Source organism: Mus caroli, unplaced genomic scaffold, assembly GCF_978045245.1.
Source record: "Mus caroli unplaced genomic scaffold, Mus_caroli_1 scaffold_4, whole genome shotgun sequence".
Lineage (NCBI taxonomy): Eukaryota > Metazoa > Chordata > Mammalia > Rodentia > Muridae > Mus > Mus caroli.
In genome coordinates, this window is record NW_028227259.1 from 20,205,734 (window position 1) to 20,349,912 (window position 144,179).

General features: G+C 40.2%; 3 protein-coding genes across 17 annotated transcripts in view; 2 read left to right on the top strand and 1 right to left on the bottom strand.

The window, feature by feature from the left end:
- Positions 1 to 23,032: 23,032 nt before the first annotated feature.
- Slc25a40 (solute carrier family 25 member 40) lies at positions 23,033 to 57,351 on the bottom strand. Of its 2 annotated transcripts, XM_021162590.3 has the most exons (12): positions 57,170 to 57,292; positions 52,627 to 52,698; positions 52,371 to 52,479; positions 51,228 to 51,287; positions 49,248 to 49,354; positions 43,524 to 43,591; positions 41,417 to 41,541; positions 40,160 to 40,333; positions 36,617 to 36,726; positions 28,011 to 28,092; positions 24,951 to 25,031; positions 23,033 to 24,623 (listed from the first exon to the last, which is right to left on the bottom strand). In XM_021162590.3, exons 3-12 carry the CDS (start codon positions 52,468 to 52,470, stop codon positions 24,517 to 24,519), a joined length of 1,014 nt encoding a protein of 337 aa, XP_021018249.1. In that variant the 5' UTR covers positions 52,471 to 52,479; positions 52,627 to 52,698; positions 57,170 to 57,292; the 3' UTR covers positions 23,033 to 24,516. The 2 variants fall into 2 exon arrangements, with proteins under 2 accessions (XP_021018249.1, XP_021018250.1); XM_021162591.2 differs by lacking the exon at positions 52,627 to 52,698 and having other exon boundaries at positions 57,170 to 57,351.
- Positions 57,352 to 57,450: 99 nt separating this feature from the next.
- LOC147004974 (protein DBF4 homolog A) lies at positions 57,451 to 83,837 on the top strand. Of its 7 annotated transcripts, none has more exons than XM_085836497.1 (12): positions 57,451 to 57,768; positions 58,835 to 59,007; positions 67,667 to 67,846; positions 70,422 to 70,472; positions 71,927 to 71,996; positions 72,179 to 72,255; positions 74,713 to 74,749; positions 75,638 to 75,683; positions 76,807 to 76,935; positions 77,354 to 77,465; positions 81,025 to 81,149; positions 82,682 to 83,837. In XM_085836497.1, the coding sequence occupies exons 1-12, from the start codon at positions 57,738 to 57,740 to the stop codon at positions 83,625 to 83,627; spliced, it is 1,977 nt and encodes a 658-aa protein (XP_085692623.1). In that variant the 5' UTR covers positions 57,451 to 57,737; the 3' UTR covers positions 83,628 to 83,837. The 7 variants fall into 7 exon arrangements, with proteins under 7 accessions (XP_085692623.1, XP_085692624.1, XP_085692625.1 ...); XM_085836498.1 differs by having other exon boundaries at positions 57,474 to 57,768; positions 75,641 to 75,683; XM_085836499.1 differs by lacking the exon at positions 70,422 to 70,472 and having other exon boundaries at positions 57,474 to 57,768.
- A 26,901-nt stretch (positions 83,838 to 110,738) lies between these two features.
- The window catches only part of LOC147004975 (protein DBF4 homolog A-like), a 161,945-nt gene continuing 128,504 nt past the window's right edge, over positions 110,739 to 144,179 (top strand). For 6 of the 8 annotated variants that reach the window (XM_085836482.1, XM_085836483.1, XM_085836485.1 and 3 more), the window contains exons 1-3: positions 110,739 to 111,216; positions 111,724 to 111,884; positions 136,733 to 136,809. In XM_085836482.1, the coding sequence (XP_085692608.1) occupies positions 111,138 to 111,216; positions 111,724 to 111,884; positions 136,733 to 136,809 (317 nt within the window). In that variant the 5' untranslated portion in view covers positions 110,739 to 111,137. Of the gene's footprint in view, positions 111,217 to 111,723; positions 111,885 to 136,732; positions 136,810 to 144,179 lie in introns of those variants that run through there. The other 2 variants (XM_085836492.1, XM_085836493.1) reach the window with 2 other exon arrangements.

A 144,179-nucleotide genomic window follows, 5' to 3' on the forward strand; every position in this document is an offset into this window, starting at 1 on the left:
TTCAATTCCACAACCACATAAAGGCTCACAACCATCTGTACAGCTACCCATATACATAAAATAAATGGATAGATCTTTAAAAAAATATTCTGGAACCAAATATGAGTGACCATGGCCTAGGAACACGGATTTAGGCTTCTCCAGATAACTTTTTAAAAAAAAATAGAAATAGGACAGAGAAAGTCATGAAGCAAGATGCTTTTCAAATACAGTAATGGAACCATCCGGTAGGCAGGTGACAGCAAAGCAGGACGCTCTCAGCTACAGAGCTCAGGTGCTACGGCATGGCATTCCTAACCAGCTGGTTGTTTTCTTCATACATCACAAAAGGTTTTCTGTGATGGTCACAAGAGTGCTAGGTTCCACATCTCTACAGTGAGTCCTTAGCCACTCATCAGACATGTAGAAAGTTCAAGGAAAGGTGTGGCCCTGCCCAGTACCTTTACTTCATAATATCAATTATTAAACATAGTTTATTTTTCATAATGAAAACCACTAAATAAATACTGAGTCTCTACGTCCTGTTTCAGATTTTTAAATGGCATTATGAGGAATCACTTCTTTTACCTGGCACCATCTCCTGATCTCTTCAGGCAGCAGGCACACATGTGGTACATATATATACATGCAGGCAAAACACTCATACATACAAAGATAATAAAATAAAACTAAAAAAAATTATAAAAATGGTGTTAATCTACAAAATCCTGTCCATGGTGATAAAGAATAAAATCGTAGATAATAGTAACCAAAACTACATCTGGAGAGAAAACTGTGCAGACCTGGAGGCAATGTGTGCTTTATGAAAGACAGAATGGAATGGGATGATCTTTTGTAGGAAGGGAAAATATTTTGCTCTATAAAATGATACGCTACTTTTTACATGTAAACTTTAAAGATCAGATGCACGGGGAGAAATGGGAAAGACTCGAAGATGTTTCATACACAAGGTAAGGGAAGAGGTGGGTCTTACAGCACAGTTTATTTCTGATGACATTCACTGAAATTACAAACTCTTCACGGTTGTGTGACCTGACTGCAGCCTGGAAATGCTTATCTGAGAGGAAGGGAAGCCTTAGTCAGTGAACAAAGGGTGGACAAGCTCAGAATATCAGAGTTCAGCAGGTACAGACACCAGGGAGTAGACTGAGAACAGTCGTATCTCCCTGTATATGGAAGGGAGAAGGGCTCTCACCCCTAACTGTGGGCTGTGGGCGGCTGGTGGCTTCTGAGGAGGAAAGTATTAAGAGTATGGATTCTGGCAAGCTGTCCATGTTGTATGGCTGGCCCCACACCCAGCAGTACATGGGCAGCATGAATTGGAGTGGATGTGTTATTTTGAAAGATAGGGGTGGGGACTGAAGTGGTGCCTCAGTGGTTTAGAGAACTTGTTGCTCTTGCAGAGGACACACATTGAATCTCAGAATTTCACATGGCATTTCGCCCTTTCATGCTAGAATATTGACTGCCTTGATCTTGTGCAGGCAACTGGAGCTGTTGTAAGCTCATGACTCTGGGGGATCCTGCCATGTCCAGAAGACATCGAAAAGCTCATTTTGTTCAGTATTCAAATGCCCAGCATTTGTTGGGAATTCATCTGCTGTTAATAGGAAAATATGAGAGATTTCCTTATCTTTTTTGGCTATCAGCAAACAAAGATTTTGTCATTTCTTCAGCAGAGTCCCTTAAGGCTTCTTTTTGTCCTTGAGGTTTTATTTCATAATCTCATCTACATAAGTTTTAAGTTTTTTTCAGAAAAATACACTTAATAAAATTGATAAAAATCAAGCATTTTTTGGCCTAGAACTAATCTTAGGATTTCCAGAGGGCATCTAAAATAGATGTAAAAATAGATTTAGTCATGGAAAAACATTGTCAAATAAGAAATACTCAGGCTTTAGTTATATTTGTATAAATACACTGCTAATGTTCATTCCAAGTATGAACCTAGCCTGCATCTGTGTTGGTTGTTTGGGAAGGTGTCCAGGTTAATATTCCTAACCCTAGGCTGCATTTTTCTGGTTCTCTGGTAACTTTTATAAACAGATGTAATCCTAAACTGTTGTATCTTCAAGGAGGTTTTTAGAAAGGATGACAAGAATTTGAACAAACAGATTTCCAGTGTCCTGGGATTAGGTAAAAATTTCCCAGAATTCTCAGTGAAGTAACTGATCCGTTCTTGAAAATACTACTTCAAATCAATCATAGCAAGACTCAGTTGCATGAAACTGAATAAGCTGAAGGGTTCTATGTCAACCCACTGACTGGAATTGCTGGAATAAACTATGACAAAATGAAGGAATCATAGAGTTAGTTCCATTTTCTTCTTTTAAATCCCTTGGAAAAAACATGTTATGCATTGAGACCTGCATTTCACCTGTTCGGCTATGCTGCTTTCATATTCTTGGCCACAGACCCTCTGGTGGTTAGGCTTAGTTGTCAATTGGATTAGGTTAAGAGGGTGAGTATTAAAGTACAAAATCCCAACTCTGAGTGTCCCTAAGGCTATTTCTAGAAAAGACTGACAAGGAAAAGCAATGATACGGATGGGACACCTATATTGAAGATGGGTAGCACTGTCAAGGAAGAGTCCAAGTGGGAGGGATTTGGATCAGGAGGAAGCAGCAGCTACAGTAGCCCGTGAGTATGCATCTTCTTTTATCCTTGACGAGTTATACCCTTCATTGCAGGCCGTCATCCTGTAGATAGTATCTGCAGCTTCTTTTACCTTTCAATGTGGACTCTACACTAGTGACTCCTCAAGGAGCTTCCAGACCTCCAGCACCAGCTGGGGAATGCTAATGTATCCAGGTTCTTAGACTAAGATATGACAGGACTCTCTGTTTGTCCAATAGAGAGACACTGGGGTTTGACTACTCAGCCTGTTATATTAGAGATCAACTGGATAAACCACATCTTACCTATTTTGATCCCTTAGTTCTGTATCTCTCAAACTTAAGGTAACAGAAACTCTATGCAGATACAGCAAAATACCTCTTGACTGTTACTGCTTTTAGAGATCTGTAACCATCTCGAATCAAATGGTAAAAGCACAGTCATGTTTCTAAGAGAGAAATATGTGTAATGTTGGATTATACCTGCTTGAACAAGAGTAACAGGAACATGATAAAGGAAATAGTATTTATTCTGATCAAAGATTAATCTAAAATATCTAATTTGGGTTATTAGAAGAATTCACAGTGAACCCTTTTTTTTTTTCTCCACTCTTTTGAAATCACAGAATAAAGGACTATGTGTCTTTTCCCTATATCCACAGATATAAAGGGGGTAGATCTTATTAAAGTTGTTAATGAAATTTAGCAAGCAGTCTTTTTGCTTTGAAAAGAAAAGTGTCTTCATCTCATAGCATCCTAATTATCAACTTTGTAGGAAGGACATGTTGTGCAACTGTTTCAGCAGAGTTAAAATATTCTACTTTAGAAGGAATCTCCTTAAGATTGAGAAGGCACACAACACACAAATCTCAGAGAGTCCCTAAAATTTATCAGACTTACAAGGTGGTTCCTTCCCCAAGTAATATAAGCAGGAAGGATTACTGAGGAAGGGGAACTCTGGAACTTGTGCTGAAAGGTCCAGAGATACAGCTCTCCTAAGTTATCAGCTATACTTCTTTGGTAATGGTGCTGTCTGAGTTTCAGTGCTTCTGTGAGTCACCCCTTACTCATACTCCTAAAAGAAAATTTAATGATATTCTAAACTGAACGTTGATATAACCATTTCTTTCATCTGTCATTGGTACTCTGAGATGATAAAAACAGTTACTCATATCTCCCCAGGAAGACTGCCATACAACATGTATGTAAAAATTCTTCACAATCAACTAGAAAGATCCTTTCCAGATGGCTAGAGAGATGTCTCAGAGATCAAGAACACTTGGTGTTCTTGCAAAAGACTCAGATTTGGTTGCCAGCACACACATGGTTCCTCACAACCACATATACCTTCAGTTCTAGGGGGTCTGGCCATCAAAGGTTAAACACACACATGGTAAACATGTATACAGACAGGCAAAACTTTACTCAGACACATTAAATAAAGGAATTTTTTAAAATGAAAGCTCGATTTCAAGTGTTCTTATGAATTCTCGTGTAGCTAAACTAGAGGGGATGGATTTTAGGGATGACTTTGCCCAGCAACCAAAATGTAAACTACTTGAATGACTTAGCATCTCATCACTCACCTCAAGCATCATCTAACCAGTAAAAGTTGATGTAATTTCTTTATGGGAATATTGTTAGTTTTGATAGTGCTATCCCACGCTGATCAGCTTCTGTTTCTGGTTGTCCATTTTAAGAACTATTATGGCACTGGCACTGATCTAATTTACCAAAAGGGAGCTCACCGTCATTCTAAGTAGCCCACAATAGGATATTCTAGGATAATGCTTCCTAGAATGGTTTATTACATCTCTCTCTTAAAAGTATTTTTGTATTCGATCATATGAATAGAGGAGCAAGCTCATAAATTATCATATCCAAGACAAAATAGGATTGAATTTCTCATTTATTCATAACATTGCAAATTTAATGATCATCAACATTTCTGCTTAGACTGGTTAAACAGCAGGAGATACTGCCAAAGAAAAGTCCAACTAGATAAAATCAGTGGCCTTCTCCAAACAAACAGCAGTGTGTGTGCTAGGAATATGAGCTCACTATTCAGAAGCCACTTCCTAGGCAAGCTTAAGACTCACTGTGTCCACAGGCTTGGTGCTTCCTCTTTCTTTCTGAGTGTTTCTTTTTTTTTTTTTCTTTAATCTTTTTTTACAGTCTAGACTTTATCCCCCTCCTGGTCCACTCTCTGACTGTTCCACATCCCACACCTCCTCCCCCATCTCCAAGAGGACATCCCTACCCCAACCCACACCATCAGACCTTCCCACTCACTGGTGCCCCAAGTCTCTCAAGAGTTAGCATCTTCTCTGACTGAGACCAGACACGGCAGTCCTCTCCTGTATATGTGTTGGGGGCTTCATATCAGCTGGTGTATGCTGCCTGGTTGGTGGTCCAGTGTCAGAGATCTCAAGGGTCCAGGTTAGTTGAGACTGCTGGGCATCTATAGGGTTGCCCTAGTCCTCAACTTCTTCCAGCCTTCCCCTAATTCAACCACTGTGGTCAGCAGCTTCTGTCCATTGGTTGGGTATAAATATCTGCATCTGATTCTTTCAGATGCTTGTTGGGCCTTTTGGAGGGCAGTCATAATAGGCCCATTTGCACACCATAGCCTCATCTTTCTACATATTTTAATCACCATTTTAGTGCTTATAACTGGATTAAAGGACACCTCACCATCACTATAGTTTTCCCTCCTTTCGGGATATTAGCTCCTAAGAATAAGACTTCTTATAGCAAGAGGGATGAACTGAGCAGACAAGGACTAATTGAATCTAATAAAAAGAAACAATATAACCATTTACCAGTGATTCCTCCCCAAAGATCTCAATGAAAAAGAGAAAAAAATAAAAGAAATTTTCTGCAGTGTTCTAAAATTAATTATTTGTGTTGGAGGTAGAAGGAAGTAGAGGTAAAGTTAGCCTGTTAAACTCTTCTGGGCAAAACCAACAGAAGACTGTTAGTGCCTTATTGGCTTAAATTCCAGCAGCACACCAGGCTGCCAGACTGTTTGATATAATATGGTGTTTATGATGATGGTTATGTAATCTGTATCAGTTTTACATCTCGGTGACAACCCCCCTCCCCACAAAAAAAAGTCTAAAAGAAAGAGGTATTCATTTGGGCTGAAGGTTTCAGTCCATGATTGGCAGGTCAATTTCTTGACGCCTGTAGAATGGCAAAACAACTGGTACAGTTTTCAGAATGTTTCCCCACGAATAGTGACAACCCCAATGTGGCATACCTCATCATGTGTAGCATCTACTAAAATAAGTGGTAGTTATGGTAGTGTCACCATTTTAATTACATGGCCATTTGATTAGCCCACGTTCTCTAGAGTAACCCAATTAACAGAATTCTCTCTCTCTCTCTCTCTCTCAGCCTTAACTCACACCAATAAAGGGAATTTTAGCTGGAATGTGGCCCAGCTACTCCAACAATGGCTAGCTATAAACAGAAAGTTCAAGAATCCAGTAGTTTTTCAGTCCATAAGGCTGGATATCTCAGTTTGTCTTCAGTATATGCTGAAATCTGAAAGAAGTAGACTTCAGTGTCGCTGAAGGAATGGATGTCCTAGCAAGGCAAAGGTAAATCGGCAAGAAGCAAAAGCTTCCTTCTTGGTCCTCCTAAGTCCTTACGCAGGCTTCCAGACAAGGTGTGGCCCAGGTTAAAGGTGTGTCTTCCCACCTTAAGATCCAGATAAAGTTGTATGTCTTCCCACCTCAAAGGTCCAGACTAGAAGTGGATTGACCCACTTCAAACCAGGCAAAAATGATCTCTCGTAGATGTGTCTTCCATTTCTGGATTGTAGTTCACTCCAGATGTAGTCAAATTGACAACCAAGAATAGTCATCACACCATGTTTGTTTCCCCATCTCCAAAATGTAAATACTGCTATTTTGGGTACATACAAAATGAGTGGAGGATATCTGTATAAAATAAACACATGTACATGACCAGAGAGATGGCTCACAGTGTAAAGTACTTGCTTTGCGAGTGTAGTGGTCTGGGTTCAAACCCACATAAGAGTGAAAACTAACTCCTAAAAGATGACTTTTGACCTCCACACATGTACCACTGCACATGAGTGCCAGCACATACAATAAAATCCAAACCATATACATGGTTTTTAACTGAATAATCAAGTTATTTAAAAAAATAATGTATATTTGTAAATAGCAATGCAACGTAAATATGCATGCTATGGGCGGGCATAGTGCTGCACAGCTTTAATCCCATTTGTGTGAGTTTGAAGCCACCCCTATGCCTACATAGAGAGTTTCAGGACAGTCAGGGCTACATTGAGAGACCCTGTCTCCAAAAACAAAAATGATTGCTGTAGCAATCTTGTAGAGGTTGAGGCAAGGAGAAGGGCTATTTCAGCATTTGATAATTTAGATAAGCATGTTTAAATTGGAGTACCTATTGAAGGCAGGTGGATTAGGGTTCTCTAGAGTCACAGAACTTACAGAATGGATATGACTATGTATTTATATAAATATATAACATGTATAATACATTTATATTATATTTATATGTTAATATAGTTTATATTACTTGTTTGTATTAATATATAAAATGGGGATTTACTCAAATGACTTACAGGCTGGATTAAAGGTTTATCTTCTCACTTCAAATATGTGATTACAAGTTGGTCTTCCCATTTCAAATTATTTAATTAATAAAAAAAAATCCTTCACAAGTGTGTCTAGTCATTTGATCTTAGTTAATTCCAGATATGATTCCAAGTTGACAATTGATAATAGCCATCACAAATCTACCTTTTGTGAACTTGATACACAATCATATCCCCTTATGTCATGCTTAATTTCCAAATGAAAACAACAACCAGGTCATAATTATTCCCTAAAATGATATGACTATTCCATGTACAATCACAAATGCATTATAAACTTAGAATAAATGGTAATGTCCTTTGAGGGACAGTCTTTTATTATCTCAGACTTAAATAAGAGACTGATATTCTCTTAATTGATGTTACAAACAGATTCTTAACAAAATAGGACAAAAACACTTATGTCATTATAATATTCCTTTCTGCAACTGGCCACATGGTCTTAGCTGCTGCTTATAATGAGTACTATGCACTCTGTATTTCCTCCACCTTCAGCAAGCACCTCAGCAGGTTTTGGAAGAATGACTCATACCTTCATTCCTGGAGGGTCTCTGTCCTATGTCATCCTGCTGGGAGTAGATTGATGTAGTTTCGCATTGACTTTAATCACAGGACGAGATAGCACCAAGATACACCCTAAAGGATCTCCAGCACACTAGATATAGTCTTTTTTTTTTTTTTTTCCTCCACGATGGAGAAGCAATCCAATTTCCCCTTGGAAATCTAGATCAGTCACCTTTCTAACACTACCATTCCTTTCTTAGCCTGTTTAGCTTAGGGGCATCAGAAGCCCAAAGTGGCTAGAGGGAATTCTGAGCTTCCAGTTCAATGGAATGTTCATTGTGTCTTCTGGCAAGAGCACTCACTGTTGCTCTGAAACCAAAACTTCTAGGCCAGCAGAACTTAAGGTTATGGGAACAGGAAGAAACATTTTCCTGGAGGTTCCCTAGGGGTGGTGAGATTCCTGGACTATGCCCCTGATTTCTGGATTCATGGGTCCTGTCTATGGGAGAAACTGTACCATAGACTGGGCACTATTCAAATATATTCAAAGCATATATTGCCTCCTGGAGAACCTTGCCCCAGTCCTCCAGGCTGTTATTAACTAACTGGAGCTGTAATTGTGTCTTCCAAAGGGTATTTCATCTTTTTATTGGGCTAACTGCTTCAGGGTGATGGGGAACATGGTAAGACAACTGTATTCCACGATTGTGGGCCCAGTGTTGCACTTCTCGGCTGTGAAGTGACTTCCTTGGTCAGAAATAATACTTCCTGAAATACCATAATGGCTGATAAAGCATTCTGGAAGTCCACATATGGTGGCTTTGGCAGCATTATGTGCATGAAGGGCAAATCCACAACCAGATTAAGTATGTATTCCACTAAGGATTGTCCTTTCCACAGAGGAAGTGGCCCAATGTAGTCAACCTACCACCAAGTCATTGGCTAGTGACCACAGGGAATAATGCCATGTCTGAGGCTCAGTGTTGGTCGCTCTTATTGGCAGATCTTGCACACAGAAGCAGCTTGTAGTCAGATCAGCCTTTGTGAGTAAAAGCCCATGTTGTCAAGCCCATGCATAACCCCATCTCTGTCACCATGCCCAGGTTATTTGTGGGCTGGAATCCACAAAGTGGGCCTTCCAATCTACTTGATTCAGCTCCTCAGCTGAAGTCACCTTTTGATGAGTATTTACACAGAAAAAAAAAAAGTAGTTTCACATCATTCACCCATTTGGAGAGATCCATCCACACACTCCTTCTACAGCTGTCTTTCTCACCAAGTTTCCAATCATGTTCTTTCCAAGTCTCCAACCATCCAGCCAATCCATTGGTTACAGTTCATGGACCATGTCTCCAGGCTGAAGTTCTGCCCACTGTGATGATTTCCCTTAGCTGGGGTCTTTCAGGGTTGTCCCAGAAATGGGTTGTAATGCTACAGGTGTCGACTACTGGGTGGGGCCTGCATAACATTCAGAACCATCAGTAGACCAGGATGTATTCTCCTCTTCCTTACTCAACTCAACACGGCACAATCTGTAGTAAGAAATTTGGTTTCTTTAAAAACCCAGTTATGTTACGTAACTATGTATTTCTGTTTTGATCCCAGATGTGGAATAAGGGGCTGCTTCAGCTTCTCCACAGCTGAAACAAGTCACCAGATTGAAGAAGAAACTGCTAATCCAAAAAAGCATTTGGTTCATTGATATCTCTGTTTATGATTTCTCCCTAACCACAAGAAAATTAATGGCATAAAGCAAGAAGGGGTAAATGTAGTGAGAATATTGGCTTCTTTAAAATCCAAGTTATGGGAGTATGATTTTGTTTTGATCCCAGGTGTAGGATATGGGGTTGTTTCTAATTGTCCACTGTAGCTGACTATGATTTGTCTCACGCTCTGGCAAGGGCGTGATTCTGTCAGCTGAAGATAGTTTACATTCGGAATTCTAGGAAATTTTCAGAGGGCATAAATACTAGTGCCCCCCAAGAGGGGCAGGTGGGTACTCCAATGTGGGCATGCTCCAAGGAGGCTGCTGCTGGTCCTTTTTGCTGCAGTTTGTCAAGTAGTTGTGAGTAAAGAGATATCCTGACAATAAAGACTGGACTTGCCCCTAAGAACTTGATGATCCTAATCAGTAGGAGGTAGTCTAAAGAGATCTATGCCCCCCTTTCCTCTCTAACCTTTCACACCTACCTAGTGTTGGGGGATTGGAGGGAAATGAGGCAGAAAAGGGTGTAGGTATAAGAACCCAATAAAGTAGCCCACAAGTATGGTTACAATTCATGAAGCTACAGGTGCATGCTTGGCAGCAGACATCATTGTAATGGGAGCAGAAACTGCTGGCATTTGGGCAATTTCTTCAGGTAACTTGTTTTTGCCTTCAGAATCTGCTCAAGCCCAATCATGTTTTGATCCATATAATAATAGATTTCTGTTTTGCACATCCTACTTTATGACTTGGTGGGTCAGATGACTCCTAGCTCATTAGGGGCAGTTCAGGACACATGGTAATTTGGTGGCCCAGTGTCAAAAGTTCAGTTTCTACTAAGGCCCAAGAGCAGGTCAAAAGCTGTCTTTCAAAGGGAGAATAGCTGTCTACAGATGATGGTTGTGGTGGCTTGAAAGAAAATGGCCCCCATAGGTCCATAGGGAGTGACACTATTAGGAAATGTGGCCTTGTAAGGGTAGGTGTGTCTTTGTTGGAAGAAGTATGTCATCATTGGGGCTAGGCTTTTAGGGTCTCATATATTCAAGCTAGACCCAGTGTGGCAATGTCTTTTCCTGCTGCCTGCAGATCTAGATGTAGAACTCTCAGCTCCTTCTCCAGCACCATGCCTGCCTGCATGCTTCTTGCTAAGAAGACAATGCACTAAACATCTGAACTGTAAGCCAGTCCCAATAAAATGTTTTCCTTTATAAAAGTTGCCATGTGTGCAATAAAAATCCTAAGAAAATAATAGAGCCTTGCATCAAAATCTCTAAGGTCTCTTCTGTGATTCACCTATAGGGCCTGCCAAAGGCTCTAAACAGCATCCCTATCTGTCACCAACACCTCAAATACCACCAGATCTGCTAGATCACATGGTCCAAGTAGTAGAGCATCCTGCATAGCAGCCTTGACCTGTTGACGAACCTTCTGTTCCTGGCCCCACACAAAGCTAGCAGCTTTCTGAGTCACTCGGTATATGGGCTTGAATAATACACCCAAGTATGTGCTATCTCCAGACTCCAAATAGGACTACTAAGCATTGTTTCTTTCTTGGTTTTGGGAGAGATCAGGAACACTAATTTATCCTTCACCTTAGAAGGAATATCTCTGCATGTTCCACTCCACTGGAATCCTAAGAATTTCAGTGAGGTAGAAGACCCTTGAATTTTGGTTGGATTTATTTCCTGTCATCTGATGCCCGTGTGTTACCAATGAATCCAAGGTAGTTGCTACTTCCTGCTCATTTCGTCCACTCAGCATAATGTCATCTATAATGAACCAAAATAACATTCTGTGAAACAGACAGACCTATCAAGATCTTTTCTAAGTTATTAGACAGGGATAGATCATTACTATATCCTTGAATTAATACTGTAAAGGTATACTGCTGGCCTTGTCAATTGAAAGTAAATTGCTTCTGGTGGTACATATGAACAGGTATTGAGAAAAAGGCATTTGCTAGATCAATAATTGATTCCATTTACCAGATGTGTTAATGTAAATAAAAACATTACATAGGGCACAGCAGCTGAAACTGGAGTCTTGATTTGTTTTTCAATTGTTAACTGTCATTCTCCATGACCCATCTGTCATCTGCAATGTCCCAATAAGAGTGTTAAAGGAGATGTGGAGGGAATTACCATCTTTCAAATCCTCAATAGTGGCATTAATTTTTGCAGTTCTTCCAGGGGATATTGCTTTTGATTCACTACTTTCCTTGGCAGAAACAACTCCAAAAGCTTCCATTTAGCCTTTCCAACTCTAACTTTACAGGTCAAGAAATCCATGTGAGAATTTTGCCAACTTCTAAGTGTATCTATCCCAATTATTTATTCTTGGACTAGGGAAATAACCAGAGGATGAGTTCAGGGACTCACTGAACCTATTGTGAGTCAGACTTCAGCCAAAACTCAACCTCCAGAAGTCCCATACTTTACCTGGAATGTCACAATGTTTCTTGTTTTCTCCCAGACTCAGTGTCAGTTCAGATCCAGTATCCAATAGAACCTAGAAAGTCTGATTGTTACCTTTCGCCGGGCATGATGGCACACGCCTTTAATCCCAGCACTTGGGAGGCAGAGACAGGCAGATTTCTGAGTTTGAGGCCAGCCTGGTCTACAGAGTGTGTTCCAGGACAGCCAGAGCTACAAAGAGAAACCCTGTCTTGAAAAACCAAACCAAACCAAACCAAACCAAACCAAACCAAACCAAAAAAAACCCAAAAAACCAAAAACGCCTGATTGTTACCTTTCTCCCATTGTACAGTTAAACCTGTAAAGTGTCATAGGTCCCTCTGTGGAAGGATTGGAGAAAGGCTAACAGTAAAATTCTTAGGTGTTTTATCCAGGTCCTTCCTCAGGGAAAGATGCCCATCTCATCATTAAAGGGGTTTGGGATCTGCAACCTGGCTCAGTTCTGGAAATTGGTTCATGGACTAAGATTCCCCTTTGCCATGATCTAATGGAGTTTTTCTTTCATTTGTTTGAGAATTTTCCCACTTAGAGCCAACAAAAAATGCAATAGGTTTATTATCATTTCAGACCTGGAAACACCATGATTGATTAGCCAGTACTAAATGTAGTGTACCCCCTTGTGGACTAAATTTTTTCACCTCCCCTCTAGGAACCTGGTTTGCCTTAAGTCTGGATATGTCTAGAGGCAACTATTTGGTGAACCCTTAGGGGTAGCTGGCTTCTTCTTCAGAGAAAGTCACTGCTGGTTTAGTAGATAATGGAGGACTAACTTCCTCAGTCAAAGGCAGAGAAGGCAATATTTCATGGGTGAGTCAGAGCACTTCTGCTGAAGCTGGAGAGACTGCTTCCTCAGGTAAGAAAACCCACTGAGAATCCAACGGCTCAAGTTACAGAACCCCACTCTTTACCAAGGAATGACCTTACCTTACCCCTCTGAGGCTAAGGCTTGAATTTTCACTGTAATTCAGCCAACCTTACAACAAGGGCTTCAGTTTGAGTTTCTACAATGTGAACTGTGTGGCTGCTGAAGAGTAGACTCTCTTCCAGGGCACACTGAGAAAACTTTAGACTGCTTATGCACATCTGGAGCTGGTAAGCTTTACCACTGAGTTCATTTTTGTCCTTCACCATATTCTAAGATGCTAGAAGTTGGTTAATTTTATCATGGAGCTCATTGTTTTCCTTTGTCCGTTTATCCAGAGATGCTAGGAGTAAGTGACCAACAGGATCATCTTCCTTAGTTTTCCACAAACTAACTGTCACAAGTTTTATATACAGAATCTCTAAATCTTTTACCTTTAACATTTGGTGAATCCGGATAATCAAATGCACTTGTCTCCTTATGTTTGTAAAAGATTTCACATCGTGAGCTTTCTTTCAGTACTGAACCCCCTGGGAGAGGCTTCAGTAACTGGAAAGGCTTTAGCAATTGCAGGTGTTGGCAAACTGGAAAGCCTATTCCAGATACTTAAAAAAAGAACGAAAGAAATATTTATCCTTAATCTCCTATTGCTCTAAAACCACTTCTGGTACAAAAATCTTAGTCAGGGTTCTCTAGAGCAGCAGAACACATATATAGAAAGGGTTTTTTTTTCTTTTTAGAATGATGTACAGACTGTGGTTTGGCTAAACTGAACAAACACAACCTGCAGGTAACCATCGCATTGGTCTGGCCTAGTTGCCTTGAGAGGCTCGTGTTTTTCAGGTTTGAGTTCATGGTGCCTGGGGCACAATGTGTCTGATCCCTACATCCCTCAGGCATGTTTTTTGTAAGTTCCCTTAGTAGTCAAGGAAGCTTGATAGGACAATTGTTCTTAAGACACTAATCTTGTGTATACTGTGTAACTTGCAAACATCACTGTGCCCTGGCAGCAACTGTATTGATCCTGGTGATTGCCATTATATTCTGTTTCTGATAAAGGTATAAAAAATCTGATTGCTCACAATAAAACTCTCAGTAAAAATGCCCCTCCTGTGAAGGCTCAATGCTCCAGTGTAGAGGAATGAGAGGGTGGGGAGGCAGGAGTGGGTGGGTGCGGGCACACCCTCACAGAAGCAAGAAGAGGGGGGATGGGGTAGGGGACTTCTGGGGGGGCAATAGGGAAAGGGGATAACATTTGAAATGTAAATAAATGAAATATCCAATTAAAAAAAAACTTTCCCCTCCAAACTGGCCCAATTTAGTATCTTGAGGGCATAGCAGGTGATCTTCGACTGGTAAGTAAGCAAGGGCACATAGAGCTGCCTATAAACGGAAGGTCAAGAATCCAGTAGTTGTTCAGTCCATGCGGATAAGATGTGTCTGCTGGTCTTCAGGCTATGCAGGAATCCCAGAGAAGTAAACTCTAACAGCAGTAAAGAAATGGACCTGCTAGCAAGAGTGAGAGCATGCAGGCAACAAGAGCTTCTCTCTCATGGCCTTATACATCTGCAAGGAGACGGTGGAGTCCAAATTAAAAGTGGATCTTCCCACCTCTAAAAACATGGATCAGCATGGAAGTGGGTAGCTGGATCTTCTTGTCAGCCTCCTAACAGTGGGAGCAGAAGCTGGCTCTGATTCTGTTGCCTGCCTTTGGATCTCTTTCCCCCTTCTTGTCCAGCTTTAAGAGAAGAAGAGGTGCCTAGCCTTACATAGCCCTCATATGTGTGCCCAGTCATTTAGGTTTTAGTTAATTCCAGATGTAGTCAAGTTGACAACCAAAATCAGCCATCACAGCAGGAAACAAGTTTAAAGGGAAGGGGTATAGAACACTATGTAAACATATTACTATATAAACAACTTTTTTTTTCTTTTCTTTCTTTTTTTTTTTTTTTTTTGGTTTTTCAAGACAGGGTTTCTCTGTATAGCCCTGGCTGTCCTGGAACTCACTTTGTAGACTGGGCTGGCCTCAAACTCAGAAATCCGTCTGCCTCTGCATCCCGAGTACTGGGATTAAAGGCGTGCGCCACCACGCCCAGCTACTATATAAACTGCTAGTGTAGAAACTCCCTTTAAAAACACAAACACACCGGGCGTGGTGGCTTTAATCCCAGCACTTGGGAGGCAGAGGCAGGAGAATTTCTGAGTTTGAGGCCAGCCTGGTCTACAGAGTCAGTTCCAGGACAGCCAGGACTACACAGAGAAACCCTGTCTCAAAGAAACAAAACAAAACAAAACAAAAAACCCCCCAAAATTAAAAAATTTAAAAAATAAAATAACAAACACATAAACATTTAAATAGAGTTTCTGTTGGGACAATGCTTCCTCTAGGTGGCATAGGCTATCAAATAAAAGGCTCAGAACAAGGGATAGGTTACCTCATTTCAAGTTGTTGGCTAGTGTGTATCTCAAAAACACCTTTACCCAAACATTACAGGCCTTTACCATTGCTCTAGGTTACCCTCCAGAATTTGATGTTAGGACTCTGTTGTTGAAGCTCTCACACACTTGTATTACAGAATATGGGGAAACTAACCTGGAAGGTTTGTTCCTACTGGCTTGCTTTCCTAGTGCTGGAAGTTTCTATGCAAGCTGATGGGGTAGAAAAACAGTCTTACCTAGCTATTAACACTGAGAGCTACAGTAGCAACCATCCTGACAAGATATGCCCACTGGTGCAATAGTGACACAAATGTTATGGGAACTATTTTATTTCTTATTGGATTTAAAATTTGTTTTACAAGACAGAACTCATACCTGTTACAATTAACCGAACCAAAAATTCATAGGTAGCTAGATCATAGGCCTAAGAAAGAATCTAATACTATCATACTAAATGGACTTAGAGATAACATCCCTACTCCTCAGATTAGCACATCTCTCAAACCTCATCAGACTCTTTTTGCAATAGATGGCAATTAACACATCCACAAGTGGATAATATGCAAAGAATTAGAGACTGCTGGGTGCTTGTATCTATATTGGTCATCTGTATTATCCTTCTCCCTGACAAATTCAGAGATTTTACTGGGTAAGAGTGGGCAGAAAGATTGTAGTAGCCAATGTGTGGGAAGCCACATGTGCCGTTGCAGGGTGGCGTTGGCTACTGCTGGCCACCATGCATACATAGGCAGTAAAGTTTTTTTTTGCCAAGATGAGGTTTTGAGAATTAACCAATCAGATGAGAGACAAGTTAAGCAATCAGATGAGAGACAAGTTAAGCAATCAGATCAGAGACAAGTTAACCAATCAGATGAGAGACAAGTTAACCAATCAGATGTAGACATGCAAATGAGGTGGTAAGCATAACCCATGCATAACCAATCCGGGTGTGAGACACGCCTCTCCTAGGCCTATATAAGCAGCACCAGTTCTGGGCTTGGGGTCTCTTGGCCTCTGCAATCAAGCTCTCCCAATAAACGTGTGCAGAAGGATCCTGTTGCAGCGTCATTCTTGCTGGCGAGTTGGGTGCGCGGGCGCAAGACTGAAAATCTACAGTGATAGTATTTGGCAGACAACACAGTACCATTGCATGCGTGAGCTCACTGTGGCTGTGACTGCATGCACAAGACTAAGCCAGTCAATATTCCAGAGGGAATAAGGGAAGGGGTCATGAAGTCTAACACCTAGAGGAGGAACTCTTGCCAACAGATGGCTTCTGGGAGGGATCAGTTTTCTTTAGGAATGTGGCAAATGAGAAGCTACCTACCCATGCTCCAGTAGATAGTCCCACAGAAATAGCACTAAGTGGACTGACTCAGGGTTTGCTGTATCTTGCTTATTGTAAATCTGAACTTGACACATGTTAGAGTTATTTACTAAGAGGCACTCTGAATTGGGAAAATGCCTCCATAAGATCTGCCTACAGGAAATGAGTAGAGCAGATTTAAACTAGTAAATTTGCCTGTAGGAAAGTACCCAGCCCATTGTGGGTAATATAAATCCTCAACAGGTGGTCCTGGGTATACACATGAGAAAGTAGTCTAAGGATGCCAGTGCAGACCAAGTCAGAAAGCAGCATTCCTCAATGGCCCCTACATTAGCTCCTGTCTCCAGGTTCTTGCCTGATTTGAGTTCCTGCCCTGACTTTCTTCTACTGGATTATTACTTGGAAGTGTAAGATGAAATAAACCCTTTCCTAAAGTAAAATGTGAGTTTAAATCAAAGAACACATAAAGTTATGAGGGGGAAAAATAGTGGGTGTATAAAGAAGGAAATGGGGGAAATCTAATAATAACACATCATATGCAGCTATGAAATTCTCAAACAAAAAACAACGAAATTTAACTTTTATTTAAAAATACAAACCATTCTGCTCCTCTGAAGACACCACAGTCTCAAGGCCTCCAGATGATCCACTGCATACAGGGCAAATAACATCACAGTCTCAAGGCTTACAGGAGGTCCTCTGCAGGCAGGGCAACTGGGCAATAGACCCCACAGTCTGAAGGCATCCCAGGAAAACAGTGATAAGCAGATCAAGAGCTTGACTGCTCCTGTGAAGACAAAACAGACTGAAAGCCTCACAGGAGATCTGCTGGAGCCAGGGCCACAGGCCTACCAGGAGACTGGCAGCAATCCAGGGACACAAGAGGCAGGTACCAAACAGAGACACCCAGACCAGCTAATACCAGAGATAACCAGATGGTGAGAGGCAAATACAAGATCATAAGCAACAGAAACCAATACACTTTGGCATCATCAGAACCCCATTCTCCCACTACAGTAAGTCCTGAATACACCAACACACCTGAAAATCAGGAAGCTGGCCTAAAATTCTATTTCATGAAGATAATAGAGTTCTTTAAAGAGGATATAACTCAAGAAAAGGAATACATGAAAACATGAGTAAACAGGAAGAGGCCCTTAAAGAGGAAACAAATAAGTCACTTAAAGAAATAGAGGAAAACACAAACAGGTGAAGTAATTGAATAAAGCAGTCCAAGACCTAAAAGTGGAAGTAAAAACAATAAAGAAACACAAATGGAGGCAACCCTGGAAATGGAAAACCAAGGAAGGAGGTCAGGAATCACAGATGTAAGCATCACCAACAGAATACAAGAGATGGAAGAGAGAATTTCAGGTGTAGGCGATACATTAGAAGATACTGACACAACTGTCAAAGAAAATTCAAAACATAAAAAACTCCTAATCCAAAACATCCAGTAAATCCAGAACACAATGAAAAGACCAAATCCAAGAATAATAGGAATAGAGGAGAGTGAAGATTCCCAGCTCAAAGGACCTGAAGATTCCCAGCTCAAAAGACCTGAAAACATCTTCAACAAAATCATAGAAGAAAACTTCCCCAACCTAAAGAAAGAGATGGGCATAAACATACATGAAGCCTATAGAACATCAAATAGATTGGACCAGAAAAGAAAATCTTCTTGTCACATAATAATCAAAACACTAAATGCACAGAACACAGAGAGAATATTAAAAGCCGCAAGGGGAAAAGGTCAAGTCACATATAAAGGCAGATCTATCAGAGTTAAATCAGACTTCTCAACAGAGACACTAAAAGCAAGAAGAGCCTGGACAGTGGTCATGCAGACACTAAGAACACAATAGGCAGCCCATGCTACTATGTCCAGCAAAACTCTCAATCAACATAGATGGAGAAACCAAAATATTCCAGGTCAAAACCAAATTCAAACAGTATCTATCTACCACGTCAGTCCCACAGAGGATTCTAGAAGGAAAACTCAACACAAAGAGGGTACATACATTAAAGAAAAGGCAAGGTATTAAGCATCTCACAACAAAGCCAAAAGGAGAGAACCACATGCACATAAAGCCACCTACAATGACAAACACAACAGGAAGTAACAATCACCTGTCCTTAATAGCTCTCAATGTCAGTGGACTCAATTCCCCTAGAAAAGACATAAGCAACAGACTAGGTATGCAAACAGGATCCAGCATTTTGCTGCATATTAGAAACATGCCTCAATAACAAAGACAGATACTACTTCAGAGTAAAAGGCTGGGAAAAGGTCTTCCAAGCAAATGGTTCCAAGAAACAAGTTAGAGTTGCCATCCTAATATCCAATAAAATAGACTTTCAACTAAAAGTTATCAGTGAGATGAGGAAGGACATTTCATAGTCATCAAAGAAAAAAATCCACCAAGAGGAACTCTCAATTCTGAACATCTATACCACAAATGCAAGGGCACCCACATTCATAAAAGAAACTTTACTAAAGCTCAAAGCACACGTTGCACTCCACACAATAATAGTGGGAGACTTCAACACCCCAACCTCATCAATGGACAGATCATAGAAACAGAAACTAAACAGAGACACAGTGAAACTAACAGAGGTTATGAACCAAATGGATTTAACAGACATTTACTGAACATTTCACCCTAAAACAAAACAACATACCTCTTCTCAGAACCTCATGGTACCTTCTCCAAAACTGACCATATAATTGGGCACACAACAAGCCTCAACCAATACAAGAAGACTGAAATAATCCCATGCATCATATCAGACGATTACGAATTAAAGCTGGTCTTCAATAAGAACAAAAACTACAGTAAGCCCACATACCCATGGAAACTGAACAACTCAAATTGGTGATGCTTACCGCTGTAATTCCTGACCTCTTTCCTAGGTTTTCCATTTCCAGGGTTGTCTCCATTTGTGTTTTCTTTATTGTTTCTACTTCCACTTTTAGGTTTTGGACTGCTTTATTCAATTCCTTAATCTGTTTGATTGTGTTTTCCTGTATTTCTTCCTTCCATGGGGCCTTCCAACTATGGGGTCTTCAGAGGGGTAGAGGAGCTAAGCATCTGTTGCCCTGGCTGCAGTAGATCTCCTGTGAGGCCTTTAAACTGTTTGGTTTTCAGAGGAGCAGTCACCTTGTAGCCCTGTGTGCAGATGTTCTTCAGGGAGGCCTATGGACTGTGGTTTCTGTTCCCCTGTGTGCAGATGTTCTCCAGGGAGGCCTATGGACTGTGGTTTCTGTTCCCCTGTGTGCAGATGTTCTCCAGGGAGGCCTATGGACTGTGGTTTCTGTTCCCCTGTGTGCAGATGTTCTCCAGGGAGGCCTATGGACTGTGGTTTCTGTTCCCCTGTGTGCAGATGTTCTCCAGGGAGGCCTATGGACTGTGGTTTCTGTTCCCCTGTGTGCAGATGTTCTCCAGGGAGGCCTATGGACTGTGGTTTCTGTTCCCCTGTGTGCAGATGATGTTCTCCAGGGAGGCCTATGGACTGTGGTTTCTGTTCCCCTGTGTGCAGATGTTCTCCAGGGAGGCCTATGGACTGTGGTTTCTGTTCCCCTGTGTGCAGATGTTCTCCAGGGAGGCCTATGGACTGTGGTTTCTGTTCCCCTGTGTGCAGATGATGTTCTCCAGGGAGGCCTATGGACTGTGATTTCTGTTCCCCTGTGTGCAGATGTTCTCCAGGGAGGCCTATGGACTGTTGGGTTAGTTGCCCCGCATGCAGCTGAGCCCCTGGGACGTCTTCAGACTGTGGTGTCTGATTGGATGGCTATTTCTTCAAATTTCCCATAATTTCTTCAACATAAATCTCCCAATTATAGCTTTGAAACTTTCTCTTAAGATTGATAATTTTCAACATGTTCTCTTTTCCAAGATATGTGTGTACAGGTCAGAACTGATTCTATCCTGTGTGGAACCTGGGGCTTGAACTCAGGTTGTTATGCTTGGTGGCAAACATCTTTACCTATTGAGATATCTTTCCACACCTAAAATGTCTTAATAAATGTTGACAGAATAACAAATAAAAGCAACAGTCTCTAATTCTAAGATGGGAATTTTAGAATTCTAATTCTAATTTTGGAAAAATTAGAAAATGTAAAAGTAATACAGTGAATAAAATTTCCATGTGTCCCTAAATTAATGCCCAAGAAAAGTAGAGAAAAAAAAATCATGTGTCACATGCAGGAACATTTTTGGGGAAAATTGAATTTTACTCCATTTTGTAAAAAGCCAGATATGTATTAGGTTAATATATATGTGGTTAAAGGTTGTAATACATTTCTTTAAAAACAGTATTTTAGTAATAAACTATGAGAACGTAACTTTTCTTCAACATTAAACTTGAAGTTTGTGTCCTTTATAATAATCATCACTAGGATTGTCATTTTGCCCAAATCCCTGGAAAGAAGCAACTTGGGAGAAGTGTCCATTGTGGCTTATCCCCAGGAATGTCGCTTATCACGGTGGCAGCAAGAGTGTGAAGCAGGCTGGTTACACGGCACTGCCAACCAGGAGAAAGAGTGCCAACCTGAAGCCCCACCCACAGTGACTCACTGTCTCCATCAAGGCTCTAGCTACGAAAGAATCCACAACTTCTAAAACAAGGCTGCCAACTGTGGACTGAGTGTTTAAACATAGACACCTATGAGGAACATCTCACATCCAGGCAACAACCGACCACATTACAAAGAACTCGCATATACACTGTGCAAATCCTACGTGTGTGCACCAAAAACCTAACAAGCATACAGGGTCCAAAGCTTAGTTTGTTACTATAATGTGATTTCTGAGGATAGCCATTCAAGCCAACAATGGTTACATTAATTTAGAAGAGAAAAGTTTTGGAGAAAATTTAAAGAGTAATATTTATTTCAAAAACTAAATGTATTCAAATACTACTATAAAACAAACAGTTATTTTCCAAATATTAATGCTAATGAGTTAAATGTAGGGAAAATGTCATTTTTTAAAACAATTTCTTCTGTATGGGTGTTTTTGCCTACAGGTATGTATGTAGACACGAATGTATATATACTACGTGTGTGTAGTGCCTGTGGAAGCCCACTGGAACTGAAGCTACAGATAGCTGTGAAGTAGTACCACGTGGTTGCTGGGAAAGGAGCTCAGGTTCTCTGGAAGAGCAGTGAGTGCTCGTAAGCTGAGCCAGATTTCCAGTCCCAATTTACACTTCTTATCCAGCTGCATTGCTTGTGATGTGTCACTAATTAAAATGTATTTAACTTATTTTTGTCCTAATTATTTTTTGGCAAGTATAGGGGAACTTTTTACATATTAACAATGATACTATTTCAAATATGTTTCTGTGCTCCGTTCCCTGCTCTTTTCTAACAATAAAAAGAAATATAACAACTTAAGGGAAAGGTTAAGTTTAATAATGAACTTTCATGTATGTATTTCATAGCATTTTATAGTGATTGTATATGAAAGCCAGTGGTACTTCTAAGAAAGCACAACATATTTTAATAAAAAAAAAAAAAGGAAAGAAAATCACTTTTGTGGTTTGTCTCTTACTGTCAATTATAATGCTAAGTGAAGGCAGGAATACAGGAAGAACTATGGTGTGAAATGTTAAATGGTAATCCACGCTATCACTGGCAAGGCAAAGGAGGACAGGGCAGGCCAGCCAGAATTCTCTCCACAAGGATGCTAAGTTCCCATGGTGGGATGTTGCCACCCGTGGCCCACACTTCCCAATTCCCGTTGCTGGCTGGGGTGCCCTGTCGCTGTACTTTTCTCTGGATCCCAGTTGAGACTCCACTTGAAGGAAAAACCACACAATCTTAGCTTAGGATCAACAGGTAACACAATGCTGGGCACAGAAACTATCATCATAATTTTGTAAGCTACTTTAAGTTATATTAATTAAGTTATATATATTCTAACCCAACGTGTGTGTTTGTGTGTTCTGGCTACCTACATTGTGCCTCCAAGCTCTCTCTGGTCCAAAAGGAAGTCGTCTTTCTCCTATCTTCTTTCTTCCTCTCCCCAACTGGGAAGTTCCACCTACTCCTTGCCCAGTGATTGGCCCCTTGAAATCTTTATTCATTAGGGGAAGGTTCTGCCACAAAGAACATGCAGGATGGAGGCGAGCCACCATGGGCTAAGGGTCAAGAGAACATGGCCCAGAGGGCTGCCTCACTGGAGTTAGGAGTAGCCCAGGGGGAACATAGTAAACAGTATGTGATAACTCAGGGTTATCAATAGGAAAGTAGATTCTAACAGCATAGAGGGTAGGCAGCTGCCCAGCTACTGTGCAGCTGTTATATGCCTAAGGCATATTAAAAGAATAAAGATTATGTGCGTCTTTCATTGTATTTCATCTGACAACATAAACTGTCTAAGACAGAAAAGAAGGCCTGGGTCAGGATTTAAAAATTTTTACTACTACAAATCACAAATACACATCTGTATATATTAAATTTTAATGTAAGCCAACACAGGATTGTAATGTAAAACAACATGGTACAATAAACCATGTATCATTTATTTCTGATGAAACATACAAACACTTTCTACTATGATACAAAATGCATTTGTTCACCTACCAACCCTAGAGATCATTGTCACCAAAATACATTCTGCTGTTGTGGCTGGGAGGGTATACGTCATATTTCATAGAATACACATAAGAACGTGATAAAGTGCTTTTTGCTTTATAGAGATAAGTAAATAATAATAAAATAGCATTTCTTGCATTGCCGTCTTAGTGACTTATTAAATTATTTATCATCTGTGCCAGAGGTCAGACTCTGAGTCACACATTCCAAAGCCGCCGCTTTCTACCCCTGCATTCTCATCATACTTAAAATCTCATTCCTGAGCTCAGTGTGGGAAAGGGCACGTGCTGCTAAGCCTGACCACCTGAGTTCAAATCCCAAAGTCCTCAAGGTGGAACGGGAGAACTAACTCTTCAAGTTTTCCTCTCACCTTCATGTATATATAGACATATACAACAAATAAATAAGGGTCATTTTTTTAAAAACCTCATTCCTACTTAAAGTGATAAATATATTCATGTGTTTCATATACAATTAATATGAATAGCCTAAAGTCAATTTAAATGTTTCTATGTGCCTGTGTTCTGTATGCTGTCACCTGAGTGAAGGTGTGGGATTGTAGCAGCATCATTTTGGGACATCAAATAGAGTTGAAATTTTTGGAGCATTTTATAATTTGGTCTTTTAGACTAGGAATATTGATTGTAGTAGAAAAAGTTATAGAACTGACCTAAAGAGCTCTACAAACAATGACACTTGGAAGGCAAGCTAGTTACCAGCAGCCCATTCCTGCTTGTACATTTGCATCACATAAATGATTATGCTTTGGTCCACACAGATAAAGTGGCTACACTTTTCATTAGGGACTTCTACACTACAGGCCACCTTAACTCAGTAACAGGAGTGAGGGAATACAATGCCCCTGAATTAAAGAAGTTAACAGGTACCATCTGAGGAATATGAACAATGCCACATGATAGCTCTTCCACTCTCTACTGAAATGCTGAGACTTATGATTTGAATTTGCGTGGAACTGCACTTAGTTCTCTACACTGCAGTGCTTAGTACACAATCCAAAAAGTTCTGATGTGCCCCACATTTACAGCATTAATTTAAAAGGAAGCGTGTAATGATATTTGCACTCAGAAAACTTGACCTGTTAAGCAAGAGTACTAAGTGGCTGCAGTTTCTGGATTATGTTTTTAATATTTCAAAAATTAAATAATTCAAATTATGATCTAGAGGTGGATGAGAAATTATTATTCATTTAAATTATAGGGAAGACACATAAAATCATACTGTAAGATAATAATGTTGAAAAAAACCATCTTGCCTACAAATTTTCATCTTATTTGGCTCTGGTTGTTATTTCAAGTCAAATGTCCATCATAGGAATTACCGACTTGCAACATTTTGCTTCTGGAAGAACGACTTTCCTAATTCATATGAACTGATCATAATGGCACAAGCAGGAACAATTTTAACTAATCGAGGAATTAGACCTGAAAGAGAACGGGAAAAACAAAACAAAACACATTTTACCTTATTTTTTTTAATGTAGCATTTGGCTTCATAATGACCAAATTAAATGATTTGCAATACCAAATTCTGTATCATCAACAGGCAGCAAAGATCAGGTCAAACTGTTCACTCTCAACTTTAAATTCAAATTTTGTAAGTCTACTACTGAACATTTATTTTAACTTATCACAATATTTAGGAGAAAAAAATATAAAATGTTACCTATCGCTTTTTGCTGGAAGCTAATTGTAGAAGGAGATGAAAACGGATAATTGTGTTCAAAGACTCTGTAAAGGAAAGATTTTTACCTGTAAATAACCCAGAAAATCCTTTGTCAGCAACAATGTTCTTCATTATAGTCCAGGTTGACATATCCAAAGATGCAGGCACTATGTTCAAAAAATGTTAAAAGAAAAAATAATACCAATCATAAAACATAACTTAATAGATCCATTCTAGCTACTGTTCTATTTCTATGAAGAGACACCATGACCAAGGCAACTCTTATTTAAAAAAAGCACCTAATTGGGGGCTTGCTTACAGTTTCCAAGACTTCGTTTATGGTGATGGAGGGAAGCAGACAGGCATGCAGCTGGAGTGGTAGCTGAGAGCTTCACATCCTGACCCTCAGGCAGCAGGCAGAGAAACACTGAGCCTGGCCGTGGTTCCTTAAACCTTAAAGCCCCCCCCCCCCCCCCACTATGACACACCTCCTCTAACAGGACTCTTATGCCTTTCCAAATGGTTCCACAACTGGGATCAAGCATTCAAATATAGGAGTCTATAGGGACCATTTTCATTTAAACCCTCACAAAAGCATACATAAATAATATATTTCATTATAAGAAGGATCTGTTTATCTAGGAGTTATTATATATATATATTCTTGGTTTTTTGACACAGGGTTTCTCTGTAGCCCTGGCTGTCCTGGAACTCACTTTGTAGGATGGCCTCGAACTCAGAAATCTGCCCGCCCCTGCCTCCCAAGTGCTGGGATTAAAGGCGTGCGCCACCAGGCCTGGCTTAATCTTTATTATGCTCAACTATGGACTGACTAGATAGCCTAGCCTGACCTGCTCTCTAGCTGAGGTTAACCTCAAGCTCAAACACTTCTAACTAGTCTTCCTGAGTGATGGGGTACAGCTGTAAGCCACCAGACTCAAGTTCAATTTTTAATGCCTGGGTTCCTTAAAAAGAAGGCAGCTCTACATGCAAATATGCACACATCTGTAAGCAAACAAGTAGGAACATACAAAAGAGCTGGCAGGCTCCTCATAAAAATCAGTGGTATTACTATTTGTACTTTCTTGCATGTGAAAAATATTTCACAATGAAAAATGGAAGATATAGAAACCCCAGCTATATATCTCTTCTAATCTAACACAAGTCCAGAAAACCATTTTCATTTCAATGTTATTATCCAAAGATTAACAGAAGGAAAAGAACATATGTAGTGGTCTGAATAGGTTGACTTGGCCAAGAAGGAATAACACTATTAGGAGATGTGTCCTTGTTAGAAAAGTATGGCCTTGTGCTTTGAGGCCCTATGCTCCAACTCCACCCAATGCAGAAGAGACCCTCCACTTAGCTGCCTGCAGAAGAGAATCTCTTTCTGCCGGCCTTGGGATATAGACAGGACATAGAACTCTCAGTTCCTTTTTCAGCACTGTGTCTGCCTGGATGCTACCACACCTCCTGCCATGATGATAATGGACTGAGCTTCTCAAACTCTAAGCCAGCCGCAAGTGTGTGTGTGTGTGTGTGTGTGTGTGTGCGCGCGCGCGCGCGCGCGCGCACGTGCGTGTGTGTTTCTGAGGACAGGTCATTCTCCCTCCCTGATGATATTCGATGCCCTGCTTCATTCAAACCTTTCCAATTACACCTGTAATTACACTTCAAATGATAGGCTATAGATACCATCTAAGTATAGGAGGGAGGCAAAACTGAAAAACTTTGCTCAAGAGGATGCCACTAAATTCACATATAAAGCCTATAAGAACTAACAGAATAAAACTATAATTACCTCCCAGGTTTTGTTAGTGCCTAATGTTAGAGGAAACTTGGTATTTAGTAGTAGGTCAAAGATAGTTATTCAGATTAATTTACAGAGATCTATAAAGAACATTTCTTTAACATTATAATGCTAACTTTATGCAAAAAAGAAAATCACAGGTTAGAAAGTTCACTTCCATTAAAATAAACTATCATAAAGCTTATACAGAACATTTTTACAATAGATAATCCCTTCCGTCTCATGATACCGTGGGTATTTCCCTTGGGTCTCACCTTGTACACCCACTAGGAAGACTCTGAACTCAGTCCTGCTCTGCCTCCCAGGGATGCACAATAACAGCCAGGTTTGCTACATTTTTAAACCAAGATAAATGACGGCGCACATGGCCGGGGCTTGGGAGAGGTAAGTATACTTCCATGATAGAAAAAATTATAGGTTACAAAGGAAATGAAATAAAGGTGAAAAAACAGGGTAAAATTGTGAGAATAAGAAATGTAAAAATCAATGTTGTACTGGCTGGTTTTGTGTGTCAACTTGACACAAGCTAGAGTTATCACAGAGAAAGGAGTCTCCTTTGAGGAAATGCCTCCGCGAGATCCAGCTGTAAGGCATTTTCTCAATTAGTGATCAAGTGGATAGGGCCCATTGTGAGTGGTGCCATCCCTGGTCCGGTAGTCTTGGGTTCTATAAGAAAGCAGGCTGAGCAAGGCAGAGGAACATCTCTCCATGACCTCTGCATCAGCTCCTGCTTCCTGCTTCCTGCTTGAGTTCCAGTCCTGACTTCCTTGGTGATGAACAGCTGTGTGGACGTGTAAGCTGAATAAACCCTTTCCTCCCAGCTTGCTTCTTGGTCATGACGTCTGTGCAGGAATAGAAACCCTGACTAAGACAGATGTCTGAGGAACAGTGGCTCAGTGACCTCCTGCCATCTTTCTGGACACAAGGTCTTATAGTTATAGTGGCCTTAGATGGCCGTTTTTTTGTTTTTGTTATCTTTTACACTGATTTGTCTAGAGTTCTTTTATTGATTTATTTCAAAGAGTACTTAGTGAATAAATACAGATTCGAAAACAAACCATAAGAAAAATTAGAACAACTTAGCTTTTCATGATAAAAGTAGTTTTTTTTTTCTTCATGGAAGTTAAGAGACTTAAATGTTAGCAGCCAACAAAAAAGCTTTAAAATTTCTAAAGCTTTCTTAGTATTTTTCTATTCTAACAATACATCTTTATCAGTTTCATTAAGAAAGAATAAGATCTCAGAAAAACAACAGTGTTTTCTGATTTTATGTATTCCTAATAAAATCACACAAGGGAAACAAACAATATCTTAAAATGCTTTAAATTAAACTTACATTTACAATACTCATCCGTCCACAGTTGCGTCTGTTTCTGTGTTTTTACTACATCAAATGGTAAAGTTGCAACAGCTGCAAACTGTCAAAAAGTGCATTTAAATCCTTAATTTTTAAAAAGTATTTTAAAATATTAGCATTATTATTTAATATAGATAATGACAAAAATCACAAACTGAAATTTAAAATAAACAAGATATACTTAAAGTTTTTAGTGCAGAAAACAGGTTACAGCTCAAGTATTCATCATAAAACTCCAAAGAGCAGCCTCAGAAAAGTCCCTGTTCTTTCCCAAGACCACGTGGCCACCAATGGCAAAGAGAGAAACAGACTGCTGTGTCTTTATACCAGTGTTCAGTTTCTGATTCTCTTGTGTCACCAATACTATATTACGATGTACTATGAGAGTGTGTGTGTGTGTGTGTGTGTGTGTGTGTGTGTGTGTGAGATGTAGCTCAGTCTCACCTTCAATTCAACTGTGTAGTCAAGGACTACTTGAAGTCCGGGCACTCCAGCCATGCTTGCCAAGTGTTAGCATTACAGGCCGAGCCTTCACACTCAACTTTTTAACATATTTTAAAGTAGAAATTCTCCAGTGCGAACTTAGCATATGAAAATTTCCAGCAAACATTTTTCAAATGATTAGAAAAATTAAATTTAAAAGTTAATGAAGCCAGGCAGTGGTGGTACACGCCTTTAATATCAGTACATGGGAGGCAGAGGCAGGGGGATTTCTGAGTTTGAGGCCAGCCTGGTATAGAGTGAGTTCCAGGACAGCCAGGGCTACACAGAGAAACCCTGACTCGAAATAACTTAAAAAAAAAAAAGTTAATGAAAATATACTTCAAACTTTCAGTTTCTACATACCTTTTGATGCATATATATAGTTAACAATGGTTAAAAAAATTACATATCTACACTTTTCTCAAAGTGGTGCAATTTATCACCTTTTTCCATACTGTCTTAAGTTAGATCGAAACAGATAAATTCCTTTAAAAATGTGGTCACGTGGAGACCACAGGCTGCTTCTACATATTCCAAATGAGTTAGGACAGCTCTCTCTGTAGCACCACCACATTTACGAGTTTTTCCCACTGCACAGACAAGTCTTTATTTCAAAGTTGTTAAAGGTAACCAATAATTTCTACATTAAAAATCAACGTTTCTATGTTCAGTAGCAACATTACTGTGGAGACCTTCCTATTCCTGTATAGCTGGTGCCTCTTCGGGTCATCTCTCAATGCTGAGCTGACACGCATGAGATCTGAGTGTTGTTTTCTAATTCCTGCTCCTACTGCCCCTATCCAACTTGTACAACGTCCCACCTCTCCACTCAGCCCCTCTAAGTCTTACTTTGTTTGTCTTTAGAGACAAAGGCTGTCATCACCAGTCTAAGCTGGCCCAGAAAGCAAGCTTCCTGCTTCCACCTCTCAAACACCAAGTACTGACTTAATGTCTTGCTGCTCTGTAAGTGCAATCTGTCTGTGTCACGTAATAAATGATCACACAGTAATTTTGGAATTATGTGGATCTAAGACAACACTTTCTTGCCAAAGCAGTAGTGAGATGATGAATCTGTACCACTTGTATGGTGAGAAAGCTCACCCTTTCTCACCATAACCCAAAAATGGTCCTCTGTGTTTCTTCCCTTTTAGTTTTTTCTCAAAATTCCTTTAGAAATTTCTAAGTAGCCCAAATTTTTTTTTCAAGAGCCACAGGAACAGAGAATAAACATTGTCTGTTTGATTTGATGATATATACTAGACAAAACTCCACAACTCCATGACTATTACCTAACCATATCGACTAACATTTATTGAACTAATGTACTATAAAATACTGTTTAAAAAGTGTTATGTCGAGAAAAAGCACCGGGGCAGCTGGGGCGCAGGGTCGGCTGACACTCGCCAGCTACCCACAACACCCGCCACAGGATCTTAAGACTTCTGGTGAGTGGAGCACAGCTTCTGCTCCAATCCAATTGCGCAGGACCTGAGACTGCATTAGTTAGGGAAGCAGAAACCGGCCTGAGTAGGGCCACAGGCCTCATCCGGCCAGATCAGCGCTGGGGTAGCGGGAGCGCAGGGTTGCCTGACACCCACCAGCTACCCACGACCCCCGCCGCAGGATTTTGGGACTGCTGGTGAGTGGAACACAGCTTCTGCTCCAGTCCAATCACGTGGGACCTGAGACTGCTCTGGTTGGGGAGAGAGAAATCCGGCCTACATAGGGCCACAACCCTCTTCCGGTCAGAAAAGCACGGGGGCAGCTGGGGCGCAGGGTCGGCTGACACTCGCCAGCTACCCACAACACCCGCCACAGGATCTTAAGACTTCTGGTGAGTGGAGCACAGCTTCTGCTCCAATCCAATTGCGCAGGACCTGAGACTGCATTAGTTAGGGAAGCAGAAACCGGCCTGAGTAGGGCCACAGGCATCATCCCGCCGGATCAGCGCCGGGGTAGAGGGAGAGCAGGGTTGCCTGACACCCGCCAGCTACCCACGACCCCCGCCGCAGGATTTTGGGACGGCTGGTGAGTGGAACACAGCTTCTGCTCCAATCTTTAAACAGTGACAACAATAACAACTAACCCCAGAGATTAACAGATGGCGAAAGGTAAACGTAATAATCTTACTAACAGAAACCAAGACCACTCACCATCATCAGAACCCAGCACCCCCACTTCGCCCAGTCCAGGGCACCCCAACACACCGGAAAAGCTAGACACGGATTTAAAAGCATATCTCCTGATGATGATAGAGGACTTCAAGAAGGACTTTAATAACACACTTAAAGAAATGCAGGAGAACACTGCTAAACAGGCAGAAGACAATAAAGAGGAAGCACAAAAATCCCTTAAAGAATTGCAGGAGAACACTGCTAAAGAGTTACAAATCCTTAAAGAAAAACAGGATAACATAATCAAACAGGTAGAAGTCCTTACAGAAAAACAGGAAAACACATCCAAACAGATGATGGAAATGAACAAAACCATACTAGACCTAAAAAGGGAAGTAGACACAATAAAGAAAACCCAAAATGAGGCAACACTGGAGATAGAAACCCTAGGAAAAAAATCTGAAACCATAGATACGAGCATCAGCAACAGAATACAAGAGATGGAAGAGAGAATCTCAGGTGCAGAAGATTCCATAGAGAACATCAGCACAACAATCAAGGAAAATGTAAAATGCAAAAAGATCCTAACTCAAAACATCCAAGAAATACAGGACACAATGAGAAGACCAAACCTACGGATAATAGGAGTGGATGAGAATGAAGATTTTCAACTCAAAGGACCAGCAAACATCTTCAACAAAATTATAGAAGAAAACTTCCCAAATCTAAAGAAAGAGATGCCCATGAACATACAAGAAGCCTACAGAACTCCAAATAGACTGGACCAGAAAAGAAATACCTCCCGACACATTATAATCAGAACAACAAATGCTCTAAATAAAGATAGAATACTAAAAGCAGTAAGAGAAAAAGGCCAAGTAACATATAAAGGCAAGCCTATCAGAATTACACCAGATTTCTCACCAGAGACTATGAAAGCCAGAAGATCCTGGATGGATGTTATACAGACACTAAAAGAACACAAATTCCAGCCCAGGCTACTATACCCAGCCAAACTTTCAATTAACATAGATGGAGAAACCAAAGTATTCCACGACAAAACCAAATTCACACATTATCTCTCCACGAATCCAGCCCTTCAAAGGATAATAACAGAAAAAAACCAATACAAGGACAGGAACCACGCCCTAGAAACAACAAGAAGGTAATCCCTCAACAAACCTAAAAGAAGACAGCCACAAGAACAGAATGCCAACTTTAACAACAAAAATAACAGGAAACAACAATTACTTTTCCTTAATATCTCTTAATATCAATGGACTCAACTCCCCAATAAAAAGACATAGACTAACAAACTGGCTACACAAACAAGACCCAACATTTTGCTGCTTACAGGAAACTCATCTCAGAGAAAAGGATAGACACTACCTCAGAATGAAAGGCTGGAAAACAATTTTCCAAGCAAATGGCATGAAGAAACAAGCTGGAGTAGCCATTCTAATATCTGATAAGATTGACTTCCAACCCAAAGTCATTAAAAAAGACAGGGAGGGACACTTCATACTCATCAAAGGTAAAATCCTCCAAGAGGAACTATCAATCCTGAATATCTATGCTCCAAATACAAAGGCAGCCACATTCATTAAAGAAACTTTAGTAAATCTCAAAGCACACATTGCACCTCATACAATAATAGTGGGAGACTTCAACACACCACTTTCACCAATGGACAGATCATGGAAACAGAAACTAAACAGGGACACAGTGAAACTAAGAGAAATTATGAATCAAATGGATCTGGCAGATATCTACAGAACATTCTATCCTAAAACAAAAGGATATACCTTCTTCTCAGCACCTCATGGTACCTTCTCCAAAATTGACCACATAATTGGTCACAAAGCAGGCCTCAACAGATACAAAAATATTGAAATTGTCCCATGCATCCTATCAGATCACCATGGACTAAGGCTGATCTTCAATAACAAAATAAATAATAGAAAGCCAACCTTCACGTGGAAACTGAACAACACTCTTCTCAATGATACCTTGGTCAAGGAAGGAATAAAGAAAGAAATTAAGGACTTTTTAGAGTTCAATGAAAATGAAGCCACAACATACCCAAACTTATGGGACGCAATGAAAGCATTTCTAAGAGGAAAACTCATAGCTCTGAGTGCCTCCAAAAGGAAACTAGAGAGAGCACACATTAGCAGCTTGACAACACACCTAAAAGCACTAGAACAAAAGGAAGCAAATTCACCCAAGAGGAGTAGATGGCAGGAAATAATCAAACTCAGGGGTGAAATCAACCAAGTGGAAACAAGAAAAACTATTCAAAGAATCAACCAATCAAGGAGCTGGTTCTTTGAGAAAATCAACAAGATAGATAAACCCTTAGCCAGACTCACTAGAGGGCACAGGGAAAGCATCGTAATTAACAAAATCAGAAATGAAAAAGGAGACATAACAACAGATCCTGAAGACATCCAAAACACCATCAGATCCTTCTACCAAAGGCTATACTCAACAAAACTGGAGAACCTGGATGAAATGGAGAAGTTCCTAGACAGATACCAGGTACCAAAGTTGAATCAAGATCAGGTTAATGATCTAAACAGCCCTATATCCCCCAAAGAAATAGAAGCAGTCATTAATAGTCTCCCAACTAAAAAAAGCCCAGGACCAGATGGGTTTAGTGCAGAGTTCTATCAGACCTTCAAAGAAGATCTAATCCCAGTTCTTCACAAACTATTCCACAAAATAGAAACAGAAGGTACTCTACCCAACTCATTCTATGAAGCCACAATTACTCTGATACCTAAACCACAAAAAGACCCAACAAAGATAGAAAACTTCAGACCAATATCCCTTATGAATATTGATGCAAAAATCCTCAATAAAGTTCTTGCTAACCGAATCCAAGAACACATCAAAACAATCATCCATCCTGACCAAGTAGGTTTCATCCCAGGGATGCAGGGATGGTTCAATATACGGAAATCCATCAACGTAATCCAGTATATAAACAAACTCAAAGACAAAAACCACATGGTCATCTCGTTAGATGCGGAAAAAGCATTTGACAAGATCCAACACCCATTCATGATAAAAGTCTTGGAAAGATCAGGAATTCAAGGCCCATACCTAAACATGATAAAAGCAATCTACAGCAAACCAGTAGCCAACATCAAAGTAAATGGTCAGAAGCTTGAAGCAATCCCTCTAAAATCAGGGACTAGACAAGGCTGTCCACTTTCTCCATACCTATTCAACATTGTACTTGAAGTCCTAGCCAGAGCAATTCGACAACAAAAGGAGATCAAAGGGATACAAATTGGAAAAGATGAAGTCAAAATATCACTTTTTGCAGATGATATGATAGTATATATAAGTGACCCTAAAAATTCCACCAGAGAACTCCTAAGCCTGATAAACAGCTTCGGTGAAGTAGCTGGATATAAAATTAACTCAAACAAATCAATGGCCTTTCTCTACACAAAGAATAAACAGGCTGAGAAAGAAATTAGGGAAACAACACCCTTCTCAATAGTCACAAATAATATAAAATATCTTGGCGTGACTCTAACTAAGGAAGTGAAAGATCTGTATAATAAAAACTTCAAGTCTCTGAAGAAAGAAATTCTAGAAGATCTCAGAAGATGGAAAGATCTCCCATGCTCATGGATTGGCAGGATCAACATTGTAAAAATGGCTATCTTGCCAAAAGCAATCTACAGATTCAATGCAATCCCCATCAAAATTCCAAATCAATTCTTCAACGAATTAGAAAGTGCAATCTGCAAATTCATCTGGAATAACAAAAAACCTAGGATAGCAAAAACTCTTCTCAAGGATAAAAGAACCTCTGGTGGAATCACCATGCCGGACCTAAAGCTCTACTACAGAGCAATTGTGATAAAAACTGCATGGTACTGGTATAGTGACAGACAAATAGACCAATGGAATAGAATTGAAGACCCAGAAATTAACCCACACACCTATGGTCACTTGATCTTCGACAAGGGAGCTAAAAGCATCCAGTGGAAGAAAGACAGCATTTTCAACAAATGGTGCTGGCACAACTGGTTGTTAACATGTAGAAGAATGCGAATCGATCCATTCCTATCTCCTTGTACTAAGGTCAAGTCTAAGTGGATCAAGGAACTTCACATAAAACCAGAGACACTGAAACTTATAGAGGAGAAAGTGGGGAAAAGCCTTGAAGATATGGGCACAGGGGAAAAATTCCTGAATAGAACAGTAATGGCTTGTGCTGTAAGATCGAGAATTGACAAGTGGGACCTCATGAAACTACAAAGCTTCTGCAAGGCTAAAGACACCATCAATAAGACAAAAAAACCACCAACAGATTGGGAAAGGATCTTCACCTATCCTAAATCAGATAAGGGACTAATATCCAATATATATAAAGAACTCAAGAAGGTGGACTCCAGAAAGTCAAATAACCCCATTAAAAAATGGGGCTCAGAACTGAACAAAGAATTCTCACCTGAGGAATACCGAATGGCAGAGAAACACCTGAAAAAATGTTCAACATCCTTAATCATCAGGGAAATGCAAATCAAAACAACCCTGAGATTCCACCTCACACCAGTCAGAATGGCTAAGATCAAAAATTCAGGTGACAGCAGATGCTGGCGAGGATGTGGAGAAAGAGGAACACTCCTCCATTGTTGGTGGGATTGCAAGCTTGTACAACCACTCTGGAAATCAGTCTGGCGGTTCCTCAGAAAATTGGACATAGTACTACCGGAGGATCCAGCAATACCTCTCCTGGGCTTATATCCAGAAGATGTCCCAACCGGTAAAAAGGACACATGCTCCACTATGTTCATAGCAGCCCTATTTATAATAGCCAGAAGCTGGAAAGAACCCAGATGTCCCTCAACAGAGGAATGGATACAGAAATTATGGTACATTTACACAATGGAGTACTACTCAGCTATTAAAAAGAATGAATTTATGAAATTCCTAGCCAAATGGATGGACCTGGAGGGCATCATCTTGAGTGAAGTAACACAATCACAAAAGAACTCACACAATATATATTCATTGATAAGTGGATATTAGCCCAAAACTTAGGATACCCAAGATAGAAGATACAATTTGCTAAACGCATGAAACTCAAGAAGAATGAAGACCAAAGTGTGGACACTGTGCACCTTCTTAGAATTGGGAACAAAACACCCAGGGAAGGAGTTACAGAGACAAAGTTCGTAGCTGTGATGAAAGGATGGACCATTTAGAGACTGCCGTATCCAGGGATCCATCCCATAATCAGCTTCTAAACGCTGACACCATTGCATACACTAGCAAGATTTTGCTGAAAGGACCCAAATATAGCTGTCTCTTGTGAGACGATGCCGGGGCCTAGCAAACACAGGAGTGGATGTTCACAGTCAGCTATTGGATGTATCACAGGGCTCCCAATGGAGAAGCTAGAGAAAGTACCCAAGGAGCTAAAGGGATCTGCAACCCTATTGTTGGAACAACATGATGTACTAACCAGAACCCCGGAGCTCTTGTCTCTAGCTGCATATGTATCGAAAGATGGCCTAGTCGGCCATCAATGAAAAGAGAGGCCCATTGGACTTGCAAACTTTATATGCCCCAATATAGGGGAATGCCAGGGCCAAAAGAATGGGAATGGGTGGGTAGGGAAGTGGGGGGCGCTATGGGGGACTTTTGGGATAGCATTGGAAATGTAATTGAGGAAAATATGTAATAAAAATATTAAAAATCAAAAAAAAAAGTGTTATGTCACACCAAATCATAATTCCTGTAATTATGTAACCAGTACAAGTCTATTAAAAATCAAATGTGTGTAGAATAAAAACATTGATAGGAAGAGCATTTTAAAAGTTTAGATAGTAGAATTTATTTCTTTGAAACAGGAAAAAAGTGTCCTCTCAATATACATGAAATGCTTGATAAGATCTTGAACTGTTTTTAATACTAATTAGAAAATTTCTGGAATATTAACAACAACAACAACAAACTTACCGAACCAGACAATGCCCCTGAAGTAAAGTTGATCATAAATGTTGGTTCATATAAACCAGACTTCTCACAAAGCCACCTCTTTAAATTTTCATAATTATACCAGTACATTGCTGTAAGACAGAATGACATGAGCACAAGTTAGAAAACATTGTAGACTTCAGAGAAAGAACTATGATGTACAAATCAAAGGGAATCAGGGACTCTAGTCTTGATTCCAGCTGCCCTTTATACCTAAAATTAGGTGGGATTAGAAAGGGGGACTGAAATTCTGAAAATAATTTAACAATCTTTAACGAAAACAAAACCAACTACATCAGTACTGTTGAAATAAAATTGAGAACCCGGAGAGAGGGCCAGCAGGAGAAAGGTCAGGGAACAGGCAATCTACTGACAAGAACAGTGTAAGGACCAAGAGAAGATGAGGCACACTGACCCGAGTGCCATGAAAGGCTACACCATGGCCAGATGAAGTATTCCAGAAATATAAGGGTATTTAATATGACTCATCTGCACACTGTAGTAAGAAAGCCATGGAAGAGCCTACTTATGATGGAAAACACTGGAGAAAATTAACACTCCTTTAAAGCTAACTCAAATTCTCGGAAATATAGAGATAAAAAGATGTTAATGGTAAAAGATATGTAACAAAAACTTCTATCAAAAGTAACTACTAATACATAGGAAGAAAGGAAATTAAAATAAATGAAAATTAAAACATTGAAGACCTAATATACATTATCTACAAAAGAACTTCAAAAGATGTTTACACTAATTAGAGTCTCTTCATTTTTTAAAAGGTAGCTAAATATCATCTAATAGGCAAAATTCAATTGCAACTTTATTACCCACAAAGCTTTATGAAGCAAATTTATTGTAAAAATACAGGTTTAAAAAGAATCAGAAAGGTCTGGTGGAGTGGCTCAAAGGGACAGCACTGGCCTAGCACATACAATGTCCCAGGTTCAGTATCCAACACCCAACAAAATAACAAGCAAAGGCTACCAAAACCTGGAAGGTGAAGTATACCTATAAAATATAGAGTGCATATAACCTTTATGAAGAAAACTTTAAACAGCTAATCAAACACTTAAAAATATTAACACACATCTATCAATCTTAGAAAAGAATAAGGCAACATCAAGATTATTTCTTAATAAAGCACTAGCGATTTAGACTGTATTATTGGCAAATTATTGTCAGACAAATAGACCAGTAGGACAAAATTCACTCATACATGCAAATCTCTTTACCAACTATATCCACAAATCAATTTTCTCTAAACAAATGGCCAATGAAACAATGCCAACCTTTGTAAGTAATCCCTGATATACAAATCAAAGTGAGGCACTTTAAGCAAATAAACATAACTTAAGGACTTTGCCAATGACAAGCTTATGAAAGTATAAGGCAGCAGAAAACATAATTGGTGATAAGTGCATATATGCATATAATCACTTAAATTTTGTTACTACAGTTTTTCATTGTGTGTGGGTGTGTGAGTCCACAGGTAGATCTGAAAACACCTTACAGCAATTGGTTCTCTCTTTCTTTCCACTAGGTGGGTCCTGGAGCTGAGCTCTGGTCATGAGGCACCTTGCTGGCCCTATTTTTGTGTCTTCTGTTATTGTGAATTTTATTTCATGTGCCTGCATATATGTCTGGCATGCTCGGTGCCAACAACACTCAGAAGAGGGCATCAGATCTGGAACTGGAGTTAGGATGGCTGTGTGCTGCCATGCGAGTGATGGAAACGAGACCCAAAAGACCAAGTGCTCTTAACTGCTCAGCCATCTCTTCAGTCTTGTTTTTGAGGGGCTCTTGTTGTTGTTTTTGACACAGGGTCTTACCGTGTAGTCTAGCCTGGCCTTAGATTCATGGAGATCCTCATGTCCCAGTCTCTCAAATGTTGCTATTACAGACATGAGCCATCACACCTGGCTATAATCACTTTTAAAAAAAAGGTCACTTTTCGTTGAGCATAATGGCACATACCTTTAACACTCAGGAGGCAGAGGTAGGCAGATCTCTGTGAATTTGAGGCCAGTTTGTTCAATTTATCAAGTTCCAGGTCAGCCAGAGTTACAAAGAGAGGCCCTGACTCCACAAAAATTAAACTAAATTAGAAAAATCAGAAATATACTTAAGATATTTGGATGAATCAGCAGTTCAATATGAGAAAACTGTTGTTTAGGTACAATAAGAAATTGTATAAAATTATTTTTCATAGCAGCACCACTTTATTTATACATATATGTGATGATCTGAATAGGAATGGCCCCCACAGATGTATGTGTATGAGTGCTTGGACATAGGGAGTGGCTTTGTTGGAGGAAGTATGCCACTGGAGGTGGGCTGTGAGGTCTTATAAGCTCAAGTCTGTCCAGTGTCTCTCCTTGGTGCCTTCGGATGAAGATGGAGAACTCTCAGCTCTTTCTTTAGCACCAAGTCTGCCTACTTGCCACCATGTTTCCTGCTATGGCAATAATGGACCAAATGCATAAAACTATGAGTCAGCCCCGATTACATGTTTTTCTTTATAAGAGTTTCCTCTGCTGTTCTTCACGGCAATACAAACCAGACTAAGAAATATACGAGAGTAAAAAGTAAGAAGACACATTACCTACAAAGCTAAATGTATCTATCTTATGAAACTTTTGAGTAGAAAAATGGTTTTAAAGATCAAAACTAAACAATGTACTTTTAAGCATAATAAACTGGAAAACATTCTATAGCCAAATAAGATGATAAAACTCCAGTACGGGGGACAGCGTGACAGCTCAGTGGGTAGAGGCACTTGCTACTTTGTCTGAAAAGCTGGATAAATCCAGAACCCACACAGTTGAAGGAGAGAACCAACTCCAATAGTCTGAAGTTACCACTGGGGGGTAGGGTGTGGGGCAGCTGTGCAAGGGTATATGAACAGCTTCATGATCTAACACAGCGGGCAGACATTCAAGCTCGTATGATGACATGGCAAGTTCAGAGGTATTCACTTTGTAAACATATATCTGTGTTTCTTTTTATAAACCAGAAAATATTTTTAAAAGTAAACTGGCAAAGGAAACTGTGATTAATTACTTACTTTATGTCTCAATAAAGTATCAAGTCAAGATAATTACCTATTTGATTTATAATAGTCTCTTATAGAATACTTATTTAATGGGAATTTTTTAGTATTTAGTATTTAGTTTTACTAAAAATTAAGTTCAGTTAATTTAAAGATGGTCTTAAGTACATTTATAATATTCTGATTTGTATTTTACTTGCCTTATTGATTATAATTTATTTAATTTAGGATAATGTTAAAGTAGTTAATACTATCTGAGTATGAACACATACTAATGAATGCTTAGCAGCAGTTCAATACAAGGACCTGAATTAGAAGCTGTTTATAGGCTTGTATAGTTCTGAAATACAAATAATGAGCTACAAATTTGTGGTCAATACAGAAAAAATAATTACTTTTGAAACCTAGCAAAGTATATGGTCTAATAAGACAAAGCTCCTTAAAAATGAACAGCTAGTAAATAAGACAAAGCCTACCTGAGAAAGGCACATCTCTAAGAATAGTAGGAGCCCAGCCCTTCCAAAGGGAAATCCAACCATCTTCAGACACTCTCATGCTCACAAATTGATATAATTCCTTGTAAGAAAACTTCTTAGACTGCACCTTAGTTCTGATCAGTTCTAATGGACTTATCACTGTTACCGCACCAACTAATACAAACAGGAGAACACATAAATTAAAGCATGCATGATGGGGGCAAAAGTTAATGCTTATACATTTTGTTTTATAATCTCCCCCTTCCCACCACCACAGACTATGCACTCAAGTTTCCTGCATTTAGAGAAATTGCATGTGTCAGCACACCAGGAATGCTACGAGGGAGCCTCACTCTGGAAAACTTGCCTTTGCAATCTCTACTTCCAGGTTAAGTCTATGTTCTGTATAGTCTTAAAATCTTAATTAGCTCATGAAGCAAAGGTCACTTGTGACACTTACAGATGTCTGTTCTGGTTGATTTCTGCTCCCTTCCCTCATCTCCACAGAGACCTTTTCCTCCCTGAAGCCTTCTGCCCCTGGATTTTCCCTTCCTACAGCAATAGTTCACGTGTCTATGTTATCCTCACTTATTCTTAATGCCTATAGAGATTAAAATAGAGTATCTAATGCTGTCAAAAGATTTTCTCATGTTACCTTTTTCTTGGTTTCAACTCTTTCAAGGATAATATTAAATATTCTAGAGTCAACCAGAGAACCATTAAAATCGCAGCCAGTATTTGCGAATAAACCACGACTCTTTCTCCTTCTCCTCTTCTTTGAAGGAAGGGTCTCATTATATGGAATCAGGCCTTTAGAGGTCACCGCCCAGGGACTGGGGTTAAATCACATGCTACCATGCCCAGTGGAAGCATATTTAACAGAGACTGTCCTACCCAGAGGCAGAGACAATCTTCCTTCTGACTAAGCTCTAAATCCTAGAGTTTATTATAAGAAATGTTATAAAAGTTTTGGCCTGAGTCATGTGTGAACTCATATATTGAAAATTTAGGTAAGAATCAATTCTGACATCGGTCTTACTAACTGGCTAAGATTCAATGAAAATGAGATAATCCTATCTCCTGATGGCAATCACCTACTTTCTACATGGCTTGTGGAGTATAGATACCAACAATTACTACAAACTAGAATGCAAGACACACCATAGCAGTATTCTGTACATTATACATAGTCTCTGTAAATATCCACATTTAGATGTTCTAAGTAGAAATCTAAATAAAAACAGCATCATTACTTACATCTGGCGACAACCCCAGCAACTATTGGTATTCGCGTTTCATTTTCTCCTAATTTGGATTTCAGAAAAGCACTTAACTGTTCATAGCAGGTAAAATAAATAACGGTGGCAGGAATTGCCATCACTCTGTCAGAAGCACACACAAAATATGTTCAGGATTATCAAAAGGCACCTATACTGTTAAGTTCACATATTAGTATAATTACTCTATGAGAGAAATCTGAGTGTGTACATATCTGTGTATACATGTGTAGCATATGTGCCTGTATAGGATTTGTGTGTAAGCATGCAGAAAGGCAAAAGGTCAAAGTTGGATGTCTTGCTTAGTTGCTTTCTACCCGATTTCTTTTTGAGACAGGGTGTCTCACCGATGGTTAAACTGCTTGACCGGCAAGCAGCAGGAACGCGTCTGTCTCTGCCTCCTAAGTGGTTGGATTACATGTGTGCTCCCATGTGCCTGGCACTTTAAAGTGGGAGCTGGGGATCACAATGGAGGGCCTCAGGCTTCCACAGAGAGCACTATATGGCCATCTTCCCAACACCAACTTTTCCTAAAAGCTTAAGAATAACTCTACATCAGTTTTAAATAAGCACACCAGGAATGCTACAAGGGAGCCTCACTCTGGAAAACTCGCCTTTGCAATTTCTACTTCCAGGTTAAGTCTATGTTCTGTATATTCTTAAAATCTTAATTAGCTCATGAAGCAAAGGTCACTTGTGACACTTACAGATGTCTGTTCTGGTTGATTTCTGCTCCCTTCCCTCATCCCCACAGAGACCTTTTCCTCCCTGAAGCCTTCTGCCCCTGGATTTTCCCTTCCTACAGCAATAGTTCACGTGTCTATGTTATCCTCACTTATTCTTAATGCCTATAAAGATTAAAATAGAGTATCTAATGATGTCAAAAGATTTTCTCATGTTACCTTTTTCTTGGTTTCAACTCTTTCAAGGATAATATTAAATATTCTAGAGTCAACCAGAAAACCATTAAAATCGCAGCCAGTGTTTGCGAATAAGAATAACTGTAAATCAGCTCATATACCACAGCTGTTCATAAGTAGAAGTAAATTACAATTACACTGTCAGCATTATACTCATTAGTTGTGAGGGAATTCTGATGACAGTTAAAGTGAAATATTAAAGGGAATTATTATTTAAATAGAAATAAAAATTTCAGGCACCAGTGTATCATACAGACTAGTGCAACAAGAAATCACTCTGCTTATGGTGTGTCATCACAATCACAGTGACAGCTTCAATACTATACAGATAGTCCATGCTAAGAATTTAGAAATAGGACTGATTCTGGAGCTGTCACTAAGATTATCATCTTAGGCTTTAAAGTACATGCCTCAAGCATCCTTCAAGGCTGAGTAATTCCCTCCATACAAAAGACAAGAGGAAGCCAAAACATTTGCTGGGATGTTTATATTCAGTTTTTTGAGTTTATATTCATTCACAAACTTGTATTTAGTAGAAAACTAGAATTGAATATATAAATATTCAACATATCTACTAGCACAACAGAAAGAAAAGTATCAAATCATTTATTATCAAACAAACAAAAAGTATGTAGACATGCAATAAAAACTGTACATACTGGCGAGGAGGTGGTGGCACACACCTTTAATCCGAGCACAAGGAAGGCAGAAGCAGGTAGATCTCTGTGAGTTCAAGGCCAGCCTGGTCTATAGAGCTAGTACCAGGATAGCCAGGGCTTCTCTAAGAAATCCTGTCTCAAAAAACCAAAAACTGACAAACAAAAAACAAGAAAACCACTCTACATTCTGAAAGTCAGGTGAGTTTTCCAAGGCAGAAACCCTTCACATGCTGCTTTACTCACTGCCAGAATAAGTACACCCTGCGCCAGGCCAGGAAAAGAGTTTTCAAAAGTGACACCTGCTGATGAATATGGTCTAACTGCAATGACCCATATATATGAATATAATCTTCCTTGGGTTTTGTGAGTCCTTCTAGAATATCAAATGTATAGTGTGAAACTCATTAAACAATACTTCAGGGAGTGAAAGAGTTCTAACATTGAAATACAAGGCCTTGCTCAACTATGCTGATTATAACTTAATAGAAAACAGTGAATTTCAACTTACAGAGTAGGAGGGAGTCCGCTCCACAGGGATTTTATGCCCTCATTTCGAAGAATTTTTAAAAAGGCATCCTAAAATTATAAGCAGAAAAATAAACAAAATTCATCTTTAAACCTAGTAAAGATTTATAATGATAACTAGTAATCTGAATGCTTTAACCATTAATATCTAAAATATAAGTTTCTTGGATTTATGAATACCCTTTCTTATAAAACAATTTCACATATATAAGATGGAATGCTTCCAGACAACATTCTTAGACTGAAGTCTCCACTACTTGCTTTGGCTTTTTTTTTTTTTTTAATTTATTTTATTTCTACCTAATAAGCTTTTGAGGGGCTGGAGATATTGTTCAGCAGTTAAGCTTGCTCTTCCAGAGGACCTGAGTTCAGATGTCAGCACTCGTTTTAGGTGGCTCACAAATTCCTCCAGAGGACTTGACGCCCTCTTCTCACCTCTGGGTAGTTGCATACATGTGGCCATAGACTCAAACAGACACATATACACAAGTTAAATTATTTTAAATAAAAAGTTTTCATAAGATTACTACAAAAAAGGCAGAATTGATCATAGACTCTCTTCTAAGTATGAAATCTGAGAAAGTGTCACTACAGACCATGTTATAAAAAGTCTCTGATGAGGAATCAAAAGCAGTCAGAATCTAAAGCAAAGCCTGCTAGTAACAAACTCTTACAACTTAATAATAAAAACTTAAAAACTGTCAAAAGATAGAAGTTTCACCATGATAAACTATGTTCAACATCATTAATCACTGTGGAAATAAAAATCAGAACCACTTTGAACACAGCAGACAGATTAAAATAAGACACATTAGGTGCAGTGCTGCAAGCCTGTAACCCCAGCTACCTGTGAGGCTCAGCCAGGCAATGGAAAACCCAAGGCCAGCCAAGAAGGAAGGGAAGGAAGAGGGGAGGGAGAGAAGAGAGAAGAAAATGGGTCCTAGTGAGGACTGGAGAAAAAGTAAAATGGTATACCCACTTTGGAAAACAGTTAGTTAGTTTCTCAAAAAGCTAAACAAATTAGTACCATATAAACCAAAAATTCAATTCAGGATATACATGGAGGAGATATTAAAACACATGTACACACAAAATTTAAATGTTGATAACTGCATTATTCACTTCCCAAAGTGAAATAACCTAAATGTCCACCAACTAATAAACAGAGAAATAAAATGAAGTCTATTCATAAGATGGTATGCTATGTAGGACTCAAAAAAATGTGAAGACAAATCACAACACTGGTGCACTTAAAATACTGTGTTAAGACAAGAAGCCACTCACAAACTCACAAGCCCGAAACAAGGAAGCTCGGCAGGGTAACTTTTAAGACATTTGCTCTGACAGGCAATTCAGTCTTCATGGCTGCCCTGTCTGGCCTCAATGGGAGAGGATGCACCTCATCTGGCAGAGACTTGATGTGCCAGGGTTGGGGGACACCCAGGGTGGAGTCCCACCCTCTCAGAGGAGAAGGGCAAGAGGGAAGGGAGGAAGGAACTTGGTGAGGGAGGTTCTGGGAGCAGCGTTTGGCATGTAAACAAATATACAGATTAAAAAGAAATATTGTTGTACTGCAGCCAACTCAGACCCTTGTCAGCAAAACCAAGGAAGCTGCCTAGACTTCCCCCTGTGAGGGTGCGTGGGCGAACTGCAAAACCTTTAGTGGGTTGGTTATACAAGGTCAACACGAGAAAACTCCTATTCCCCAGATAACATGTCTTCCTACTATGTTAAGGTGGTATCAGAAGAGGAACAGTGGAGAGGGAAGACTTTTGCCATCATCTGACAGTAGTGAGGTCACTCCAGCTCAGAGCCAGTCAGAGGAAAGAGTCAAAACTCACTCAAACTTGCTGCCACTGGGTGTGAATGGAGAACTCAGATTTCCAGCGATGTTGCATTAACCATGTGATACTCCCTCTGCCTTTTGGAAACAGTGTTGTTGTTTTAAAGGTTTAAACAACATTCAAAATGCCCAGTGTTTAGTTCATTCACCATCATAAGAACTAGGGAGGTGCTATACTAAATGAAGAAAGACAATAATAAACACTGAAATTGAGTTAAGATGTCTAAGTTCTTTGACAAAGATTTCAAATTAGCCAACAATAAAAACAAAACAAAAACACTGAATGTTCATGTATCAACATCTTAAAGTAAAAAAAAAAAAAATTAGACTGCTTCAGCTAAGAAATATATATACAAAAAGCATGACTAATAAAAATGGAATGATAAAACATGTAATATAAAGGAAGGCAAGAAAAACGACAAAACAGAAAGAAAGCAAAACAAAACAAAACAAAACAAACAGGAAAGGAAAGGACAAGTGTAAGCCCTTACATCTGTAACCACATTAATATAACTTAGCTATTAATTGAATGAAAAAAACCTGGCAATTTCAAACATTTAAGAAGAAATGCTTCAGTTGTAATGTTACAATTAGATTTAAAATGCACTGGAAGGTGGGCATGGTAGCACACAACTTCACTCCCCACCTCCCACCTGGGAGGCAGAGAAAGGCAGATCTCTATGGATTCAAGGTCAGCTTCCTTTACCTATCAAGTTCCAGGCCAAGACTACATGGACTGACAATATTTCAAAATAAATAAATAAATAAATAAATAAATAAATAAATAAAAGTCACTACAAGACCCAATATAGTAAAGATGTCATTTCACTCTAAGCTGGGAAAAAAAGTGAAATACATTCCTCTAAGAAAATCTTAGAAATGCTAAAGAATAACTAACCCTCATAAACCCCTCCAACCAACCCGCCAAGATGAATGTCTGTAGGAGGTGTTGTGCACAGTAACTGCATGGAAATGTGCTGCATCTGCGCCAAGCCGCCGAGCAGTAAGACAGGAACAAATACTGGACTCCTGCAACCTCCAAGAGTCTCTGTACTATTAACTATTACTCAAAGTGAAAACGCCAACCTTAAAAGTAGCTCATGCCATGATTCCATTTACATAGCATTTTCACATGACAACATTTTCTAAATCAAGAACTGATTACAAGTTGCCAGAGGTTACAGGTTGTATAAGTGCACAAAGAAACGGAGTACTCTTTAAAGGAACTAAGAAAACGCTTACAGTGTTCTCTTGGAAAGTACATTAATGTTACTATCGAGGATACGGGGACAAAACATACATAACTCTGTATGTATTTTAAAAAATGGGAGACCTACAATTCTAAAGAAATTTAAAAATAATTTTAAAAAGCTACTTTCCCTATATATAAACGGGATACACAAAGGAATCTTAACAAATTATAAAGGGAAGAAATATTTTTCTTTACCATAATTTAATATGATGGACTTTTAATTCCCTAATAATTAGAAAGTCATATATAAGAAAACAAATAACTGCCCAGATAGCTTGTCTCCCAGAAGTACTGACACACCTAAGCTCACAGGTAATACCACCACTACTGCTCCAATACCTGGCCCAAGTGGGACCTGCCCAGGGCCCATAGGACCCAGGAACTGCTGAGAAGCCAGGGATCACAGATCTCCATACCCAAATCCCAGCTGGAGATAGCTGGTGTCCCAGTAGTGCTGACACACCTAAGATCACTGGCTCACAGGTTCACAGAAGGGACAGGCTCCAGTCAGAGACAAGACCAGAGATAAACAGATGGTAAGTGGCAAGCACAAGAACATAAGCAACAGAAGCCAAAACTACTTGGCATCATTAGAACTCAGTTCTCCAACTACAGCAAGTCCTGGATACCCCAACACACAGGAAAAGCAAGATTCAGATTTAAACTCACATCTCATAATGATGATAGAAGACTTTAAGAAGGACATAAATAACTCCCTTAAAGAAATACAGGAGAACACAGGTAAACAGGTAGCAACCCTTAAAGAAAAAACACAAAAATGCCTTAAAGAATTATAGGAAAACACAACCAAACAGGTGAAGAAGGAATTCAACAAAACCATCCAGGATCTAAAAATGGAAATAGAAGCAATGAAGAAATCACAAAGAAAGACAACCCTGGAGATAGAAAAACCTAGGAAAGAGATCAGAAGCCAGAGATGCAAGCATCACCAACAGAATATAAGAGAGAATCTCTGATGTAGAAGATACCATAGAAAATACTGACACAATAGTCAAAGAAAATGCAAAATGTAAAAAGCTCCTAACCCAAAACATCCAGGAAATCCAGGATACAATGAAAAGACCAAATCTGGTTAGTTCATATTGTTGTTCCTCCTATGGGGCTTCAGACCCCTTCAGCTCCTTGGGCCCTTTCTCTAGCTCCTTCATTGAGGACCCTGTGCTCAGTCCAATAGGAGGCTTTGAGGATCCACCTCTGTATTTTGGAGCCTCTCCAGAGACAGCTAGAACAGGCTTATGTCAGTAAGCACTTGTTGGCATCCCAGAGCTCCCAGGGACTAACTCACCAACCAAAGGGGACTCATGGCTCCAGCTGCATATGTAGCAGATGGCCTAGTCAGTCATCAATGGGAGGAGAGGTCCTTGGTCCTGTGAAGGATCTATGCCCCAATGTACAGGAATGCCCAGGCCAGGAAGCGGGTGTGGGTGGGTTGGTGAACAGGGGGAGAGGATAGGGAGTTTTCGGAGAGGAAACCAGGAAAAGGTACAGTATTTGAAACATAAATAAAGTAAATATCTAATTAAAAAAAGAAAAAGAAAGGAAAGACCAAACCTAAGGATAATAGGTCTAGAAAAAAGTGAAAATTCCCAACTCAAAGGGCCAGTAAACATGAACAAAATTATAGAAGAAAACTTCCCTAACCTAAAGGAACAGATGCTTATAAACATACAAGAAGCCTACAGAACTCCAAATAGACTGGACCAGAAAAGAAATTATTCCCATCACATAATAGTCAAAATACCAAATGTACAAAACAAAGAAATAAAAGAAAAGCAAGAAGCTCCCAGGATCCAAAGGGGATGACATTAGCTGAAATACCCGACAAAGGGGAGAGAGAACCTGTAGAGACCACATCCAGAGTTGAGAGTTGGATCCATATCCAGTTGAGAGATGGGGCCACCCACTCATCTCAAAAATTTTAACTCACAATTACTCCTGTCTAAAGGAAATACAGGCACTAAGAGTGGAGCAGAGGCTGAAGGAAAGGCCATCCAGAGACTGCTCTACCTGGGGTTCCATTCCATATGCAGCCACAAAACCCAGTCACTATTGTTGGTGCCAAGAAGTGCTTACTGACAGGAGCCTCATATAGCTGTCTCCTGAGAGGCTGTGCCAGAGCCTGACCAATACAAATGGAGATGCTTACAGTCAACCATAGGACTGAGCACTGGGATCCCAATGGAGGAGTTAGGGGGAAGGACTGAAGGAGCTGAAGGGGTTTGTAACCCCAGAAGAACAACAATAATATCAACCAACCAGAGCTCCCAGGGACTAAACTACCACATGGAGAGACCCATGGCTCCAGCAGCATTGTAGCAGAGGATGACCTTGTCTGATAATGGGAGGGAGGCCCTTGGTCCTGTGAAGGCCTAATGCTCAGAGTAGGGGAATGTCAGGGCGGGGAGGTGGGAGTGGGTGGGTGGGTGAGAGAGGAGGAATGGGATAGGGTGGAGGGCAAACTGGGAAGGGACATAACATGTGAAATGTAAATAAATAAAATAACCAATTAAAAAATCAAATAACTAAAAAAAAGAAAAAGAAAGAAAGAAAAAGAAAACATACAAAGATTGCAAATAAAATCATGTCTTTACCAATGTCCCACGGAAGTTTCCTGGCTTCTTATACCACACTTTCTTGCTCTCCTCTTCACAGACACACATATGATCCATGAGTCCATTACTGTATAAAAAACACTTTCCTAAGAAAGCAGAGTACAATTACAGTAGTTATTTCACAAAGTTATAGTATTTTTTTACAGATAAAATGCATGCACAGTGAGACTAGATAAGTACAGAAAGATAACTTCCTGGCTGGAACCTTCATGTTTAAGGTAAGCCAGAACTGGCCTCTAAACTCACACTGTGAAGTGACAACATGAATTACTGGGTTTTATATTTTCTGACCTTCAGCTTTAAAAACATGTGTACAGCAATATTTTTAAGGCTACCTGCAGGATGGGAGATGGAAGAAAGAGAAACATGTTTACATGTCAACTCTTGTACACATGGGGAATTCATGTCAAAATAAGCAGAACAAACGTTATTAATGTAAGTAGCGCAATTCTTGTCCTTTTCTCTATGTGTACTGCTCTGTCTAGCCAGCTGTTAGCTTACCTAATTTACTACAACTTGTCCTAATGGTTTCCTACTTGCTGACCAGATTGTCCTGTGTCAACTACAGAAATTCTGTGTGTCATAATGCCATCTGCTCTGCTTCCACAACTTCAATACACAAAAGTAACCTTTTAGTCACTTTTTACATTTATCCTTATCTGAAATATGACTATTCATCTGACCTCATTTCTATATCTTTAACAGGAAAGATTTATTTCATATTTTATTATTCTTTCTTTTTCTTCCCCCCTTCAGTGTACTACCACTGAGAATAGAACCCAGGGCTTCATACATGCAAGGAAAGCAATGCACCCTCTGAGCTCCATTCTCAGAGCAGGGAGGATTTACTACAGCTCAGACACCAGTCTAGCTCTTGCTACCAGTGTGTGATACCCTACCCTTATGAAGTTGCTGGTATTCTTGTCCATCTGATACAATATAGAATTATTTTGATCAATTTCTACACAGACATAATGAGTAATCCTACACTATAAATCAACAATCAGAGAAACAGGTAGGCTAACTGCAGATCTCCACATCTCCCTCTCTATAAATCAACAATCAGAGAAACAGGTAGGCCAACTGCAGATCTACACATCTCCCTCTCTATAAATCAACAATCAGAGAAACAGGTAGGCCAACTGCAGATCTCCACATCTCCCTCTCTTCCTGCAAATCTAACCCTCCAGTGTCATCCCCAGCTCTGCAGCAGAGAATCTGTTGTAGCCTACCTTCACCTCCATGTCCCATTTCCAATGATCACACAGCTCTTCCCCGCCAAATCCCTCCACCCCCACTCATTGTTTTATCCCAGCCTCCAACTCCAGCAGACTCCAGCAACTCCCAGGAAGCCATAGGCCATTCAGCCCAGGGAAGCAGGTAGGCTAACTGAAGATCTTCACCTCTCCCTCCTCTCCTCCACACCCAATCCCCCAGTCTCACACCTGGCTAGGCAGCAGATCACCTGCTGAGCACCCCACACCCCACTCCCCCACATCCAGCTGATAAAGCAGATCTTCTCCCCACTCAGCCCATGCCCAACCCTAGCAGGCTTTCTCTGGAATACTATACATACAAAAAACCTATAAGGGAAAAAGACCAAGTAACATATAAAGGCAGACCTATTGGAATAACACATAACTTCTCAATAGAAACTCTAAAAACTAGAAGTGCCTAGGCAGATGTTTTACAGGCTCTCAGCAAGCACAGACGCCAGCCCAAACTACTATACCCAGCAAAACGGTCATTCACAAATTTGTATTAAAAAAAAAAATATATATATATATATATACATATATGTATATATATATTTTCTGCCTACACCTCAGTTGGTGAAAAATGTTTCTAGATAAGGTATCAATTCTAATAAATTAACAAAAATATCATGGAAACAAAAATGAGTACAGTAACATTTTTAAAAGTCTAAAAAAATATGTTTAAAAAGTTTAATATACATACCTTTGGGGAATGGGTTGTTCTGGGCCTGGAGTCGAATTTTAACAACATCCAGGGGTGTCACTATGGATATATAAATTTTATTAAGATAGGATGTCTCTAATTTTCTATGGTGTATATGGTAAGTTAGAAAACTATACATCAAGTCATACCTTTCCTCATTCCTATGCAAAGGGTAAGCTGTTTATCTAAAAATAGCAATGAATGTGTGTCCCACCACTGAGGTGCTCCTAATGGGGTCCTCAGCATTTCTGTCCACAAGACGGACTACAAGTCACTTCTCACAAGGACTAGTCATTTCAACTACAATTCCATTAGTGTTAAAACTCACAGACTACAATTTTAGAAAATATGTTCTTTAAAGCAATCTATGAAAGTTCTAAAAGTCTAAAGATTTGAGAAAAACAAGAAACTAAAAATTAGATCGTGTTAGTCTTCCCAATCTGATCAATTTCTCTGTCAGCATTAGCTGATGCCATCTACTTGGGAACAACAAAGAAAGGTTGCCTCATACTTTCATTTGCATGCTCTAGTTCATGAAAATAGGAAAAAAAAAAAAACATTAAATTGTGGTTTCAAGAAACTTTTCCTCATGAGAGAACAAGAAAGTCACAGTAGGTAATTTTTAAAGCCATTATGAACTTGAATTCTAACTTAAAGATACAGTGTAAAGCAATTGGTTTATATGTTCTAGTCACTTGTTATCTTAATTAAACAAACTAGTCAACATAAAACCATTCAAATGTTAACCTATCCTTATACCATTTGGCTATGGCTATATGAAACATAAGAAGCTAAAGCCACAAAAGTCACCCCAAATTATGATATTCTATATGCAAATATTTATTCTTTTTCTAGTTTAAAAGACTTAAAAGAATTGTTAAAGTTTCATAATGTTGATAGGGACCTTCAAGAATTCTTATTTTAAAAACATATTTCTCCCTCCTTTTTTTTTTTTAAAGAGTCTCTCTATTAACATAGCCCTGGTTGTCCTCATGCACACGTGCACAAATAACAAACATGCATATGCGCAATGTGCAGGTATCCCACACTGCACCCTTCAAAATCTATATCACTTCTTCACGGATAATAAACTCTAATGGAATAGTCCAAGTTACATAATCTGTACCGGTGACATAGTTTTACCCATTAGTGATGTCAGTACAGCTCCAGTACAGGAGGCAATCATTTGCTGAAGAGGAGTCACTGGGATTGTTGGTGGCGGCCCTTCAGTTTCAGGCTCCATACTTTTTAACTGGTTGAAAAAAAATCCATTAAAGCAAAAATTAAGATAATATGTGTGTGTATATATATATATATATACATATTATATATACATATATATAAAATACATCTATGCATATATGTAATAAAGTTGAATGGCAAATGCCTTCAAAATTACCTGTTAAGTTATAAGAACAATAATCAGGAGTGCTTGCCTAACATGCCCAACATTTGGGTTTGATCCTCAGCACTAAACAAACAAAATAGAACAGAATAAAATTATATCAAAACACAGGATTTTATCACTGCCAAAAGTAAGTTATAAATGGAAGCCAGTGTGCAATTGGCACTAATAGCATATAGCCTCTGATAAGAATGTGTTTGGTTAAGCTGTAAGAGTAACATCATGTCCACAGGACAGGTAACCAACAGGTACAAAACATCCTCTGACCAAGAGCCAGAACAAAAGCAGCCAAGTGATGACCATTTACAAAATCTATGTTTGCAGATAAACATTGCTTAGATATCTTCTCTACTCTGGAACAGACTACCATTAAATATAGCTCAATTTTTATTGCATGTCAATAATTGTTGCATAGTTATAAAATAAAAGCACACAACCTTAATCAGTATCTTTGCGAGACGCCCGACTCGCCAGCAAGAAAGACGCCACAGCAGGATCCTTCTGCAACATGTTTATTGGGAGAGCACTGACTGCGTAGGCGAAAGACCCCGAGCCCCAGAACTGGCGCTGCTTATATAGGCCTAGGAGAGGCGTGTCTATACCTGATTGGTTATGCTTTCAGTACCTCATGTACATGCCTCCTGCCAGGCAGTGACTCCGCAAAAAACTCTATGGCACATGTGCACATTGGTTGTTTACCCATATTCATGGGCATCAGCTTATTGAAACCAGCGCCATCTTGTAATGGCGTTTGCGGCTTCCCACATATCTTTACAAAAACTTAATGAGACAGGCAATATTATTACTTTTGGAAGTCATATATACATATACAAACACATAGATATTGATATATGTGCATATTTTGTTTTGTAAAAACAGTAAATACTATTTATGTTTAGTTAGTACTCTGCTATAAATGTAAACAAACACTGTGATAAATGTTTATGTCATTTTTAGCACTTGCAGAGTAGTATATAATTATGCTTAAGCAATCTCTTATACTTAGGTTTTCAAATTCTCAATGAGAAACCATGATGATATAATATCCAATTCATGTATCTTTTTGTAGTCTTCCTACACTTACCTAAGTGTAAACTAAGATAGGCTATAATATTAAAAATACAGAGAAGGGTGTGGTGACACCTTCCTTTAACCCCAGCCCTTGGGAAGCAGAGACAGGAGAATCTCTATGAGTTTAGGGCCAGGCTTGTCTACATTTTGACTTCCAAGACAGCCAGAAAACCCAGGGAGACCCAGTCTCAAAGAAATCAAAACCAAGCAAGCGTTAAACAAACAAAACCCCCTTACTACAAAGCCTGCTGTGGGGGTGAGCACCTGCAATCAGGAGCAGATAGGGAAGGGTGGAAGGTCCAAACCAGTCTGAACTTCACAGCAAGACTCTGTCTCTTACAAACAAACACATTTTGATACAAACTTCCTTTCTAGACAGACAGACTAATGTACACTTTCACTGGCAGCATATCACTCTGATGTTCACAAACTCTTTAACCTTACACGTCTTCTCTGCTTCCTGGACATCATGAGCTGTACCCTCTGCTCCCCTAAATGCTTCTACCACAAAGTTACATACACATCAACAGTTGGCAGCTAAGTCTAATAATTATTATTACAGGCCTCAAATGAGCAGTAGATAAACGCTGGGTCTAAGTCAGGCTTACTATGAATAGGAAAGAAAGAAAACACCTTTTGGCAAGAAAGGCTTAAATGGAATAAGTAAAACAGGATTAGAAAAGTATTCATCATCTAAATGCAAGAATATAAAATGTGTATTTGGTTATGTTTGACATGATGTGAGAAAGCTGATGAGGCCTCCTTTGATAATCACAAAAATGGTGAGGCAGACTACACAGATAGTAACTTCATTATTAGACAAGGAAATTACAGAGCAAAGGGGAATATACAACTCAGTGTAAAGCACAAAGTACCTGGTTCAGTGTCTAGAATACACACGTGTACACATGCACACAAACACAAAAACACACACACTTACTTAGAACTTGTCCAAGGGTCATAAAATTGCTTTAAGGCTAGGCCAGTTCTAACTGAATTAAGTTCTCTTGACTCATAGCCAAATAAATGTTCACTTAGTTCCAGGGATGTCCAAACTTTTGACACCATTACATCATGTTGTCATCTACAAATGTGCTGGGCCACATTCATAGCTATCCTAGGATACATTTAGTTTATGGACAAGTTGACTTCCAGCTTTCATCCAAGAACTTGGGAGGCAGAGGTAGACAGATCTCTGAGTTTGAGGCCAGCCCGGTCTACATAATGACGTGTAGACCATGACAGCCAGAGCTATATACTGAGACTATGTCTCAAAAAATAAAATAAAACAAAAACAAGTTGGATGCACAAAATTCTGCTCAATGCTTTCTACTTTTTCATAACAGAGTGACTTAATATATTTTCTTACTTTAACTCTGGACAATTCATTTATTCTTGTATGTAAAGCCTTCTTTATATCTTAAGGAATCTATTAAAGTCTATTTTCAAGATCTTTAGGATGGGCATGGTCATCATTCCTGAAATTCCAGCTCTTGGGAGGCTGATGCAAGAGGATCTCTACTGAATTCAAGGCCAGCCTAGGCTAGACAGTAAGTCCCCGGCTAGGCTGGACTACAAGGGAGGCTGTCTCAAAACGAGAAACAAGAACATAAACCGCAGTCTTCTGAGTCCTGATTACTGACAGGATGTGTAGAGACTTCTGTCTTCATACAACCAAACCCTTCTTCCTGTGGCTGCTATAAAACTTGAGTTCCATGGGATACTAGGACTGTTGACTGAAAAAAACACTACCTAGATGGTGAGTAGATGTTTTGCTTATTCATAGTTTGGAATTATACCGTACATGACCATAATGAGTCTAACATGGTTCCAACTCTTTGATTGTCTTATCTCAGAAGAAATATAAATCACCTTTCACAAGAGCATAAAACAACTTCCAGTTTTATTTTCCAAAGAAACATGATTACATCTTTTCCAAATTCTGAAAACATCAAAGAGAGAGAGAGAGAGAAGAGAGAGGAAGAAATTAAGAAAGAAAAAGAAAACAACCCGCTTTCCCTTCTGTCACCTCTTCCTCACTGTCATCTCTTTCTTCATTCAGTGTGCTCCACCTGTGAGGTCAGGTCCACAGGTTATCTATTACTTAGCTATATTACCACTCAAATTGTAATTACCTCTATTATCATTCTAACTACTCTTAAGGAAGTGGGTGGCACCTCCCAAGCCACAACCAAAGCCTAAAATTCAGGTTTTAACCGGTTTGAACTCGGTTGGGGACAAAGCTGAGTCATGTCATCAACATGGTAGTAATTAGAATTTTACAGTTCCAGGCTTGTAGTATGCTTCCCAGAACATTCGCCTTAGTCCCCCTAACAGCTAAGAACCAGTACTCTCTTCACAGACTAAATCGGCGCCTCGGAATTATCCAACTCCTAGATTAGCCGGGAAGCTGGGACCACCAATTCTGTAAAAAAATGCCATTCCTCCCCACCATTATTAAGTTTTGTTCCCAGTCTCTTCCAACTCAGCTTGCTCTCCCTCTCCTCACTCGCACTGCCTTATCCCCTGACTCTCCACTTCACCTCACAAGCTCTACTCCAAGGCATTCCCCCTCCCCTCGTGGCTTTAATTCTACTTTAATTAGTGCTTCTCAAACATTTAAACCAGTTTACAAACATGGAAATTCGGTTTCCTTCCCGTAGTTTACGCTTTGAAAATTGAATTCTCTCCTCATTTTAAAAAAATATTTGCTCCTCCTTCTCAAGGTCTGTTAAGCACATGTATATAAATTCAAATTCATCAGTACAATGTCTCTTAACATATTTCCCTTTCTGGCTCCCTCCTCCGGACATTTCTTGTGATTACTAATGAGCTCCGACAGTCTTAAGCAGTTTAATAAAGATAGACAGTTCGATGACTGTCGCTCCAGCCTCCGTCCATAACCATGTTTAAAACAAAATCATTTCTTTTAGCAATGCTAATCCAACTTGATGTTGTCTTTGACGAATAGTCTCACAATTCACCTGTCTGTGCCTGAATATACTTATTTGTACTGACTGTCTTGAGGGTACTCCATCAAAAATCAATACTATAAGGAGTGTCTATCATAGCCAGGAGTTAAGAAATGCAGAACAGTAGGGTGAGAGCAGAAGTATACTCCAAACAAGTTTTGTGAGGCATTTTCTCATTTACAAAGCAAAATTAAAACAAATCACGTACGCCTGAATTTCGTCTTTACCATAATCCCGTATTCCCGTTTTACAGATGAAAAACCCTGAGACTTCATTTTCCACTCTTTTATTGCTACAAAAAGGACAATTATACACACAGAGAGAAAGAACAGGTCTGTACAGAACAAAGTACCCAAAGGGCTGCGAGAGTCGGATCCGGCGGGTGGACTCCGGCCCCGCCGCCGCGACGGCCAACGGGACCTTTGCGGCCCGTCTGCAAGGTCGGCAGGAGCCCAGGGCCGGCCCCGCGTCCCACACAGGGTTAACTGGAGTACCTGGTGGCGAGGCGACTGCAAGGCCCGGGTCCCAGCCAACCTAGCAGGTGATGTCGGCCACGAGGTGAAGCCTCCGAGGCTAACCGCGTCCACCGCCGGGGCTGCCACACACTCGCAAGTCTGCAGAGCGGAGCCGGAACTCGAGGAGGACGCGGGAGAGCTGGGTCTGAGGCCGGGCGGGCCGGCGCGCCGGGGGCGTGGTCAGCATCCGGGGGCGGGGCCCGCGGGGCGCGAGGCGGGGCCCGCGGGGCGCGAGGCGGGGCAGGTGGAGACTGCGCAAGGCGGGCCCCGGCGTAGGAAGGGCGGGGAGCGCGTCTGGGCGCCGCGGTCGCGTGACGCGTTTTCAAATCTTTAACCGCCGCGGCTGCCAGGTCTGAGCTAGCTACAGCCTCTTCCTGCTCCGAGCCTCCGCGCCGGAACCGGCCTTCAAGCGCGGCCGGGCGCCGAGGCCGAGGCCGGGGCGGGGGCTGGGGAGGCCCTGGGAGCTTCGTGTTCGCGGCCGTCCCATGCGGCCCCCGGTACGGACCCAGCATGTAGGTGCCTGGTGGCTGCCAAGAACCTCGAGACCATGAGGATCCACAGCAAAGCACCTCTCCCGGGTATGGAGCCCCTCCCCCGCCGCGGTCCCTTTAATCGTTTCCTGCCCGGCCGGTTCCACGGAGGGTTCTAGAGAGTCTTCCTGCGGGGGGCCTCTTGCCGCTTTTGCGTTTCTGTGGGTTCTCGGCGCCCGCAAGGCGTTCGGTGTTGGTCTCCGTGAGGGACCGACGCTGGCCGGGCCCCTCATGCTCTCCCCGCCTCGGCTGCGAGCGACCCGGCATTCCCGGGGCTGTAGGCTTCACACAATGCGCGGGTCCCCGACTGCCCCACGGAGGAGGCGCCCACGCCCATTTGTGACTCTTCCCGTCACTCGTGAGGGAGACGAAGAGGTGTGTGTGTGTTTCAACCTCATAGACAAAAGCAGATTTCAATCTCAATGTTTAATATAAAAAAATTTCATTATAGGGAAAATTCCTAAGAGGTGCATATGTGTCTAGTAACTAAGTACTAAAGTGCAGGTTGTGTTCGAAAGTTTAAAAAAGTTGTTTGATTCTCATCTGCTTTTAAAATAAAAGATGAATGGCAGAGTCCTTAGTGGGCTTAGGTTCTTATATGTAAACAAAGTGCTTGAATCCCTCGTCTAGTTCTTTTAAGTACTAGACAAACTATGAAACGGGAATGCGAGCATTTAGTAACCCCTAAGAATTAGGTTGTTTATTCTAGATGAGTGTGTGTGGCTACCTAGATAAATAAGCTTTCAATATTTGAAACACCTGTGTTGGGTTTTTACCGCCCTGTTAATTCCCCACATGAAGTTTACACCATGAGAAAGTAAGTTTTCCAGAACGGCTCTATAGAATTCCTGCTTCAGACACGGAACAGGAGTAAATAATAACTGTTTTCTGCTGATTCAGCTCTTGTTCTCCAGTATAGAGTTTGTGGAAACCATACAGGACAGTTTGCCTTCATCCTAAGTGGTAATATTAGGGAAAACATTTAGATTCTAACGACTTAATTTGTTATGACTAGTAATGTTTCCTTTCTGCAATAAAGCTGTTGAACATTTTTTGTAAAATAAATTAAAAATTTGTCTGCATAAAATGTTGCCTGATTCTTTTGTAATCACAGGTGGCATCCAAGACAGAAATGAAAAGAATCGACCATCCTTGAAATCCCTGAAGGCTGATAATAGACTGGAAAAATCCAAATATAAGCCCCTTTGGGGAAAAATATTTTACCTTGACTTACCTTCTATCACCATATGTGAGAAACTACAAAAAGATATAAAGGAACTCGGAGGGGTAAGTGAGAACTGCACACCCACCAGAAGTTGAGAAAAGTAATAATTGGCGTTCTGTAATATAAATTACCAAGGCGTTTCATTTTGGATATTACAGCAATTTAGCAGTAGCGCTTTGATGAGCTATTGGTTATTAGTGAATCACTTGGGAACTGGGAGTATAACCCAGTGGTCTACCACCTGCTGACATGTGCAAGATTTTCTGTGTTCAAATCCCAACATCAGAAGATAAAGAAAACTTTTTTTTAAAGCTTTTTGTAGCCTGATAAAATGTCAAGTTTCTGTGATTGGTGGTTTGGTATAAAGAAACGAGGCTCCTATGTCCTAGGAAACCTGCCTTTTCTTTCAAAATACCAGGAGCCATTTGACTGATGGCTGAGGGGAGCTCTTATGTGTTAAAATAATTCTTTAGTTTTATACATATACACATACGTGTGTGTGTGTGTACATATATACACACACATATGTGTATATGTATAATTATTATATATGTGGCATACAATTTACTAGTGTACACATGTGTGTATATGTATACTTACATGCCAGGAGAGAAGTACTCAGTCAGCAGGCACCTGTCATGGAGGGAACAATTTTCGAGACAGGATTTCTCTGTGTAGCCCTGCCTGTCCTGGAACTCACTCTGTAGACCAGGCTGGCCTGGAACTCAGAACTCCACCTGCCCCTGCCTCCCGAGTGCTGGGATTAAAGTCACTCGACACCACGCCCAGCAGAGTAGTAGTTAAAGTGCCTTCCCTGCATCCATTTCTTTATGATTAGAAAACTTTGGCAAACTCGATAAAGATTTCTTAGGTGTAATGTTAATGTGACCTAAAATCTAACAAATGAGGTTATTATGATTTTTACTGTTTTCAGAGGTTTCTGCTGGACTGAAAGTTAGCAGTTTTGAACATTTTGTTCCCAGACTGAAAGTTCACAAGAATACTTCACGAGTTTCTTAGAGTTCCTCATTAATGTGATATTTTCCTTGCCTGCCCTTGACGTTTGCCTGCATTCTTTGGGAGGCAGTTGATGGAATCTCACTTTGACTATGAAAGGCACATGGATTTCACACTCTCTTGGTCAGTTACATTGACATATGAACTGTGTTGCAGTCCGTTACTCCCGTTACCCTCCTGCCCTTGCCCACTCTCTTCTGCATAGCTAGGTCCGCTGCACCCCCTAAGCAGCCTATTTTCCTACTGTCCATTTTGTTGACTTACTGTTTTGTATTTATGGTAGCATTTATCATAATGACAGTATGGCTGCACTTCTAAAGGTCATGGCTGATAGACCTGCTACCATCAGCTGTATTCCTATCAACAGGATGTTCATGTTCTCAGGACATCATAGATATGAGTAAAGACCCCTCTTTTTAGCAATGAAGTGCTACCTGCTAAGCTTGTAACATGATACGCCACCATTATTTTAATATCGGTGGCTATGCAGTAGTTGATAGCTTTCTCAACTACGTTGGCCATTCTGTTAACTTTGGGTATAAAGAACTCATGTTTAGATTTGTGCTTCTCACAGCAGATGCTTCAGACGATGTTGTATCTCTAAGTCCAGCTCGGGAACCCACAAATGGAGCTTTGACTAAATGAGCAGTGTCATGTTGGTGCTGGCACAGGAATCACTTCCCTTTCTTTCTTCCCCCATCCTCACAACACCTCCTAAGATACTTTCAAAAAACAAATTTTCAATTACTTCTACCACAAATGGTTGTTAGAGACCATTTTGACTTTATACATGTCAGATTTTACCCTTTAAAGGTACAAGTATCTCAGCGGCTGTCCTGAAAGCATGAGTTTTGTAACGCTGCGGCAGGGGAGTTAGCCTGACCATGAAAGTGATGTTTTCCCGAGGTGAGCTCTCCAGGTGTTGTGATCCCTCTGATTGCCTCCAATACAGAAAAACCTCTGCTGCATAAATTGTGTTCTTGCATCTGCACCCTCCCCTTAGGAACAACCAAGTGCTGGGCTAGTGAGGTAGCCTGCAGGTAAGGGAGGGCATGTGCTGCCAAACCCATGGCAAAGGAGAGCACTGACTTCCACAGTCCACCACCTTTCTTGTTGGAAAAGAAAGTACCTACTTCTGGTCTTTGCTGTTTAATTCACTGATGTCAATTTAGTCCTTAGGTCCTGGTTTCTGTCCATATTTAAAGGTACCCAGTTTTATCAAATTGTCATTTATTTCAATGGTTCTCTCTTCCTCCAATGTTTAGTTTTATTTAACCTGTCTATCCTTTTATTTTCTTTTGCTTTGGATCGCCCCAATGGTGTCATTGCTTAATTGATCACACATATTTGTTTTCTGTGAGTCTTAATGAAACTGTGCTAAAAATTTGCAGAGGACATTTGTGATAATTCAAGTATTAACTGTATAGCAGTCAGTTTTCACATAATAGTGAACCTTCCTTTATAGTGTTAGAAAAATAGCCAAATGAAAGCCACTTAAGAAGGATAAAGAGAGCCTGGCAGTGGTTGTGCACGCCTTTAATCCCAGCACTCAGGAGGCAAAGGCAGGCAGATTTCTGAGTTCGAGGTCAGCCTGGTCTACAGAGTGAGTTCCAGGACAGCCAGGGCTACACAGAGAAACCCTGTCTCAAAAGAATCACATGAGTAAAGTGACACAAGGACAAGCCTGAGGTACAGACATCATGCTTTTCCATAGAGACACATGAATAACAACAATTGAAGTAAACTCAGTCGTATCCACTTCACTTGGGAGGGGCACATTCAAAAATACATTCCAAGAACAATTCTGTGCTTTGGAAAAACTGACGTCACAAGATTCATCTTGTTTCTTGGAGTTTTCTCAGAAGCACTCAGAATTCTCACTTGACTCCATTCTTGGACTGTGTCCCAACAGGGTGTAATACCTTGTTACTTTATGATCCTGAGCACAAACAAGTATAATTTTTGTGTTTGCCCATTAAAATGTAGAGGCAGCAATTTCCAATCAGTTCTCTGAGTATGGTTTTCAGGGCATACTATTGTGCTTTTGTTAGACTCAAAAATGAATCCTATGTCTGTCTTTCCTGGAGCTCTAATCTAGATAGAAATGGCATGGTATTGTGTGAAAAACCTTTTCCTAGGGAAACACAACACTGTTGAGATATCTGTTCACCCCAGATAGGAATCTTACGACCGAGCAAAGTATGGATACCACCAAAGTCTAACTTGGTGGAGCAGTGAATTTTACTGAGGTTCCTTCCAGGAGCAGAAATGAGTCAGACAACAGCATCTCCAAGGCCCTCCTCAGCATGAATGACAGCTCACAAAAGCTGGGAAACCTGGAGCACACTGAACACACTGCAGGCAACTCAGCTGGTTTCTGCTTCTTCCAGGCAGCTGGTCTGGTCTCAGAATCTTTGCAGCTTTTCTCCTATAAGAGTCTTTACAGCTCAGCTTCCTTTTGTCTGAAAGAGATTCTCAGCTTTTGTCTCTACTCTGTCTGGGAGGGGCCTAGGGAATCTGGTCACTTTCAGGACTTCCTTAAAGTTCTTTTTAGTAGTTTACCTTTCTGCTTAAGGAGCTTCCTATAGAATGGAATGTTTCAGTCCCCCAAGAAACTTACACAACCCATGGGTACAACTGATTGTAATTTAATACAAAAATCAAAGGAAAGGGGAGATTAGTTCTACCTGAAGGATTGTAGAGGACATTGTGTGGGCATAATAACTAAATAATTATAGAGCCGCCCTGGGAATATGTAGAAATTGCTGTTAGGATACAGATGGACATGCTTACCCACCATTGTGAATCAGTACAGTTAATGTTTGAGCTGAGTCTTGAAGGAATGTTAGGAATGTACTTAGTAAACTATATGCACATTTTAGAAAGAACATACTTAAAATATATGCCTGTATAGGTGTGCTTGTGTACTTAATGCTACAAACTCCCTGCAAGTGAAACTGAGATGTGGATGTGGCAAGAATCGCTTATGTTAGAACCAGATTATAAAGGGCATTTTCTTCATGATACAGGATAACAGAGTAGTGTTGGGCTTTGGAAGGCAGCAGGGTTTTTGATGTAAGCAGTGTCTAACTGGCTGGCCTGGAAGTTTATAATCTTCCTGCCTCTATTTCCCCGGTTCTGAAATAATAAGTCTGAGCCACACACAAGAGAAGTGGTTTCCGGTTTGTTTTCCTTTTGGTTTTGTGGCGGTGTTATTTTGAGAGATAGTAAGTTAGGGTTTCTCTGTGTGTTTATTGTGCCCAAAACTACCAAGGGGGGGGGGGGTTGTTGTTTGTGTATTTTAAGTTATGTTTGTGTGTTTGCTGTATAAAGGCAGTGCAGGTGCCCAAGGAGGACAGAAGGATGGCATCAGACCCTCTGGAACTGGAGTTAGAGAGTTGTGAACCGCCGTGCATGTGCTGTGAATTGAGCACAGGGTCTTCTGCACAAAGTAGCAAGTGCTTTATCTGCTAAGCCATTCCCGCTCTCTTTTTTACGTTTTTACACTAAGAAGTTTTAATTCCGTTTCAATGAAATTAATACTGGGAGAAATTTATGGTATTAGAGTTGTATAACATTCAGTCCAGTGAGTGAGAACTCAGAAATAAACTATTTTATATGTAGCCAGTTGCCTACTTATTTTTGTTTTTTATTGATAAGATCATTCTGCCAGCCAGTTTCAGGAAAGCTGGATATCTAATCTACATGCCAAAGAATGAGTTTGTAAATTTACCTTACGTCACATATGGAGCCAAGATACACATGTAAGAGGCTTCCGATACTTAGAAAATACCATTGACAGCAAATTAAAAGTATTCATAAGTTCAGCTTAGTTAAAATTAAGAACTTCTCTATCTCCCAGGACAGTAACGAGAAATCACTAAATGGTAGAGAATATTTCCAAGTCGTTTATGTTCCTCCAATTAATAGTGTTTACTAGGCCTACATGAAGCTCTGGGTTCAGTCGCAACCACTGCAGAAAACAGTGTCACAGACCAGTATTCCAGCATTCAGGGGTAAAGGCAAGAAACTCAAAAGGTTATCCTTAGGTCAAGGCCAATTTAGTCTTGTTATCAAAGAAAAATTGTATATTCAATATCTAGTAAATGTATTCTATACAGAATATGTGAACATTTCAACAGAAAGGTAATCCAATGGGTAAAGGGGGCTGTAGAGGCTCAGCAGTTAAAACCTCTTATTCATACAGAGGATTTGAGTTCAGTTTTCAGCACCCACCTGGTGGCTCTAAATCATCTATAGTTCTAGGAGTTCTGACACCTTCTGGCCTCAGCAGGCATTGGGCACACATAACAGATAGATAGATGTATGTATACACATAAGCAAACACATAAAAATGAATAATGGGTGAAGGGCCTAAATAGATATTCAGCCCCACAGCTTTGTGATTGTCAGGTATATGCAAGGTTAAACTCGTAGGCATGCCTATCAGTTACTGTCAAAGAACCAGAAAATAAACATATTAGCCTTCACAGTTTGACTTGTCCACCATTTCTGGGAATGTAAAAGGCAACATCTGTGCAAACAGTATGGGCAGTTTCAAGAAAGGGGTTCCAGCAATTTATGTATCTGAAAGAGTTGAAAGTGGGGTGTCAAAGAGATAAATGAACACCTGCAAGCTGACCAAGACATGGGGAACAGGCTGGTGAGCAGGATTCGTCCATGTTCTTCAGTTCCTTCCTTCAAGCTCCTGCCAGGGATGCCCCTAGAATGGCCATTTTCAACCTGTGGGGCTCAACCCCTTTGGGCTGTTGGTTTATTATTTTACTATGTTCTTATATCTACCACCTTAATCCATTCCAACCCCCCAACACAAGGTAGGAGAGGAAGGAGCTTAGAGTGGAAAGGGGACATTGACCTGTGGGATACTTCCTTCAGATTTAGGGTCTGCACGTTCCTAGAGACCAACCCAGTCTTCATTGTTAGAATATCCAGCAGTCCAGCAAACCATCAATTGCAAACACAGTGAACCAGCAGCAACAAAGGGGACAGCAACCACATAGGCCTGCTCAGGGTTCTCCCCTGCTCTGGGGACCCTCTCCAGAGTTCCCAGAATTAAACTATATGTTACTGGCAAAAATCACGTCCTGCTAGAGCAAGAGACAAATCATAGTTAACTGCTGTGGCCAAGCTGAAGCAGCCTACAACCCACCCCTGGGATTTAACATGTTTATATAACATAATTGGGTTTTTAAAGAAACCAATATTTTCACTACATTTGGGAGGGAGTCAGTTGACCCTTTCACAGGGGTTACCTAAGACTATCAGAGAAAACAGATACTTACGATTCATAAGAGTAGCAAAACTCCAGTTATGAAGCAGTAACAAAAGTAATTTTATTGTTAGGGTCATCACAACATGCGGAATTGTATTACAGGATTGCAGCACTAGGAAGGTTGAGAACCACTGCCCTAGATGACAGACAGACTGTTACCTGCAATGATAGCTGAAATAAACCCCTTCCTCAAGTTGCCTTTGGTCAGGGCTTAAGCAAATTCCGACAAGGAGGTGCTTCTCCCCATTGGATGTTCTAGCCTAGCACTCACAGTTATCTCTCTGCTTCCTGACTGCAGATACACTGGCTCAGCCTCTTCATGCTCCTGCTATCACACCCTCTCTTCCACGGTGGATTGATGAGATTCCCTCAAATCTGAACCAGAATAAACCTTTCTTCAGGTTATTTTTGTGAGGTATTTGGTGACTGCCCATGAGAAGTGTAGTTAATACAGTGGCTGATCACCCTGCCTTAGATCTTTTTCGTTTGCATAGACTCTGGGGCTTGATCCTACTTTATGACCTCGTTTAACTTTGAAAGTCTTGTCTGCAAAGACCATGGAGCATGCATCTCAGCCGCTGTGACCCTTTAATACAATTCCTCATTTTAGCCGAAAGTTTTTTTGTTGCTACTTCATGACTATTTTGCTACTGTTATGAGTCATAATGTAAATACTGATAAACAGGATAGCTGGTATGTGACTCCCTAATGGGTTGTGACCCACAGGTTGAGAACCCCTGCCCTGAAGCGTATATTTTCACCTTTTTTTTTTTAATTATTTTTTATTTTAAGTATATGAGTCTTTTTATCTACATATATCTACACATGTGTTTAGCACATACATACTGTGCATGAAATGGTCAGAATAGGGCATCAGCTCACCTGGAAATGAAGTTACAGACAGTTGGGAACCTCCGTGTGGGTTCATATGGACTGAATCCTGGTCCTCTGGAAGAGCAGCCAGTACCTGTTGAGTCATCCCTCCAGCCCATTTTCACCTTACTTACCACACAGTTGGGACAATTTAGATGAACGTGTGTGTGTCGGTAAATTGCTGGAAACTTAATAAAGTTTAAAAGGCAGTATTTTATAAATTAGCATTTACATTCTTTTCTACTTTTATACAAGACCCATATTTTTTTCAATAAACAAATAGTGATAATTTATTAGCTGGTCAATAAAAAGGAATGTTGCCTAGAAAGGAAAGGGAAAAACAACTTGCATTTCACTAAGGTTGTTCTTGCCAACAGCTAATTCTGAGTCAATGGTAGCTTAAATTAACTTATCACAAACTTTGGTTCATTTTGGTTTTAGTTCTTTAGTTTTATGTAGTTTCATGTAGTGTGTATGAATGTGCCTGCAGTGCATATGATGTGTACTCTCACATGGAGGTCAGAGAACTTGCAGGAGTTGGTTTTTCCTTCTGCTGTTTGAGTCCAGGTGCTCGAGCTCAGATAATTAGGTTTGGTAACGAGGACCATCGGCATCACCATCAAGCATCCGGCTGCCCCAATACTTACTGCCTTTCATACTGTGAATCATTAGAAATTAGAACTGGGAAAAAGTCTTATGACTATTAGTCACTTCTGCTTGCTTCTTAGTATTGTGTCAATTGTATTTATATGTATGTGTTTTAATAGAACTAACTAGTTCAATACCCCTTCCCCTGGGTGATGGTGATCTTTAATAACAGCATGCTGCTGTGTGTGGTGGAGTGCATGTTCTGAAAATTTTATGCTTGTGAGAAAAAAAGGTTCTTTCTTCTGCTATTAGGAAATGTTATAACGTTAATGATTGAAACTGATGTGCCCGGTACATGTAAATAAAATTTGAAATACAATGGCCGGCTTATACTAGCTGCATTTCAGATGCTTACTGTCCACGTGTAGTGTTACATAGTACAGGCAAAGAAGAGTTCATCTCTGTAGGAGGCCTTGCTGCTGGGACTCCAGCAAGTCACTTCCACTGTCATCTCCAGTGTATGTAGATAAGTGCAGGAGAGTGCGTGGACTGCATTAATTAGGATAAAATACTTAAGAATAGTACATAGCACATGATATTATTAATGAAACTCCCATTATATTTCCTCAGAACTATGGGCTCAAAAATGCAGCGTGAAAAGCATCAATTTGTAAAACATTAGATTATAGCTGGGCGTGGCGGCGCAAACCTTTGATCCCAGCACATGGGAGACTGAGGCAGGCGGATTTCTGAGTTCGAGGCCAGCCTAGTCTACAATAGTGAGTTCTAGGACAGCCAGGGCTACAGAGAAACCCAGTCTTGAAAAACCAAAAACAAAACAAAACAAAAAAAAAAACCCAAGACATTAGATTATATGAAATTGGAATTTGTTCACAGTATCTTTAAAGAGCTTTGGAAAAATTTATTATAAATTCTTTGTTTTCTTCTAGCGAGTTGAAGAATTTCTCAGCAAAGATATCAGTTATTTTGTTTCAAATAAAAAGGAAGCAAAGTATGCACAGACATTGGGTCGCCTTTCTCCTGTACCAAGTCCAGAATCTGCATATACTGCAGAAACCACCTCTCCTCATCCCAGCCATGATGGAAGTTCCTTTAAGTCTCAAGACAGAGTAAGTGTGTCCTATATGCTTTGAGCCTAGGGCAAAGTGGATCTCATGGTTTTCTCTTTGTTTTAAGACAAATAAATCCCTCTCAGACTGGTTTGAACTCCCTCAGAATTCTTTTTTTTTTTAATTTTTAATATTTTTTATTACGAATTTTCCTCAATTACATTTCCAATGCTATCCCAAAAGTCCCCCATACCCACTTCCCTACCCACCCATTCCCGTTCTTTTGGCCCTGGCGTTCCCCTGTACTGGGGCATATAAAGTTTGCAAGTCCAATGGGCCTCTCTTTCCAGTGATTGCCAACTAGGCCATCTTTCGATACATATGCAGCTAGAGACAAGAGCTCTGGGGTACTGGTTAGTTCATCATGTTGTTCCCCCTATAGGGTTGCAGACCCCTTTAGCTCCTTGGGTGCTTTCTCTAGCTCCTCCATTGGGGGCCCTGTGATCCATCCAATAGCTGACTATGAGCAGCCACTTCTGTGTTTGCTAGGCCCCGGCATAGCCTCACAAGAGACAGCTATATCTGGGTCCTTTCAGCAAAATCTTGCTAGTGTATGCAATGGTGTCAGCGTTTGTAAGCTGATTATGGGATGGATCCCTGGATATGGCAGTCTCTAGATGGTCCATCCTTTCATCACAGCTCCAAACTTTGTCTCTGTAACTCCTTCAGAATTCTTATTCTTTCTGCCTTAGTGTCTCCCAGGTCCTGGAGTTACAGATGTTTGTCTGACACTTGACTCTGGGCTTCCAATAGCAGGGTTACAGTGCATAGATAGAGTGGTTATAAAAAAGATCTGTGGCTTTCTCACCTAATGTTTCTGTCTTTTTGAAAGGTGATTAAGTTTTCCTTAATAATATAGTAGTCAAGTTGTACCCTGATTCCTAAAGCATGCACTTGCACTTTAGACAGGTAGCTTTTGTTTTCTAGAATAATTTATAACTAAAGTTAATAGCCAGCCATTCTTTTGAAGAAAAGAAAAACTTGTAAATCTTTCAAAGTAGATAAACTGACCATCTACAGCATACTGACTGTGTACAACATATAAGTTAGGCATATTTTTGCATACCCAGAAGTTGATGGGAAAAACAAAATAATATTTTGTGACAAGTAGAAAATGTTTGTGTAAATACTGTATGAATATTAGTTTTTTGACAAAGATGATGTGGTCTACAAGGCCTACAGTGATATGCTGTTTGTCCCCTCCCATAAAAATAAGTTATGATCCGTGTTTAAAATTTTTCTGACAGTACATTGAAGACAAAATGAAGGGCAAACTGATGTAAATACTTAGAAAAGAGAGTTAGAGATAAAATGCTTACTGTATCTAAATTGTTATACTACGATATAATTAAATGGGCATTTGAAGCATAGCCACATGAAAAGCAGTTTGAATGCAGAGAGAGCAGAAAGCAGGAGTTGCAAAGGCAGTCCTGTGAGAAAGGGAGAAGAGTGGGTCAGGTTGTGCAGTAGTGCTGTTTGGTAAAAATGTAATACACTACCAACAAGCTCTTGATGTGTTCATGGCCTTTTAACTGCTTTTCATGCTGTCTTACTTTAAAAGGGAAATAATTTATAAAAATTGTGTATAATGTTTTTCTTAAATCTTTTTTTAATACAAAGCTGAGCCAGGCCTGTTAGCCCAACTCCTTAGGAATGTGAGGCAACCTAATGAAGGAGCTAGAGAAAGTATCCAAGGAGCTGAAGGGGTCTGCAACCCTATAGGAGGATCAATAATATGAACTAACCAGTACCCCCAGAGCTGTGTCTCTAGCTGCATATGTAGCAGAGGATGGCCTAGTCGGCCATCAGTGGGAGGAGAGGCCCTTGGTCTTGCAAAGATCATATGCCCCAGTACAGGGGAATGCCAGGGTCAGGAAGCAGGATTGGGTGGATTGGGGGGCAGGGCCAGGTGGAGGGTATAGAAGACTTTTGGGATAGCATTTGAAATGTAAATGAAGGCAGTATCTAATAAAAAAATTTCAAGTTCATTAAAAAAAAGCAGTGTGAGGCAAGAGTATCATAAGTTGAAGGGCAGCTGGGGCAACTCAGTGAGACCAGATGTAACGTTAAGGCTTTAGAAGGATTGGGGATGTAGCTCAGTTGTAGAATGCTTGTCAAAATACAACACCCAAAAGGAAAAAGAATAAAATCTCAAATTAACCTGAAAAGTGTAGATTTTTTTCTTGTTTTCTGAGACAGATTCTCATGTAATTCAGGCTGGCCTTAAGTTTGCTATATAGCTTGACTTTAAAATGTCAGTGGGTGCTAGCTATTTTTATTTACATAGAATTGATCCTCTAGCATCTCATTCAATTTCTTTCTTCGTGTGCCTATGCGTGTGCGTGTGTGTTTGGTATGTTTGTAGATGTTTTCTGCACTGGAAAAAAAGAGGGAAAAAATTTTAGTCTGTCTTCCAGGAGAATAATGAAGTCACTTTTGACCATAAATTTTCTGTGTTCATAGCTATTGAGACTATATGAACAAAATTTTCTACTTTTAAGGGGTTCTCTTTTCTAACCTTTTCTCTGATGAAGTACTATAATTGTTTGGTTTTTTTGTTGTTGTTGTCTTACAGGTATGTTTGAGCCGAGGAAAATTGTTAGCTGAAAAAGCTGTCAAGGATCATGTAAGTAGGAATTTGAAATTCACAGCATGTGGGCTTCAATTGGGACAGTGGGCTGGTGTCTAGCACATGAGGTCCTTAACTCTTCATAAGCCAGGCATAGCAGCATGCACCTGTCATAACAGCTCTGAGGTGGTAGGGGACCAGAAGTTCAAGGACATCCTCAGTTACATAAGGAGTTCAAAGCCAGCCAGAGCTAGAAACCCTGTGACGCGGGGACAGGGAAGAAAGAAAAACATGCAGTGCATATTTTGCTTCTTTATTGTCTTGTTTTCTGAGACAGATTCTCATGTAATTCTGGCTGGACTCAATTTGCTATATAGCTTGACTTCCGAGTGCTGGCATTATAGATATATACTACCATATATAATATAGGTACAGCTGTATTTTATTCAAAATTTAACTGTGGGCTGGCTAGATGACTCAGTGGGTAAAGCTGCTTGCTGCCAAAACTATTGACCTTAGTTTGATACCAAGGACCTAAATGATGAAAGAAAAGAACTGACTCTTGAAAATTGTCTTCTGATCTCCAAGCGTGCACTGTGGTATGTGTGTACCGACACACATACACACAGACAAGCATACAAGTAGAATAAGTGAATGTAATAAATACTCAACTTGGATCGGTAGTAAAGTTGGCAAAATGCCTGTCATGAAAGCAGTAGAACTTAAATTTGGATGTCTAAAAGCCACATAAAAAGTAAAAGGCCAGGCATAGCAAGAGGTGCCTCTGATCTTAGCATTGACATTTTTGGAGAGGGATAGGGTGGGACACTTGGGTCCCTGAAGCTAATTGGCCAGTCAGCCTAGCTGAATCAGTGACTTCCTGGTTCAGCAAGTGACCTACCGTCTCTAAAACAATTGAAAGTGGAGTATGATTAAAGAAAGACATTTGGCATTGACCGGAGGCCTCTGCATCACACAGGCATGGACACACCACATACGAAATTTGTAACTGAAAGTTGAAGATATTCTGGAGATAACTCTTTCATTTCTAGTGGAAAAAAGCTCAAGTTATAGCTTGTCTCATTCTATCAGAAATAGAAGCTACTTTTTCCCGGAGGAACATCCCCATCTTGTGGACATCCTAAACATTACTGAAAACTCGAAGGTTACCTTAAGATATACATTTAATTGTTAGGGTATACATTAATTCTTAGGTCAGGCAGAGTGGGCATACCTTTATTCCCAGCACTTGAGAGGCAGGTGGATTTCTGGCTTCCAGGCCAGCCAGGGCTACTAAGTGAGACTTTGTCTCAAACAAAACATAGGAATATATTAATTGGAAACGATTTAAGAATGCCAAAATACAAAACAAGGTCCTCATTTCTATTGTAATTCATTAGGGACATTTATGCATAATCTCTTCAATGGCGTTAAGATTTAAATAAAATTTAAGGCTTAAAAAGTTTTAAAAGTAATTCTTAGACAAACTTGGTTTTGTTTTTGTTTCACAGGATTTTATTCCTGCTAATAGTATATTATCAAATGCCTTATCATGGGGAGTAAAGATTCTTCATATTGATGGTAAGATGACCTTTTGATAGCATTTGTAGTACGTGCCTGTCTGTCCTTTAGTTACATAATAAGAATTTTGGTAGTAGGGGGTATCTCCCATGGTAAACTTTAACATACAGTTACTGCCACTTAACATCGCAGTTTAACTCCAAAGGTAAAATTGCTAACCTTCAGTTCTCATTTCAATAAAGACATTCGATACTACATTGAACAGAAGAAGAAAGCACTGAGTGCACTCAAGAAATCCAGTGCTTCTGGGAGGGATGCGGTACGTGGCTCCTTTTTAAAACTCTTCTTAAAAGTGCTACTTTGTTTTTTGTTTTTTTATTTGTTTGTGTGTTTGTTTTTTTTTTTTTTTGGTTTGGTTTTTTGTTTTGTTTTGTTTTTCGAGTGTTTTTGTTTTTAATATAAGTAATTCTGCAATAAGTAAAAAAAATACTTTGAGACTCTTATGGATTTCTGAATTGTGTGTCATTTGACTTGAAGCTTATATTCATGAATTAAAAATTGTTTCTGGGGTAATGGCATAGGTTTTTTTCATCCTTTCTTGTTGCTGCTGTATTTTAAGAGATACTGTTTATTCTATAGAAAAACATAAGAAAATTCAGAGATGTTTGCTGTGGTTGTCCTATTATTCTCTTGTCGCCGAGTGTACAGTCTCTTCTGGCTTCATCTTTGAGTCACTCTTTGTCTCTTACACCCCTGCCTAACTACTATTCAGTCCGTACACTCCATCTTCTCACTGTTTTGCAGATCTCTACTCCTATATTTCTAACTCACTTTTAACTGACAAGGTATGAAACTGAGAAGCAGTTTGCAGATCCTTTTGATACCTTTTAAAGCCAGCTGTGTTGGATGGTTTTCCTGCTGTTGTCCATTCCTTCCTTGAGCTCTATTATTCATCTCTGCTTATCCCTGTTTTCTCTTAGTCCTCAGACCATTTTTCGGTGGTTTGCTTTTACTACATACAATTCTTAAACGACTTAGATACAAAGAAAAGAAAGGTCTGTACTCTGGTACATAAAAAGAGATGGAGACAAAGTAGTTTGGAAATTTGGTGATTTTATGTAGTAAAATAAGCAGCTTATACTTTCCACAGCTTTAGTAACACCAGGGCTTTGTATCTGAGGTTGTGTTCTTTTAGGTTTTCCTGTTTTGTTTTCCCCTCTTCCAGTTGGAAGTGGTCATTGCTCATTATCTTTGAAAGAACTAGCTCCTCACTTTGTATTTGCATTCTGGTATTGACTCCACCCAGTAAATTTTGTTTTATGAGTGCCATACTCCTTTTCAGTTCTACAGTCTTTTGTGTACCAGATAATTTTGGCTACACACAAGAAATTGCCAATGTTGTGTAGATTCCTTATCTATTAGAATAGTTAGACAATACTGATTTTGTTTTTGCTGTTACTGTTTTTCTGTTTTTGTCTTTCTTTTTATAAGATTTATTTATTTATTTATTTATTTATTTATTTATTTATTTATAAGTACACTGAAGCTGTCTTCAGACACACCAGAAGAGGGTATCAGATCTCATTACAGATGGTTGTTAGTCACCATGTGGTTGCTGGGATTTGAACTTGGGATCTGTTTTAGTTTTTGAAACAGGGTCTCGCCAAGGTAGCTCTAGGTGTCCTGGAACTCACTATGTAGACCAGGCTAGCCTCAAACTCTTAGAGATCTACTTGCTTCTGCCTCCTAAGTGCTGAGATTAAAGGAATGCACCACTGTACCTGGCATTACTGTTTTGTTAACAGATCTAGCCGTCCAGTTTTTATTCAGACTGTAAATTCTGTCTTAATTTCATAGATACCTGCAGTTTTTTAAGACTTGCATGCAGTATTGGGGTTGTCTTGTACACATACTATGTGCATTTGTCTGAGATTTAGACAGTGATATAAGTCTCAGTTGCACTTCGCTTTGGATTTATTCATAGCATGAGCAGTGTTGAGTTCACACAAGAAATTGCCAATGTCCTATCTACTACAATAGTAGCACATACAGTTGGCCCACGTGTAGATTTATACAGGGAATTAGGGATGCCCATCTCCAGCTTGCTCCTTAAATCCTCTGCTCAGGGATCTCTTTCCGAGCTACCCTAGTACATAAGTGGGGATGTCACATACGACCTACACTACTGCCCAGACTGCACACACAGGACAACTGGAAGGAAAGGAAAACCACTGGAGCCTCTTTTGTTATTTCCCTAGTAAAACAGATGAGGTGAGGTTAATGTTTGAGCCATTCACCCTGACAGCTTCATACCAAAGGTCCTAAGTGTGCCATGCTCGACACTAAGGTCTGCTTCCTCTTTAAAACTTTCCTATACCTATCTAGTTCTTACTGAGTGCCATCCAGAGTTTCGTTATGATCGGTGACTTGATTCCCCCGAAGGAATGCAGTTCACATAGGTCTTCACTGTTAACTGTACCTTGTCCTTGCTAACCAATGTTGAAGGCTCAATGATCAGTGCCACTGCCACTACTCTCCAACAAAGAATGTAAAGTTAGGACTGAATTCTGTAGAGATGATCAGTATCTTTCATTCTTGAGCGCCATTCAGTTTTTTGATTGAATTGATTTTAAGAAGCAAGATTTTCACCCTGTACAGTAGACACTCTGATAAACTATTTTTCTTGTACATTTTTTTTCTCTTGAAGATGACTGTGCAGTTTTTTTCTGTATTTTTAAACCCAGTATTTTCACTGTATTTGTTTTCCTTTTTAAAGGGGAAAAAAGCTGGTCCTGGAATACAAAAGACAAGAAGTAAGTATTCCTGATACATTGTTTAGTTTTCTTTTAGAGAGCAGAAAAAGATTAAGTCTGAAGTGTACAGCTTGGGCTCTTGGCCACAGGTACATGGTGTCCTAGGTTTTAACTCCAAGATGCCCAGATATTTATATACTTAGAAAGATTTGCTGAGGTAAAGTAACTAGTTATTTCCGTGATTTATTCAAGGATTTCTTAGTAATTTTTAGAACATGGACCTCAGCTACAGTCTGATGACACTTAAGCTACCCTTCCCCATGTTAATAATTTTGTAAAGATGTCTTCTTCTGTGTGTGGGAGGGGTTAGGTGTACATTAGTGCAGATGCTCCAACAAGCTAGAAGAGGACGTTGAGTCCCTTGGAGCTGAAGTTACATCAGTTGTTAGACCTGACATAGGTGCTAGGAACTGACCTTGATCTTCTATAATATCATTCTGTGATCTCCATTTCTGAGCTCTATCTCCATCCCCGAAATTAATATTTTCAAAAACATTTTTTAAAACTCATTATAGTCCCAGAAGAAACAATTCTTCAAGTCCATTTACTGGGCGGGATGAACATGAGGAATGCTTTGGGATAGCTTTACAGTGTGAACATATCTGTGCCATTCAGCTCAAGAATCTTGGATGGTTGGTATGAATGCAATCCGGTATACAATCCGGACGCTGCAGAGGCCAAGGCGCCTGGGCCTCAGTAGAGGGATTCTGTCTTACAAAATCCAAAACACATCCTTGGCGTGACAGATACAGGGGAATGATAGTGGAAGATATTTTACCTGAGGCCTACACCTTTCAACTCTCTTGAGTTTTAAAGGATTTCTAGATGGCTTACCCACAATAGTCTTTACTGATTTGCACCTGTCTAATGGTATTTTCTCTTCATAAGCAGGGAGACTCAAGAAGCCTTTTTTAAAGGTTGAAGATGTGAACCGGTAAGTGTCAGAATCCAGTGTGTTGGAAACTGTGTTAGAACTATAGAGAAAACCTCATGAGACTTATTTTCCTGACTGTGATGTGCAGAGAGCAGTAATTCCCTTGTGTTCAGGGACTGAATTTAGTTTCATTCTATTGTAGATTTGAATTCAGAGTATCTGCTTTAGACTTATCATAAAATTATCTCATTTTTTTAGTATTTTAAATAATTACTCTGGCTGCATTCAATATCATGAGTTTGAACAATTACTAAAAATTCACCCCTGTAATTGTGGGAGAAATTATAGATAGTACTTGGAAATGTTTTGAAAAGAATGGAATTCAGACATGCTTCAACATGGTGGAGCTTTCAGGACTTCATCCAAAATGAAGTATGAAGCAAAATACTGCATTATTCAATGTACATAAAGCATTCAGAATATTCAGATTGGGTCACTGCTGGTTGCAAAGACCTGTAGGGAAATAGAGGGTCCTAGGGTTTTTACTTTTGCAAGGTAAGCACCATGAGATGGGGTAGTGTTTTCACAAGTTAATGTTTAATGTGACTGCACTGTCCAGTTTCAAATGGTATCTAGAGCAGTGCTCAACCTGAGGGGGACAACTTCTAGGGGACTGGACAACTCTTTCACAGAGGTTCCTAAGACCACTAGAAAACACTAGTTACAATACGATCCATAAAGTTGAAAAATTACAGTTATGAAGTCTCAACAAAAGTAATTTTATGGCTGGAGATCACCACAGCTGAACTGTATTAAAGGGTTCCAGCATGAGGAAGGTCGAGACCCACTGCTCTAGAAGCTGGGATAGTAATTCCAAAACTTAATGATTAATGTGACTAAACTCTACAGTTTTAATTAGTTTCGATGGTAGGTGTTTTCGGGAGGATCTGGGAGGAGATGAGAAAGTTGGAAGTGATCAGAATATTGTATGAAATATTAGTTTCAATTTTTTAGATGTTAAAAGAATAGGCCTACAAATTGGTTCTTTGAAAGGAAGGTTACCCCTACCAAGTCTTTCTTGTTTATTTCAGATCTGAGGTGATTTACAGAACTTAGATATAAGGCTTTGAAACCTTTGTTTCATCCTAGAGAAGCTCACATGTATTTGTCTTTATTCATTTAGGTGCTACAGGCCATTTTACCTTCAGCTCCCCAGTATGCCGTGTATAAGCTACTTTCTTCAGAAGCCCTGCAGTCCGTTTGACATAGAGAAGTCATCCAGTGTCCAGAAACAAGCTCAGCCCAAGCTCAGGTTGGTGGGAAACTTGATTCTTAGAAAGAATGCTATTTAATTTAGACTTTCACTATGATTGTTTTTTTTTTTCCTTCATAAGCATTTGGGGTAGTGTATTTTGTGCCATGGTGGTAGTATGTGTGCTTGTTTTCCCTGTAAATATTTTAATGCTTCTATGCTACATTTAGTGTGAATAAAAGTACATTATTTGGACATTTTAGGTGTGAGTGGGGTTCAGATACTAAAACCCGTTTCTCTTGACCATTTGAAATGTTCTTCAGAATATTTATTATATTTTGTTTTACATTTCTTGAAATTCAGTTAAAAGTATTTGCTGTTCAAAAAGTGACAGATTGTGCATATGTTAGTTTAAGGCAATATGTTTTAAAATTATTCATTAGCAGTTAATTTTGTTACCATGTATTTCTATCACTAGAATTAATACGGATGGCGATAAATGTGGAACCCCAGTTCAACTCCAGTTGAAGGAAAAGAGAAAAAAAGGATATTGTGAATGTTGCTTCCAGAAATACGAAGATCTCGAAACTGTAAATGTGATTTTCCATTTGGGATTGGTGTTTCTAAACATCTAAATACTGTTTTTATTTTTAAGTCCCATTTTACTATGCCAAGTATAGTTTGCAACATGATAGTCACAAATATATTCTAGAGTAGAAACATCTCTGGTTTGTTTTATGGTGGGGATAGAACACAGCTCTGCACTTTCTAGGCATGTACATCAGCACTCCTGCATCTTGAATCTGAAACACTTGAAATTGTAAGAATCCAAGGAGGGAAATCGACATTGAGAAAATAATTTTTATTCATTTAATAAATATTTGAGTGCTTAGTATATAACTACAATATCAAAATATAACAAAATATAACTGATTAGATCAGTGCAAGGAGAAACAAAACAGGAATGGAGGTTTGCTATCATGTGTTTAGACTTGGCAAAGAAATACTTGACTGATGTTTAAGTAGAACTACAGAAAAGTTAGGTAACCAGGCATCTTGATACCAACCGAAATCGGCAAGGGTAGATAGACCCAGAGTAGAGGATGATGGCCTAGACTAAGCAGGAATAGGAGTTCTTGGGGCATGGTCAGGTTGTTGGAATACTCTAAAAATGAGACTGGAGGGATTCATATGATTTTTGGATTAAGAGATGGTAGATAAATGAGAAGTTCCTATATTTTGGTCTGAGCAATTAAAAAAGTCTTGCAAGAGCATATCAAATAAAAGAAGTTTTTAAAGATGGGGAAGGCCTATTGGAGCTTGAAAGCTTATTAAAATCACTGGTAGTCTTGTCTGTATCCTTAAGAGTTTGGTGCATAGCAAGTGCTTATTAACCTTAGCAGTTACTTTTTTAATTTCTTAGCTTTTAAATAGTAGGTAGACAGACGTAGTGGTGCACAACTTACAACCTCAGCAAGCTCAGGCAGGATGAATATCAGAGTGCATAAGCTCAAATATTTATCATTTGAGATGGATTAATATTTACCAGGGGTTTTGATTTGTTTTACTGATGTAATAAAGAGGGACATACAGTTAGTTTTAAATTGCATTGAATCAGAAGCTGAAGTATTTCAAATTTTTTTCCTTTTCCTTCTAATTGTTTTGAAATTAAAGTTATTGATTGGTTCTGAAATTTACGTGCCATTGTGAGGTCAGAGTAGTATAGAATGTTTGCTTTTCTTTATCTTTGAGCTCCTAATGTGTTCAGAAATATAAGAATGGTAGGAAAGTTGTCCACTGATTGTCACAAAGAAAGTAAATTTGTGAAAGTTGATTTGAGAAGAAATTTAAGATCATGACTTTGAAAGTTTTTGTTTGTTTTTTAATTTAAACTAAAGCAGAGTTCGGTAGGTCACTCCAACACTCTGGGAGGGTCTTCGGTTTGAGAGCAATTTGGACTACATAATGAGATCTTATCTTAAAAAACCAACTATTGTTTTATTACCTTGGGTTTCACAATAATTCATTTCTATCCATGCAAAGAGACTGAGATAGGAAATATTTTTGAGGGCTTAGGAGATGGCTCAGTTAGTGACCTGCTTACAAAGGAACTAAGATTGATCTCCAGAACCCACGTCAAGAAGTGTGGACATGATGGTATGCTGGGGCAGACAGGCTCATTCCTGGCCTGCTGGTCTGCTGGCCTGCTTTACTGGACTGAACATCCAGGTGTCCAGCACCTATAGAAGGAATGGTAGACAAGGTTGTCTTCAGTCTACACACACGTACACAAATATTTTTAAGTAGTGTAGGTAAAGCAGACATACAGTACTGTAGCTAAAGTATAGCATACAGAAAAGAGAACAAGAAAAGCCAAAAGGTGACAGGCCTGAGTTATAAACAGGATATATAAAGCTATCCTTGTCTAGTTGTATTGTAGCATGGAGAATGTTCAAAATAAGTGGAATGTGCCGTACAGTGGTAGCGAATGATGAGAATGACATTAGGGGTGTAGCTCAGTGCTAAGGCCTAGGCTTGGCACATGTGAGACCCAAAAGTAAAGGTAAATGAGAGTGCTTGACTTGCTATTAGAGAAGGCACAGACCTCTGAGACATACAGATCAATAATACTAAGTAATAAAAACAACTAACTGAATTTAGAAAGTGTATGTTTCACTTCATAATTTTTTTTCTTCCCAGAATATAAATGAATTCAATCTGATCTTTAAAAATGTGAAACTTATTTGAGATGTTTTGTTCGTTTTTCTGAGGGTTTCCCTCTGCAGCTCTGGCTTCGGTGGAACTCACTCTGTAGATCAGGCTGGCCTCAAACAGATATACCTGCCCCTGCCTCTACCTCCTCAGTGCTGGGATTAAAGGTTGTGTGTGTGTGTGTGTGTGTGTGTGTGTGTGTGTGAGTGTGAGTGTGCGCGTGCCACCATACCCAGCTCTAGGCTCTATGTAGGATATCCTGAATTTATTGACAAGACAATTAGCCTGGAGATCTCACCCTTTCAGAAGGAAGGTTGTTTCCTGTAAATTCTATACTATAAATTTGTTTTTTTTCATTTGGCACAGGGTCTTACTATTTAGACCAAATTCAGAGAAACCTACCTACCACTGCTTCCTCAGTACTAGGATTAAAGATGCCCTACCATGCCCAGTTTACTTTCCTTTTAATCACTCTGAGATTGAAAAACATTCCCTGCTGGGCTTTAATCCCAGCTCTTGGCAGGCAGAGGAAGGCAGATTTCTGAGTTCTAGGCCTGCCTGGTCCTTAGAGTGAGTTTCAAGGCAGTCAGAGGTATACAGAGACACCCTGTCTGGAAAAACCAAAAGAAAAGAAAAAACACTTCCCTTTCCTCTGTTGCAATCAGTAGGTAATGACGTAACTTGTTTGTTCGTACTTGGGTGTTTTCTTCAGTTGTGAGTCTTTTTGTAATGTATATATTTTGTAGCATTTATCAAAGGTCTTGGTTTTTAAAGTTTAGTTTTTACTTTTTACAGAAGTGTGTGTGAGTGTATGACATACGAGTGGAGTCTAGAAGAAGTCATCAAATTACCCGAAACTGGAGTTACAAGTGATTGTGTGCTACCAGATTTGGGTACTAGGAACCACCTTCAAGTCTTGGAAGAGCGTTGCGTGCCTATAACAACTGAGCCAGCTTTCTAGCCCTTTAATTTGTTTTAAAACTCTTCTAGACTCTTGTATGTCTTAAATTTTTGTATATTAAGGTAAAGGATTTCATTTAGTTCTGTAAGCCCTACTTTGGGAATTATATACAATAGTAGGTGAAGTATGTTTTATAAAGTATTAATATATTACTGAATATATTAAAGGTAGTTCTTAACTTTATCTGTCTTGAGATCCTTTAAAAACAGTTTTTAAATGGAAATATAAATACATCATTTCCCTCTTCCCCACCCACCCTAATTATTGCCTCTTGCTGTCTCTCAAATACAAGGGCTCTTTTTAAAAAATTGTTTATATATATATATATATATATATATAAAATTCATATACACATGTGTCTGTGTGTGTGAGCGAGAGAGAGAGATGTTATTTGGGTTTGGTATTTGATTTTTTGGTTTAATTCATATAATTATTGAATGTAATTTTAAGATGCTTTTGTTGTGGTTTTGTTTTAGCACCTTCTGAGTGAGAAACACAGGAACTTTGCACAGAGTAACCAGTATCAAGTTGTTGATGATATTGTATCTCAGTTAGTTTTCGATTTTGTGGAATATGGAAGAGACACACCTAAAAAGAAAAGGTAATTTGCCAAAGATACTGTTAAGCTATTTTATGGCACTCAGATTTAATATAATGTTTGTCTGCTCTTAGAAAGAGTACAGATTTTTTTCTAATGATGTAAATATGGTTTAGAACGAATACCTTCTTCCCTTCTTTTTCCTGCCACTAAAGGTACTTAGTCTCCCTCTAACATGGTTTTGAAAGGGAGCTCACAATTTTTTCTGTTAAGGTCAGTTATAGAGTCGATGTTTTAGGTTTTGTAAATTGGAAGAGCTCAGTGACCTCCAGTCAGCTTTGTTACTGAACACTGAGCATGGCTATTTTGCAGCGGAACATTACTTAAGAAAGTAAAGATATAGTAGCAGGCAGCATTGTAGCAGGCAGCATTGTCAACCTCTGGTGTCGAACCATGTGGTTTTCAATGTACTCAGTCTAAAAATGTTGATTAGGAATGCTTTTATATGGGTATACAGTAGGGTTGATAATTGGTCATCTGTTTTTGTCCTAGTCTTAAGGCATAACGATTAGAGGTGTGATAGTTAAGCACAACTCTGAAAAGCAAGTAGGGGGTGCTCTGTGTTTAGACCCTGGATCTCTGTAGGACTCTTGGTGGACATTATGGCTGACTAACTAATGTGGCCATGTGCAACTCCTGTGAGGACTTAAAATGTTTGAAAGTTTCAGGAAGGGCCTGAATAATTTTTTATCTAGTTATTCCCTAATCATTTTATCAGTACAGCTTTTTTACTTCTTGTCAGTCTCCAGTTGGACTACTGTGACATTTTTGAACTCGAAATTTGTTAGAAGGAACTCTAGTCCCTATTTTGGTTTTGCTTTGCTTTTTCAGGATCATACCTAAGTCCTCACCAATGAGGCACAAAGAGGGAATCTTTTGCATTGCTTAAACACTACATATAAGTAAAGAAAACTGCTCTGGTTGGAGAGACAGGTGGATTGTAGAGGGCTCACTGTTTCTTGTGATGTATAATGCAAAGTGTAATTGGGGACCTGATAACGTGTCATGTGTTTGCATAATTAGGATTGTTCAAGAGATTCTAAGATTCTACGTGAGGAAGACGTTTAGGTCAAAAATATGTTTGAATTTAAAAGGTTACTTTGTCGCCTTTACATGTGCAAAGATCTAGTTCACTTTGATATGAAATAGTTTAAATGGAAAATATGTTTCTGCTTTTAGTTTCAAACAAGTACTTTCTGAAACCAAACAAACATTAAAGCACTAGTATTTTTTAAAGATAACAACAAAATCAGGGTCAGATACAGATACTGTCATCTTTCTTTGGTTTATACAATTCATGCTGTTTTGTTTTTTTCATAATTAGTTCAAAGGGTATTGTTTATCTCAAGGAGGGAGCCGAATGAATGGGGAGGTGGTACCCTAGTTCAGTTTAGGTGATTGCTGTGTTTTACTTTAAAAACATCTAAAGTAAATATTACGATTTCTGTGTTAGGGTTATCCTAAGTCAGTTTCCTAAATAACTCATCCGTAGTTTTATTCATTTCTAACTTCTTGGGTTTTTTTTCTTTTTAAAGAATAAGATACAGTGTTGGGTCCCTTTCTTCTGTTTCTGCAAATGTCCTGAAAAACACTGCACCGAAGGAGAAGCCACTCTTGGAGCCCAATTTCCAGAAGGACGTGGGAGAAAGCAGCGGGCAACTGCTCAAGCAGAACTCTCAGTATGAAGAAACCCGGAAACCTGAAGAAAAGCCTGGGTTTGCTTCAGAGCCTACAACCTATTCTTCAGCTGGATTGAAAGGATGTGACAGGAAACCAGTGAGCGTGTTCAATGCCAGTGAGCCTGACCCAGAGCAGGAGTGTTCACAGCTACCTCTGCATGACAGCACACTGGAACACCAAGTGACTGTAGGTAGAAATGATGGAGAACAGAGAGTGGACGCCGCTCCAGGGGTGTCGCAGTTCTGTGGACAAGTTTCTCATCTCAGTACAGAAAGTAATCTACCCCAACTACAGTTAACTGCAGACATTACAGAGCTTTCAGCAAAAGATCTGCAAGAAAAGGGCTTTCATGTTGTGATAGGTCATGCTTCTGACCTGGTGGCATTAAATACATCAAAAGAGCAGCTAACAGTGAAGGCGAGAACTCCACCCTGTAGTCCCCAGGAGCCTCATGAGTGTGACGCTGGGAACATGGAGAATTTGCCTTGTGGTAAGATCCAGCGGAAAGTGAGAATGCTATTAGGACAAAAGAAAGCAAATGCTGAACCAGGTGCTGAATTGGATAAAAAGAGAACTGAGTATCTTCCTGCACATGAAGACAGAACTTGTGGGTCACCAGTACAGTCTCTTTTGGACCTTTTTCAGACAAGTGAGGAGAAATCAGAATTTTTGGGTTTTACAAGCTACACTGAAAACAGTGGAATATGTGATGTTTTAGATATTTGGGAGGAAGAAAATTCAAGTAGCCTGTTGTCAACGTTTTTTTCTTCCCCTTCAACTTCTGCATTCGTTGGATTTTAGTATTTAATGTGCTTTTCAGAAGTGACAGCTCTATTCCTGAAGTTTTTATAAATACATATATAATTAGTTGTGGGGGGGTTGTTTTGTTTTTGCCAACTTTGTTTATGGAGCCATCTGTAAATATTAATTAAGGTGGTATTTGTAATTTTTTACAGGATTGAGTAGCTGTTACGAATTATACAATAAAAACTTGTGACTTATTTTATATTCCTGAGAGTAAAAATGAATATCATTTGCTTTATCACTGAAAATAATTTCAAGTGAGATTTGAAACCTATCAAAAATGTATGCACTATATATTACATACTATTAACTATTGCCTATTAGCAAGATTTCTATGATCAACATGTTATGCTTAAAAAACATTCAGGTAGAAAGGAAGAAAAAGAACGTACTAATTGGTATATTTGGATTCTGGCCATTAGTAGAAACATTGGCTCTAGACACAGACTCAGCTGGATTCTGTTAGGATCCTGACCCTGCAGACTGAACTTATTGCAGGGCTCAAAATAATCCCAAAAAAACCTTAAGGGGAAGGAATTTAAGTAATTCAGTTAATTGAGAATAATTTCCTTACAAATTGGTTTTTGTTTGGTACTAGATGATAAGAGATGTAGTGGATTGTTGGAATTGTTTTTAAATGCATGGGAGGAGTGACACAATCTGTCACTTGACTATTAAATAGAACAGGAAAATTTCTAAGTGTAAGATGAATGTCATCCTTTACCTTTGAGTATATGTGCATAGGAGTGGAACGATAGCCACTGAGGAGAGTTTTTCATGGTCTAAAGGATGATGCTATTAACTACTGTATAAAGATACAATGTCACTAAAACGTTGATTATCAGTATTCACTTAAAGTATTTTGTTACGTTTATTTATGTGAGTACTAGGGGTGGATGGATCACAGGCTATGTCATGGTTGTGGAAGTCGGAGGACTCCACATGAAAATTCTTTCCTACCATGTAGGTCCTAGAGATCAGAGTCTCATTGTCAGGTGTGATGGCAGGCCCCTATCTACTACCCTTCTCATGGGTCCAATAGTAGTAATTTTTTGAGACTAAGGCAAAATGTCAATAAACAACTTCCAGGGGCAAAAAAGCACTGCAAATTGAAAAAAGACTGTTACTCTTAAAGTATCATACAACAAACAATTATTTGGGAATATAAAAAAATCTAGAAAGTTAGAAAATATGTAGGCTTTTTTAACCTTCATGTCTCCAAATGGATTTGTATCATTTTGCCTTAGTTGTATTTAATAAAAGCTGAATACTTCCAATAGTTTTAATTTTTAATTTGACTAGGTTTGAACTAAAATACTATTTAGAACATCTCCAAGACCTTCCTAATGAATACTGGGCCTTAAAGTTTAAATGTTTTATTACCCAAAACAGAGCAATAAATGATTTGTATGGGTTGGACAATGTGGAAGACACTCAGCCTAGGCACATAGATGAAAGAATTTTAACTAAGACTTAGGTCGTTCTCCTTCCCTCCCTCAGATCTTCTGATCTGGTTTCTAGATCCTTCAAGTATCCTTAAGCAGGATAGATAGTGTTAAGTCAATTTGATTAGTAAAAAATAACATGCTTTCAATTAAAGAAATCTTATTTAATATTTGAGAAATCAGTTTATTTCAATTTTGCTTTTTATAATTGTCAGCTCAGGCAAAAATACATACATACATACATACATACATACATGTAAAACAACTAACTGCATTAGTAGTTCTGTTCACTAAGTTGTAATGCTAATTTTCCAGTTTCATTCCTCAGGTCAAGTTTTCATTGATAACTAGTGAGTTTCTTTAAGTAAAATCTTTATTATTAATAAACATTTTATTTTTTGAGTTTGAGTCTTAGAAAATTTTAAGCAAGATAGATAGTTCTATTGTCAAGTTTCAGAATTCTTATATTGACTTCTAATGCTTATAAACTCAACAACAAAAAATGCTTCTGAGTACTCCTTTTCAGAAGCAACCAAAATTTTCCTGTTCTGAAGGCTCTGTGCTGTTGTGTTTGTTTCAAGTGATACAAACTTGGAAGGGAGAACCTCAGTTTGGAATGCAGGCATGAATTAATATTTGTGTTTAGTAGTTTATGCAGGAGGAGGACCTAACCCAGTGTGGGGAGTGTGATCTATTTATGGCACATGGACCTAGGATGGATACAAAAGCAGACTGAGCAAGCCCTGGAGAGCTAACTAGTATTCAGTGTTCCTCCATGGCCTCTGCTTCAGTTCCTACCTCCAAACTCATGCCCTGAGCCCCTACTGCCCTTGCTTGCCTCCTTGAGAGACTATCATGTACTCTGAAATAAATGCTTTCTCCCCCAAGTTAACCAACTTTTTTAAATCCACGCTTTATCACACCAACAGAAAACTACTGCCATCTGTTACTAGAAGGAGTAAACTGAGTGATAGTTATATTCCCCAAAGGATCCTCAAAATTTATGACGCATCCAAAAATATACATTAGGTACCTCTAATCCCATAAAATCCTTTCCTTACTCCATCATAGCTCTTTTCATATACTCTGTATATACTTAGGTCCTCAAAAGTCTCCTGTCCCTTGAGTGCCTGGTGTATTCCAGAAAAGCTGGGGATTCTATAGGAGGCAAACTCAGATGAATTTTGTTTTGCGGGATATTTAAGGAGTGACTTTGGATGTCCACTGACTCCAAGGGGAGCTTCTTGGAGTTGCTAAGTGAAGGTAGTTGATGGTCACTGAATATAGGACATTCCTCAAGGGGCCTCACTTTGCCCCAAAAGGCTAGCCAGTCCCCAGCAGGTGGAGTACAACATTATTGATGGATCAGTATGGATAATCTTTGATGTATCTGCCTGTCATTGCACAAGAAAACTACAATGGCCTGGTGGCAGTTGTAGCTTAAAATTTAGCAGTTTTCTCAGTTAATAAGCACAAATGCAGGAGGGAGGGTCCCAACAGTGACAAGGACAGATATTCTTTGTTTCCATCTGTTCTTTTCTTAATGAGGCACTAGAGTACCATAAAATATTTGAAGTTAAATTATAGAACATTTCAGATGATAATACACTAAATCCAAATCATCATGGTCACCAAGCAGATACTACTGAATGTATTATATTCTGATATCCTTACCATTCTGGTTAATTCTATGTGCAAGAAGAGCTAGAGTTGGCATGACTATGGACCCATTCTTATACCTCTTTTTTTTTTTTTTACTGTACATTTAATCTTCTTGTCTAGCATGCTGTTGTATAGTGACATGCCAATACATGGCACTCTTCTTTTTGCCCTCAAAATGTGGTGGTTGCTAAGTATGGTTGCTTATTCCTGTAATCAGCACCAAGGAGGCTGAGGCAGGAGGATCATGAGTTCAAGACTAGCCTGAACTGGATAGTTAGATCCTGTCTCAAGAAGGAAAAACAAAAATCATTTTGCACAATAGATGCCTACTACTGTGCCAATAAATGTCTGGCTAATCTCTTGAAGAGAATACGTCAAGCGAGCTTCTGATGACTTCAAGAGAATATGTCAAGCGAACTTCTGACGACTAGGAGCCTATGTTTTTGCTTCCATGCCTACCCAGCACAGCAGCTTTTTCACATGCCCCCTGGGTGGCAGGTACCTGCAAAATGAAGATGCTTGCTGCCACATGCTTCTACTTCTTCCATTCATTCCCTTTTCTCTAGGTTCTTTAAAAGCCAATAGTGTAATTACTCATTCCCCATAAATCTCAATATACTCTAAACTTGTCCGCTTTTCCTTCCATATAAAGGGACAGATAGCCAAGGAAGGACATGGGGAAGCTGTCCATGGGTACTGGCTTTCATGCAACTCCTGAATAGAGCAATTTGACAGTTACATTTATTTTTCTTTTTAACCCACAAACCTATCTATGGGCTGTTTTAGATTTCCTTCCTTTCCAGCTGGTCTTAGGGATGGCCCCTAGGATTGGGTTAGGACCACATTCGTACCACGTGGGAATGGGGTGGGGGCTGTTAATTTGAGGCTGTCTCATTTGTTCTGTAAATTATGAGCACTCTGATCTTGTTTTTGCCCAAACCTGCACAGCTTACAGTGGGTTGTTACTTTATCCACCTAGTTTTATGAATTCAGAGGTCTTTAAAAAAAATGGCAAATATGAATGTTGGTGTCCCATTGGCCAAGTGTTTCATTTCACAAACATGATGATAAATCATTGTAATAGGCCCCCAGATCCTAGCTCAACTGATGGAAATATCATTTAGCCTGTAAAAACTAACCAAGTAAACAGTACTAGTAGCTGAAAAGACCTAATCTATCAAAATCAGAGTTCTGGGAAAGTCTCAATGTACTAACCTTGCTTTTTTGGTTTCTGTAGTTAACTGAACCATGTCAACCCAGGATACAGGGTTTGTGCTTAAAAGCTCACCCTGAGAAAGACTTGGATCCTGCACACCCACCCAATGTAGTTGTCAGCTGGCTAATACTGGCTTGAATCTGTGTCTGCGTAGTACTCTTCGGTGGATGCCCCACAATAACTGCAGAAAATAACTTTATCTTTCAGAAAATATGTAACTACACTGAAGATGGTTTGATCTTATTCTAAATGTCCCAGGGACTCAGTTATGACTTTCCTACTGGAACTTGCCATAACTTTTAAAATTTTTTTTAAATATTTAAAATCTTTTAAAGCTTGTATGTATACTTATTGGTAATATCTGTAATATCTGTATATACATATATGTCATTATATGCATATAATATATAATGAATATTGATATTGTAATGCATATTGAACACAGTTTTTTCTCCCTCTACTTCCCTCAGTCCCTCCCTCCTGCCACACATAACTCTCCTGTCTCCCAGATCCCTTCCTCCTCCCCTCAGAGAAAAAAGGCACCCAGGAAGGGCAAACAAGCTTATAATACATACATACATACATACATACATACATACATACATACATACATACATACATGTTACAGCCATAACAAGCTTACAGTAAGACCAGGTACATTCATTTACAGCACACCTGGACAAGGCATAGTAGGAGGAAAAGGTCCCACAAATAGAAAAGTCAGGGACAGCCTCTGTTCCCACAGTTAGGATTCCCACAAGAGCGCCATGCTACTCAGCCATAACATACAGAGGACCTAGGTTTGACTCCTACAGGACCCCTCCTACAGGACTCCTACAAGTTCCCAGGGAGCCCCATTAGTTGATTCTCTAGGCCATGTCCTCCTGGTTGTCCTTGACCCTTCTGGTTCCTCCAGTCCTTCCTCCCACTCCACAGGACTACCTGAGCTCTGCCTATTGTTTGACTGTAGCACTCTGCATCTGCTCCCATCAGTTGTTGGATGAAGTCTCTCTGATCTCTGATGATTATTCTGCTAGTTCCACTTCCAGCACACTCAACAGACAGAACAATGTCCTATCTTTAGATTGAAATGTTGTGGTGGGGTTGGTGTCCCAATCCTTTGATTTGAGACCTTGCTGGTTACAGAAGATGGCCAGTTCAGGCCCCATGTCCCCTATTACTAGGAGTCTGCTAGGGTTACTCTCAGATTCCCTGAGTTTCCATTGCACTAGGTTTTCACCTCACACCCCACATCCTCCCAATGCCAGTTGTTTCTCCCAGTATCTCTCTCTCCTTAACTTGGTTCCTCCTGTTCTCAACCTGCCCTGCCCTCGAGTCCACCTGAGAAATCTATTCAATTTCCCCTTCTCCAGAAGATCTTTGCATCTTCCCTTAAGCCCTACTTGTTGCTTAGCCTCTCTGTGTCTGTAGATTTTAACGTGATTGTCTTTTACTTTACAGCTAGTAATCTACTTATACATGAGTACATGCCATGTTTGTCTTTCTTGGTCTGGGTTAACTCACTCAGGATTCAGATTTTTTTTTTTTTTTTTTTTTTTTTTTTTTTTGCGGGGGAAGGGTTGGGAGCTGTTTGTTCATTTTTAGTTCCATTCAATTGCCTGCAAATTTCACAATGTCATTGTTTTTAACAGGTAATACTCCATCATGTAAATGACCACATTTTCTTTATTCATTGTTCCAATGAGAGACAAATAGGTTGTTTCCAATTTCTCTTTATTATGCATAAAGCTGCATGATCATAGTTGAGCAATTGTTCTTATGGTAGAGTGGGGCATCTTTTGGGTATATGCCCAGGCGTGTTGCAACTTGGCCTTACAGTAGATTGGTTTCCTTTTTTTCTGAGCAACTGCCTTATTAATTTCCATAGTGGCTGTACAAGTTTGCACTCCCACCAGCAATAGAGAAGTGTTAGCCTTGCTCCACATCCTTGCAAGTATGACCTGTCACTTAAGTTATTATTGACCTTAGCCATTTGGTCAGGTGTAAGATGAAATCTCAAAGTAGTTTTGATTTGCATTTTCCTGATGGCTTGGGATGTTGAACATGTTTTAAATGGTTTTTGAGCCATTTGAGAAACCCCGTTATTGGAAAGTCTCTGTTTAGATCCATTCCCCATTTTTAATTAGGTTATGTGATTTGTTGATGTCTAGTTTTTATGCCAATACCATATGATTTTTATTACAATAGCTCTATAGTACAGCTTGAAATTAGGGATAGTGATACACCTCCAGAGGTTCTTTAGTTGTTTAGAATTGTTTTAGCTATCCTGGGGTTTTTTTGTTTTTCCATATGAATTTTAGCATTGTCCTTTCAACATGTGTGAAGAATTGTGTTGGAATTTTGAGGAGGATTACTTTAAGTCTGTAGATTGTTGCTGTTTTGTTTGTTTTATTTTATTTTTTTAAGGTGGTCATTTTTTTTTTTTGCTATGTTAATCCTATCAATCCAGAAGAATGGGGGATTTTTCCATCTTCTGATATCTTCTTCAATTTCTTTCCTCAAAGACTTGAATATTTTTTAATAGATCCGTGATTGGGGTTACCCCATGGCATATTACATGTGGCTAATGTGAAGGGTGTTGTTTCCCTGATTTCTTTCTCAGCCCATTTGTCATTTGTATATAGGAGGGCTACTGATTTTAGTTAATCTTGTATCCAGCCCCTTCACTGAAGTATTTATCAGTTCAAGGATTTCCCTGCTAGAATTTTTGAGGACATATATGTATGCTATCATAACAACTGTAAGTAATGATACTTGGACTTCTTCCTTCAAATTTGTAACCCTTTAATTCCTTTGTTATTTTAATGCTCCAGCTAGAACTTCAAGTACTTTACTGTATGGAGAAAGTGAACAACTTTGTCTTGTTCCTGATTTTAGTGGAATTACTTTGAGTTTCTCTTCATTTACTTTGATGTTGGCTATAGGCTTTCTGAAAATTGCCTTTATTGTGTTTAGGTATGTTCCCTTTGCCAGCAGCCATCTAGGAGAAGCTAAGAAGTATGTGATGGTTTCACTGTGGACTGTAAGTTACAGTGAGTGAGCACTTTTCAGGCAAGGCCAAAGGGACAGTATTTTATGAAAGATTCTTGCTATTAATATGCCTTTCCTGTACGTATGTATGTATGTATGTGTGTGTATGTATGTATGTGTATGTCTTAGTCAGGGTTTCTATTCCTGCACAAACATCATGACCAAGAAGCAAGTTGGGGAGGAAAGGGTTTATTCGGCTTACACTTCCATGCTGCTGTTCATCACCAAAGGAAGTCAGGACTGGAACTCAAACAGGTCAGGGAGCAGGAGCTGATGCAGAGGCCATGGAGGGATGTTCTTTACTGGCTTGCCTCCCCTGCCTTGCTCAGCCTGCTCTCTTATAGAACCAAGACTACCAGCCCAGAGATGGTTCCACCCACAAGGGGCCTTTCCCCCTTGATCACGAATTGAGAAAATGCCTTACAGTTGGATCTCATGGAGGCATTTCCTCAACTGAAGCTCCTTTTTCTGTGATAATTCCAGCTGTGTCAAGTTGACACAAAACTAGCCAGTACAGTGTATATATGTGTGTATATATATATATGTTCAATCACTAGGTATTATCCTACTCATTTGGCCAGATTTCGACAAATCAACCAAGATGTACTGTCTTACAGTAATGCTATGTAGACAAATCGATGATTTCTTAGTGATGATCCTTTAAAAATGTTCTAAAATTATGCTAGTAATTATTAAGCCCTGTGTAGTAGGAAATGCAATTAAAGCCCTATTTGATATAAAAATTGCAATTAGAACTCTGCCAGTCGGGCAGGAGAGATGGCTCAGTGGTTTAGAACACTGACTGCTCTTCAAGAGGTCCTGAGTTCAATTCCCAGCATCCACATGGTGGCTCACAACCATGTGTAATAGCATCTGATGCCTTCTTCTGGTGTATCTGAAGACAACTACAGTGTTCTCGCATATATAAAATAAATAAATCTTTAAAACAAAAACTACCAGTGTTGATGTGTCAGGAGTTAATTGCTTCTGGTAAAGAAAGCAGGCATTTACAACTTAGAACACATTCCTGGAGGCTGTGAAACAATTAATCAAAGGTCCTAAACGGGAACAAAGGATTTATTGTAGGGGCAAAGACCGAAGATAAAATATTGAGAGGGTTTATCTATACAAAGCTTCAATGCTAACAAGTCAAGTAAAAGTTATCTAAAAAAGCAACCCTAATCTCTCACAAGATCAAGTCTTGTCCCGTCACCATTGCCCTTTGCCTTCTGCTACCTTCAAGAGAGAGCCAAGAGCTCGGAGCTGGCCTCCACTCCTCTTCACTCCTAGTCTCTAAGAAGTGTCTCCTAAAGGGCTGTTGGATTTGGCCAAAGGCCTTTTCAGCATCTAATGAGATGATCATGTCACTTTTTTCTCTTTCAGTTTGTTTATATAGTGGATTGTACTGATTGATTTTTCATATATTGAACCACCCCTGCATCTCTGGGATGAATCCTACTTGATCTTGGTGGATAATCTTTTTGATGTGTTCTTGGATTTTGTTTCCAAGTATTTTGTTGTGTATTTCTCACCTATGCTCATTAAGGGAAATTGGTCTGTAATTTGTTTTGGGTATCAGAGGGACTGTGGCCTCATAAAATGAATTTGATAGTGTTCCTTCTGCTTCTATTTGTTGAAGAATTTGAGGAGAATTGGCATTAACTCTTCTTTGAAAGTCTGGTAAAGGGACTGGAGAGATGGCTCAGCGGTTAAGAACACTGACTGCTCTTTTTTTTTAATTTTTAATATTTTTATTACATATTTTCCTCAATTACATTTCCAATGACTGCTCTTCAAAAGGTCCCAATTCCCAGCAAACACATGGAGCCCCACAACCACCCGTGATGAGATCTGACGTCCTCTTCTGGTATATCTGAAGACAGCTACAGTGTACTTATATACAATAATAAATAAATCTTAAAAAAAAAAATAGAAAGTAAGCTTGGTAGAATTCTCCTCCAAAAACCATCTGGCCCTGTGCTGTTGTTGTTGTGAGACTTTTAATGACTGCTTCTATTTCTTATGGGTTAGATCTATTTAAATTGTATATCTAATCTTGATTTAACTTTGGTAAGTAGTATCCACCAAGAAAATTGTCCTTTTTTTTTTTTCAAGATATTTACAATTTTGTGGATTAGAGGTTTTTGAAGTATGACCTAATGATTCTTTGGATTTCCTCAGTGTCTGTTGTTATGTCCCCTTTTTATTTCTGATTTTGTTAACTTTGATATTCTCTCTCTGTCTTTTAGTTAGTTTGGCTAAAGGTTTGTGTATCTTGTCTTTTCAAAGAACCAATTTTTTTGTTTCACTGATTCTCTGTATTGTTCTTTGTTTCTGTTTTATTGTTTTCAGCCCTCAGTTTGATTATTTCCTACAGTCTGCTCCTCTTGGATGTGTTTGCTTCTTTTTGTTCTTGAGCATTCAGGTTATGATGCTAGTATGAGATCTTATTTCTCTATGTGGGCACTTAGTGCTATGAACTTTCCTCTTTGTACTGCTTTCATTGTCTTCCATAAAGTTTGGGCATGTTGCATATTCATTTTCATTGAATTCTAGAAAATCCTTAATTTCTTTATTTCTGTCTTGACTCAATTTTATTCAATAAAGACTTTATTCAATAGAGACTTTTTTTCAGTTTTTATGAGTTTGTAGGCTTTCTATTGTTTCTGTTGTTACAATCTAGCTTGAATTTGTAGTAGTCTGATAGGATACAGAAAGTTATTTCAGTTTTCTTATATCTGTTGAGTCTTGCTTTGATAATTTTGGAGAAAGTTCCATGAAGTGCTGAGAAGAAGATATATTCTTTTGTGTTTGGGTGAAATGTTACTAGGTCCATTTGATTCATAATGTCTGTTAGCTCCTGTATTAGTTAGGGTTTTACTGTTGTGAACAGACACCACGACCATGACAAGTCTTATAAAAATAAAAGAACATTTAATTGGGGCTGGCTTACAGGTTGAGAGGTTCAGTCCATCATCAAGGTGTGAGCATGACAGTATCCAGGCAGGCATGGCGCAGTGAGAGTTGAGAGTTCTACATCTTCATCCAAAGGCTGATAGTGGAAGACTGACTTCCAGGCAACTAGGGTGAGGGTCTTAAGCCCACACCCACAGTGACACACCTACTCTTACCAGGTCAAACCTATTTGAACAAGGCCACACCTCCAAATGGTGCCAGTCCCTGGCCCAAAAATATACAAACCATCACAGCTCCATTATTTTTTGTTTAGTTTTTGTTTGGATGATCTGTCCATTGCTAAGAGTCAAATATTGAAGATTCTCACCATCAATGTGTGAGGGTTAACATGTACTTTGAACTTTAGTAATGTTTCTTTTACAACATTGGTGCTTTTGGTTTGGGGGCATAGATGCTAAAAATGAGATGTCATCTTGGTAGATTTTTTTCCTTTGATGAGTATGAAGTGTCCTTCCCCATCACCTTTCATTAATTTTGGTTTGAAGCTTATGTTTGTTAGATATTAGAATGGCTATACCAGCTTGCTTCATGTGTCCATTTGCTTGAAAAGTCTTTTCCCAACTCTCTGAGATAATATCTACCTTTGCTGTTGAGGTGTATTTCTCATATGCAACAGACTGACGGATCCCTTTTTCACATCCATCCTGTTAGCCTGTGTCTTTATTAGGGAATTGAGTTCATTGATATTGATCAATATTAATGATCAATTATTGTTGATTCCTGTTATATTGTTATGTTGTTGGTGGTGTGTTTTTCTCCTTCTTGGTCTTGCCAGTATGAGATTATGTGTTTCCTGTGTTTTTATGGGTGTAGTTTTCCTTTTGGGTTGGAATTTTTCTTCTAGTACTTTCTGTAAGGCTGTATTTGTAGATAGATCTCATTTTAATCTTACATTATCATGGAAGATCTAGTTTTTCTCATGTATGGTGATAGATAGGTTTTCTGGCTATAGTAGTCTGTGCTGGCCTCTGTGATCTCTGGGAGTCTACAGCACATTTATCCAGGCCCTTCTGTATTCTAGAGTCTCCATTGAGAGGACAGGTGTGATTCTGATAGGTCTGCCTTTACATTTTACTTAGCCTTCCCCCCTTGCAGATCTTAATACTCTTTTTCATTTTGTATGTTTAGGGTTTTTTATTATCATGTGGTAAGGGAACTTTCTTTTCTGGTCCAATCTATTTTGTGTTCTTTAAGCTGCTTTTGTACCTTTATAGACATCTTGTTCTTTAGGTTAGGAAATTGTTCTTCTGTGATTTTGTTGAAAATATTTTCCGGGTCTTTGAGCTGGGATTCTTCTATTCCAATTTTTCAGGGCTTGCTGTAGTAGAGTAGCTGGGCTCTAGGTGCTGATTTCTGGGTTTATCTTTTTGGATGGGTGTTTTGTTCCTTTGTTTCTGTTTCTTCTCTGTTCTTCTGGCCAGTGGTTGAGCAGAGGATCTCTGCCCAAGTTAGGGCCTGTATTCTGGCACCTGGCATGGCCTTTGGTAGAGCATAGGGTCTTTGCCACCAGAGTTGGGGATTGGGAAATGGTGACAAGGAGAGGTAGGAAATTGTTGTATACCCCAACCCCTCCCTTCTTCTCCTGTCATTTTCAATCCAACTGAATATAATTAACACTCTATATATTTAAGATAAACAGCACTGACACAATACGGGAGGTTGCATTTCTTTCCTAATAATACACTTGCAGACAAATCAAACAGTAAAATTTACTGTGAGCTAACCTTGAAGGACTCTATTTAACTGTTTCCTGTGAAAGTGTGTGTGTGTGTGTGTGTGGGTGGGTGTGTGGGTGGGTGGTGTGTGTGAGCGGTGTGTGTGTGTCTGGTGTTTAAGTGTGTTTGTGGTGTGTGTGTGTGTGTTTGTATGTGTAGTGGGGTGATAGTCCTCTTCTCCCCAAGCTTCCAGAATAATGACTCTGAAACTCAAGTTATATTTACAAATACCTTGGTCATAAGCTTTGGCTGTTCCTCAACTAGTTCATAAATTAATCATTCCATTTTCCTATTCTAAGTTCTGCTATGTGGCTGGTTATCTCTGCTCAGCTCCCATGCTTCTGTGCTCCTCCATGTTCCCTGGCTCTGTCCCATACTCCTTGCTTCCTACCAGAGCTCCCATCCTCTGCTTCCTGCTTTAGCTGCAGACCAATCAGCTTTGTTTGACAGGTGAAGCTTCCAAACAGACATAAGTTCCTTCTACAGGATCCTCCTTCTCATCCACCACCACTACCACCCCCGCCATCTTACCCTCAGATATTAGTTTTGATTTATCATCTTGGATAATGTGTGGATGATTTCAAGGTTGTGACTTAGCTTTTTCTTCTGTAAGAGTTCTTACCCTAGACACCATATGGGAGGTTGCATTTCTCTCCTAGTGGTGAATTCACAGACATGAACCAGTGAACAGTTCACTGTGAGCTAACCTTGAAGGACTATTTAACTGTTTCCTGCATGTCATTACTATTCAGATGATTTAGATGCCAGGCATCCTTGGTAATTCAGACCATACCCAACAAGTAGTGGATATTCTTTATCTTTCTAGTGCACAGTTAATGAAGTTGAGGGAGATACATGCCTGTTGGGATGGAGTCACCACATTCACTTGAATTGTACAGAAAGTACCTGCTGCTGATGAAAGGTCTACATAAAAAAAGAAAAAAAAAAAAAAGAAAAAGCAGGTCAAATGGGAAGCTGCTTTTAGAAAGTGGACTCACAAAATTGGAAAAGAAGATGGTAGAACAGAGAGCCCTCTTAGTCCTTAGACAAGACTATATCCTTGGCACAAAGGTCATGCCCAGGCCTCTGCGTGGAGCCCCCAAGGCTTCAGCCAGTGCTGCTTGCTCTTCTGGGAGACAGTGAGGAGCAGTGGTGCTGCCTGAAGGCTCCAAGCACAAAGTCTTGGTGGCCCAGATCGGGGTTGAGGAAGAGTTTGACAGCGAGGAGCTACCACAAAACATGCTCCTGGATGCCCTGCCTAGCCGCGAGCAATATCACCCTGGTTCCAGTCAACAACAGGGTATCCCAAACTCGTCTAGGCGTTGGCTCCATATTTATGGTGCTTCAGAAACCAGAAACCTTGAGCCAGACCAACAACTCGTTGTAGTGAATATTTGCATGTAAAGCTCTTTGGGGAAAACAAACTAACAAACAAAATGTGTGGCACACTACAGTTTCCAATGCTACAACAAAGAGAGGTAGGAAAGATAAAGATAGAAGAACAGAGCAGTGCATACGAGGTGGAGGGAGAGGCAGAATTAGAGATGTGACAGACAAAGGGGAGATTGAGCGACTGAGTGAAGGCTGCAGTGGATGGGGGAACATGTCATTGCTGAGTGTGGCCTGTTGGGTGGGGTGCAGCAACCTGGAACTTGAGCAGACTCAGCCTCCGAATATGCCTGAGCTCTGAGTAACAACAGGACTTCTGAAATGAAGAACAGTTAATTTTGTGGATGGCACCTCTGTGAAAAACTTCCATGACCGGAACTGCTCCAGAGGCCATGTGGATGCCCATGCTATTGCCAGAAACCAAGTGGAATCTATGACTCCCCCACCGATTGGAAAGGGAAAGGAAGCTCTTTTGCAGTGTTATCAATGACTATAGACACAGACAAGAAAGAGAAACACAGAAGGCTGCTACCTGCACCCCAACCACCCCTCTCCAAAAGTGATCGCCCAAAAAGAAAGCCATCAAAGAGAACTCTTAAAAGCTGTGTTAAGCATGCGGTAATGTAGAGCTCCACAATTGATGGCTTCTGTTCTGGTGCAGGAAGGACTCCGGTCTCTTTAAGGGGTTGGCCACTGAGAGTTTCACCATGTTCGAGTGAGTATGTGGGCAACACAATCTGAACTTTTTTTCTTTTTTCTTCCTTTTATTTGGGAGTGAGTTACAAGGGTGGGGATGTGGTCCTGAGAGAACTAGGGAGTGAGTGTGAGCGGAGTGCATTATGTAAAATTCCCAAGTAATCATTAAAAACGTTATGTTGTAGAAATTAAAAGAAAGAAAAGAAAACACAGTATCTAACCTCAGATAAAAATGGAATTGAGCCATTAAGAAATACTGGAAACATCTAGTTACTCATAAATCCAGACCAGGAAAACTAAAGATAATTTATAGCAGCACTTGTTAAAATTTGTGGGAATCAGCTAAAGCAAGGATAAAGGAAATTTATTCCATTATATGCTTAGATTTGAAAGAAGGACGTGGTCATGGTGTCTTTTCCCTGTTATCCCAACACTCAAGGGGCTGAAGGCAGGAGGATCAGAGTTTGAAGTTATCTTGGACTATGTGAAAAGCACACTCCCTCTGCACCCCTTTACCCCCCCTCCCCCCCATGCAACAGACAAACAAATAAAGCTATTTAGCCCAAGATGGCCCTCACTTAAAATTCCCTTTTACCTGCTGACATTGAAAGTACAGGTATGTTAACACCACACCTCACTGTTTTCTTTCCTAATCTTGGTTAGCCTTTGTGCTTTTGTTTTGAGACAGACTCTTAAGAGCCCAGTCTGGTCTCAAACTTACTACGCAAAACAACTTTGAACTTCTTCAGATCCTCCTGTCTCTGCCTCCAAAGTCTCCTGTTACAGGTGAGCGCCATCAGTGGCCATTTCATCAGTACAGACCTTTAAGGATGCCAGACAGGGCATCCGATTCTACTTTCCTATTTTCGAAATTTCAGCTCTTTGTATATTTTCTGCTTCCAGGCCCTTTTTTGATAATGTGTTTTGGAGATGTTTTACCCCAGTTTGTGGCTTATCTTTTAATTCTCTTAAAAATATCTATCACAGAAGTTGTTTTTTCTTTTATTGAAAATAGATGTTTTTCATACAATATATTCTGATTACAGTTTCCTCTCCCGTAAATGCCCCCAAATCCCCTCCACCTTTCCTTCCATCAGATCCATGCTCTTTGTGTCTCTCATTGGATAGCAAACAGACATCTGAATAACAATATAAGATAAAACAAAAACAAAAAATCAGAATAGGACAAAATAAACAAAACAAAAAAAAAGAATCAAAGGAAAGCACAAGATATCCATGTAGAGACAGACTCACACATCTGTACACACAGGAACCCCTAAAAACATGCAAGGAATATGTAAAGTAGAAAACCAAACCAAACCAAACCAAACCAAAAGCCCTACCAAAACCCACAAGACAAACTGAGTTCTTTGAAACACAGGTAGATGTTTCTAGTTGCAATGAAAAATAGACCATTTGTTCACTCCTGAACCTTTCTTTTGGTGTTGGGTCTCACTAGCCACAGAAAGCCCAAGGGTGGTTGGGTTTTTCCTCTTACCTTCTAGGTATTTTTATCTTGTTTCATTTTCACTGTGCACCCCTCCATTTGGACCTCATTTCCCTTGCTGTTGAAGGTATGACATTGGTGTCCAGTTCATTTTCTGCCTTCGCGTGGTCCCCTGGGGGTGAGACAATCCTTTCTTCCCACATTGAGTAGAAGGGTGAGCTTTCATCTCAATGTTGTCTCTGATCTGAGAGGAATAGCATCTAGGATTTTACCAATAATTGTGCTTTTAATGAATATTCTTCATCAAGGGAGGGAGTTGTCCCTTTTCTGAGTTTGTGAGAGGTTTCACTGCAATTATTTCATATCATAATCCTGCATTTATAATTATGTCCCTATTATTTTTATTCTTTAGCTTGTTGTTGCAATGGACTGCATTGACTTTTACATATTCAACCATATTTGCATACCTAGAATAAATCCCAGTTTTTAACTTGCTGTTTTTGAGACAAGATCTCATGTATCCCAGACTGGTTTCCAAGGTGTTTTGCATCAAAAATTGACCTCTAAATTAGTGTTCTTGACTCTACCTCCCAAGCTGAGGATGCAGACTAATGACATACCTTGTTTATTTGGGGCAGATAGTAAACCCCAGGTTGTCAAGAACGCTAGGTAAATATTTTATCAACTGACTCTTTTATTTTTACTTGGTTGAACACAATTTGCCAGTGTCTGTCTGAGGTTTTCTATGTTTGTGCTCATAAGAGACACTGGCCTGTTCTGTTTGTCTTCATGTTTTATTTTTAGAGCCATGCTAATGCTGGCCTCACCGCTGGTAGGAACTCTTTCTGCTTCTGTGTTGTGGAAGAAGGTTCACAGAACTTGCTATCATTCTTTTTTCCAAGCATGACTGAACTTGCCAGCCACTGTACCAAGATTCTGTAAGATTTGTGGTTTGAAAGGACATTATTATTGACTCGGTGTCTTTCATGGTGTCTAGAATGTTCCTTTGTAATCTTTGAATGTCTATTTGACCAGACCAGCAGTCATCGATCCTCTTTCTTCGCTACCACTTGTATTTGTGTCTTCTCTGCTTATTAGTTATCATGACTCCGTGTTTATTAGTTCTATTCATCATTTTAAATTGTCAAATTTTGTGTTTGTCTATTTTGATTTCCTGTTTTCAATTTCATAGATTACTGCTATATTTTTTTCTTACATTTGTTTTAATATATTTCTTTTGAGACACTTGTTAACTAAAATGTGTTATTTAATTATTATTATATTTGGTGGGTATATGTCCAGTTCCTGTGAGTGCCTGACTCGCCAGCAAGAAAGACACCACAACAGGATCCTTCTGCACACGTTTATTGGGAGAGCTTGATTGCAGAGGCGAAAAGACCCTGAGCCCCAGAACTGGCGCTGCTTATATAGGCCTAGGAGAGGCATGTCTACACCCGATTGGTTATGCTTTCAGTACCTCATTGGCACGCCTCGGGCCAGGCAGTGACTCGGCAAAAAACTCTACTGCACATGCGCACATTAGTTGTTTACCCAAACTTATGGGTGGTGGCCAGCAGTAGCCAGCGCCATCTTGTAATGGTGTATGTGGCTTCCCACATCTCCCCCTTTTAATTTTAATAAAATGATGCTGGACTAGGCCTGTGCAGTTATTTCCATCTGCCACGGCTCCTGTTTTAGGTCGTTCCTCTAGTGTCACAGCCTTACCCGTCATAGGGTTACCCTATCGCCACCAGGCCCCATGACTTAGGTTGGTCTGTGCACGAGGAAAGTTGCCCATCTCTGGATACCGTGACGCTGTGTGACAGCAACTGCTAAATGACCTAGGGCGAACTCTACAAAAGAGGCCAGCTAAGTTTTAAGGGAATGAATTAGCGGGGAAATCATGATCACCCTACCGTGTGTAATGAGGAAACCTCAGCGATGTGCAAGGGCTGATCAATGATTGTTGAGTCTCTCTCATCCCAGTGCAATGGATCCATAAATCCGTAGGGTGCAAGAGCAGAGGACTCAGATGCCGACTAATTCTTGAGCATAGATAACCGAACTTCAGGGGAGGCGCCGTTTTCAATGGCTAAAAGTGCCTGAGTTATAATCACATTGTCACGTTTTTGTTGGGTTCTGAATTTGCAAACCAACCAAAGCATGAATACCAGTCCACAGCATATGGTGGCACCAGACAAAATCACTCCCACCCATTCCTTAAAGTAAGAAAATGCAGAGGTAAGCCAAGAGGTAAAGTCTCCAAGGGTGACTGGTTCTACTCTGGTCCCATTAAGGTTCAGGATCTGTATCTGCAGCTTCGTCTGCAACCTTTCCAGCTCCTGCGACCAGTTCTCCTTCAGATAATTCGAAAAATCTGTACTTTTAATAAAAGAATCATTAATATACCTAATGGGAGTAATGTACACATGCGGAGTTGATGCCACACAACTCATTTGTATGACATCCATCATCTGTTCTATGTTATGTTGTAAAATATCTACTCTTTGATTCACTAACATTAATCCTGAGGTGATAATGAGAATCCACCCTTTGCAGGGTAAGCAATGCCTCAGACGTTTTTTCTGCTATCTGACTTATGGTGTCAGCAGTATTAACTTGATTGGCCATAGCAATTCCTGCAGTAACTGCTGATGCCATGGACACTGCAATGACAGTAACAATGGCAGCTGTGATTTCAAAATCTCTCTTTTGCCGAACAAGACTCATAATTGGGAACTTCACTGGATCTGCCTCAACAGGCACAGGGACAAAAGTTGGTAGATGTACCACTAAGGCTAAGAATTTGGTTCCATTCCAGCATTGCATCAAAAAACAAGTGACATTTGTACAATCTAACCATTCTGTATTATTTTGAAATTCAGCCAATATAAAGAAAAATGGAGGATTAACACAAACTTCTACTGGAGAAGTAGTCATATTTCTGATAACTCTATTAGATGTCACATTATCTAAATGAGCAGAGGTATTGGAAAGTGTGGCAGAAACATTCAATATCTCATGAAAGTTTCCAGTCAGCAATGCAAAGGCTGACAAACTGGTACTAGCACCTGCCTCATTACTTAAAATCCATTGGTAATATGGCGAAATATTTTCTTTTCCTGTAGCATCTCCTTTATCATTCATTACGGCAAAATCCAATGGAGGTGACAAAACAAAACCCTTTGCTATTTCTTTCCGAGGAAAAAATTTTGATTGACAAGGTGAAAAAATTATAGGAAATGCAAGGTCCGGAAGACACCAGGGCACGCTGTGTATAGCAGTAGCATTGCCAACGGGCCATCGTGATCTTTTTGGAATAGTCACATTTCCCTTTATCATAATAGTGGTGATGTTTATAGGTGAAGTTACATTATTTCCAACATCACTTGAGCCTGATTGTACTCCTTGAACAACTTGCGTTAAAGCATTAAGTAACACTCCAGAGCTCACTTTATTTTGGGTAATGGGATCTGCCCAATTAGAGATAATCTTTTTCTTTAAAAACATACAGGGTGTAAAAGGTTTATCCACATTATGCACAAAGCATAGTGTATAATTTAACTGAAAACTCGTACTATTATACACCCGTGGCTCTTGAGGAGGGTGTCGTGCAAAAGGTGCATCCAAAAAACATTCAGTTGCAAAAAACAAAGGCAAGGTAGAGGAATTGGAATGTACCGGTAAGGGTACTACTGGCCATGATCTCACTACGGCCCACAGAGGTATACTTATCCCTGTCTCAATCATCAGGAGTAAGAATAACAGGATCATCTCATTTTGGGATTCATTTTGATCTTTCATAGTTCTTGTCAGTCGGGTCGGAACCCAAAGTGGATTATCTTCACCCTGTGGAAAAACACAAATAGCTCCCCTGGATCTGATTAATATGGGATCCGGACCATGCCATTTATTATCAAGTACATTTTTCCACTTGACCATTTCATTGGGCGGTTGAGGCCATTGGCCATGCCTCTCGGCTGGTGATCTTCCAGCATCATCCAATTTTTTACAATTAAGAGTAAATATTGTAAGGGATAGAGCCATTTTTGGCGTCATAGTCTCTATTCCCCCTTTTTGTTTTTGCAAATATTGTTTCAAAGTACGATGGCCTCTTTCAATGATGCTTTGGCCCTGTGGATTATAGGGCAACCCAGTAATATGTTTCACTTGCATTTGTTTGCAAAATTGACTAAATTTACAAGAGGTATATGCAGGACCTTTCTTTAGCAGCAGGGGCTTGCCCCATGCAGCTCAAGCCTCTAAGCAGTGGGATATGACATGAACTGCCTTTTCCCCTGTCAAGGGAGAGGCATGTAGGACACCAGAACTGGTATCTATGGACACATGTATATATTGTAATTTACCAAAAGCTGGGATATGCGTGACGTCCATCTGCCAAATATCTAGGGGTCGCAATCCGCGAGGATTAATGCCCACGGAAGGTGCATTAATAAATTCTACACATTTACCACACTGTAGGACAATATCTCGGGCTTCTCTTCGTGTGAGCTTAAACTTCTGTCGCAATGTAGAAGCAGGGACATGATAAAGTTGATGAAAATTCTTAGCACCTTCTATAGAACTTTGTGATAGCAAAACCATATCTCTGGTGGCTGAATCAGCAATTTCATTTCTTTTAACCATAGGTCCAGGTAATGATGTATGTGCTCTAATATGTAGAATATAAAAGGGATGCTCATGCATCAAAATGCAATCCTGTATTTTCATCAAAATTTCAGATACTGCACTAGACTGCTTAAAATTTCTGGCAGTCTCTAATGCTAATAGAGCATTAACCACATAAACAGAATCAGAGATAATATTTATTATTATAGTGATAATATTATTATTTATTATTTATTTTTATTTATCTATTTGTTAGTATTAAATATTTTTCTTTTAATATTTAATAATTGTTTTATTATTCTATATTAACTATTTATTATTTATTATTAATATTATAGAGATAATATTTATTCTCAAGCCTACTCTTTTTACGCTTTAAACACTGCTTTTGCATATGACCTATTTGTCCACAATTATAGCAGGTTATTCCTTTTGTTTGCACCATCAAAACTGCGGCAGCCAGCCCTGCATTTGAAAGGGTTCCTCCTATTTCTCTACAGGCCTTCATCCATGCCTGTAGTCCTTTCCCTTTCCAAGGTGTGATAGCATTTCTGCATTCTTTGGTACATTGCTCATAAACTAGTTGTCCAATTAGCGGCATTGCGGCCTCAGAATCACCAAATATGCGTCTGGCTGCTTCCATCATGCGAGCCACAAATTCAGAGAACGGCTCATTAACTCCCTGAATAATTTTTGTCAGATTACCAGATACCTCTCCTCGATTAGGCAATGCTTTCCAAGCTTTCACTGCTACCTGATTGATTTAATCATAGACCTGCACTGCGTATCCTAATTGATTGTCCATATACCCTGACCTGTAAGCATTTCAAAGCTCCATGCTGGTTGCCCTGCAGTAGCATTAGCACAGGCCTGACTCAAACACAGACCATGCCATATAGACTTCCAGTCTAGATACTGTCCCATAGTAAGACATGTCTTTACCACACTCATCCAATCAGAAGGAGTCATGGCTTGGTGAGCCAGTCTATCAATTTGGGACTGAGTAAAAGAGGCATTGACTCCATAAGTCCTTACTGACTCTGCTAAATCTTTCACTTGTTTATGCGATATTGGCTCATAATATCGCTGTTGAGCTTGATCCTGAAAAACAGGAAAAGCCTGACATATTTTACGCAACCGTCTAGGAGTGCAAAAAGAGTGGCCATTGCCACTTGTTTTCTTTTCTGTATAAGGCGGAGGTGGTGGGGGAGCACTGAGACTCCTCCCTATTGGACCATATCTTTCTGCCTCATACTCTGCAGCAGCCTCCTCCAAATCTTCCTCCTCCCCTGCTGATAATTCTGAGTCCTCCGAGCTAGATAATTCTAATAACTCAAAGTCCTCGAGAGGAGATTGACTCAATTTTTTGATCTTCATTCTTTATATTGTCTTTTGAATCTCTATATTTTGGTTTGTTTTCCTTTTCTCTTTTTATATCTCTTCCTTTACTTATTTTTCTGTGCACTCCTTCCTTTTCATTTCTCTCTGTTTCTGACATGCTTTCCTGGTGCTCCTGCAAAAGTCGCTGCCCTTCCTTAACAGCTGGTTCACATTTCTTGTCCTGGATACAATCCTTAATCAACTTCCATAACGGTCTTGTTCCTGCTTTCACTTTCCCTTCAGCTTCCTCTCTTGCTATATCTCTCCCTAACTTTTCCCAACTAGGTAGCATCAGGGACTCAGTGGGGGCAAACCAAGGAGCCAGTCTGTCTATCTCTGTTAAGAACCCTCTCACTGTACTTTCAGAAATCTTTAGACCTCGTCCGTTAAGCAAGGCTTGCACCGGCCCTACTAACGGTGTAGACTGGCCAGTACCCATGATCGTCCTGGACTAAAGTGTCCTTGAGACACTCACTTATTTACGTGCAATTCTTAGTCCCAAGATCGACTCACGACTTTATCTACACTTGCTTTATGATCTTATGTATCTGCCAAGCTATTCCCAGCAGATACCGTCGTGTCCAGGGCGATGAAAATTAAGACAATAATACAATATCAGGACAAGAAAGAAAACAAGCAGCACAACCCCAGCAACAATTACCGGATGTATTCCGTAGGAAAGCATACCTCTCAGAGACTTACATTAATTTCTTTTTACTTACCGGTACCGCCATTCCCCAGCTGAAGAGTTCTGAATCCACGAAGTCGAATCCTTCTCAACAGCCTTTATTGCAGGAACACTTCTCCTCCCCGTGATGCAGTTGTGAATCCTCCCTGTAACAGGGGGTCTTCGCTCGTGCCTGAAGATGTCTCTTCCTGGGTTTTGGCACCACTTGTGAGTGCCCGACTCACCAGCAAGAAAGATGCCACAACAGGATCCTTCTGCAAGCATTTATTGGGAGAGCTTAATTGCAGAGGCGAAAAGACCCCGGGCCCCAGAACTGGCGCTGCTTATATAGGCCTAGGAGAGGCCTGTCTATACCCGATTGGTTATGCTTTCAGTACCTCATTTGCATGCCTCAGACCAGGCAATGACTCGGCAAAAAACTCTACTGCACATTAGTTGTTTACCCAAACTTATGCATGGTGGCCAGCGGTAGCCAGCACCATCTTGTAATGGTGTATGTGGCGTCCCACAAGTTCCCTTTGTGTTAGTGATTTTAGTGATTTCTGGTTTAATTCAACTATGGAAAAATAGAGGGGCTGGAAAGATGGGCGAGCAGTTCAGAGCACTGGCTGCTTTTGCAGAGCACCAAGGTTGGCTTTCTGTCATCCATATGGTGGCTCATGAAGGGTTGTACTTCAGTTCCAGAGGATGCAAAGCCCTTTTCCAGCTTCTGTAGGCACTAGGCATGCAAATGGTACACATATGTACATACAGTCTAACACATATCAAAATAAATGTAAATGAATTAAGAAAACATATGTATATGTATACAAGCAATCCTAGAAGCACCCTCATCCAGAGAAATTTGGGGAGGCTTTTCAGCCCATCCCAAAATGTGCAGTTTGAGAAACTGTATGTATTTTTATTAACTGTATCAATGTTATGTAATTAAATAAGATTAATATAATATGAATCTATTGAATTAAATATATTATCTTCTTACTGTCTTGATGTACTCAAGCATTGCTGCTTGTTTTCCACTGAACAGAAAACTAAACATTCTCTGATACAAACACACTTTAGCTTTCTGTATTGGAAGTAACAGAGGCCATATCATTTTAGAGTTTTTGTGTAAGCAAATATTGACATGTTGCTCGTTTCTTATATTGTTCATTCACATTTCAAGTAAGATTTAAAAGTTTATAAACGTTTTTGGTCATTATTTTATTTTTAAACTTTTTTTGAGAATTTCATACATGAGTATTGTATCAATAACATTTCTAAGCCACCCTCACCACACTCCAGTTCCTCAGTTTCCCCGCTCAAATTTGTGACTTATTTTCCTTTAATTATTATTGTCTTACACACACACACACACACATCTGCTGACTCCATTTAGTCGACCCCTAGATGAAGAACTATAGGCAACTATTGATTTCATAAGGGAAGAAGAACCAAACTTCTCTACAGATGAGAACCTTTATCGATTATCTAATCCTAAGTGGTCATCTTTAAATATATATACTTATGAGTTTATAAATATACAAATTTACAACACAATATATTTGTATTTATAAATATAGTAGATACTCATAATTTAAATCTATAATACAAAATTTATATTTATATAAACATATAAATAAAATTATGCTTATAAATGTATAAATATTTAAATATATAATATACATATATAAATTTATAAGTACATTCCTATACTTATGAGTTTATAGAAACTTTAACCAACACAAACTTAATTTTTCTTCTTAGAGACTTTACCATTCAAACAATATGTGAAGAGATAGGATATAATGATCTATAACTCCAGCACTCAGAGGAAAAAGGCAGGAATATCAGAAGTTCAAAGTCAGGTCTTCACATGGCTGTGTGTACACTTGTGCACATACCTGTATTCATGACAAACACATACATACAATTTAATATTTGCATACACATTAATGAAGACAATTTGTCATTTAGTAGTGTTTCTAAGCATCTAGTAATTTGGAGTTCTAAGTCTAATGAGTGAGGTCTTTTTAACTTCTACTAAGGAGTGATTTGCATTGAAAGATCCTGACAGAATGTAAAAGGACACAGAAGCCCTGAAATTGGCAAGATAGATGTCAGTGTTAGCAGAACTAGCTTCACTGATTTAGAAAAATAGAGGTGCACAATGCTCTGGCTACTCCTTGAACCTGTGTGTCTGCCAATGTTTTGACCGTTCCTTGACCCATGTGTGTGCCCACTGATGAAGCCCATTGCCAGGTGTTTGTAATATTGGTTGCTGAGAAAGAGTCAGAAAATCTCCCCAGCAACCACAGCCCGGCCAATCCTGAGTTGCTACACCAGCATCAGACTCTTTCCTTGTACCCCTCCCATACCCATTTCTTGAGAATAGACATTGTTTAGATCTGGAAATCCCCTACTCTCCCCCTTCTCCTTTCCCCCCTGAGGGCCTATAAAAACTGGGACCTCTTTCCCCTCGAGGTCGACTCCTCTACTCCTGCACTGGATATGAGTCCTCCCCAGAGCTCTGGCTTTCCCCGAATAAAGCCTCATGTGGTTTGCAACAGGCTCGGTCTATCCTGAGTTCTTGGGTGTCTGCTATTGTTCTGAGGCCGGAGCGAGGGGCTCCTCTCGGAGTCTTTCAGCATCACTCCAAAATTTATATATTGAAGCCCCACTATGATGGTATTTGAAGATGAGATCTTGAGAAGTAACTAGGTCCTAGGGTGAAACCTCCACTATCAGATTAATGTTTGCATGACAAAGGGGGAGAGAGAGAGAGTGGTCAGAGCAGGAAAGAACTATTTGTATCTCATAAGGATGGGGCAAGGAGGCTGCTGTCCATGGCTCAGAAAGTAGTCCTTGCCTGGCACCAGATCTTGCAGTGCCTGCCTTGCTTTCTGACCTCTACCACTGTGATAAATGTTTCATTGTGTGTGTGTTTTGCTTGGTAGTGCTAAGAGTCAAACCCAGGCAGGAGTTACAGCTCTGTTCCTTACATGTTTGTTACTTAAGTTACTCAGTCTATGCTGTTAGTGCCGTAGCAATGACTAACTATGACAAACCTTTAAAAAAAGTATTTCAATATTTGTTACATCAAACTGATATGTTTAGCTTTTGAAATTATTTAGCATATTCCAAATAACCTAAAATGTGAAAAAGTGAGCACTCTATTTAGAGCAATGTAATAATAAAACTTTGCATTAAATTTGTATAATGCTTTGGGTAGGATGGCCATTCTTAGTATATTAATGCTATTGACCTATGATCATGGGAGATCTTTCCAACTTCTGATATCTTCTCAATTTTTTTCTTCAATGACTTAACAATCTTATCATAGAAGTCATTCTTTCACTTGCTTGGTTAGAATTATCTGAAGATATTTTCAATTGTGAAAGATATTCCCTGATTTCTTGCTCATCCCACTTGACATTTGTATATAAGAAGGCTACTGATTTTGGGAAATTACTTTTGTATCCAGATACTTTGCTGAAAGTGTTATCAGCAGTCAGGGTTCCCTGGTTAGAATTTTCAGTCATATATGTATACTATCATATCATCCCTCTTGTGGGATATTCAGTAGACAAGACTGCTCAGACACAGGTTTAAATCAATAGAAAATCTTTATTATTCAGTCGGAGACTATACTGGGTGTTCGTGAACCCAGTGTAGCCCTGAGACTTTCTCAGGGTGAGTTTTCAAGCACACAAAAAAGGTCTCAGTTGACGTACTTCAATTAATAAGAGCAGTGAGCCAGAAGCAGAATCCACAGAAGCTGAAAAGCAAGGTTAGTACATTTAGAGCCTTCCTCAGAACTATGGGTTTGATGGATTAGGTCTTTGTTTTCATTTGGGCAGGTGGAGGTGTCTACCTCCCGAGTTTTACAGCCTGAAGGGTACTTCCATCATGGAGTCAGTTATGCTATGGTCTGAGGACCTACTACAGTCTGAGGTCTGTTATAATCTGCAAATAAAGATACTTTGCCCTCTTCACTTCCAGTTTTATTTCCACTAGTTGTCTATTGTTCTTGCTAAGACTTCAGGTTCTATATTGAATAGGAATGGAGAGAGTAGACAATCTTGTGGAATTTCTTTGAGTTTCTCTTAATTTAAGTTCGTGCTGCCAATGGTTTTGCTCTAAGTTGTCTTTATTGATTACGTATGTCCCCTGCATCCCAAATCTGTTCACAGCTCTTACAATGAAGGGGTGTTGGGTTTTTCTGCAACTGATGAGATGATCACGTGGTTTTTTGTCTTTCAGTTTTTTATATGTTGGATTACATTTATTGATTTACATATGTTGAGTCATTTCTGCATCTTTGTGATAAAGCCTACTTGTTCTAATTCTTAATCTTCTCCCTCTCTCAATCTCTCTTTTGTTCTTAGGGTCAAATGCCAATATATATATTTCAAAATCTATAAAGCTCAAGTTCTAATTATGTTAATATGTGTTATTATTATTTCATCCTGGTGAGCCTCTAACATTTGATAGGGGCAGTGTCTTATTTAGGGCTTTATTGCTGTGAAGAGACAGCATGACCAAGGCAACTCTTATCAAGACAATTTACCTTGGGTAAATTCTTATCAAAAAGGCTTTTCTTAATTGCACCTGAAAACGTGTGACTCACGCCCAGCACACAGTAGGCCCTCAGTCCAGATCTGTGTCAAAACTGACTTGTCCTGCACTCAAGGCATGGTCGCTTGGAAACACAAGCAATAGTAGTAGCTAGTGAGCAACCCTGCAGCTCCTCGCAGACCTCTGGGGCGAATTCAGGGTGTGGCCACTGTGCAGGTGACCTCCATCACCTCTCCTTCTTTGGTCTGCAGTCTCCTTCTTGGGTTTTGGGGTGGCGATGGTCGCGTCGCCTTGGAGACCAGCTAGCTGTGCGGGGAGGGAACTACATTTCCTAGCTACACTGGTGCGCGTGGCCGGATGCGGCGCGGGGGCAAGTGCACCACCAGGCCCGCTGCGCACCCGGCTCGCTCCCCGCCATGCTGGCCGCCCGCTCCGGCCTCCGCCTGGGGATGAGGTGGGAGGCGCTAGAAGCCACTTAGGTACAGCCTGGCGCCCGAAGCGGCGCTCGCTAGCTGCCCTCGCCACCGAAGCGCCCGCCAGGCACAATGCTGCACTGAGGCAAACGCGGCTGCGGCAGAGGCAGCGGCTCGGGCTGGGAAGGGGCGGTTGGGAGCCCGAGCCCCGGGCCGGGGCAGGAGCAGCTGAGCGCCGCCACCATGCAGGCAGCAGCGGCCGCGTCCTTCTGGCTGCTCTGCGTCTTGGGGACCTGCCCCGAGGCGCGCTGCGGTCGGGCAGGTAAGTTCGCAGCTGCTGGGGCATCCAGGACACTTTGGAGCCTGGAAGGACCCCGAAAAGCCGCACCCGCAATTCCACAGTGCGCGGTTTTTTATTTTTATTTTTTGAAGGGCGGCGCGGAAGGGGTGTAAGCACACATGTGTGGGGGACACGAGGATGCATCAGCAATCTGGGATCAAATGCTCTTTCTTTCTTTCTTTCTTTCTTTCTTTCTTTCTTTCTTTCTTTCTTTCTTTCTTTCTTTTTTTTCTCTTTCCTCCTGCAAAAGAAGAGTCTCCTTCAGGAGAACGGGAAAGGGGTGCCCTGTTTCTGGGCCCGGAGATGCTCCAGGGGAGCTGGTTCCAGGGTTTTCCAGCTGGTGTCTCTGCGTCCTTCCCAGTTAGGTCCGGGAGGGAGGAGGCGGGGGAATAAAGGTGATGAGGACCGCAGGATGGAGGCCTGTGGGTCAGGGTCATTATTTTTTGCTGTTTCTCTCCACTCCCTCCTTCCCTCCTCCCTGCCTGCAAGGAGTCGCCTCACTGAAAGGACTGGAGAGGGGGAACGAAAACCGCTTCCTGGAGCGCCAGAGCATCATACCACTGCGCCTCATCTCTAGCTTGGGCGGAGAGGACGAAACTCAGCACGACCAGCTCAACACTCGGGTGAGGGGCGACCCTGGCGGACCGCAGGTGAGTGGCAGGGTTCTGGAGGTGGTCCTCCACGCTGCCCAGGGACCCCGCGTTTGCTTAGGGTTGCCCTGGAAATGCGGTGTACCGGGTGAAAAGAGCACAATCTTAATGTGATTCCTGCATGATACTCTTGGTGCAAGTGCAAAAAGGAGGAAAAAAGGAACCGAAAGAAGGGTAGGCTAATGTTTTGCAGAGGTGCTAGGGGGTAGGGGTAGCATTGGATGCACCTAGTAGCCCTGTAACCTGAGCTAGGGACAAGAGGCACAGACCCCCATCTCCTTAGTCAAGCAAAAACTGCATGGGGTAGGAGGAGATTCTATTTAGGCAGGATATGCATCATCATCTTTGTTGTTTTAACTCTGAGAGAAAACATTATCAACCAAGATGATTATTGTAGAAAGAAGAGAGGAGAAGAAAACTAGGCTGCTCTAAGAAACCAAACTAAAATAAACAACATCTCAAAATCCCCTGGTCACTGAGATTTTTGAACACCAGAGACATGCCCATTCAGTCCTAACTTAATGTCCGAAAACGGGTCCTCCTCGGGTGCGATCGTTTTATTGAGCACTTACATTGCTCTGAAAACTAACTTATTTCAGTACTTGCATTTTAATCAATACCAAACATCTATAGATACAAATGAGTACTGGCTAACTCTAGCAAACATTTTTGGGACCGTAAGTGTTTTTATGTTTGTATGGATCAAGCTGACAATTTGTTCATCTACAAGTGCATCTGAAGTTCATGTAGTTGGTAATTGAAAACTTTACTTAAGTAAAGATAAGCTGGGCAGTTTCATATCATAAATACATTCAACACTAACATAACTGTGATGTGATAATGTACCCAGTTATTCACGTGTGTGACATATTTAAAGAGTGAAAAATATTTAAGTCTATATTTGCACTCGAATATTTGGCTCCATTAAAATTTTGTTGACATAGGTAGAAATTCAGGGTAACTTGTAGTATCCATGGATGTTAGATTAATGTAGTAGAGAACCTAACATGTCCAGCTCTTAATGAAGGATTTTATTATCTGAATTAATGCTTGGCAGCTGCTTGTTTCTCTTGTTAAATTTTGGCCTGTTTCCATGGAAAACCTGCAGAAGGGAACCTGTCTTATTTTTCAGTTAGTTAATAATTATTCCTGTGAGGGAGTATTCTGTTGCTTGTTTGTAGCCTCTGATTAAAAAGAAAAAAAAATCTAGACACACACACACAAACTAAACAGAGGACTATAGTGAATCCTAGCTTCAGTGACTGGGACCTTACAGTCCATCTTGCTTTTCTCTGCCTCCTACTGGCCTGCTCCTTTCTGTATTACTTTGAAGCAAGCAACTGATGCTTTATTTATTAACATTTTCAGTAATAAAACTCTGAAGGATAAGGGCTATATTAAAAATGCAACTCTGAATTGCCACAGTAAAAATAAGATTCATTCTTTGATACTATAAAACAACCATTCTTTCAGAAACACTTATCTCAAAAATATACTTATATGTTTGTTACACACACACACACACACACACACACACACACACACACGCATTCATTTTGAGCCAGCGCTAAAAGAAAGGGCATACTTAGTTCATTGAAGTCTCTTTTAGTGTATGATTTCTTCTACCTATGCTTTTGTCTTTATTTTAATTTGCCTTTTAATTGGTTCTTATTTTTAATTTTCATTGAAATTTACTTATTGAGACATGACGTCTTTTATTCTGTATAGAGTTTTCCATGGTCAGGAATTTGCTGATGTAGACAGTGTGTTAGAGCAAGCCCCAGAGTCTTTGTGGGAAGGGAAGGAAGGATGGAGAGGAGCAGAGATGCAGAGCGAGGGGTGTGAGGGAACAGACGCGGGACCTCTGTCTCTGCCGCCCGCTGACCATGACCTCATATTCGCCCATCTTGTGATGATAGAAGGAAGGCCACTGCTTCTGAGAAAAAGAGTGTTGTTTTCTCTCTCAATGTTTCTAGAACACCTCTTCTGAGATGTTTTAACTCAGATGGGCCTCTCCATATGGGGCATACGATACTATAGGCCCTTCACAAGGAAACTTTGCAGCCCAGGTGAATGAGACTGTTGTTTGGTAGAACTTAGGTTAAACATGTATAGATGACTACTCCGAGTCAGAATTGGAAGTAATGCTATTTATAATTATGGCAAATTATCCTCGGTATCTAAAGGTACACACAGCACATTTTGATATCTCCATCACCCAGGGAGTCAATGTACTTTACCAGGATCCTTTAATTGCAGCAGGACACCACAGAGAACTGATGGAATCTCAAAGACCAGTATTTCCTACAGAGAGGAAACTGAGGGATTTTCTTGTCTGTTAGGCCTTCCTGGTTTCCAGAGAGCTATAATTTAACCTGAAAATGTGTGGATTTTATATAGCTCTTGTTACTATTATTATTATCATTATTATTTTGGTAAAAAGAACTTTTGGCACTGTAGGTACCCATGGATATCTTTAGCATTTTCCTTTGTATTATAGAAATAATGTCTGGATGATTCTTTTGTTACCTCATAAGGTACATGTGTGTGTTTGTGTGTGTGTGTGTCTGTGTGCAAGCAATTCATTTATTGACTCATTAAGAGGAATTTATTCACTTTGAGCTCTTGCTAGTTAGCATTTTAAGTAAATCAAGGTCATAGGGATTTAGAAATAAAAGCCACAGTTCTAGCCTTTAAGGGGTTTACAGAGAGCTGGGAAAATGAATGAGTGCTTGAACAATTATTCTTTGCCCTTCAGTCTTGAGGTAATTACAGGGGCTGTGGAAACAGTGGAAGCCCAGTGCCCAGCGCATAACCCCACAAGAAGTCTCTGGGCTCTCCTAGGAGGTGCTGTCTGATTGGTCATATTACAGACAGGGAGTGGGCATAGCTAGCAGAGAGGGCAGCATGTTCAGAGTCACATGGAAGCCAGGCATTGCCTCTGCTAACTGCAGATGAGATTTGGGGGACCAGTGTGAGAAGCATGTCGCTCCTAGATGCTGCAGCAAGTTCTGATGTTCTGAGGAGTTGGGACTTGGCTCTGCAGGCTATGTAAGCCTTTTGGCAAGGAGGATTAACTGGCTAAATTCATGATCCTATGGTATCATCCTAGTGTTACAGAAGAATAATTGTAATTCTCAAGAGTGAGCAGGTTTATTATTCACTTTTATTCACTGATCAATTCCAGTTCGTATCATTAAGCTTTGTAAGTGCTGAGCTCCCAAACATGCTGAGAAGACCAGATGAGTGGCATTTATGAAGCACCTAGGTCAACGCTGGGTATGCAGTGACTCTCTAAGAGTCTTTTAAGTCATAGTCACTCCCTTGGCAGCTCCAGGACTGTTTTTATTCATTTTATGACATCATTTGAATGCAAAATGATGCCCTCATTACCTGAATTTAACACATTCCCTGAAGTTACAGATTACTCATTTTTTACATAACATGGAATGGTCTTGGAAGGAAGAGACCTTATAGGCCATTCAAATTAGCTCAGAAATTACCACTTACCTGATAGGCTCGAGCAACTGACCAAGGGAAGGTGGTCACCACTGTAGTCTTAGATGGTTCCATTCCTCAAGCTCAAGAGACTAGGTGAGTATCAAATTTCTTTTATATTATTAATGTGAGCTTGTTTCAGTTTTCATCCATAGATGGCAATATGAAGCTTTTATTTTAGAAGAAATTTCACTTTGGTTCTACTTGAATGGTGACAGTTTAGTGTGACATAGTGATTTCACTGATACAAGGCCATATTGTGAGATTTTTTTTTCTTTTTACTTATTGCATAGTGAGTTATTCCAGTGCTTACTAATTCTTATTGCAAATGGGATGATTACCCTGTGTAGACACTAATTATGTCATAAAATGCTAGAGATTATAGTCAAAATAGTTGTAGTTGATTGTGAGTAACCTTGCTGTCTTCAGGGTTGTCAAATATGAAGTAGTGCCAATCTTAGAAGATAGCCCTCGAATATTTAAAATATTGAGGTTTTTGGTTTTTTTTCTTCTTTCTTGACAGTGTTTTTTTGCTAAAAGAATTGGCTGTCTGTAGATAGTAAGGTAAAACATATATCTTTCATGAATTTGTATAAGGTGTCATGTACTGAGCCTTACTGCTTGTTGACCATTGATCGCCCTGTCGTTGCTATCTTAGACGTGCTTACTAATGGTTGCTCTTTTTGCCAGCTAAGCAGCATATAGTTACCACGACACTAGACGTGGGTCATCTGATAGTTTATTTTGTTACATAGTTACCTTTAAATTCTGTTATGTATTTTTAAAACACCCAGTGATTTTATACTCTTACAAACGACATAATTTCTTCTATCAGAAGTATTGTTTGGAAATACAAGATCTACTTTCTTCCATCCTGTCCTCTGCAAAGTATTACAGCTTCGTAAGGAGTCGTCAAGTGGGGACAAGGACATGGATCTATATAACTCTCCACCGTCTTATTGCTCACCATTAGTGAGTGGGTCAGAAAGCACACTCAAGGCAAGATGGCAGCAGAGCTGTGCTCTGGCTTTTTTGTTCATATTTTGGCGAATATTTATATATATGGCATGGAATATGTGAACTGTCCTTAACATCAAGCTGTTCCCTCTGAGGGCACTGAGTCAGGCTGGCACTCAGTTATCTGCAGTACAGCTCCCCCAGTGGTGAAGGGTTCCTAGGAATTATAGCTTTCATGGTAGCTTGCCAGGTTAGCACAAACATCTTTTTTCTTTTTTTTTTTTTCTAAAAGTACATTTGTTAAACTTAGTAGCTCAATATTAATACATTTTTGCCATATGGAGCAGGAAAGAAATATTTCACAGTGCATTTTTGTTTACCTACCAATTCAATAAAGTAAAAATAAAAATTAAAATATCCCTTAATCCCTTAAATGTTTTTAAAACAACCTTCTTTTAATTTTACAACTATCTATCATCTATCAATCAATCAATCTATCTATCTATCTATCTATCCATCTATCTATCTATCTATCTATCTATCTACTGTGCATGTGTGTGTGTGCGTGTGTATGTTTGTACATGTGAAGGTCAGAAGACAACATCATACAGGAGTCATGTCTCTCCTTTTACCATGTAAGTTCTGGGAATTAAACTTAGGTTACCAGGCCTGGCTGCAAGCATCATTATCCACTGAGACATCTTGTAGGCTTTCCCTTAAATTTTCATTCAGAATATAAATGTAGGGATAGAATTCTAGACGACAGAAGAGACCTAATTCAGGTATCACTCTTTCTTATCTCTGATATCCCAATCTGTATGTGTATACTGTGTGTGTGTATGTGTAACAGACACATATACATATAGTTATGTATGCAATTCCTCACAATTATTTTATTGTGCACAGAGGAATCACGGTTTGTTCATTTCTTCATAGCTACATGGAGAACAAGTAGGAGCTTATGAGTTTATAAAGAATATTGTTAGTTTTACTTGCTTTCTCACACTACAAAACATGCCACATGTTCTTTTTATGGTTCTAGAGCCCATTTTAGAGAGAGACCTGCTGTTTTTCTCCTGACTCACTGAGAATGGAATCTGTAACAGAGGTATCATTTCACAGCTCAGTGAGGCTAAGCTAGGACCACCTTTATCAGGAAGTCTTGAGGACTAACCCCATGTGGAAAGAAGATGCTCATCAGAGTGGGACAGGCGTGGAAGGGGGTGTGGGGGGTGGGTGGAGAAAAGCGAGAGGGATGGTCGCAAGCAGGAAGGGAAGGAAACTGAGAAAAGAAGATGTCAGTGTTATGTATGCTGTGTATTAACATGTTTAATATGTGGTAATTTTGTGGGGGCTTTTATGCCAAATTAACTTCTTAGTGTTTGGTGTACATCATGTTCACAGAAGTCCAGTGGTAGGTCATAACTTGCCATCTTTAATGAAGCCAACAGGGGATTTGAACTCAAAAAGTTCATGTCCACTTCACTTGCTGAATTCTTGGGTCAGACAGGATTCAAGACATGTAGATGTCTTTGGTATCAGAATCCAAAGGTTTCTTTTATTTCCCCGATTGGAGTTACACTTTTAGTGCTTCAAAAATACCGGTGTTTATATTTGAAGTTACAGTACTGTGAAGAGGCTTGCTGAGCACAGTAGGGGTCTTCAGTTTTACTATCCTAATAACTAATGGGATATGTGGTAGACATTTGACTTCCAAGAGCAGGTCTCAAAAGAGGTGTCTATTGATATTATATTGATGATTATGTTTTCATTGTAAGTTCAATTTTTAGAATTCAGCAGTCAATATCAAAATTATATATGCTCTTGTAGCCATAGGGTTTTTTTTTTGACAGAAACATTAAATGGTAAACAGAGGTCTATATTCATATAGTCCCCCATCAAAGGAAAAGGTATAGTGTATCTTTATTTCCCTATAGTTCCAGTAGCTTAAGGGTTCCATATGTCAAACCATTCAGGTAAGACAGATTAATAATAACCCAAATGATAAGTTCTGTGAACATCTTACTGGATGTGTTTATTTTGGTAGTAAAAGTACCAGAAAGAAAAAGAAACGTTGGAAGCAAGAGTTGAAAATACAGGAATTCATTTTTCCAAATGCGTTCCAAGTACCGTAAGCACTGTGATGAGTGGCTTGTGTTCATTCTGTTTAAGGACGAGGTAGATACTATTATACCCACTTTGTAGGCGAGTGAGTTAGCTTTCCCATGCTCATGTAGCTTAATAAAAGGGTAGAAATGGGAAAATAATTCTGAAAGGAAATGTTAAAATCAACAAAATAGCCTTTAACAAAGTTTTTGCTACTAATTTATCCTGGATTTCTATTTATCTGTGTTAGAATATACCAACATGATTTCGTCAGAAACTCCTGACCCTTCTTATCTGGATAACTTGTAATTATTTTACATGTAAATAAAAATTACATGTGTTTAAAAACTACTTAACATGAAAACTGACTTTAGCCTTCCACTCCCTTTACTCCTGATTTTAGGTCCTTTTATGGTAAAAACCTATTTTCTTTTCTCCAAGAGAAGCTATTACATATAACTGGATTTTCAAAATAAAATGAAAGATTCTGCATCGTGATGCCAAAATGCCAGCAGTTCTGATTGGAAAGAGGGGTTTAGAATTTAGTTATTCCTTTTTCCCCAGGATCTGTTGGTTGTTTGTGTGTCAGAGGGTTTCAGAGTCATGTGTTTGAGCAGGTTAAATGAATGTATATCTTTTCCATTTCAGAAATGAATGTTGTACCAGGGCATTGTATGTTTTAGCAGAGCTGCCTTTGTTGCTTGATTTCTGTTGTGAGGAAAGATCACTAGATGGCTGAGGAGAAGAAGTGGATGATGGGTTTTTGGAGCTAGCCCCGAAGAGCTCTCTTTGCAGGAGTAGTTTTCTAACATTCTACCTATGGCAGCCGAAGGCGGGGCTCAAGGTCTAATTGGATCATTTCTCTGCGTGGCACTGTCTGGTGTGTGTAGCTTTATCACCAGGTGTTGGATTCTGTCCCTCTTTTTCCCTTGGCATTTGTTCTTTAGGTAGGCTAGTCTCCTCCACTGACAAGAGTACCTTGCTGGTAGACAGTTTGAGTTTCTGGCAATCACTCATGCTTTTCTGTATGCAAGGTCTCTTTCTGTGGATGAAACAGCAAGATGCTTGAGAAGAGTGTCTCCTCCATAGAAACTGGTTCCCCAGATTTCCTTGAACCCCCTAGTGTGCTCTGATGAGTTTAGAGTGCCCTGCTAGGGTTCTCTCTTGAAACACAATTGTGTATGATCAGCAGGTACAAGTGACAGCCAAGGCTATTCATAGTCTGGCTGTATTAGCCCAGGGTAGCCTGGAGGCCTAGGAAGGAAGACAGCTGCCTGAAAAAGTGACCTGGGACATGCATGTGTGAGCTGGAGGTAAGAGTGGGGAGCAGATGAGGCTCCCGGGAAGAGGCTGCGCCCATTGTCCTAGATTGGCCCAGCATCCCGGCTCAGCTTAGACAGGACAAGTCAGAGTTTTAGCCTTCGCCATTCAGGGTTTTAGTGACTGACCTTAATTTTGATTCTAAGGTCATAACAGGAGTGTGTTTTTAGCCTGAGGGTGCATCTGTTCTCCAGAGAGGTCTACATTTGTGCTTCAGCCAGGAGGACACTGTCTCCCTCATTCCTTTCCCACGTCTTTCCGTCCTCTTTCCTGTTTGTTTTTGTTCCTTCTGCTTCTCCTTTCTCTCTTATTCTTGGTTTGTCTTTTTAAAGTTCCTCGGGTTTGTGGGAGAGGGCTTAAGCAGCCTGGGCTTAAGGAGTCTGGAGCACTGGGCCTGTGTCAGGAGATGTCACCTAGCTAAACATTGATTTCCTAAAGTCAGGCAGGAGTTTTTAAAATTTGATTCTCTAAATATCATAGGTAAATTGTATGAAATGAGTACTAGTTCATTTTGAATGGCATGTGATGCTTGTTAACCGAACGTTCAGTGAATAAGTCTGTATAAACTCGATTTTAGAAGGAAAACAATCATTGGTTTGAATTATTGAGTCAAGCAATTTTTCTTAATTGTTTGCCATAATTGTTGAGTTAATTTCAAGGACATTTTGGTTTCCTGAAGCTTAGCTATAGTCTGTACTTTGAAACATGTTGCAGAAACCGTTAGAAAGTGTTGAATAAGGGTGGTGAGCGTTTTAAACAGTTCATTTTCCAAGTCGCCATTATGCTGGATACCTCAGTCACCATTTCTTAAGAAGAGTTTTTATGGATGTTGGTAGAGGCTTAAACACTACCAGAGATGATAAAAGTTTGGATTCTGGACCAAAACCAACATCTACTTATTTTGATCCTGTTTCTGGCTTAACTGTAAATGGCTCACTGCTTTCTCTCTAGCTTGTGTGTCATAAAAATGCCTTTAAGTTGGACAGCTATGGATTGGGCAGAAGATAGCAGAAACCCGGGCCCATTTCTGATTGGGTAGGCCACTGGAGGTGAGACTTTTTTTTTTTTTTTTTTTTTTTTATGGTTTAAGAGCTTTATTATAAAAATGCAGGGGAAAGAGAGAAGGTAGGAGATAGAGAGGGGGGGCAGTTAGAGAGAAAGAGGAAGAGAGAAGAGGAAAGGAGAAGACAAAGAGAAAGGGAAGAGAAGAGAGAAGTGAGATAAGTGAAAGGTGAAGGAAAAAAGGAGTAAGAGAGCGAGATGAGGGCTGAGCTCCCCTTTATATGGTCTTCACTGTTGCTAGGTAACTGGGGAGGAGTTTAGCCTGAAGGTCAAAAGCATGGGCCATTGCTTACATGACTACTGACCATGCTTCTCTTGTGGGGGCTGTGGAAGTTGGTACCTTAGGCAGGGGCCGGAGTTCCAGGATCATGAGGGAACGCCTACCGTGTCATGTAGGTGAATTATTTTTTTTTATTACATATTTTCCTCAATTACATTTCCAATACTATCCCAAAAGTCCCCCATAGCGCCCCCCACTTCCCTACCCACCCATTCCCATTCTTTTGGCCCTGGCATTCCCCTATATTGGGGCATATAAAGTTTGCAAGTCCAATGGGCCTCTCTTTCCATTGATGGCCGACTAGGCCATCTTTCGATACATATGCAGCTAGAGACAAGAGCTCCAGGGTTCTGGTTAGTACATTATGTTGTTCCAACAATAGGGTTGCAGATCCCTTTAGCTCCTTGGGTACTTTCTCTAGCTTCTCCATTGGGATGGAGGTGAGACTTTTAATCATAGCCGAGAGCAAGTGTTGTCGACTGTCACGGAGCCACCAGGAAAATACTGGCAAAAGCAGGGATATTGTTGAAATAGAGAGAATTCTCATGTAATTGAATTTCTGACCTAAGAATTTCACGGGATAGTCCCAGGTCTGGGTGATGTAGCACAGGCAATGTTCTCTCACGGTTAAGAAGGAGAAACTCTATTCGTTTACAGCTTGAGCAATTTAATACGAAACATGGTTGAGGGTATCGGTTAATAAGTTTAAGTGTTCCAGTGATAAAATGGTAAAGCTTGCAGTATGGGTTGGAATATATTTTATTTTTAGCTTCAGTGCATAGAGAAGCACAGGACAAAGGCACGCAGCTTTGCTGTATTGTGTTCTGTTGCGGTGTTGAGTGGAGGCAGTCATGTACCAAGCACCCAGCACAAGAGTGTTGATCCATGCCTGGGGAGGACTCTGTCCGTGTTTCTGCTCCAAATCCTTGTTCTATGGACTGTTCCTTGGTTAATAATGCGTTCCCTCTCTTTCTTTGTAAGCTGTCTGTGAGCTTGGCCACTGTTTTGTTCACTATTTTCTTGTGAACGTAGGAAATGCTTCTCTGCAGCCTTTGGAGTACCTTACCTTTCCTCTTCTTTCTGTCAAGTGCCTCTGTTTCCCTTAGCAACGGAAACAAACGCAGTCCTCTGGAGGGTGGCTTGCACCAGCATTGGTACGCATGCTGGACACAGCTTACTTTTGGGGTTTGGAAATGTGTGACAGGCCAACAAGCTCTTCGTTTTTCCACTTACTGTGTGGTAGTATTTCATGTGACTCCCTTGCTCTTTTTCTTGGATTCCACTTCAGTTGGCTCTGGTTCATTTTCTTCATTGTGTATGTATCACACACTTCTGTGCAGAAGGCCTCCTTCCTCACATCATTGCCCTGGCCCTTGTTCCTCTGACCCTCCTGGCTCCCAGCTTCCTGTGCTCAGTCAGTCACTCCTCCATCCTGGCTGAGCCTGACACTTTGAAAGTCTTGCACCAGGACAGGGATCCATTGCTGCAGGAGAGGGACAGTGTGCCTTATTGCTGCAGGATGCATATTCAGCATAAAGGAATGACGAGGCATTTTACAGGCTACTTTAAGTCAGACGTGCCTCGGGCGTGGCATACAATTGTGTGTGCTTATGCGTGGGCTGTGTGTGTGTGTGTGTGTGTGTATCCAGACACTGATATCTGTGTGAAGTTGTTTCCATGAGATAGACTGTAGTCTTGGGTCTCAGACTTGGTAATCCATACTTACTATTGTCTGCTGCTCAGCACTGTGCCTGTCCCAAAGTAGGTACTCAGGAAACATTTTTAGGGCTTTTTTTTTTTCCCTCAATTTTCTGTCTCAAAGATATGAAGAAAAAAAAATCTGAGACCATTATGTTATTGACTGTTATTGACAGCTGTCTTACTGTCTCACGGACTCCTAAATCACCATGACACAATCACTCATGTCAGCTTATAGCCCTGTCTCCCCTAGCAAAAGTAAATCCAAGCTATTTAACCTTCTTGGCTGAGTTGACTCAGCAGGCTGTGCCATTTGCTGCCAGGAGCAGCATCTTCATTGATACAACCATGTTTGGTCTTTTGTGAGAGTGTCATATAAGGTTTCTGATAGACTTGAGTTCATGGGACATATTCAGGTGGGGATTTCCTTGAATGGTCATTCTTTAATTTTTAACTGCAGTTATAAACTAAGGCAGTACTTAAATTTTTTTCCCTGAAGCTAAGTCCCAGATAATTCTTGTGTCATAATTTTGTTTTAACCTTTTCTAATTTTTATATTTATTTTGTGAAAATGTGTTATTTAATACTAATAAAGTTATATGATTAAACACCAATTAATCATTCACAATTAAGTAGTTAATATAAGACACAAGCATATTATAAAATTTAGTGATAATATAAACTGAATATTTATCAACTATGTACTTGACTTTTAAACAACATTTAACTCTATGTGTGTGTGCGTGTGTGTGTGTGTATGTGTGTATGTATATGTGTGTACACAAACATGTGCCATGTGGATACGTGAAGCTCAGAAGAACACTTGTGGGAGTCAGTTCTCTCCTTCCATTATTGGTAGATAGTGGAAGTCCCAGGGACAGATCTGAGGTCACCAGGCTCGGAATCAGTCAGCTTTATGCTCTGAGCCATCTCAGTGCATCTCCCCACCCACTTCCTTTTGGAGATCTATGTAGATGAGGCTGCCCTTGAACTCTCAAGTCTCTCGTTCTTTTCTCGACCTCTCAAGGGTGAGGATTACAGGTGTGAACCACCATTGACCTAGCTTATGCTAATGCTGATGATACATGCTAATATAAGATGCTTTAATGTTTTTAAATGTATGAGGTGATTCCCCACATGGTTCCCCAGGAGATCTCCATGCTCCTGGAAGAGCTTCACATGCTGATTTAATTCTGGAGAAGAAACCACAGAGGGGAATTTGTAGTCTAAGTAGTTTCATGTGTTTATAGTGTGGTGTGAGTGGAGGATCTGAGAACAGGGTTAAGTAGAAGAGACACCCATTGTCCGTGCAGAAAAGATGCCGTGGGAAAAGGTGAGGTTCAAGTGTCATTGTGGAGAAGTGAGCTCCTTAACTATCGTTATGACTTCACGTAACCCTGGGTATCCCGGAAAGAGAAGGATTCTTGTCTTACTTATAAGTATGTATGTACACACACACACACACACACATGTATACAGTTTGTTAGTTTGCTGTGTGTGACGGGCACCAGTGGAGGGCAGAAGACACCTCTCAGGATTTGGTTCTCTCCTTTCCACTCTGTGCGACCTGAGGATCCGACTCGGTCATCCGCATTGGTGGCAGGTGCCTTGACCTGCTGAGCCATGCCATTGGCCTTAGTTTTAGCAGACTTTGCTCTCTATAGATGTGCCTGTTCTCTAGGTGCTTCAGCCATGCCTTACTTAGCTTAATGTTTTCAACACTGATCCACATTGTAGCTTGTGTACTTCATCCCTTTTCAGTGCTGAATAATGTTCCATTATTTATTCATTGTCTTAATATGAATTTATGCTAATTAAATTCTTTCACTATGAATAGTGGTGCTATTAATATCTGTACACAAGATTTTGTGTGGGCTCATGGAAACTGGAGCGTGCCACAGAGCAGCATGTGTGTCAGAAAACAATAACCTTGCTACATATAGTAGTGTGCTTTTTGTTTCCCAAATTCTACTTCATATTTTCTAAATACCCTGGCCATGATACATTTGGTGATTTTTATAGAGGTTTTCTTTTTCAGAGAAAACCCAAATTGCAGCACTGGACAGGGTGGGGGTGACCCTAGGCAGCAGGGATGTGAACCAAGCCCTCTCTGCTGCTGCCTTCTGCCCTGTCCCTGGAGTGTTCTTCCTTTGTTCTGGTTGTTTCTAATAATAACTTTCCAGGGAAACAAGTCCCATACCATAAAGATTTACGCTTTAAATGCAAAATTTAGTGTTTTTAAAGACTATTTTTAATAAGCTTGTAGTCATCTTCACTGTGGGGGTTTTCCTCTTGTGGTGGTTTGTATCACAGCAGTGTTTGTGGGTGCTCCAGCATGCTGTTCAGATCTTCATCCCTCTACTCCGGTTCTCTCTCTCTCTCTCTCTCTCTCTCTCTCTCTCTTTCTCTCTCTCTTTTGAGTATTTTTTAAAATTGGATATTTTCTTTCTTTCTTTCTTTCTTTCTTTCTTTCTTTCTTTCTTTCTTTCTTTCTTTCTTTCTTTCTTTCTTTCTTTCTTTCTTTCTTTCTTTCTTTTTCTCTCCTGGTTTACAGGAAATGAGCAAGAACAGTATTTTTTTTTTTTCTTTTTTTATTAGATGTTTTCTTCATTTACATTTCAAATGTTATTCCCTTTCCTAGTTTCCTTTCCAAAAATCCCCTATCCCCTCCTCCCTTCCCCTGCTCCCCAACCCACCCACTCATGTGTCCTGGCCCTGGCATCTCCTATACTGGGACATATGATCTTCGCAAGTCCAATGGCCTCTCCTCCTATTGATGGCTGACTAGGCCATCCTCTACTACATATGCAGCTAGAGACATGAGCTCTGGGAAGTACTGGTTAGTTCATATTGTTGTTCCTCCTATAGGGTTGCAGACCTCTTTAGCTCCTTGGGTACTTTCTCTAGCTCCTCCATTGGGGGCCCTGTGTTCCATCCAATAGCTGACTGTGTTAATTGTGTTATTTTCCTTAAGAAATAACTAGGTTAGAAAAGCCGGAATGCTTTTTTTTTTTTCCTTTAGTATCATATGTTCATGGCAGAAAGTGTTTGGGAGGAAAGCACCAAATGTGCTTAGTATTGTCACTGCTGTTGTTACTGGTGTGCGTGCTCTGTGTGTGCGCATGTGTGTGCATTCATGTGTGTGCACAGGTGTGTGTGTGCATGTGTGCATGCTGTGTGTGTGCATGTGTGTGTATTCCTGTGTGTGCACACACATGTGCATGTGTGGTAAGGGGGTATGGTATGTTTGTGCATGTGTGTGTGCACATGTGTGTGCATGGTGTACGTGTGTGTGTGTAGGTATGGGATGTTTCATTTCTCTGAGGCCTTGGCCCAGATTTTGGCTTCACATTTCACTTGAAGAGAGACAAGGTCTTCTTCCTGTGCGCTTCTGGCCCCTGTCCATTGGTGTGTCAGTTATGTCTGAGTCATTAACCACACCTTCTTATACCTCCTGCTCTGTGCAGTGTGTTGTCACTAGAATTGCAGACCCTTTGCTTCTCTCCTTGTCCTTCTGTCCTTGAATAATAATGGGAGCTGAGGAGATTGGAAAGCATGTAGTAGACTTGGAGTCTTGTTCTTTTTTTTTCTACAGAGTTTTAACTTGCGAGCTCTGTAGTGTATAGTTAAATTTTTCTTTTTTCTTTTTCTTTTGGACAAGATCTTGCTGTGTTTTCTAGGCTAGTCTGGTGCTTGCTTTATCACCCAGGCCAGCCTCAGACCTCCTGTAGGTTTTCTGCCTCAACATCCTGAGTGCTGGAACACACACATGTCCATCATACTGTGCTCCATCAATTCTCTGATACTGCACATGCAGTTTGTGTGTGTATGCATGTGTGTGATAATTCCCTTTAATGACTTGGTATGTGGACTGACATCTATTTTCTTCACTTCACTGATACTTACTGAGGGTGTCCTATATGGCAGGCACCATTCCAGGCCCTTGGATTATATCAGTGATTATTTTCTCTTTATTCTGAGGCCCATATTTTAGCAGGCATACTAGCCAGCAGTAAGTGCTGTGGGAATGAGAACAGCATGGTGGGGTGGGGGTGGGGTGGGGTTATGGTGTTGGGATGGTGGAGCAGCGAGAAGGCATAGGCTGTAGTCTCTCTTGCAGTGTTGGAGATTGACCTTAGGACTCGTGCATGTTAGGCAAGCACTCCACCACTTCAGTAATGCTCAGCCCTAGATTGTGATCATTAGTAGGGTGATCCATGGGTCCTCAGAGAAGACCTCCGGGGAAGGGGAAAGGGAATCATGCAGGCATCTAAGAGGAACATTACAGGATGGAGTAACTGGTAGATTAACCCCAAGGCCTGTCACTAGCAAGAAGGCTATCCTAAAGAAGGGGGTGCTTGCCAGCCATGGTGGCACAGCCTTTAATCCTAGCTCTCAGGAGGGCAGGGCAGGTAGATCTCTGTGAGTTCTACATGGAGAGTCTGGGTCAGGATCACAGAGCTCTGGTTGGCCTAGAACTCCTAGCCCAGGCTGGTCCCAATCCTGTGTTAATCATCCTGCTTGTATCTGCTAACTCTTTGGAATATAGGTGGGTGTCACCACCTCCAACCAGGAAAGTCTTACTAGGAGTGGACTTTGTGATTATTCTTGTCTGTGGCTTGGAGATGCTATTTGGGATAATTCTTATTTCTGGACCTAGTTTTAGTTTCATCCCTATAATGTTTAAAGTACTGGATAATCTCATCAAGGAAGACTAAGTAAGTGTTCAGTAAGGTTTCTGGAGGCAGCCCAGTTTCTTTCTTGTGCCACAGTCTCATAATATAGTACATCTGGGTTCTTCTCTGCATAGCTATATTATTTTTGTGCTCTTAGATGAACTTATATTTTATGGTTAATACAAGTATGGAAGTAAGCTTCTCCTTTTGTGTTTGTAGATATTCTCAGTGCCAACTTGCTGTAAGAGCTTGCTAAGTAGCAGGTACTTTTTTTTTTTTTCTGTGCATAAAAGATGAGGGTGCTTCCAACTCACCTTTGAACATATCCTGTTTCACAAAGAGAGGAAGTAGACACAAACTGCATTAAGACACTTTTATTAGCTGTCTAAGAGAGAAAGCAAGATGATTCAGCATCCTAACAGACTCTTCTGCCAATAGGAGTTGAGAATCTATCTGAGGAACTTAAGCCAGGGCATATCTTAGTGGTAGTGTGTACCCACTGTGTACAAGACCCAGCTCTTAGTTCCTTTGACCATAAATATGAACAAAGAGATAAAAAATCCCTTATAGAACAGACTCATCTGTCAATTTTCTCAATGCAAGAATGAATCACATAACCCTTTGAAACTCCCTAAAACTCGGCATTCCACCCTCTTATGCTGTCCTGTAGTGATGCGTTTTGTAGGTCATGCAGTTGAGTTGCTACTGAACCCACGGGCAAACATTATGGGAATAAAGTTTTGAGTAAGAATCACTAGAATGCATATGCCAACAAGGACTGGGCTCTCTGTGACAGTGGTGTTGCTTATAACTACTAAACAACAAGCCACTAACGTAGTTTATGTGAAAGCCATAGTCACTGTAGTCCTGATGAGTACTTCCCACTTTAGGCTAATACAACTTATCAGACAACTTTTCTCCATAGGATTATCCTATAACAGTTGTCAGAGTTGAAGCATAAAGGCCACATGTTATTGGGAACAGAGATGCTGGGGACAGACCGCTCAGACAGCGTGAGAGTCATTGTCAGCTAGAAGTGACAAGGCAAGCAAAATCAGTCTGACCACTCACTGAATCAACAGAAAATGTTGTTCACATATCCTGCCTTTTGGTGCTTTTTTTTTTTTTTTTTTTTTTTTTTTTTTTTTTTTATGTTCCAAATGTGATGGGTTTATTTTACTCTGATGCAAAACCAAAGCTCTCACTAGAGCAGAGACTGATATAACAAAAGGCCATGGAAAAGTGGACTGGGACATGCAGGACGCGGTGTACAGACCGGGGAGGCAGGTCACTCCTTTAACATGACACTACGTTGTTGCTGAGGAACATATTTAAATTAACTCTGCAGAACTCAACTGAAATGTGGCACAAACATGACAATTTCCAGGCATGCCTTCCAGGACCTTCCATTGGATAGATCTGTAATCTCTAGACTTCAGTGTGGGAAGAATTACAATTCTTTGGAAGAATAAAAAGTTCACACTTTGAAATTTCACAGAATTTTAAGGCCAAAACATAGTGGGTTCATTTCTCTTCATTTCCAGGGACAATTGATACTCTACTCAAAACCACATTAAGCCTCCAGTTCAAATCCCAATCCAACCTTGTGGCCTCCTGCATTGAAGTTCTTCCCATCTATTAAAGCTGACAGGGTCAGTTTGACTCCTGGTCGGAGGGTCTGCGTATAACCCAGTCCAATTAAACTGGCATTGTTTACTTTGGCAGATAGAGAAGTTTTGGTGCTTATATGGCACAATAATATACATCGTTGCACTTCAGTCTATTCTGTCTTCCCAGCATCTCTCTCTTTTTTTTTTCTTTTTTGTTTTTTTGTTTTTTTGTTTTTTTGTTTTTATTTTTATTTTTTTGATTTTTAATATTTTTATTACATATTTTCCTCAATTACATTTCCAATGCTATCCCAAAAGTCCCCCATAGCGCCCCCCCCTTCCCTACCCACCCATTCCCATTCTTTTGGCCCTGGCATTCCCCTATATTGGGGCATATAAAGTTTGCAAGTCCAATGGGCCTCTCTTTCCATTGATGGCCGACTAGGCCATCTTTCGATACATATGCAGCTAGAGACAAGAGCTCCGGGGTTCTGGTTAGTACCTCATGTTGTTCCAACAATAGGGTTGCAGATCCCTTTAGCTCCTTGGGTACTTTCTCTAGCTTCTCCATTGGGAGCCCTGTGATACATCCAATAGCTGACTGTGAACATCCACTCCTGTGTTTGCTAGGCCCCGGCATCGTCTCACAAGAGAAAGCTATATTTGGGTCCTTTCAGCAAAATCTTGCTAGTGTATGCAATGGTGTCAGCGTTTAGAAGCTGATTATGGGATGGATCCCTGGATACGGCAGTCTCTAAATGGTCCATCCTTTCATCACAGCTACGAACTTTGTCTCTGTAACTCCTTCCCTGGGTGTTTTGTTCCCAATTCTAAGAAGGTGCACAGTGTCCACACTTTGGTCTTCATTCTTCTTGAGTTTCATGCGTTTATCAAATTGTATCTTATATCTTGGGTATCCTAAGTTTTGGGCTAATATCCACTTATCAGTGAATACATATTGTGTGATTTCTTTTTTTTTTTTTTAATATTTTTATTACATATTTTCCTCAATTACGTTTCCAATGCTATCCCAAAAGTCCCCCATAGCGCCCCCCACTTCCCTATCCACCCATTCCCATTCTTTTGGCCCTGGCATTCCCCTATATTGGGGCATATAAAGTTTGCAAGTCCAATGGGCCTCTCTTTCCATTGATGGCTGACTAGGCCATCTTTCGATACATATGCAGCTAGAGACAAGAGCTCCGGGGTTCTAGTTAGTACATCATGTTGTTCCAACAATAGGGTTGCAGATCCCTTTAGCTCCTTGGGTACTTTCTCTAGCTTCTCCATTGGGAGCCCTGTGATACATCCAATAGCTGACTGTGAACATCCACTCCTGTGTTTGCTAGGCCCCAGCATCGTCTCACAAGAGACAGCTATATTTGGGTCCTTTCAGCAAAATCTTGCTAGTGTATGCAATGGTGTCAGCGTTTAGAAGCTGATTATGGGATGGATCCCTGGATACGGCAGTCTCTAAATGGTCCATCCTTTCATCACAGCTCCGAACTTTGTCTCTGTAACTCCTTCCCTGGGGGTTTTGTTCCCAATTCTAAGAAGGGGCACAGTGTCCACACTTTGGTCTTCATTCTTCTTGAGTTTCATGCGTTTAGCAAATTGTATCTTATATCTTGGGTATCCTAAGTTTTGGGCTAATATCCACTTATCAGTGAATACATATTGTGTGAGTTCTTTTGTGATTGTGTTACTTCACTCAAGATGATGCCCTCCAGGTCCATCCATTTGGCTAGGAATTTCATAAATTCATTCTTTTTAATAGCTGAGTAGTACTCCATTGTGTAAATGTACCATAATCACACACTTTGTTTTCCTTCAACTTGTAAGGTTAAAGCTGAGGATGATCCTGCGTCATTAAAGCTGTGGGGAATAAGCTGGACTCTTTTTTTTTTATTAGATATTTTCTTTATTTACATTTCAAATGCTATCCGGAAAGTTCCCTATACCCTCCTCCCACCTGGCTCCCCTACCCACCCACTCCCGCTTCTCGGCCCTGGCATTCCCCTGTACTGGGGCATATAAAGTTTGCAATACCAAGGGGCCTCTCCTCCCAATAAGGGCCGACTAGGCCATCCTCTGCTACATATGCAGCTAGAGACATGAGCTCTAGGGGGTACTGGTTAGTTCATATTGTTGTTCCACCTATAGGGTTGCAGACCCCTTCAGCTCCTTGGGTGCTTTCTCTAGCTTCTCCATTGGGGGCCCTGTGTTCCATCCTATAGATGACTGTGAGCATCTACTTCTGTGTTTGCCAGGCACTGGCATAGCCTCATATGAGACATAAGCTGGATTCTTAATGCTAGAGGACTCCAGTGCAATTCTACTTAATGTATTACTTTTGCAGTGTAACCCAAGGAAGTACCTGCCTTTCCTGTTTGGATTACTTATCTACTAGACATATGAAGTCAGCTCCCAAATGCTAGAACACCACATAGAATGCAGATACTACACTTGCATTTATCTTACAGCCTGTGTGGTATTGTGGTTGGATGAGGTTTGACTGTGTCTCTTGAAGGTCCATGAGCTGCAAGTATGGTCCCAACACTGGCTTGGCTGGAGCAGTGGATCCTATGAAATAGACATTGGACCTGGGGAGAGCTACTTAGGTCATAAGCATGGTGTGGCCAACTTATGTAGGCCTCCTCTGATTGAGTTAGTTCTAATGAGAGTGGTTCGTTTCTGAGACAGGGTCTCACCATGTAGCCCTGGATGCTCTAGAATTTGCTGTGTATACCAAGCTAACATCAAACTCCGAGGTCCACCTGTTTTCGTGTCCTCGTCCCACGTGTTGGGATTAAAGACACACTGTGACTGACCCACAAAAGTGGTGTTTTGTACAATGAGACCATTGCAGGTTCTTTGCCTGATTCATTATCACATGTTGTAGCCAGAGGTCCTTCGTGAGGCAGGTGTCTGGCCATCTGGCCATTTGGACTTATCACCTATCAGAACTGTGAGCAACATAAACCTGTGATTGTATCTGTTACTCAGTAATGAGTATTTTGTTATAGCAACATAAAATGGAGTAATAATTCCCGAAGGCCTCTGTGTACAATTTGATACTTGTGACCCAACAAGTGTCAACCCTGCTGCTGTGAATGCCTTGATTTTAACCCAGCAATGGAGGAAAATATCATACAATATTGGTTCACTGAGTGTTTTGAATTTGTTTTAGCAGTGGTAGGGACCCTGTATCAGTTCCCTGTTATGGTTATAACACCTTGCTCAAAACATAGTGTCTTAAAAAGTTAAAAAAAAACAAAAAGTCCAGTCCTGTAGTTCTGGAAAGCATTGGCTGTCCTTCAGGAGGCTTTTCTTTTCAAACCTTTTTAAGTGTTCTCAGAGGTCATTGGATAACGTGATGTCTTCTCTTTCTGCCACGTGGGTGCTGAGGATTTACACAGGTCTCCAGCTTGGCAGCAAGTATCCCAACCACTGAGCTGTCACGATGGCTCGGTCTTTCAGGGGCCTGGAGGGACATTGGCTCCTTGAAGTCTCTAGAGGCTGCCCATGTGCCTGATCATGCCACCAATCTCACATTGCCCTGCTCTCTACTCAAATCAGCGCATTTTCTCCATTGTCTTCTTGCTCCCTCTTATAAAAGCTGATGTTTTCAGACAGAAGCCCCCCTTGTGACCCAGGATAGTCTCCCCATAAGTCCTCAGCTTAATAGTTGCTTTTTATGACCCCTCTTTAAGGCCATGTATTCCCAGTCCTAGGGCAAGAGTGTGGACCTTGTGTAGGGCTGTTATTCTGCCTTCCTGTCATTGCTGTACCTCACTGACTTACTACCCCAGAAAGGTCTTCTGAGACTACCCCGAGACCAGCATCTGTTTTATTAATTCTTTTTTTCCCACCTCACACCAGTCAGAATGGCTGAGATCAAAAACTCAGGTGAGAGCAGATGCTGGTGAGGATGTGGAGAAAGAGGAACACTCCTCCATTGTTGGTGGGATTGCAAGCTGGTACAACCACTCTGGACATTAGTGTGGTGGTTCCTCAGAAAATTGGACATAGTACTACCTGAGGACCCAGGTATACAGAAAAATTGGTTGACTCTTAAGAGAGTGGTTATATTTTCTAAACTTATTTATTTTTAATCTAAATGATAAGTCACTTTCTGTTTCTGTGTAGTAGGCAGGTAGAGCAGAAACTTGGTCAGTCTAACTCCTCCTAGCATGTGGAGTACTGTCAGAGAAGTTTGTTCAGCTTACCTTTTTGATTATGGCTTTTGAAAAATCACCTTGCTGGGTGGTGAAGGCACACACCTTTAATCTCAGCACTTGGGAGGCAGGGGCAGGTGTATTTCTGAGTTCGAGGCCAGGCTGGTCTACAAAGTGAGTTCCAGGACAGCCAGAGCTACACAGAGAAACCCTGTCTGGGAAAAAAACAAAACAAAAAAAGAAGAAAAGTCACCTTATGTATATTATAATTGTATTAAGTAATACACACTTAAAAATGCTTGAACCTTAGTTAAAATAAGATTTCCTTTTATTTCCTTTCAATTGAAGTTTTCCCTTGACTGAGGCCTGTAGAAACAATAAACAAAAACAAACAAAAACACATATGTAAAAAGGAACTTCAGGAAGAAAATTTATAAAAAATCAGATTGAATTACCCTGTGAAAACTGAATAGTACTACAGGGTATTATGTTAAGTGAGGTAAGCCATGCAGAAAGACAAGTACTTATTATCGTTTCTCACTTATGATAGCTTAAAATGTTAGTCTAGAAGAAGAGGAAGAGGGGGAGGGAAGGAGGGAGGAGGAGAAGGAGGAGGAGAGAAAGGAGGGAAAGAAAGAAGAGGAGGAGGAGGGAGAGAGAGAAGAGCAGGGGGAGGAAGAAGAGGAGGAGGGAGAGGAGGAGAAGGAGGGGGAGGAAGAAGAGGAGGAAGTGGGAAGGGGAGGAGGAGGAAGTTGGAAGGGGAGGAGGAGAGAGAGTCATAATAGTAATTATTAAAGCCAGGAAAAAAGGAGTGAAAAGGAGCTATCAGGGGGTTGTATAACAGGTACCGCACACATACGGTGGAGTAATGAGCTCTTCTGTACTGTAGGATGATGGGAGTTCACAGTAAGCTCTTAGATATTTTATGAAAAATTATAGGAGAAGAGCTCAGAGGCTCCAAATATTAAGAAATGGTAAGGAAATAGAAATTATAATCACCCTGATATAATTTTATAAAAATGTTTTGAAATATTACACTGTACCTTGGACAGATAAGCAATTATCACATGCTAATTATCAAGGAAAAAAGAATTAGAATGAACAAAAACAGTAACTACATTACTAAAATTAATGGTAGTGGTACCGGACTCTGAGCTATCAAACCAACGTAGCCTGTTCACCACAGATTTATGATGTTAATATTTACAATTCAGAGGAGACGGAGATAAAAGCTGTTACAGTCACATAAGGGCCTGGAAGAGGACAACAGGGAAAGGTTCATTTCAATTGAGACATCAGTTCTGGTAAGTAGGCCTTTCCTGATGCAGTTCCCAAAACAGGATCTTAGTGCTTCAGGAAGCCCAAGGAGCTTTGAGGCAGAAATAAACTGTGTATTGACCTGGCATTTAGATCGAGCAGGCCTAATGGGAAGACTGCATCTAGAAAGCAGGTAATTTGTAGTCACATCATGGTTTACTTGGGCATCCAGGTGATTAATAAGACAGCCTGTTAGTGAGAAATACTAACAGAATACTCCAGAAATACTGAGTCAGTGCCTAGTGTTGGACAGCACCAATTCCTTGATTTCATCCTGCTCTGCAGTGAGGAGAGAGATGGAAAACTATGGGAGAGGAGTGTTGTGGACTGAACCGGGCCTTCCAAAAATTCATGTACTGGAGCTGTTACCTCGTGTGGCTATACATGAAGACAGGGTTTTTAAAAGAGGAGATTCAGGTTAAATGAGGTCATCCAGCTGGGGTCCCTAATCCAAGAGGACTCCTGTCCTCAGGGCAAAGAGGAGTGACTCTGAGATTTCACACAGAAGATTGCGTGAGGACATGGTGAGGCCACACAGAAGCCTTGGGAGAAACTGAACCTGCCAGCCTCTGTCCAGGGACACCCATCCTCCAGAACTGTGGATAAGGGACTCTGTTATTTAAGTCACCCCACCTGTGGGCTTCTGTTAGGGACTCTGTGGCAGTTTCTAGGCTGAGTCCTGAGATTCAGATAAGGTTGTTTTCTGGAAACTGCCTAGGGCAAGGGTCTGGTACAGAAAAGCTCTCAGAAGAAGTCGTGAGTAAAAGATACAGGCAATGTTGTTCTTTTGAACTAGAGAATAGATGAAAGAAGTCCATGTGGACAGGGTGCAGGGAAGAGCACTGTGCTTGCTTGAGGTGGGCAGGAGTTGTTGCTGTGGTAGAAAAGCAAGGCTCTTTGATAGAACAGGGAGTTGTAAGGAGTGACTCCAAGGACACTGGTAAGTGAAGGAAAGCAGGGCTTGGTGGTACCTGGAGTTGGCTGTGAGGAGTTGGAAGAGTTGTGCTTGACTGACTGACGAGGCTGAAGGAATCTGAACCCTTGCTTTTCCTGGTCAGAGGAGAACTGAGGGCTTAGAAACCGGTGTACAGGAGTCTCCCACCCACGTTCTTTCAGATGCTGTTCAGTCTTGTTGCCCCAGAAAGCTCTTTTATTGCTAGTTAGGCCTCTTTTTTCACCATGTCCTGAATGTAGTGAGCGTGAAGTCCAGGGCTGGTTGCAGCCCCACTGATGCCCTGTTCTTGGATTGGCAACACTATCAGCCTCATTTGCTACATCAGGCTGCTGAAGTGGGTTCAGCTCTAACACAGTGTTCATTGTTTCTCTTCATGATAGCATTTATATATGTTTATTTTATTAGGCACATATGAAAAAACAGACCCGACAGCACACAAACATACAAACAGAAGAATAACCACTATCAAAATCTGGTAGTCCATAGTCTACTGCTTAGAGCTAGTGACTATTGGCACTGGGAGTGCAAGGAAAAAGCTGTTATGGTTCCTGTAGTTTATGGCCATGATCATCCAATATGCAAATATGAATATGATCAATAGGTACGTTTAGAGCCCCTGCTTGTTGTCAGAATTCGTAGGATGACACAATAAACAGTGATTATTTTTGTCAAAGAAACATTTTGGGGGGGGTGATATTCTCAGGATGTACAAAATCTTAAAGTTTGCTCTTAGAAAGAGGTGGCAACGTCTTTGAAATTAGGTCTCACCACTTAGAACTGGAATGTTATTTTAAAGGTATACCTTAGAAGTTTGATGGAGAATTTTTTTTTTAATTTTAGTTTAACTGTCTTCCTTTAAGTATATTTACTGTATTACTTCACTCTTGAATGAAGCTTAATTTTGAAAGTGCTGCTCATAGACCAGAGAACAGGGCAGTAAAGTTGGATATGCAGTGTTTCCTGAAGAAAGACAAAGCAGAAAAGTAGGCTGATGGTAATTAACTTTGAGCTGGTGAGCACTCGGCTCCCAGGAAGGCCCACCGCTTTGCTCTAATATGCCGTCCTTTATCCTCCTCTCTGAACTGTTGTCTCATTTCTGATGCCAGGAGCCTTTCAGAAGCATCCTAGGAATGCTCACATCTGGTCACCACAGCTGCCTAGTAAATCTGCTTTACCTTTCTGATGTTGCAGCTGACGCACGTGGACAAGGCAAGCTTCCGGGTGGACGCCTTTGGAACCTCTTTCATTCTCGATGTCCTGCTGAACCAGTAAGTGCCTACTGCTGAGTTGTCTTCACATCAGATATGCTACCTAGGGACGTCAAGGTGTCCATGCTGCTGATAGTAGGAAATGAATGCACATTAGAAGTTGAAACATGTTACCAGCTCACTTTCAGAAATGTGGAATGGAAGGCAAGGGTTCTTCCAGCACCTGCATCATGAGAACATGTCCGACCTGAGTTTCCGATGGATGATAGATTAGGAAATACACTTAAGGCAGTAAAAGCCCCTTTCTCTGTGTGTGTGTGTGCTTGTATGTGGACATATCCATGTACATACGGGTTCATTCGTGTATAGGTGGGTCTGGAGCTCAGAGGACAATTGGTGGAATTCGGTTCTTACTGTTTGGGTCCTAGCCATTGAAATCAGACCCTCAGGCTTGGTAGCAGGCACCGTGGCCTGCTGAACTGCTGAGCCATCTTAACTGTTTCATTCTTGTGGTTTTTGAGAGAAAGGGTCGGGGAAAGAGAGAGGGACTTTTTACTCATGTGCATTCTGTCCAACTTGCTTATGTTCTTTGAAAAATTCTGCATGTAAAACCACATATGACCATATTTACCAGAACAAAAATAAGAAGCTTATAATGCTGAGAGAAAAGTAGATTTTAAAAAAGATATGGTATGAAGATATTAGAAAATGTTTTTCTTTTTGGCCTGGTATCTATACTAAATGTAGGTGGTACATGGCTATTTCCTTTTTAAATTTTTCTTTACTCTTGAATTTATACATATGTATAATGAAATACTGTATAATCTTAACCATAATTACTCAGTTTTTATACCCCTACTTCTCTATTTCTCATATTACCTCAGCACATTCTTTTCCCGACTTTGTGCCCCCTTAAATTACAAACTGAATCTAGTTAGTACCGTTCATATATGCATGGACATGGGACTGTTCACTGGAGCACAAGCATCCTACCAGTGGCCACATCTCAGAAATGATTGTCCAACTCTCAGCAACATACTACCACTGACTACTCAGTAATCCCTGACAATACCTATGCTGGTGTTTTGGCTGGCTTGATCTTACGAGGACGTATGCAGGTGACTCCAGCTGCCGTTGGTTCATGGGTGCATGTGTGTATCATAGTCACTTGCTATGGTGAAGAGACACCATGACCAAAGTAACTCTTATAAAAGAAAGCATTAAACTGAGGGCTCGCTTAGAGCTTTAGAGGTTCTCTCATTACCATCATGGCAAGGAACACGCTCATTGCAAGCATACTTGATGCTGGAGAAGTAGCTAAGTGTTCTACATCCTGGTCGGCAGGCAGCAGGCAGAGAGAGATGCTGGGTCTGTTGTGAGCTTTTTGAAACCTTCAAGCCCACCTCCAGTGACACACTCCATAAGCCCACCTCCAACAAGGCCACACCTCATAATTCTTTTAATCTTTCTCATAGTACCATTCTCTGGTGTCTGAGCATTCTAATATATGAGCCATTGGGGGACTTTCTTATTCAAACCACCACAGTCTACAAGACAGCATTCCATAGCGCTCTTCCCCATCCTCCAGCTCTTATGTCTTCTTCTACCTAGTTTTCTAAGATGTTCCTTTGTGTGTGTGTATGCGTGTGTGTGTGTGTGTGTGTGCATGTGTGTGTATATGTGTGTGTGTGTGCATGTGTGTGTGTGTGAGGCATGATAATGTAGACATCCTGTTTGGGTTGAGCACTAAGTCTCATATTCTTGGTGCTTTGACAAGTTATGTATCTCTCCACTGACTGCTGACCAATGATAAAGAAATTTCTATGACCCAAGTTAAGAGCAGCCAGGGTCTATGGGTATAAACATATAAGCACAGATATTTAGAAAGCATTTTAACATCATGACCATTGATGTTAAGAATATAACCGTAGAAGGTTTTACTCAGGGCTGGTCACTTCCTAGCCATGGGCTAAATAATTTTTACACTCTCAGAAAAGGAATTTCATTTCCTGGAGCAGGACTGAAGTCTGGTCAGAGCGTTATGACTTACTACACACCAGTTGCATTGTTATTGCACCATGGGGCACAACTTGCCTTCAGGTTGGAGTTGCAGCGTGCAGAGCAAGGGTAAAGCCATGATGTGTTTTCGCCCCCATCAGCCTAGGTAGCACCTTACAGCATGGCCCATGATGGACATCAGGAAATTTCTTGCTTATATTTTGATTACTTTCTCTGTCTGATAGCCAAAGTGTGTGTATGCATGTGTGTATGTGCGCTTGTGTGTATACACATGTGAGCATGTGTGTGTGTGTGCACACGTGTGCATATGTATATGCACGTGCACATACATATATTGTGTGCATGTGTGTTGTTTTCATCAATAGGGTCTTACAGTCCAGTAAATCCTCATAAGTAATGGGAACAAGAGCACAGCTAAATGACAATAGTCTCTGTTACTTTTCAGATTTCTGGGTTCTCCCTGACCAAATAACTCGTAGGGAGGCATCTCACGACTTATACTGCAACTTAGACGTAATAACCCATGAAGTCTATCAGTGAGCCAATTGTCTATTAAATACCGGGTATTCCATTTTAACTCCTTTTTTAAAAGTTATGTTTTGGAACTAGCTTACTTATTAGCAGGTTCTGTAGGCTTTTTCACACAGCATTAATTTTGCATACCCTACTCCACACTGCTCTTCTCCTTGTGCCCTGCCCTCATCCCCATTTCATTCATCAACTTGCAGGATTATCCACTCACAAGACATTTTACATTTCACCTGTGTTCTTCTGTCCCTCCAATTATTACCTTTTAGCTGGGTTGTGAGATAGGGGACTTCTATGTGGTTTAACTCCTTAGGGTGAGCCCTCCCTTCACGCCCCCTGTTTAATCCCTCGTCATCCAACTTCCCTATTTTAGTTTTACCTAAAGCGAATCTCCTGCTTTCCATCTTGCAAGCACCTCCCAGAGCTCTGTCTAGTTTCCCGGTTTATGCTTGTGCTGCAAGTTAAACACCCAGAAGAGAAGGTTTGAAGGCATGGTCTGCATGTGAGAGGACAGAGCATTTGTCTTCCTGGGCCTGAGCAGTTACCTTATTCAGTATACTTTTTTTTCTAATTCCATTCATTTAGGCAAATTTTATGATGTAATTTTTCTTTACAACTTAGCAACATTGTATTGTACATAGGTGCTGTATTTTTTTTATCCATCCATCTCTTGGTACATGTATAGGTTGATTTCATTCTCGAGCTATTGTAAATAGAATGACAGAGGAAATAATGTGAAAGTGGCTCTGTAGTTGAGTATAAAGTGTGTTAGTAGCTATTTTTTCTATTCTGTAAAAAACAGGTTTTTTTCTACCTCATTTTTAAGTAGAAGTTTTGTTTTATTTTATTTTATTTTTATTGATTTCATGGTTTCAGTTTATCTCACTGCTGAGGTTCTATTGGTTTAGAAAGAAGGAAAGTAGAAATTGAATTTGCTTTTTAAAAGCTTTGGGCTCTTCTCTCATGAAGGAATTCAAGGACTCTGGAACAAAGGAAAATTTTTTTCTTTTACTACAAGAAAATGTGTAGCTGCATATCAGTTGCAGAATAGATTTAATTATACTTATTTTTAGGTTGAAATTGAAGAAAAGGAATCATTATGTAACATTCCTTCAAAACAGACAGTAAGCCAGATTATCTATAATCAGATTATACAAGAGTTCATTCACCCTTTGGGTTGTAGTTTTGCAGAAGGCATTTTAAAAATTCAGAAAGGCTAAAAGCAAGAAACACAGCCAGTCCCTGTTTTGTCAGAGTTATTAAGGTTAGCGAGTGGCTTCCTTCATGGGTCATGGCTATGAAATTTCACTCTTTAGGACAGATACATTAATAACAGCAAACATATGGCCTCCTCTGCTATGATTAGTCCTAAGGCTAAACTGGAACTTCCGAAGGTCGGCAAAGGATAGAAGAAGGCTCAATAAAGACATCCAACATATCAGTGAATACATATTGTGTGAGTTCTTTTGTGATTGTGTTACTTCACTCAAGATGATGCCCTCCAGGTCCATCCATTTGGCTAGGAATTTCATAAATTCATTCTTTTTAATAGCTGAGTAGTACTCCATTGTGTAAATGTACCATAATTTCTGTATCCATTCCTCTGTTGAGGGACATCTGGGTTCTTTCCAGCTTCTGGCTATTATAAATAGGGCTGCTATGAACATAGTGGAGCATGTGTCCTTTTTACCGGTTGGGACATCTTCTGGATATATGCCCAGGAGAGGTATTGCTGGATCCTCCGGTAGTACTATGTCCAATTTTCTGAGGAACCGCCAGACTGATTTCCAGAGTGGTTGTACAAGCTTGCAATCCCACCAACAATGGAGGAGTGTTCCTCTTTCTCCACATCCTCGGCAGCATCTGCTGTCACGTGAATTTTTTATCTTAGCCATTCTGACTGGTGTGAGGTGGAATCTCAGGGTTGTTTTGATTTGCACAATATGTATTCACTGATAAGTGGATATTAGCCCAAAACTTAGGATACCCAAGATATAAGATACAATTTCCTAAACGCATGAAACTCAAGAAGAATGAAGACCAAAGTGTGGACACTGTGCACCTTCTTAGAATTGGGAACAAAACACCCAGGGAAGGAGTTACAGAGACAAAGTTCGTAGCTGTGATGAAAGGATGGACCATTTAGAGACTGCTGTATCCAGGGATCCATCCCATAATCAGCTTCTAAACGCTGACACCATTGCATACACTAGCAAGATTTTGCTGAAAGGACCCAAATATAGCTGTCTCTTGTGAGACGATGCCGGGGCCTAGCAAACACAGGAGTGGATGTTCACAGTCAGCTATTGGATGTATCACAGGGCTCCCAATGGAGAAGCTAGAGAAAGTACCCAAGGAGCTAAAGGGATCTGCAACCCTATTGTTGGAACAACATGATGTACTAACCAGAACCCCGGAGCTCTTGTCTCTAGCTGCATATGTATCGAAAGATGGCCTAGTCGGCCATCAATGGAAAGAGAGGCCCATTGGACTTGCAAACTTTATATGCCCCAATATAGGGGAATGCCAGGGCCAAAAGAATGGGAATGGGTGGGTAGGGAAGTGGGGGGCGCTATGGGGGACTTTTGGGATAGCATTGGAAATATAATTGAGGAAAATATGTAATAAAAATATTAAAAATCAAAAAAAAAAATAAAAACAGCAGAAAAGTAAAAAAAAAAAAAAAAAAAAAAAAAAAAAGACATCCAACATATTATCTGAGCAGTCCAGGCTGAGTCTTTTCCTGTAAATTACTCAACTGTTTTTTAACGAGTGAATAATTAAACAGAATAGTGGGAACTTTTTCTTTTCTATTCCCTGAGCGTTTTATGACAGGTTACCTGTCAAAATGACCCCTCTATCAACAGACCACAGAGAAGCAAATGCCACAAGCAGAGAGCTGGGCTCTATTGGAATGTGACACCTAAGCAAGCATTAGAAAGAACTAAAGTCCTTGTTTTTGGAAGAGATGCTCTTGTGCAGCTCTCAGGTCTGGGATGATCCAACTCCAAGATGTAGACGTGGGTCTTGTTATTATTATGGACTCTTTCCCTCTCCTTATTTCAGTAACATCCAAACACTTTCTCTCTTACACTGTGTGCCTTAGTCCAATCTTTTTATTTTCTCTTTCACCGAAGGGATGGTACCTAAGACTTGGAGGAGCTGACCACACTGAATGGAAGACAGCAGGGGTGCTGGGGTTGGGGTGGGGAAATCAAGGGCAGGAACAGAACACTCAGATTTTGGTCAAATGGGCAAGTTCAGACTTGCCAATTAGGAACATTATGCCTTCTTTCCATTGTAGCCTTGAATTTATAGGAAAAATAGGGGTCCAGATACATAAAAGACATGATATGTATTCAACTGGGAGAAAAAGCTAGTTCAGGAAGTCCTCCCTCTCCCCCTCCCTCTCCCTCTCCCCCTCCCCTCCCCCTCCCCCTCCCCTTTTCATGTGTATATGTTATATGTGTATGTGTAGTCCATCTATTTTGTTCCTGCCTTATACTATTATCATGTTATATCCTACAGATCTAAACCTTATGTCTATCCATTCTCTTGATCTTTGGCATTTATATCCTCCTCCATGTTTTTTGTTGTGATGAATAATGTTTCTTTGGATATTTTCCTACACAACTTATATTTTTCTCTTGAGTAAATATCCAAAAGTAAAATTATCAGGTCATATAGTCCCTTTCTTGCTAGAAAAATGCTCAAGTGTTTTCTCTAGTGGACTTTTGAGATTTTAGTTGTGGTATGACATGTGCTTCTTTCTGTGAATGCTATGTCTAGTGTAAAGAATTACTAAGGTTTTAGATTTTTGTATTGTCTATTGCAAATCTGGAAAGACTTCTATATTTTCTTTTTTCCATTTTTTATTAGTTATTTTATTTATTTACATTTCAAATGTCATCCTCCTTCCCAGTTTCCCCTCCACACCCCCCCAGCCCTTTCCCCCTCCCCTGCCTCTATGAGGGTGCTCCATCACCTGCCCACCCACTCCTGCCTCAGCACCCTAGCATTCTCCTACCCTGGGTCATTGAGCCTCCACAGAACCAAGGGGCTACCCTCCCAATGATGCCCGATCAGGCAGTCTTCTACTAGATATCCAGCTAGAGCCATGGATACTCTTTGGTTGGTGGTTTAGTCCCTGGGAGCTCTGGGAGGGTCTGGTTGGTTGATATTGTTGTTCTTCCTATGGGGTTGCAAACCCCTTCAGCTACTTCTATAATATCATTTCTTTTCTTTTCTTTTTTTTGTGTTGAGTTTTTATACTGAGACTTCTTTATTTTTTATTGGATATTTTCTTTATTTACATTTCAAATGTTATGCCCTTTTCTTGTTCCTGCTTCTATGAGGATGTTCCCCATCCACCCACTCCCACCTTTGGGTCCGTGAATTCAATGGCTATAATCTTTTTATGCTTTCTTGATTCAAAGTGAAACTTTTCCTTAGAAATAGATATTGAGCTTTTGAAACCTCTGCAGGCAAGAGTCTCCCATTGACAGAATACCCTAAGGAGCTATATGTGGACCATGGACCTCACATATTTTATCCTTAGCACAAGCATATTTCATTTCTGTTTTTGTTCATTTGTTTCTTTGCTTGTTTTCTCTCTTTTGTTTTGTAAGCAGGGTTTTGATATCTATCCCAGGTGTACTCCAACTTCCTCCTAACCCTCCTGTTACATTCTGAGTGGTGGGATTGTAGTGTGCATTGATGGCCTGCTTCCATGATTATTAGCTTCCTCTTCCTTACCACCACCACCACCACTGTCACCATCGTGAGAGGTTGTAGTTTTAAACCATAAGCCCCCAAACTAAAATTTTGTTAGTATAGGTGTAGTTTCCTCGAATTCTAAGACATTCTTTGAACCATCCAGGATG

Coding starts and splice junctions, on each gene's coding strand:
- Slc25a40 (XM_021162591.2), bottom strand. CDS start 52,470: ATGGAGCCTGAAACTGAAGGGCCGCCACCAACAATCCCAGTGACTCCT. Junction 36,727..40,159: donor TAGAGATGTGCCTTTCTCAG/GTAGGCTTTGTC, acceptor TCTGTCTTACAG/CAATGTACTGGTATAATTAT. Junction 24,624..24,950: donor ATTTTCTGGGTTATTTACAG/GTAAAAATCTTT, acceptor GTTCTCTTTCAG/GTCTAATTCCTCGATTAGTT.
- LOC147004974 (XM_085836497.1), top strand. CDS start 57,738: ATGAGGATCCACAGCAAAGCACCTCTCCCGG. Junction 57,769..58,834: donor CAGCAAAGCACCTCTCCCGG/GTATGGAGCCCC, acceptor TTGTAATCACAG/GTGGCATCCAAGACAGAAAT. Junction 75,684..76,806: donor AAGGTTGAAGATGTGAACCG/GTAAGTGTCAGA, acceptor TTATTCATTTAG/GTGCTACAGGCCATTTTACC.